This window comes from Zootoca vivipara, chromosome 8 (assembly GCF_965207765.1).
Source record: "Zootoca vivipara chromosome 8, rZooViv2.hap1.1, whole genome shotgun sequence".
In the NCBI taxonomy this organism is placed as follows: Eukaryota; Metazoa; Chordata; class Lepidosauria; order Squamata; family Lacertidae; genus Zootoca; species Zootoca vivipara.
Genome location: NC_142591.1, coordinates 63,963,364 through 64,107,542, shown reverse-complemented (window position 1 = coordinate 64,107,542; position 144,179 = coordinate 63,963,364). Strand labels below are relative to the sequence as shown.

General features: G+C 42.9%; 3 protein-coding genes, 1 long non-coding RNA gene and 1 other non-coding gene across 9 annotated transcripts; 2 read left to right on the top strand and 3 right to left on the bottom strand.

Annotated features, from left to right (window-relative positions):
• Window positions 1-80,834: 80,834 nt before the first annotated feature.
• Window positions 80,835-88,282, bottom strand: LOC148684879 (uncharacterized). Its single transcript, XR_015951548.1, has 3 exons — window positions 88,148-88,282; window positions 82,812-82,917; window positions 80,835-81,472 (listed from the first exon to the last, which is right to left on the bottom strand). It is a non-coding gene; the product is annotated as an uncharacterized LOC148684879 (long non-coding RNA).
• A 2,805-nt stretch (window positions 88,283-91,087) lies between these two features.
• LOC148684878 (uncharacterized) lies at window positions 91,088-94,334 on the bottom strand. Its single transcript, XM_088675726.1, has one exon. It carries the CDS (start codon window positions 93,822-93,824, stop codon window positions 92,532-92,534), a length of 1,293 nt encoding a protein of 430 aa, XP_088531852.1. The 5' UTR covers window positions 93,825-94,334; the 3' UTR covers window positions 91,088-92,531.
• A 4,202-nt stretch (window positions 94,335-98,536) lies between these two features.
• TRNAS-AGA (transfer RNA serine (anticodon AGA)) lies at window positions 98,537-98,618 on the top strand. The gene has a single exon. It is a non-coding gene; the product is annotated as a tRNA-Ser (tRNA).
• Window positions 98,619-98,832: 214 nt separating this feature from the next.
• On the top strand, window positions 98,833-107,246 carry CFAP418 (cilia and flagella associated protein 418). Of its 2 annotated transcripts, XM_035124500.3 has the most exons (6): window positions 98,833-99,028; window positions 100,275-100,374; window positions 101,019-101,089; window positions 103,726-103,791; window positions 104,837-104,932; window positions 105,353-107,246. In XM_035124500.3, exons 1-6 carry the CDS (start codon window positions 98,856-98,858, stop codon window positions 105,510-105,512), a joined length of 666 nt encoding a protein of 221 aa, XP_034980391.1. In that variant the 5' UTR covers window positions 98,833-98,855; the 3' UTR covers window positions 105,513-107,246. The 2 variants fall into 2 exon arrangements, with proteins under 2 accessions (XP_034980391.1, XP_034980393.1); XM_035124502.3 differs by lacking the exon at window positions 103,726-103,791.
• A 15,841-nt stretch (window positions 107,247-123,087) lies between these two features.
• PLEKHF2 (pleckstrin homology and FYVE domain containing 2) lies at window positions 123,088-142,988 on the bottom strand. 4 transcript variants are annotated; one of them, XM_088675724.1, is made up of 3 exons: window positions 142,848-142,946; window positions 140,122-140,236; window positions 123,088-127,086 (listed from the first exon to the last, which is right to left on the bottom strand). In XM_088675724.1, exon 3 carries the CDS (start codon window positions 127,070-127,072, stop codon window positions 126,323-126,325), a length of 750 nt encoding a protein of 249 aa, XP_088531850.1. In that variant the 5' UTR covers window positions 127,073-127,086; window positions 140,122-140,236; window positions 142,848-142,946; the 3' UTR covers window positions 123,088-126,322. The 4 variants fall into 4 exon arrangements, with proteins under 4 accessions (XP_088531850.1, XP_034980387.1, XP_060133680.1 ...); XM_035124496.3 differs by lacking the exon at window positions 140,122-140,236 and having other exon boundaries at window positions 142,848-142,988; XM_060277697.2 differs by lacking the exons at window positions 140,122-140,236; window positions 142,848-142,946 and adding an exon at window positions 142,488-142,506.
• Between the last annotated feature and the right edge of the window lie 1,191 nt (window positions 142,989-144,179).

The following is a 144,179-nucleotide window of genomic DNA, read 5'->3' as shown; positions in this document are numbered from 1 at the left end:
CCTGCCTGGTGAGTAGAAGGTGTGCTTTTATTTAAAATGCATCTCTGGGTTATTTGTGGGGCATAGGAATTCGTTCATATATATTTTTCGAAATATAGTCCGGCCCACCACATGGTGTGAGGGACAGTAGACCGGCCCACGGCTGAAAAAGGTTGCTGACCCCTGACTTAGAGTCATGGCTTTACCCCAACGAATCCTGGGGACAGTAGTTAGATGAGGGTGCTGAGCCCTCAGAGGGCTACATTTCCCAGAATTCCCTGGGAAGAGGGATTGATTATTAAACCACTCTGGGAACCATAGCTGCCAAGTTCTCCCTTTTTTTAAGGGAAATTCCCTTATGCTGAATAGGCTTCCTCGCGAGAAAAGGAAAAACTTGGCAGCTATGCTGGGAACTACAACTCTGTGGAAAGAATAAGGGGAAGTCTGGTGGTTTTGTGTGTCTTTTTAAACTCAGGCGTGAATTTGTTTATTTTTCACTCAGCCTGCTTCACTCACTCAAGCCCAGTATCAGATTAAAGGCCGTGAGGGCTGTTCCACTGCCAAAGGGTGCCAAGCCAAGGAAGCGCAAAATTGAGAAGATCCATAATTGAGAAGATCCATTTGGGGGCACTAAATCTTGGTGTCACACAGAGCTCCATGTTATGAAAGACATAAGTGTGCCCATGGTGGGTTGGCAAATCATATGGTGCCCCAGGCCCTGAGACTACTAGTGTGTCCAGTAATGCCATGGCGGAGGTATTGGCACCAGCAGGAGAGGGGGAAGCCACCCCAGCTTCTGATTTGGTCCCGGAATGTCCCTACTTCCCCTGCCAGTGCTGCCTCTGCCAAGTTTAGGGAGCAGGATAAGCCAGCAGCGCGCTTGTCTTGAGATGGGTTATTGTTACTATTGTTATGAGGTGGGTTGTTGTTAATATTTCCATTTTACAAAAGGCTGAAGGAGAGCAGCTTGCCTGAGGTAATCTATTCCTCTATTGTGGCCTCTGAAATATTTGAAAGGATTTTTTTTTTTTTTACTTGAAGGCTGGGGTACACAGACTGCACTGGGAGGACTTTGAGGCAGAGAGCAAATTCATTCTCCCCATGGTTGCAGTCATTTAGCTTCCTGTCAGATTTAACTGTCAGATTACATAAACTCCCCCCCCCAGTCTGTTTAGTTAATTCCTTTTCCAGCAATTTACACTACACAACACATGTGTAGAGGCAAGAATTACACCTGGAGAATATATGAGAAAATGACTTCTTTTTTAAAATAATTGGTCTGCTGAGAAATTTCTCGTTGATGTGTCAGCAGCAGTACGAAATATGGCAACATCTGATGAAATCCAACATAACGGTCCAATTGCAATCAATGCATTCTTGGGCAAACTGAATTAATTGACCGGGAGAGAATTGTATGATTGCCTCAACCCCCAAATGCTTCCTTAACGTTTCTTGACCTTGAACCGAAGGGGAAAGTTACGGCGAAGTTTTCAGTTTGTGTTTCTTCGAGGCGAAGGGTTTTCTGTAACCCAAACATGGTTTTGGAATGGAAAGCGAAAGAGCTTGCTGATAAATGTTTCAACACCATCCTTTATTAAAACAAGTTATTTCGGTTGTTTACTGTGTGGTTGGGCCATGATGAAAAGCAGAGCTTCACCAATACATTTTTGGGCAAATTCTTTACCTTTCTGTTTACAAAAGAAAGTGAAGTACCTCCCCGTGGTCTTTGTCACACAGCACTAGCAGCCAACAATCCTCACTGTCAACTGCTTAAGGTTTCACTTCCTAATTAACTTTTCCAGGGAGCATAAGAGCTGTCTAAAAACACAACGTTCTCACATTTAACCTCCTGCCATTCCGTTCTATTCATCCGCAGTCACATGACAGTGAGCAGGGACTGGGGGGAAATACCAAAGCCCTGGACTAGGGTCTCTGCAATCCAAAGCATAAAAGGTGTAATCTGAGAAGGCTTACTATATGACAAATTGGTCATCTCCTTTATTTAAAGGGCTTTTAAAAGGATGCCCTCTTTGCGGTAACTGTGCTACCAAAAAATCCACCCCAAAGAAACAGAAATATATACGGATGCTGGAATTATGCTGAAAAAGAAACTTCTTTCTTTTCTTTTTTTGCTAGATTATTAACTCCTTAAAAGATACGGCAAGTTATGAAATTATGTCTCTGACTCCCTCTCTTCATATACATTGTTGAGTCACTATCCTTACAAACAGGCATGTAAGGTAAAGGTAAAGGTAAAGGTAAAGGGGCCCCTGACCATCAGGTCCAGTCGTGTCCGACTCTGGGGTTGCGGCGCTCATCTCACTCTATAGGCCGAGGGAGCCGGCGTTTGTCCGCAGACAGCTTCCGGGTCATGTGGCCAGCATGACAAAGCTGCTTCTGGCGAACCAGAGCAGCGCACGGAAACACCGTTTACCTTCCCGCTTGGAGCGGTCCCTATTTATCTACTTGCACTTTGATGTGCTTTCAAACTGCTAGGTGGGCAGGAGCTGGGACCAAGCAACGGGAGCTCACCCCGTTGCAGGGATTCGAACCGCCGACCTTCTGATCAGCAAGCCCTAGACTCTGTGGTTTAACCCACAGCGCCACCTGGGTCCCTTACAAACTATCCTTACAAACAGGCATGTAAGGTAGGCCAGTATTAATATTCTCATGTTGCAAATGGAAGGGTCAGTCAGAAAAGGCACCACACAATATTTATATGTTTATCTCCTCATTCACCTACAAAAGCTTGATCACCTCTGTGTCTTTCTCAGAGCTGTATAAAGGCTTGGGGGGTCTACAGATATTTTTAAGCATGCCTTGAAGATTTGAGATCACGCCCACTTGAAAAATAAATAATTTTTGAGGCAATCCAGACCCCTTGCCTGGGTGGACCCTGGATAATGGTTGCAAATGGAGTTGACTGGTGGGGCAATAGCAGTGCTGCAGAAAGAACCCAAGTCCAACCTCGCTATCAGAGACTTCTACAATTTGAATGGCAGCCCCCGTGATTCTGGCAGTAAATGATGTTTCTGACCATGCTCAGACTGTCATTTTCTGCCCAAATCATGGGAGTTGCATGCCTTAAGATCTCATGGAGCCTAAGGCTTTAAGTAGTTATCGGTATTTCTGTTTCCTCCATCTTCCATGTGATGCTTGAATATGGCTATCATATTTCCTCTCAGTCTCCTCTTTCCTGGCCTGGGAGGGCAGGCCTTGACTTACTCAGCAATAGAACATCTTGCATGCAGAAGGTTCCAGGTTCAATCCCTGGCATCTCCAGAAAGGGCAAAGAGAAACCCTCTGAAAACCTGAAGATTCACTGCTAGTCAGTGTAGGCAACCTAAGGCCTGTGGGATGGATGCGGCCCAATCGCCTTCTCAATCCAGCCCACGATGGTCTGGGAATCAGTGTGTTTTTACATGAGTAGAATGTGTCCTTTTATTTAAAATGCATCTCTGGGTTATTTGTGGGGCATAGGAATTTGTTCATTTTTCCTCAAAAATATAGTCTGGCCCACCACATGGTCTGAGGGGACGGTGGACTGGCCCACAGCTTTAAAAAGTTGCTGGCCCCTGGTGTAGACAATATTGAGCGAGATGAACCAATGTATAAGGCTACTCTCTGTGTTCCTATGACTCCAGCTAAAAACACTGTTCAGGGTGTCTAGAGATCATCATGGTGCAATATGGTTGAAGGGCTTTTGCTGGGGCAAGATTTCATTTTGGAGAATTATTATTTTTACCTGTTTATCTGGGTTAAGTTCTTGTATTTTTTGTTGTTATTTTTATTGTTACAAATTACCACTGGGTTGTTTCATTTTATTGCATATTTGCCAATATGAGAAGTTTACATCAGTTCATTGTATATATCAGTGATGGTGAACTTTTTAGAGACCAAGTGCCCAAGCTGCAACCCAAAACCCACTTATTTATCGCAAAGCACCAACACGGCAATTTAATCTGAATACTGAGGTTTTAGTTTAGAAAAAACAACTCATACATTTTGTCTTAAAAGAAAAACACAATAACAGAGCTTTCATTGATACAAACATCTTTTTTATTGAATGGCAAAAGTTTGCATTTGGCATGCTTTTGAACAATTAATCTGAAGCCTCAACCTTGCAGCAGGAGGAGGAGGAGGAGGAGGAAGGCAGCTGCTTGTCCCAGCAAGGCAGCAACGCAGCTCTGAGCGCGTCCAGAGCACTGTGCCCTCCCCACCCGCAGCAGAGGCTCCTCAAGGGGAAATGTGCAGCCTGGGGGTTGTGGCTCCATTTTGCACCCCCCGGTGTCCCACCCAAGGCGCTTCTACTCAGACACAAGTCCCAGGATCCATGCCTAGCCTCTGAAAACAACATGAGCGCCTGCTTGGGGATAGCATCATGTATCCGAATGGGACCAAATGCCCTTCCCTTTGTGCCTCCCTGGCCACGAGGGCGCCTTCTCAGTCTGGGCATCCTGCATGGAGTGGCTGAACAAAAGGAGCCCTAAAGGCACTGCAGCAGATGGGCCAGTTTGGGGATTTTGGCTCTTTACTGTCCTGCTCGTGCAGCCAAAGAACTTGGGCCAAAGAATAGCTGCAACCCCCCTTTTGCAGAGAGTTGGTGCCCTGACAAGTACCGTATCACATCCTGCTCCTGCCGCGCAGTTTCCTGCCCCTATCCGCCATGCACATGGCTCTCCAGCTGCCCAAGTTGAGCTGAGGACTCAACGCACCGCCCTTGCCTTCTGCCGGCTCCATGCTGGGGTGGGTGGCGTGCGTGCCCACAGAGAGGACTCTGAGTGCCCCCTTTGGCACATGTGCCATAGCTTCACCACCCCTGGTATATATGGCTATTTACATTTTGTTGTTTGGTGACTGTTAAATGAATGATGTAAAATATTTTGATGCTGTGAACCGCCTTGAGCATGGTTTATTTGGGGAAGGAGATGTGCAAACAGATGACAGTGGTGGTGACAGATGTTTATTTAAAGTGGATGTTCCAATGCTATGGCGACCTGGAAATAAATTGTAAAGTAAAGCCATGTTTGCTGAAAGCACTAAAAAAGACGTGATTAAAAAAAATTTTTTTTAAAGGAATCAGAAATGAATGCTAAACGGTTGTGCAACTTACAGAACCATGTTTGGAATAGTTGGTAACTTCTTGCAAATATAATACCTGCTGTTTTTGTAAACCGCTTTGGGGGTTTCTTTTTACAATCATGCATAGAATATACATTTTATGAGATGAAATGAATAAACACCCCAGTCTTTATTTCCCAGAGTGGTAGAGATGGTCATGGTTTTTGCCATTAAAAATCCTTAGAAGAGAAGGTAAAAAGTTCAGAACTGGGCATGTCTCCAATGTAGCACACACGGCTGAAAAGAAATTGACACTCCAGGGTGTTGAATGATGTCCGCTGACTTCTTCCTGCCACCCAGGTCAAACAGAACACCCAGACAGGAATTCCAGCGGGGCTTATCACAATCAGATCTGCTCCAGCTTAGGAGGGAGAATGTCCACCTTTGCAAGGCAGGGCTCTGCCAGTAGCTAGGATTAGCGCACAAAGCCATTTGCTGGGAAAGGCAGTTCATTAGTGTTTACTAACAATCATCCATGATCCCTTTCAACCAGGGAAATGAGGGACAAAAGTGAAATTAGGTCACTCTGATAACAAGAGGGTCTTGCTATTGAAGTTAAATCACATTCTGGAGGGATTTTCTTCCTGTTATTGCTCGAAAAGAGTCGCTCAAGCCTGGTGACATCTAGCTGGCTGCTCCCAACATCAGCACTGGTTTAAAGAAGAGGCAATGACACTAAGAACTGGCAACCGTTAATCTTCCTGGAGGTTTTCTGGTCCCCTTGCCAGGTCATCTGTAACTGACAGTGACGGTAAAAGAATAAAATGTCCGGTGATTATGAACAACCCACCATTCATTACCTTGCAGGACACAACTGCGTTCTAAGGAAACAGGGGAGACGAGGGGAAAGAACCCTGTAGGAAACAGGATGAAGGCATTATTATCTCTGTGCAATGTCTTCTTCTGCACTTTGAACAGCTGAAGAGATGAAGCCAAATAATCTGCCCTCAGGAGAAGCAGCCTGCTGCAACTCTTCGCGAGTCCCTGCCCTGAGCTTCCTGTTGTGGCTTGAAGAGTCTTGTTGGTGTAATGCTGCACTGATTTTTATATGTAATGCTGCACTGCCTTCTCCTTAAAGGCAGTAGGTCAGGGGCTCATCTTGAGCCTGCCTTGGGCACTGGGACCTTGGAAGCTTCCCAAGGATGCCAGCTGCTGGGCTTGACAGTTATTGCCCAGAAGATCAGCCTAATTACTTGTCCTCTAAAAATTCAATGGTTTTCATTCTTCTCCAGATAGAATGGAAATTGTAGTCTCCTTCATGCATTTATTTCCAGGAAGCCTCAAAGACCACATTGCAACAAGCTATTCCGAAGAGGTGTCTGTGGCTTTTGCTAACTCTTGATTATTCCACCATTCTTTTTGGGGATGTAAACTGGCGAATTTGTGAGGAAGCAAGGCAATTGGAAGCATTAAGGGGATGGCATTGCGGACAACTCTAATTATGCCTTTGCTCCCACAAATTGAATTCCGTGCCAAAAAAGGAAAATCAGTGCCCTTGCATCTTTACTGAGATGATGGTCTCCAGCACAAACCTAGCATTAGCCAATTTCAGAGTACAGTAATTACTGTGTTTTTAAGATTAGTACTGAATGAAATGAAGTTAAGTATGATCCCTCGATATTAATTGTTTAGTAGCGTAATTTGGCATCCTTTAGGAACAGAAAAGCCATAAAAGAATCAATAGTTTTAGAAATGCAATACAGTAATTAAGCTTATGCATTTCAGGAAATATTTCCCATTTTGGAAGATAGAACTATTTCTGCATCTTTTAAAAAAGAAACTGCATTGACAGCGCCTTGTAAAGAGATGACGCGTTGATGCATTGATCTCCATGCCTTTGCAACTTGAATAACTGGTTTCTTTCAGGTACCTAACACTGGAATGCTCACATCGAGAGCAGTGCTGTTAAGATGCTTCAGCGGATGCAGAACGCAGCTCTGATCTGCTAAACAATATAGGACTATAAAAACACATGTGGCCTGCAACAAAATGTTGCAACGTGGACTGCTCCTGTTCAGGCTTCCACTTACAGGATGATCCTTTCCATTATAGCCAGCACACCTGCAACCTGCTGGTACCTCCTTCTTGGGCACAGGTGGTGCTGTTTTGGCTGCATGTGGATCCACACATGATTCCACACAGGAACGACCACTTGGAGGAGCGCAGAAAGAAGGAACGCCATGGTGCACCTGCATCAACACAACCTAACGCTTTCCTCTGCCCCTAGCTGCAACAGAACATGCCTCTCCTGTTTCTGTTTCTTCAGCCACAGCAGGAGCTGTAACTCTGCTACGGTTTGACTTCATCCCCAAAGGCGCACTCTTCCATGGTCTCCTGAGACAGACGGGTGTCAACCAGCCAACCAACCAAGAATCCACACTTGAAGAATTGACTTTGCTGTTTATATGTGTGATGCGATATGATAACGGCAGCAGGGAACACTGAATGGGCACTGCGCTTTTAGGGAACAACTCTTGGGCTCTGTACACAGTCCCATTTACTCTGCACCCAGTGCAAACTCCCTACATTGGTTTGGGAAGCGGTGTACACATGACATTAACCACAATCCATACCCATCCTGTATTGATCCTGCCACTTCTTAAGAAATACTGAGTTATCTGCATCCCCCTGCCACAAATCAGCTCTGATCTGAACTAAGAAAAAGAAAAACTCAGCTGCATTTTTAAGCCAGTAATGGACAAACAGCCTTCGTGTAGGAATTGTCTCTTCCCTGTATGGCCCCATGGCACCTTTGGAAGCCAAGGTGGACCCTTTGCTGAAGGAGGCGCTTTGATGCTTGTTAGTACATTAAATGAAGTTCTCTATGACCTGCAGATTTTCTCTGCGCAGGCCAGTAGGTTCTGATACACAAAGTTTCCAACTTTCCATAAATGTTGTTAAGACAAACAGGAATAACCGAGACTGTAGTTTGTTAAGGGTGCTGGGAATTGTAGTCTAGGGGGTAAACTACGGTTTCCATGATTCTTTTGGGAAGCAATGCTTGTTAACATGTTATGAGTGTGTTTTAAGTGTATGGTTTGGATGTCACAGGATAGATAACAGTGAGTTTCTGGAATTCATGTGTAGAATGTTTTTATAAAACAACAATAACCTTTAATGCTTTATTGTTGTTGTAAGCTGCCCAATAAATTTAAAATGTATTTTCAAATGTGCATCAAGTTATGAATTAATGGGATGCCCAAGAATAAGCAATGTAGGAAAGAAAATAGATAGTTTGCATTTTTTAAGCCTAATGGTAAAATGTCTATTTTAAAAATATTTTTAATAATAATAATGATAATAATAATAATAAATTTTTATTCATACCCCGCCCTCCCCAGTCAAAACCGGGCTCAGGGCGGCTCACACCAATAAAATTACAATAAAACATAAAAAGCAATTGATTAAAATACAGATTAAAATACAGTATAAAAAATTTAAAATGTAGCCTGATTTTAAGTAGTCCATAAATCTTTTTGTAAAAGAGAGACCCACAGAGCTTTCTTGTGACCACAAAACTTGTCATAATTTATAGAAAACAAAGCTCTAAAATTTAATTTTCACAGATGCAGGTTCTGACTGTGCCACACAGAGCACCTGCCGAAGAGGGGAAGGAACATATATTTTAATGGTTTTAAAAGGAAGGAATACATTCCATTTCAATACTGAAGTATCAGGAAGAGGAAGAAGCACAAAAATACAATTAATATGATATACAAATATATTTATTGGCAGTGGCAATAGCTTGGTGTTACAAGATCATTTCGCAAAGAAAATAAAGTGTCTTCTGTGGTTGAACAGAAGTGGTTTCTGTTGCATAGCATGCCTAAACACAGAAGCTAAGAGCAAGCAAAATTGCCCTTTTTAGTAGAATCCCTTAGCTCATTGAAAATCCTCAGCCCTTTTAGCACTCTTACCTCAGGAATGCAGATTACAAGCAGCAAACGGAAAGTAATCCACAAATAGCTTTGGAATTATGTTCAAAAAATTGTCCTTTCAAGTTTTTGGTGTTTGGTTTGTGTTTTAAGTCAGGGGTGTGTGTGTTGGGATACAAAATAGCTTAAGGAACACTTTGCAACTGGACCTAAGCAGTATGAAAGGGGGAAGGCTGCACCCACTCATTTTACAACCACCCATCGGCTTCTTCTAGAATGAAAGCTGGTCACAAAAACGGAGTTCTCTCTGACAGGTCTGGCCATCTAAGATTAAAAGAAAAGGATGGCCTAATTCCTATAGCAGAGGACGGGTCAGTACAGGTGGGTCTCCATAACTCCCGGTCTTCCTAACACTGCAGGCCACTGCCAATTACTGAGAGCAGTAGAGGACTGAGAGCATGTGGCAGTGCATGGCTATCTAGCCAATCCCCACCTATGCTGCTGCTGCAACAGAGCTCCATCAACCACTACTGACTGATTCAGATGCAATGGCAAACCACAGTTTTCTGTTATGTGTAGAATTCCCATTCATGGGTTGGCTTGGCCCAGTAGATGGGAGTCACTTGGTGGAAAGCTAGAAGGATGGAGCTAAGCTTTGATCTGCTCGGGAAATTTAATAATATTTATGTGGTCATCGCTTGGTTAATTACCAAAGGGATGTGTACAGTGGTACCTCGGTTTACAAACACAATTGGTTCCGGAAGTCTGTACTTAACCTGAAGCGTACTTAACCTGAAGCGAACTTTCCCATTGGAAGTAATGGAAAGTTGATTAATCTGTTCCAGACGGGTCTGCGGAGTACTTAAACTGAAAATACTCAAACCGAGGCGTACTTAAACCGAGGTACGACTGTATTGGCATCTTGTGGAAGACAATTGTTCTCTTGAGGAGATTTAGGTTGTGTACAACAATGCTCCTTGCATGCCTAGAGATCCTGTGGGGCCTGAGGCCTTTAAGTAGTTATGTCTGTTTCCTATGTATCTGTTCCATACTATAATAGTTCCGTATGTCTAGACAGCACTAGGTGGAGATGGTAACCTTCTAGATAAAGTTCTGTGAGGGGTTCCATGGTGACTCGCATTGCAGGGAGTTTCCACTAGTCTTAGACTGCTTATCATACATTCATTTGAACTTCATTTTGGTGGGAATCCATAAATATCCCAAACACCAGATGTGACATAAATACTAGGTGTGGCTTTTGCAGCCCCAAAACTATGTACTGTATATTCCTGCGTATAAGGCTACTTTTTAACCCAGGAAAATCTTCTCAAAAGTGTTGGGAGATTGCAACAAATGCTAACAAAAAGTCTGGGGTCTTCTTATACGCCGGGTCGTATTTCTTATACGGCGAGTATATCCCAAACTCTATATTTTAACTGGAAAGGTTGGGGGTCGTCTTATATGCCCAGTCATCTTAAACACCGGAATATACCCCAAGAACAGGGGTCCATTCATTGTCAGTTAAGAGGTTCTCCAGCAACCAGAAGAGATAAGAGAATTGCAATGCTTTGTAGCTTTCTTTGAGCTATTTAATGAAATCTTTAGCATTCACTTTAGCATTCACAATGAACACACATAATCCAAAAAGAACATTTGAACATTTGCCCCTTGGCAAAACAGGTATTTTACATGTGTCTAATGTTTGAAGCTACCAACATGAGTTTGACCCAACTGCGGGAGGGAGGCAGTGGAAGACAGAAGTGCCTGGCGTGCTCTGGTCCATGGGGTCACGAAGAGTCGGACACAACTAATGACTAAACAACAACAATGGTTTTTAAGATGTTTTTAATAGTATTGTGTTGTTGTTTTGTTTTAGTAGAACAAAATCATCATAGAAAACAAGTATGAAATATTTCAAGTTGCATTTGCAAGTTGTCATACACACCGGAGAGGGGACAAGGCTATCTTCTCCTGGTGCACATTTCCTGATTCGTTACTTAACTGGTTCCTATCTGACTGCATCCCTGGCTCAGTAAAGTCCTTGTTCCAAGCACAGGGGTTTATCTGACCTCAATGCCTGATTAGTAAAATACTTTTCCCAGACACAGGAGAACTAAGATCCCGACCTAGGGCACTCCTAAGTAACCAGTGACCTTCACTATAGATGTTACTCCTATAGATAGTAATCGCTTTGATACCACAAACAGCTAAATCCCTTTATTACTTTTCTCTTCTTCCATAGAATTTGCAGGATAATTCTAAAATTACATGCTTTAAGGAGCAGAGGAGAAAATACAGCTGCTGGTGCTATTGACTTTTTGAAGAACAGAATCAAAATTAGCAAGGTGTATCTGAATACGGATTCAGTTTAAGAAATCTTTTTTTATATAGGCATACAAGTAAACATTTAAAAATTTGATGTTATGCCTTTTTCTACTCCACTCCTCCTTTTAAAGGATAAATTAATGCGATGATACAATAGGAAGGTTTCCTTTTTGGCCAATGTGAGATTTTTCTACTTAAGGGTATTCAGGACTTAGGAAGAGCAACATAGACCCAATGTTCTAGTTCACCACATAATGGAAAATATATGCTAGGAAAATTAAGGCTGTAGTTCCAGTGCCATGATCCACTATGGTTTCCACTGCATATTTACTTGTTTTTCATACCATGGTTCTTCCACATAGGCTTCTGAAGGGGTTCTAGAAGCCTTGATATTTCAGAAGATGGATGGTTTGTGGTCTCGTTGATGTGGCTCCAAAGAGGTTGCAGTCATTTGTTGCTTTTCCTGAAAACTTAAGAACCGCAAGCTGCTGGATCATTCTGTATTTGTATCTGGGAAGTACTAAACCACATCCCTGATTTTTATCCAATCCACTTTTACAGTAATTGAAACCCACAGTAAAAATGTGGTGTTCATTAGAGTCTTGACTGAACCTGCAGTTTTCCACTAATTAAGTGCAACGTGTTCCTTCGCTCTCTCTGTCTCTTAAGCGGCTCTAGTGTAGAAAAGCTCCAATAATCTTCTTGTCTTTAAAAATGTTTCTTAAAACTAGATATGGACACAAAAACAATGCCACTTTTTGGCCTCTGTGAGCAGCAGGAGCCATTTCTGCTGCAACCATTATAGGTTTCCTACAGTCAAATCACAAACTATCTGTGTTAGGGCAGGTTCATTGAATGTGATGCAATTCACATCATTCCTGATGACTGGCCATGCTGGCTGTAGCTGGAGTCCATCCCCATCTGGAAAGTACCACTTCTAAACGTTATGTAAGGACATAGGTATTACCCAAATGACATGGAAGGTGCACCAGCCACATAGAAGGCAATGGCAGGACACAGAATCTTTTCTCCCCAACTCCTTCTCCTTGGCAGAGGAAACACCGTGTCTCTGTAGGCAAAGCTGGTGCGTATGTCTCAATACAGCCACAGGAAAATAAGAAGCTGCCATATACTAGGTCAGACTGTTTCACCTATCTAGTCAAGTATTTTCTTCTGACAGTGGCCTTTTGCATTACCTAGTGCACTATCTAACCCAGTGTTTCTCAACCTTTTTTGGGCCAAGGCACACTTGTTCCATGAAAAAAATCACGAGGCACACCACCATTAAAAAAGTTTAAAAATTTAACTCTGTGCCGCCCTATATTGACTATATAATTATGACTGTAAGAAACACTTGCCAATTGCTGTGTTGGTTGCAATCTCCTGTAATAAGGCTTCACAAGCCGCTGATTTCTCTGCCAGCACAATCCTTTGCTCAGCAAGTTTCAGGTTGAGCTCATCCAGCCAGCTTCTTTAAGTTTGTCTAAAACCACCCTCCCGTGGTGGTGGCTGTTGAGAGCTGCGCTCGCCCCGTGTCGTGACCCAGCCGGCTTCCTTTCCGGTGGGTCAGTGCTGGCTATTGGCGGCCACCAGGCACGTGACAATGCAAATCGCCCTTCTCGTCGCTGCACGTCGCGGCACACCAGCCAGCGTCTCACGGCACACTAGTGTGCCGCGGAACAGCGGTTGAGAAACGCTGATCTAACCACTTCCTAAGTGGAGACACCAGGGATTGACTCTGAGACCTTCTGTATGCAATGCATGTGCCCAGCCACCAGAGCTGGCTCTGCCATGAGCCCAACTGAGGTGGACCGCTTCAGCGGCAGATTTCAGAGGAATAGCAGATCGGGGTCCTAGAGCTCACCTGGTCCCACCCTTCCTGACTGGCTACCTGCTTGGTGTTTAGTTGTGTTTTATATTATGTTGGAAGCCGCTCAGAGTGGCTGTGGCAACCCAGTCAGATAGGTGGGTAGGTATAAACAAACAAACATTATAGGTATAAACAAACAAACATTATTATTATTATTATTACTATTACTATTTTCTGTGATAAAAAAAGTGATGGGGAAACGCACTGGATAGGGAGGGATAAAAGCCACTTTGATGCAGCATCTAACCTCCCTGCAAACAAATCAGAATAAATGCTCATTAAATGTTCAAGGTTGTCTTGTTGCTTATTGATTTATTTTATTTTATGCATATTATGGTGAGCATTTTAGGTTGTTTTTACTCTTGCTTTTATATTTGTTCTTAATGTTAGTTTTCGTAAGCTGCTGCGAGTTTACCTTTTGATGGGCAGGGGGCATACAAACAAAACAGGATAAATGATTAATAAACATCTTGTCCAGAAGTCCCCAGTGGGTTGATAATATGGAGCTAGATGGACCAACGGGATTATCAACAGACAGCAACTACCCAGAGTTCCAGACAGCTAGTATAGCCATGGGCAACTCTGTCACTCTTGGTTTCTCATTTTTCCAATCTAAAGTTCAGATCTCCACATTTACACTTCAGCCTGCAAGTCCACATGAAAACTCTCCAGCATTTTAGTGCAAACTTCTAATATACACATTTGTGTGCAATTTTGCCTAATGGGCACATTTCTGCAAAACGATTTCCGCCTAACGCAATTTTGTCTGCTATTTTTGCAAATGCGTGCATTCTTATGTGCACATTATTCTGGTATGTACATCCTTGACACATTATTTGGCTGGAGGAGTGCACTGCAAAATTCAGAGAAGTGCAGATTTCACAGGATGGCTGAGTTTTGCTTCTTGTATTGTTTTGGAAAGTGTAGCTTCACCTTTAACTGAAAATTGAATGAAATTTCTCCCCCACTTCTAGTAGTGTTGGTATTGAACTCCACATACTTGTCTAGAGACCCATTTTAGAATGCCCTGACTCTGAGATGGGTAAGATGTAAGAACAGATCAGGCCTTCTCTGAGGCTTCTTTATCCCTTCCTATGCCTGGGAACATCAGTGGCCATACAACAGTGCTTTGTGTTAACTGTGCCCCCTTCCAAGAGTGGATCTGGACCCTCTCCTTCTTGGGTGACTCTTGGTGTGAGTTGGAAGGCTTATTTAGCACCAAAGCCCTTCAGTGTTACCCTAACCATTGGATAGTCCCTCTTGTCTACAGGGATGAGGGATTTCACCTATGATTTTCAGAATTTATGTGGACTCTGCAACCCCTTCCAAGGAAATCAGTGCAATGAAGGATGGGCTCTAACCCTATACTAGTTCAATGTGCTATATTGTTGTTCTTAGTCTGCAACTGGGTTCTGTTTTATGTTTTTCAAAGAAGCATATACATCACCAGGTAATACATTCCATGCCATTCATTTCCCCGCTCAAACGCTGAGCCTAAAAGCAACCAGAGAGAGAAACACCTTTCAATCCATCATCAGACTTAACTTAAACAAGGCTAAGCACAAGCCTTCACTTGGCATTTCGATGGCACCAAAACTTTGAGGAAAAGTTATATACCTGAGATTTCATATGCAGAATTATGACCTCACTTTTTAAAAAGAATCATTGGCAATATTTCTGGAATGAATTCAGAAAATGCTGTTTTCTGTAGGAAACACATTTCCAGAAAACTGTTTCCTACATGGAGAAGCACTGAATAAGTGGAATGACAAATGTTCTCCTTCGGAGGAAAATAAGGGTGGTGGTTGGGAAAACCTTTTCATCTAAAGTTGTTCATATTGGCAGCACCATGGATTTGTGAAGGCTCCAAATACTCATTCTTGCATCATTTGAGTTCTTCATTAAAGCCTGATTGGAGTAAAGCACTCGCCCAACAAGCTGATTTGATTCAGCATTGTTTCAACATGATGTGTCTCACTCAGTGAAGTGAATGCAGACCTGTTTTAGAGTCAAGACAACTGGATTTCTTTCTACCAAACAAGAAGGGCTGGATTAGCAATGTCCATGCTTTGCATCATTTGGAGCAGGTTCACAGAAGTTGGTGAGATATTCTTGAGCCAATGATCACAAACTTCCTTGGGCCTGTGGGCGTATCTGCAAAGTAGAGCACCATGGGCATCACACATGTGCCATAATATCACATGCCCCACAACCATGCCTGTGTGCACATGCAGGCACGATGGAAAGCCTTGGCAGGTGCCAAGCATTGCCTAATCCTGCCACTGGCTCTTCCTGAAATCACCCAAACTCTCTGTCATCCTTCTCTGGAACAAAACTGCCTGCCTCTGATATAAAATATTGTTTCTCCTTAGCCTGGTCCTCCTGTTTCTTTACTTCACAGTCAGGGGCCCAATCAACAAAGCAATTCCTCTTGCAAAAGCTCACATTCATTTCAGTTGAGCTTCAGTGGAGCTCATGAATTCCTCACTTAGCGATACTTCCATCAACACAGTTTTTTAGGAATATACACACGAGCAATTTCCATGTCAAGAATTAAAGCATTGGAAAGACTTATGCCCATATTTACTTACTTATGAATCAGACATGGGTAAGTCAAGAGACCTGGAAGGAAGCACAGAAGCAGGACTTGAGAATCATACCCATGTGTGATTTCCATCACAGTTCTTGTGGATAACCTTCCACAAGTGTGGGGGGGGAGGAGAAGGAGTGACAATAATAATGGTCTGCCTTGTAACTTATTTATTTCAACAACAACCTGTTAGGGGTGGGTTTTTCCTTGATTAAGTGCTCTGGTCCCCATAAAGGCAGCAATCAGAGAGATGTTTTTAATTCAGAGACTCAAGAACCTTTTAGCTAAGGCTGTTAACAGGCTTCTGTAGCCATAAGGGCATGAGCTCTGCCTTAGCTAGTAGGCTAAGATAAAAAGTGGTGTGAAAGGTTACAGGAAGGAGCTGAATCAAAAGAGCAGTACCTTTCAGCTCCCCAAAACTTTCAATATCATCTCCCATTGACCCTCGAAAGCTCTTAACTCCCACTTCCGTCTGGCACTTTCCCCTTTCAAGACGATTTATGCACGCTGACATAAACTGGTTAATGGGGCCATTCTACCACAAACGTGGAAACAAGTTGATCTTCATTGACCTAATATCTTGTATTAAAGCTTAGTAAGGTTTCTGTCAGGTCACGGGATGCGTCCATGAAACTCCATGGGTCCTCGACCACAAAATGGCCCTGAGGTAACGTTCAGAATTTGATGGATTCTGCTGTGTGTACAGTTCATCCACCACAGAACCATTCACCGTACCCAGCTGTAATGTTTCTACTCAACAAGCTAATTAAAATTTCCTCTATTATATACAACATTAATGGTGAGGTAATAGTTCATCACATAAATGTCTGACGTTTTTTGGCATGAGGGAGCCTGCTCTTTTTGGAGTTTGGAATGACAGAGGTTACATAAATGCCAGTTATTCATTTTACATCTGTAGAAGATCAACATTAAAATGAGAAACCAATCCGCCAAGTCCAGAGAACTCCGAACAAGAGTAGCTAGCAATCAAGCCCCCATGAATATAAATGAGATGTTTTATGATGACTAAAGCTTACATAAGAAGTTGTTAGCTGAACTGGTCTACTCTTGGGCTTTTTGTTTCCCTGATTATGGGCCACATTCAATTATTAGTTGTACTGACTTCAAAAAAAAAAGGGCTGGTGCCCTTCAACATAAGTGCTGCCTTTGGTTATGAATTCAATCATGGGAGCGAGTTGCTGAAGGCATATTTTATTACCAGTATTTGTGCATTCATGCTGGCTTCTTAAAGCTTTAGAGGGACAATTCAATGTGTTTGTGTTGACCTTTAAATCCAATGTCAAAGGGTCAGTCTACTCCAATATAATCTTCATAATAATCATAATCTTGCAGCTATCCAGAAGGGCATCATATTTGCATCATATTTGCATTTAGAACAGTGCGGTCCAACGTTTGGCCCGAGGGCCACATGTGGCCCTCTAGGCTTTTTTTGGCCGCCTGGAGAAATATTTGACGCTCGCCACCCCAGTCCTTACCCAGCCTTTGCAGAACTGGGTAAGAAAGGCACTGGGCTTTGAGAAGGAGACATTAGGGCTCTGCTCTGACAGGGTCCTAGACTCTTCCTGACTCTTTCTCAAAGCCTAGTTAGCACTTTTCCAGCTTTGGGATGAAGGTGGGAGGTTCCTAGAACCCTTGTGCCTCCTTCCCAAAGTGCTGCACCTCACTTAGCCAGGTGTGGGAAGGCAGTGTGAAGGCTTCGTCTTGAAGTACTCTTGGGGCTCACTGATTTAGAAGATCTCAGGTTCAATCCCCAGGTAGGGTTGGGATAGAGAGACACTCATGCCATCGAAACCCTGGCGAACCACTGCCAGTTGACATTGGTAGTCCTGAGCTGGATGAACCAATGGTCTAACTCTGTGTAAGGCAGCTTCCTATCCGAGAATGCCCCCTTCCAATTATGGCTGCCTACATTTATAACAAAATTATCAGTTTACAGTTATAAGAACAATACAAATGCACATAGGTGGTCCTTGTCTACAGCCAACCCACAAGTCAAGGGCACCTTTTCTATAGAGATTAGTGAAATGTCTATGCTTGAGCTTCATTCATAAACATGGTGTGGTTTTATTTGAACTAGGCCTTGGTGACGGTGTGAATTATTGCAAATAAATAAACATGCAGCAGAGTCCTCTGCATATTTCCTTAGAAAATGTCTAAAGGTAATAATTGGTTAATGCTTTTATTCAGTGTTTTTTTTTCTGGGGGTGACGCATAGGTACACATACCCCTAAACGTTTTGTGAATCTAAGTTTGGCCTCATTGAGGGGCAGTATTTCAATATGAGTAGAAAAATGAGAGTACCCCTTAACATTTTTTTTTAGAAAAAAGCACTGATTTTATTAAGCCCACATGACATTTTTGTTAGTCCCAATAAAGGTATTGCTGTTACTTTTGTTTTTCTCAAGGGCTCATCATGCCTACTTACCTTTAACTATATATATTTTTAATCCACTATATTCATTTGGGCTTATTCCTATGCAATTGTGCATTGAATTGCAACCAAATCATCATCAACCTGTACTTTTAACAACTTTATGTTTTCTTCCAGTGCAGTCTATACCCGGCCACTTAGAATTACATGCTATCACGTTCAATGTCCTTTACTCTCCAGTAAGGGCATTTAGGAGTGCAGCCTAATGCAATGCCTTTGCATCCTCTCTACTTCAGAATCGTGTCCTGTTATTCATATCCAAGGAGCTGCTGCTGACAGTTCATTCTGAACACTTTTCAAAAACAGCCAAACAATAACAGCACAGGTCTAATCATTCATTGCTTCTGATATTAAGCCAACCCTGGAGGTGCCATCTCAGTTTTGGTCCTATTAACACTGAGTGAATTGGAGAGTTTGCTATGGAGACGGGTTAAAAATGTAACCATAAATAGAAGAGCCAATCTTTCAATAATATCAGTTTAAGAAAACAAGAGGTGACTGACTGTTGCACTGTTGTAATGAAATTACCCATGTATGGCAGTTTCGGTGAGGTTTTGTTTGTTTTTCCATTGGATCTGAGGGCATCATGCACACAGACTTTACCCGAGGAATGTATCTGAATGAATGATTTCATTTGTTCCTTCTTAAAAATGGATAAAGTCATTGCCTTCTGCTTAGTGTACCAAACAGCTTAAAAGCAAAGTGACGGTTGTTTTCCTATTAACACTAAACGGTCATTAACCCAAAGATCAAACGGAGGTGAGTCAAGTAGCCCCTCGTTACTCAGAGACTCTCTCCCGGTGCTTATCCCAAAAGGATTAGGGACCAGCCCTAATGCCTGGCCAGAGAGCAGTGGAGCTGAAGAGAGGATGGAGCCACAAAGCCCTGCAGGGCTCGCCAAAGCCAGGGCAGAATGTGGGAGACTGGGGTTTTTTGACCCTTCATTTTTGCTGCACCAACTCCAGGATGGCACAGCAAAGAGGCCCAGAGTGAGCTCTTCTCTTGCTACTGCAACATTTTATGATTGGGGGGGGAGGGGGGTTCCGTTTAGCTTCCATTTAAAGGCAAGCCTACCTAAGCAGTTTCCGAAACAGTTTGTGAATCAAAGCACAGCCATCCTTCCAAATTCACATTTCTCCGAGTTTTGTAATGCGGTTCTCCGGCAAGCTAGTGTGTACCAGTTTGTTATCTTAAACTTTTGATAGTTTTCTATTAATATTACTTTTACAGTATTTTGTGTCAAACTCTGAAGATTTATATTTGGAATAAAAGAAGATACATACGGGGAGAAGATGGACAGAAGAAGAAGGGATTTGTGTCGGAGACAGGTTAGAGTGGTTTTCCTCAGGGTGAGAGGCTATCCCAGGTGAGAGCTGGGGAAATTCATATCTCAGTATGTGAATTGAGGATTAAGATAGAAGGGTGATAGGGGGCTATATATGTATAATCTCTCCTTCTCCTCCTTCTCTTTCTCTTTTTTTATTTTATTTTTCCTCTTTACTCTTTGGATTGTCTGTTCATATTAGATCTGTTTGGTTTGGTTTTTTAGTGTATTATATGTTGAAAATGTTTAATAAAACTGAAGGCTGGGAAGGAAAAAAAATAAATAACTAACTTGTACCAAAATAAAAAAATTCCTTCAGTAGCACCTTAAAGACCAACTAAGTTTATATTTTGGTATGAGCTTTCGTGTGCATGCACACTTTTTCAGATTCTTCAGAAGTGTGCATGCACACGAAAGCTCATACCAAAATATAAACTTAGTTGGTCTTTAAGGTGCTACTGAAGGAGTTTTTTTATTTTGCTTCGACTCAGACCAACACGGCTACCTACCTGTAACTATAACTTGTGCCAAAACGCATATACTTGGGTAAAGTGTGTTTATAAATGCATATATTAGTGGGACATTTGCAAGCACAGGTAGTTTAACAGGTAATGTCTATAAACCATGCCATCTATTATGGCAGCATACACCAGCGTCGCTGGAATGAAGCATCAGTCAGCATTTCCATTACAATGACTTATTCTGAAAGCTTAAAATTAGACTCTTAAAAATATCCAACATGATCTTGCCATCTTGTGAATACTGGCGTATCACCTAGCTCTTTGCAATCACAAAAATTACAACAAAAGTAATCTAAAGAAGTGTGCATGCACGTGAAAGCATACCCACAACAAACTTAGTTGGTCTCTAAGGTGCTACTGGACAATTTTTTTATTTCAACAAAAATAATGTTCACAATCAAATTTTGTGGAAAAGCGAAACTGTCCAATATTCCAGATTAAAACATTTCATATGTGAATAAACTTGAGAATTCCCTTCCCTGCCGCACACAATATTCTTGCCCACTGTTGAGAACGTTGCTTCTGTGCAGTACGTATGTCCCTGCTAGTTGACCTTGCAAAACAATGATAGCATTGAACTGATGACAGAAATTATTTATATAGCAGTGGATGAGGAGTGAGGCTTTGATTACATTAAGGTCAGTGGCAGAGAGCCAACCACCAGAATGGCTTTTCAGACTGCATGCACAGCCTCATGTGAGACAGTCACTGTCTCCTGTGTTTGGGATTCTCATAACCACAGAGACAAACTAAACATGCCATTAATTGCGCGGATGCAATTAACATGCACATTACACTGACAAGAGAACCCTACACTTGGAAACAAGCCCCACTGTGTTCAATGAGACTTACTCTCTTGTAAGTGTAGCCTAAGTCTGAAATCCTATACCCACTTACCTGAAATAAAATAAAAAAATTCCTTCAGTAGCACCTTAAAGACCAACTAAGTTTTTATTTTGGTATGAGCTTTCGTGTGCATGCACACTTCTTCAGAAAGCTCATACCAAAATAAAAACTTAGTTGGTCTTTAAGGTGCTACTGAAGGAATTTTTTTATTTTACTTCGATCCAGACCAACACGGCTACCTACCTGTAACCACTTACCTGAAAGTAAGTCCCATTGAACTACATGATGCTTTTTTTAAAAAAGTAGACATATTGCCTTGAGGCTACACTCATTCGTGAAAAAGTCTTTGGGAGTAAACCCAGAGGAAAAATCTGTACCCACTGCCTTGCAGGATAAATTGCAGCAGAAGAAAAGGCTAAGGAGTAAACCCTACACCAGGCATCCTTGAACTCGGCCCTCCAGATGTTTTGGGACTACAACTCCCATCATCCCTAGCTAACAGGACCAGTGGTCAGGGATGATGGGAACTGTAGTCCCAAAACATCTGGAGGGCCGAGTTTGGGGGTGTCTGCCCTACACAAATCCAGGGTCCCTTATATATAGTTTTGTACATTCCTGCCTATTTCTAGGCATAGGATGATCGTGAAATTCACCAGTTAAAACTTCCCCAGCTACCAGTGATTGAAAGCTCCAGATAACAAGGCAGAGGGTACTTCAAATTTCAAGAGGGGAGCAGTACAACCACAATGTAGTTGGTTTTTTTTATCCTAGTCTTCTTAGCCAATGAACCATGTAATTTTGGAATACTGGATATCCTTTTAAATAAATCACATTTGGCAAGCCCACTCCTGCAACTTCAGTCCAAGATCAATAATCATGCTACTACTGGAGAACCTAGATCTGGTGCAACTGATACAGGAATCACATATAGGGATGGAATGAACCATCAGATAAGACCCATAGCAGTTGTTGTCTTCTTGTTTCAAAGAACAAGCTCAGCAAGGATGGGGCAAGGCATCCATAGCACCTTGGACAGCACCATGCAGAGTTCAGGCTGGAGACTCCGTAAGTGCAGGGTGCAAATGTTGCTTCAGCAACAATCTAAGCCTTAAATAGGAAGTTCAGCTCTATCTCAGCTGCTAGTTGCACCTTTGGTAAGATAAGCCTCTTCATGTTAACAGGTTCCAACATGCTTTAGCAATTGTTGGCTTTTCCAGAGTGGGAAAGACTGTCGACTCACTAAGGCTTCTGAACTAGAGTTCTCAAAGTCAGAGGAGGGCAACACAACATCCTCAGGAAGGAGAGACACAGGCACATTGGGCTCCTATTGTGCAATAGCTTGAGGGCAATTCTTTCTTCTACTTCTCCTGACAGGGACTGGTCAGACGTGGAAGAGTAGTGGAGAACACCTGGCCAGGAATCTTCCAGGGAAAGTACAGCAGAGGAAAGTTTCGACCCAGGTTTGTGGTGGTGGGAGACAAGACAAACCCCAGAAAAAGAGAAGAACTGGGAAATATTGAAGGATGGGGAACAGGGGCAAGCAAGCAGATGCGCCAGTCCCTTGGTGGTCACCACAGGCAAAGGGAGGGATCTGACATATAGAAAACAAACTAGAGGGGGCGCACTCTGGGCAACAGCTCATGCTGACCAAGTACACATCATGGATCTCTGTGTTTGTCTTTATGCTAATAAAGAAGCCGTTAGCTGAAGTGAGCTGTGTGCCTCATTTCTCTTTGCTCTTCGCCAAGTGTGCTTGCTGTCCACTCCCCCATGACATCTCCTGAAGAAAGGAATCTGACTCCAAATGGCAGCTGTTTGTTAAGCACTTACTCTTGGACTTCTTTTGCAGTTGCTACCCAGTTAGTGTTGTTGTTGTTTTCTGGGGGAAATAGCTGTCCTGCTCAACCTGAAGAGTGGTTCTGATGGGTGTCAGGCTCCCTGTACTTGTGGTCTGCTGGACTGTGTAAGTTGTTTTTATTTTCTGTCTGTCTTCAACTTTTTGTGTTTGTGGAGACTGCCTAAGCCCTCTTCTCTGTTTTCTGTCTGTTCTTATGTGTTTCTGTGTGAATCAATGTGTTTTCTGGATATTTTTTGCCAGCTGCTCTGGTCCTGTGTTGGTTTGCTCAGAAAATAGACTGAGTGGGGATAGGAAGTAGCAGCATACGCTTCGACTCTGAACATTTCCTGCCTTTGATGCTAGGTGACAATATCAACCCGTGTGATGGCCTGACATCCATGGAAAACATGTAGCGCTAAGCCAGACCCTGACCTAGAATGTAGACACTGTCAAACAGAGCCTTTCAGGAGGCCCATAGCTCAGTGGTAGAGTATCTGCTTTGTCTGCAGAAGATCCTGGGTTCAGTAACCACATCTCCAGGTAGGGCTGAGGAAAACTCCTTGTCTGAAACTCTACAGCTAATATTGAGATAGATGGACCAATAGTCTGACTCAGTAAAGGCAGCTTTTCATGTTCATATGTTTCACTCTGTAGCACATTCCAAGAAACAAGTCTGTAGTACTAGAACCAACGCCAAGCACCTAGGAGAGCTCCCAGGGAAGATGGATGTTGATCAAAGTTCAACCAAGCTTTGTCAGTTCTCCTGATCACACAATCCTTGTTTGGGGTCTGAGTCAGAAGACTTGCCAAAAATAGGCTCCAAGGCTCAAGTCACAACAACAGTAAGACTTTTGGCAGCATAGTTGGGCAAGCATGAAGATTGAGTTGAAGTAGCTGCAACCCACTGTGTTATAGATTAAGGCTATATCAAGACTGCAGTCCTAGAAACATTTACCAGTAAGTGAATCTCATTACTCTCAGTGGGGCTTACATCTGAGTAGACATGTATGGGATGGCACTGTAAGTAAGGCACTTTTAAGTTGTAACCGTTTGATCCAAAGAGTAATTCAGTTTACATCAGACAGCCATTCACCATGAGAAGATATGACATCATTATCTTCAAGATGAAGTTCTCGTGCAATCTTATCCAGGTGGCCTTAGCTTCTTAATCCTCTTTTCAATTGTTTTTCTTTATCTAAACCAGGTGTTCAGACTTCGTCTCAGAAGTCAATGGGAAACACTGTTAGAGTTGAAGAGTAGGGCAATTCAGCAATACTGATTTTACTAATTTTAAGCAGACCAGGGAAGAAATCGGGGAGGAGGTCCTCGGAGATGCATTGGATGCTTTATGAACCATGTTAGAGGAAGCAAACGCACACATCTAAAACTAATAATTCCTTGAAACATGGAGATTGTCCCATTGGCCTCTAGCAAGAAGATGCATACACAAGCTCTGCAATTTGCAATCTTCGGACCCAGTCCACTCAAAGAAGAAAGTCTCAGAAATAGGAAGGAATGCAGAAGAATATATGCCTTCCCCAGCACCTGCCTGACTAAAATTATTTAATGAAGTATGTTCATCTATTGTTATAAAAGAAGTGTACTCAGGGCCAGCCCTACCATTAGGGAAGAGTGAAACGGCCACCTCAAGCAGCAATTTTGGGTATTGTGAAAGGGCAGCTAATGTTTAGTTATTTAATTTGTTGCTGGGTTTTTTACTGACAAGAACAGGGAGAGACCTCAGGTGCCAAAATAACGAACTAATCTTGGGTCCTATGTGCCATGATGGAAGATGGAGCATTAACTATTCTGCTTCAAGCAGCAAAATGTCTTTGACCAGTCCTGAGCATGGGAATTTGAAGAAATGTTACCATTTTGGGTTCAGATTGTGGGATTACATTGCCAGGAACTCCAGGACTTAATTTAGGAGCCACAATATCTGTTGTTTTCAGTGATGCTATGTCTGCCCATTCCTTTGCTACCCTATATTGCTGCTTGCAGACTGTTGCTATTTTGCAAAGAGATTCAGTTGCACAGTGGTAAATTCAGGTTGCAAAATTAAAGTGGAGTTGGTGCTGATGTTCAACAAATCTTCTTCAAAGCAAAACAAAAAAAACCCTTTTGAGGTAAGGAAAGTGATAGAGAAATGCTGTGAAAAGTGTAGGATGACAACATCATACAACCTCCCCACAAACAAATCAGAACCAATAAACATTCAACATTGTGTAACCTCCCCTAAACTTTTGTGCAAACAAATCAGGATGAATATTCAGTAAACAGGTCATCCACAAGCAGCTGGGAAGGTTGGAGGGAGGGAATTTGTGCTACTTGGCGAAATTCGTTGCTTAATGGTAATGAGAGACCTATAAACTGAAGGCATAGAAGGAAGGGCATCTTAAAGTTTCTTTTTTGTCCAAATGTCACACACAATAATGCCATACTTCTGAAATAATCTGGTTTACACCAATTGCTGTCACTGGAATCCTGAAAATCACCCCTAGTTTGGAATCTCCCATGTGACACCCCAAAACCTTATAGCCCAGCAACTGAGAATGGCCCTTGAGTGTATCATTCCTTTTATAATAACTTGGCCAGAGCTGAGGAATGAGTCGAAATAAATCCAGTGTTATTGCAACTTAATGCACAAAGCCTTCTTTAAGGGGCTGTGTCAATATGAATAAATTTAGACTCTTTGGGGTATAGATATAAAGCTGTTCAGTATCCATAAATTAAGCCTCTACAATAAAAGCAATGTGTTGTAGTAGAAAATGACATGGAGCCATATTCGGGATTGCCGAAATTAATTCATGCTGTCCGTCCCAAGACCTGCCAGGGAGGCTGTAATTCAGCTGACAGTGTTCTCAACAGATGTTGCCTGACTGTCAGAATAATAAAATAAGATATCTGGGTTTAGCTCCAATAGAGATGTGAAATGGAAATAAATATTAAGCATTTTGCCATCTGTTACATCGCTGAGTCACTGGAGAATATCATCCCCAAAATGCACATACTTGCAGATTAATTGGTCTAGAATTGTCTGGCAGCTCCAAGATTAAAATATTCTGCAACTCAGTCATTCCACTGAGTTATAAAAGATGTATGGAGATTGGTATCAGGAGTAACATTAGACGTAAGGGGGGGGGAGTCTGGTCAGGAATGCTTACACCTTTTTCTTGTGCGTCAATTATGAGAGCCATTCCAATACTCAAATTAGTAGCATATTTAACCACCAGCAATCCTGAGAGTATTTCACACCATTGGCCCAATCTGGATAAACTCTTAGGACAGAATGTCAATGCAACTCAAAATAGTGCCCTTCCATCTGTATTATACAATGTGGGTGAAAATATTTGGAAAACTGTCTCCTTCCCTACCTGCAGACCATCTCGGATGTTGGGATCAGCAGAGGGCATCCTCTTGGTAATTCCCCTGAGTAGGGTTATACACCAGCAGCTATTAAACACCTGCATATTAGATGTGAATACATCTAATTTGCATCTGGCCTGACCCTTACTAGGCCCCGATTCGATTCCTCAAGGCCAGCATTCTTATGACGGCGATTTCAACAAAAGCTTACTGTTGTTTTTAAGCTGTTCACAAAAAAGACGGGGAAGTTAAGCAGAGCGCCTGTTTGGAGGCTAAGTGAAATCCCGAATAATTATTTCTTGGGTTAATTTTGCCGCCTACAGAAAGCTGGTGCCAACTTGAATGTACAGTACTGATATTTACGTTATGCTCTTTCTTATTTCAGAGAAAGTGTGAAAAGAGAGCAGCAGTTAACACAGAGCAAGTGCATATGTCCCTGACAGCTGACTCCAAGCCAGAACAACCTTGCGGTGATGAAAAGCCATCCCGTGGACATTATATAAAAAAAACCACCATGTGGAGCAACCCTACACATATGGCGTGGAGCCCAAGAATGAAAACTGAGGAGATCTGGATTGTTTGCTTTGCTTCACTGGCGAAATGGTCATTTGTTTTCCAAGTACTCCCTCAGCTTGTATCTTTAACAGCCATTACTCTACTGTGCTAGCACACCACTAAGATCCTTGCATTTCCCTTAAATTGCTTGGGAGGGCTGCTGGAATTCATTAAAAGACCGAAAAGAGAGGAGAAACCAGAGCATCAAAAACAACAACCCAGTTGATGTAAGCTGTTTTGACATGTGTTACTGTACGCAGGACTGTGGTCCGTTGCCCTGATCCAGGGAGTTATATATTTATTACATTTATAGCCCACCTTTTCCTACAAGGTGCTCAGGATAGCCTACATTTATTGTATTTATCAGGATCTATACAGGATATTGTTTTTTAAAAAATATCAGCTGCTTATGGCCAAATGACATAGAGAGAGGGGGGGAATTTGTTTACTTCCTTTCACTTACGAATTGCTTTCTATGAAACATTTCAAAGCAATTGAAAATTGAAAACCGTTTAAAAATCAACAGAAACATATATAAGCCAGTTTCATATATTAAAAAATTTAAAGCAAATTTACATTAAAAAAAAAGTATTATGGGGTTATACATCCAACCCAATCCAAATATGGGCTGGGATAAAAAAAAAACCTCCACTTAAAAGTCTTGTTGGAAAAGGGAGTTACAGTCGTACCTTGGTTTTCGAACAGCTTAGTTCTCAAACGTTTTGGCTCCCGAACTCTGCAACCCCGGCAGTGACTGTTCCGGTTTGCGAAAGCCTCTCCTCCTTCCAGAGGGGAGGAGTTGTGAGCGGGAGCCGGCTCCCGCATCGGCAAGGGGGCGTTTCAGCCCCTTGCCTTAGCTGCCCCTACTGCCGCGCCGCACCTCCCGCAGCCAGCCAATAGGGGTGGCTCGGGGGCAGGGTTTAGCTGCACTTAAGCAAATATTAATAAATACTAAAATAGTTAAAATAATAAAGAATAATAATAAAGACAAATAAATAATAAGTAATAATTAATTTAAAATACATATATATATATATAAATAAGTAAGTAAGTAAATAAATAAAACATAATATTATTATTAATAAATAATAATAATAAAATAATAAAATCATTGTGGCCAGTTCATGACTAGGGGCTTCCAGATTTCACGATCCTGCCCCTGTTACCATTTGCCGATCGCCATGGGACTTTTGGGGTTTTTGGAAGACGCCTGTGCGTGATTTTGTTTTATATGTGTAGTAGATCAGTGCACGCTGACCAACTCACAGTCTTCGCAGTAGGGCTCTGTTCCGATGGCATGAAGTAGTCACGACAAACCGGTAGATTCCTATCTGCTGCAGCCTTCATCCGCCTTCACAGCCGATGTAACATACCGCTTGTTATCATCCGCCTGGTCTGCCATTGGGGACTTCTTGGATCATTCTTTGTCTAGCTCCTTCCCTTTGACCTTACAGCCTTGGGTGACCCTGCTTCTTGTTCAATTAATTTACAAAGTTAATTTACCTCACAGATGATCCAGATCCTGCTCCAAAATCCATTTCCCTTCAACCAACTACCTCTATTCAATTATGCAGAGGCAGCCATTTCTTTTCCCACACAATGTCCAACAGCATCACTGCCTTTTCCAGGGGCCGGGCATTGAGGTTTCAATACATGCAACGCTAAGGCATTCAGTAAAGAGAGAATTTAAGAGATATCAACCAGGATGTCGAATACTGGACATAGAGAAAATGGGCATCTTCCTAGGAATGCCTTTAAATTGGGGAAAGAAGGCACTTGGTCACCATATATCAACCTTGTGAGGTCGGTTAGACTGAGAGATAGCAAGTGGCCCAAGCTTACCCAATGATCTTCACAGCTGAGTAGGAATTCAAACAGGTGTCTTCCCAGTCCTCGTCTGAGATTCTAACCACTACACCCCAGAGACTCCCTTGTGAACGTGTAGCTGTGACAGAGATGATGGGAGTTGCAATTCTTTTTTTCCTCCCCATTCCTGGTGGGCATATGATTCTGAAAAAGCAAAGGCCCACCACCACTCTGCCACTCAGGGGGACCTTTCAGGAAAGCAATTCATTCCGCAGCCTCCTTCTCAACTTGATGGCCTCATGAGAGCCAGTGTGGTGCAGTGGTTAAGAGCGGTAGACTCGTAATCTGGGGAACCGGGTTCGCGTCTCTGCTCCTCCCCATGCAGCTGCTGGGTGACCTTGGGCTAGTCACACTTCTCTGAAGTCTCTCAGCCCCACCCACCTCACAGGGTGTCTGTTGTGGAGGAGGAGGGGAAAGGAGATTGTGAGCCGCTTTGAGAGTCCTTCGGGTAGTGATATAAACTCTTCTTCTTCTTCTCTTCATGCCATATGAGATCCATAGCATCTGAGAAGTTCTTACTGATAGGTGATGCCCACATTATTACAGAACAGCCTCCCCCAAGCTGGTGCCTTCCAGATGTTTTCTGGAACCCCAGCCAGCATGGCAAGTGGACCAAAACATCAGGAGGACAGGGAAGGCTGTCATAGAGTTAGACTAGAGCATCCTTGAGCAGTCTTGGTAGCTCTGGGGCCCCCAAACTGTCTGCAGTACAGAGCCAACCCTCACAATAAAGACATGATCTGTCCCTTCGAAATGACGTCATGTGAAAATCACTGTCCTAAAATACTGCCTGGCTTATTTATCATCTTGAGTGTAAAAACTATCCTTTGATAAAGCACAATTACCTGGGAAATGGAATAGTTTAAGCAGAAAAAGTGGTGACGAACAAGAGATGGCTGTGACCTGTACTAAGCAACATATTATATTTAACTTTAAAGTGTGTGTTATTTCCACACACACACACACACACACACACACAAAGATTAGTGCGGTAATGCTGTGAGAAAACATTGAAAATGCTGCAATCAGTTTTAGAAATTTGATATGCAAAAAAGATGAACTTCATACTGGGCACAAGTGACTCCCATGATATCCCTATACACGTAAAGTGAAATAATTAGACCTTGGATGAAAAATGTTGACAGTACAAAGAAAGAGCATGATCTAATATCAGAACAAAGTTAACAGATGTCATTAAGGGAGATGATTAGCTGATGACGGAAGGTCACACCCAGTTTACTTCTCACAGTTGAAAGATCAAAGTTATTCGTTCAGTCGGAGAAAGCGGCTGAAACAGTTACTCTAGGAAAATCCTTTCACATAACATTAAGTCTCCCCTCTGTCTTGTGTTTCTAAAATATAAATTGTCATGGAAAAGGCTATACAATGCTCTGTAAATCAAGTGGGGGGGGAATAACCAGGAGAATTATCCAATTGAAAAAAAATCTAACAATTCAATGAAATGCAGTACGTGAGAAATGCTGGCAAATTATTCTAAGTACCCGTATATTTGTGCATTTGTGGCTCTGGGGGTGTATAGGCTTTTACACTTTTACCTGTACTAGAAGTGGTGCTACAGGAACTATTCAAACCTGGTATAAACCATAGATGACATCTTCAGAGTCAATGAACTAAATCAATGAATTGCTTAAGCTATTTATACCACAAACCATAGGTCAGACACAACCACTAACTTGGAACATAAATTTCTAGTGAACAGAAATGAACAATTGTGGGATGTGTTTTTAATGCATAAAATATATTCTCATCTAAAAAGCATGGCTAATTTGCACCATAAGTACATATTTGTTGTGAAACGGTTACCATTCTTAAAATGTACGTGCTCCTCTAAAATGTTCTGTAAAAGGCCAACAAGACTGAACCCTATGGCTAGTTAAGTCACATGCAGGGGCAAGCGAAAAAGATTGTATATCTTGAGGCAGCGGCAGCAGCCATCACATTCACCTTCTCTCCCCACACTGCCACCCACACTCACTTTTTAATTGTTTTTCTACCCCTAATGCAATGGCAGCATGAGTTGTCTCTCCATCTCCATCTCCCCCTCCTCTCTGCCTCGCTCTGGACCACTTCACCAAGAATGCCTCAAGTTGAGGAAGAAGCCCCTTCCTCAGAACAACGCTGGAGCAGGCAGCACGCTGCTTAGACACCTTTTAACTATTTTAGGCTAAGAAACATCAAGAAGCAAACTCTGCTCTTTGAAATTACAACGCTAATGGATTTGGTAGTTTTAGTTGGCCTAATAAAGGCACTGCCCTAATAGGGATTATGCAGGAAAGTGAATAGCTTTTACTTTTCCCACAGAAAGCTACTGCACCAATTTGTCTGCCGTTTGTTAGACTTAATCTACTCTGAAGGGGCTTCTGTGCCTATAAATTTGATCCACTTTGGCCAAATGGGGGGAAGTTATAGCTGTTTTTAATTTCCCTGTTATATAGAGAATGGGAAACACTGCTTTATTTTAGCACAAAAATGACAGAGAGCATGGAGCAGCTTAGAAACCAATCAGCATTTTAATATGCGCAGGTACAGATACAAGGGCAAATTTGGGGTACGCACTCCTATTGAATGCAAAACCCATTACTAGTAAGCAAAGGAAATAAATATAAAGCCTGTCTCAACTTTATAGGCTTCTTAGCACCCATAAATATTTAATTGGATGCAGAGTCGCTTTTCCATGAGCACCCTTGCCTCTTTTGCATGTAGAAGAGCTTTCTTCTGTCTTGGCACAAGATCCTTGTATAAGAAAAAACTAAAACACAGGGGTATGTTCTTCCATATCTGCAAGGCATTGTACCATTGCGTGCCCAACATGTGTGCTAGCCACAATGCACTATTAAAATCCCTTCCAGAACATCCAACAAGACCTTCCACTTGCTCTTGCCTGGCGGTTCATGGAACAGTACAACTGCCAGAATTTCTACTAGGACATCTCTGGATCCCTCCAGCTCAATTACTGCTACAAAACTGCATTCATTCATGATCTGGGGAGCGTGCCTTTTTAAAACTAAGCTAATAACAATGATCATTACTAGTGATCTCTACTTGACAAAAATGCTTTTAACATTCCAAAAATGCATATTTCCTTAATGATTGAAAAAAAATAAGGTTCTGTACATAAATCAATGTTTGCTGAGAAATGACATTTCAAAACATAATCCGATACTTTAAATAAAGTTTCATGTGAAGTTCTCATTTGGAACAGATAAGCTTCAGGGACAATTTGTTTGCCCTGTACTCAATAAAATATCTGAGAGAGCTGCAACAGTTCAGCTATTACATAAAATCACTTGCCAGCTGAAATTGCTATTTGGATGAGGACTTTAAAGGATGCTTTCAAATGGAGAAATGTTATGCTAACCACAGCCCGATGTGAGTGAAAGAATTTGTACCTCGCCAAGCCTGCTGTGGGATGAGAATCAATATGCTGGTCCCCTGCCAGAGAAGGGGAGCTGTGGTTTGTTGCTTTCTCGTGTAGCACAACTATCAGAATCTTTCATCACAGAAGCCCACAATGGATTATTAAAACTATTCACAGTACAATCTTCAGGAATTTTTCAGGAAAGTATGGGGACCAGGGAACGAACCTCACACATATGAAAAAGAAAGAAAGAAAGGGCTTAACCTTTGTCCTCAGGGTGATAAACGGCAATCACATGGCTGGAGATCAGCCTAACCTTTTTTGAACATGTGATGCAGATGACAATCACGTTAGTATCAACTTTTAAAGGGTGGTGTTTGGCTTTCCAGATTCTTAGCTATATTTCCTGAATTTTGTTTTCAGAAGAGACATGTAAAAGATGCATTACAGTATTAATCATCTATCTATCTATCCACTTATATATAAGTTATTTAATTAGAAGCTGCAAGCATACACACATGCACCCAATAAGAGCACTTGCATACAGATCATCAAGACCACTTTCCAAATGCTGCCTTTAAAAGCAACAACTTTTTTTATATCAAATGGTACGCAGCCGCACCAAATCCTCCCTTTGCAGTATATTGGACGTGACATAAAAGACTGGCAAGGATCTAAGAAGTTGCTTTTACTGCAATAAAGGACCACCTAAATCAGGAATGTGGAACCTGTTGGTCTCCAAGTGTTGTTTGTCTACAGCGCCCAGAATCTCTGACCACTGACCATGCTGGTGGGGGCTGATGGGAATTCAAAAACACCTGGAGAGACTGAAGGAGACGAGACACACACAGACAGAGAGAGAGAGAGAGAGAATGCAACAAAATTGCTAAAAGGGGTGGTAAAGCTTGCTTTATTTCCTGTTCTAGGGCGGGGGTGGTGGGAATCCATTACTTCATGGATTAGCACTATAGTGTAACCTAAAACTTAAGAAAGTGTATTGAAAACACAAGAGGGAAATAAAATCAATAAATCACTCATTTAAAGTAAGCATTTTTATATATATATATAAGTATGTTACATTCAGAATCCCTTTGCTTTTGTATTTATAAAGCTACTACTATTAAGTATTGCTGCCTTAACCACACACAAAATAATCATGTAATGGAGAGCTATATAGATTAAAGAGACAGGATAAGAAACAACAATGGCTGTTAATAGCTACCATCATCACCTCAATAAAACAGAGTTCAATGGAATATACATTTCACCAAATCTGATCTGATGGTAATTCCAAAACAATGGCAGCAAACAGAGTAGTTAGCATAACAAAAATAAATCATCATTTCTCCAGGGCTTCAAAATACTGTCATTAATGTTGCTGTTGCTGTTGTTGGGGGGGGGGCATTATTAATCAAGACTGTATGAAAATTGGCTGGTTCTCTTAGTAAGCAAATGAGCAAGATGTTGCTGAGCTTCGTACCAAGCTTGATTATTTTCCATCTTTTCTTTCTGAGGCAGAAAGAAAAACTTTTCTCTGTCCACGTTCCCCAAGCTATGCATAATTCTATGCATCTCTACCATATCTCCTCTTACTGTATTGGCCCGAATGTAAGCCACCCCCAAATATAAGCCGCACGTTAAAAATGGGCAGTTTTTCGAAAGCGGCCTATTTAGTGTTGTAGACATACCTCCAGAAAAGAGTTGTCCAATTTAAATAGAGAACGGGCCTCGTTCGTACATGTCTGCTTCTGTAGTGCTGGAGACACACACATTCTAAGAGCACAATTCCATGTGGTTGTGGTATGAGAGTGGATAGCAGATCAATGTTGTGATCATCACATGGATATACCCATCCAATAGGCAATGTGACACCAGTCACATAGATCTTTTCCACCCAATCACTGTCTTCCCTCTAAACTGGACAGCAATTAGATGAGGGAGATGCATGCAGATTGCCCAGCTCATATAGTTGCTTTGTACACACACACACACACAAGCACCAAAAAGTGTTTCCCATATCACTGAGTGTGAAGGGGCCTTTTGCCTCTGGGTCAAGGTGCTGATGTGATGGAAGTTTTCATTATTCCATAATTTGCTGCTCTGATTCTGAACCCAGCATTTTCCCTTTATGACACAGGATAAAAATGTTATCAGCCTATAAATTACCTAAAAATGAAACGAGCTTTCATGCCTCAGACCCACACAATAACAATATGAAAATATTGCAAGGGGTGTAATTTTAAACCCTCAAAAGCAGGAGATTTTAAAATTAAGCAAGAAATTCCAGCTTGGCTTTTGCATTTCAAGTCACTCTGTTCTATCACGTAAATGCACTTTGAGGATATTTGCAAAACACATAGTGGTAACACTGGCTTATTTCATTCCCATCAAGAGGTTTCACCACGGTAATATGAGGCTGAGCCATAAACCATCATTTCCAGAGACATCATCACTGGCCAATGCTGAAACCTTAAACTGATTGTTTTCCCTTTCTTTCAATAAAGAAAGTGCTTCTCAAGCCTGAGACATTAAGAGCACGTTTGTTTCATAATAAGGAAGTCGAGGGTTTTTCCACTCAATACTCAGAAATCAACCTTCCCCAACTTGGTGCCCTCCAGAAGTTTTGGACTCCCTTCAGCCAACTCATTGAGGGAAGGAAAGTGTCCCTATTTTCCAGGGACGTCCCTGATTTAGAGGTCGTCCCGGTTTCTGATTTGATCCTGGAATGTCCCACTTTTCCTTAGAATGTCCCTATTTTCATTGGAGAAATGTTGGAGGGTATGTGAGCCTCGGGAGACTGAATTGCCCAAGGGCTGCCCAAAATCTGGATCAGATACTGACCCTAACTAATTGAGGAAGACCAAGGTCTAATCAATGCCAGGGAGCACCAACCACCACATCCTGACTGAACCATCAATGGTCTGAGAGAACTGTTGGGGTAGGCCCCTCCCTTCCATTGAGCTATTTAGCGCCTGTCTGCTGGAGGGAGGGCAGAAACCAGGAAGTTGAGGCCATCAATTCTCAATAAGAGCAACCAATGGCTTGAGAGAGACCTGCAGGGGCAGCTGCTTCCCCGTCTGCTTAAGAAAGACCATTGTGACCTGAGGGTAGGCAGAAGCAAGGGAGGCCAGAACATGGAACTTGTGGTTCTTAGTTCCAGTCAATCTGAGAGGACTCTGTCACTCTACATTTTATAATGTTTATCTGTTTCAGTACAGTCATACCTTGTATCTCGAACGCCTTGGTACCGAATGCCGCAAACCCGGAAGTGAGTGTTCCGGTTTGCAAACTTTCTTTGGAACCCAAATGTTCAACAGGGCTTCCACGGCTTCTGATTGGCTGCAGGAGCTTCCTGCAACCAATCAGAAGCCGCGCTTTGGTTTCCGAATGTTTTGGAAGTCAAACAGACTTCCGCAACGGATTCCGTTCGACTTCCAAGGTACGACTGTATTTTAAAATTGTAATCCACCTTGGGTGTCTTGGCAATAAAGCAATAAGTAAGTAAATAAAGTAATCCACACCCTTCGTTCTTGTCAGTCTCTCTCCCTATTCTATTTCTAGCTCCCAAAGAGAGGTGAACACCCTGAACACAAGCCCAGCTAGGGCTAGTTTAGGTGGACAGGAAAAAAAAATTGGCCTAACCAATCTGCTTCCTTCCCCAGCCATTCTCAGACTTTGAGCATCTGGATCAAGTTGATACACCAGTCATGCTCAATTTCTGTTCTGTCCATGTCAGAAACAGAACATTATGTATGCTGCTTGCACATTTTATAGCTCTGTTTGGCAGCCCCTTTTATGAAGAGTCAGGTTCTTTGTTTTCCTATTTGATGTTCAGACCATGATGCGTTCTGTTTATTTTTAAACTCCTTTATTTATGGTGTTTATCCATGGCAATTAAGATTTGACGCCATGCCGTATGAAAAGGAGCACCTAGATTACTTAGCTTCCTTGGGTGGATCTCCATGCCCTAATCAACTTAGGACAGGGGAGAGTAATCCTTTTCAGCCCTGGAACAACATTGAAAGGGAACATGAACTTTCCTGTGGCCACACACCAATGACGTACAGAGCCAGATGCAAAAGTGAGAGGCACAACAAATGCAAATTTTGCCTTTGTAGGCTAGTTTCTACACAGACTCTCACCCCCGTCACTATCTTCCACAGGCAAGCAAGAGGCATAGGAATTCAATGACATATTCCAACTGGGTGAAAACACCCAGGGTACATAGCAAGGTCAGTGGGGTGCCTGGCCTGGGGAGATGGGGGCATGACCCACAGGTGTTCCCCACCCTAACGTAGGAGAACCTAGAACTCAGACAAGGGCAGACACATGTGGCTCAGGCCCTAACAAAGTCTTTCTCTATTCCGCCTGTTTGTTTCAAGCTTTCAGAAACAGAGGCTCCATGTTTGCTTATGTGCACCCATGTAGCTAAACACCAGGTGGTGGCAGCTGCAGTTAAAATAGCTCCCGCTATCTTATGCGCTTGGACCGACCAAGAGAACGAGATTTGAGGCTACAATGGCAAGAGACCTCCACATAAGCAAAAGCAGTTTATTTAGCACCTACTATTGCGTTACAGCTTCTCGGGATACATAACGTTGGCTCATTTCTATAAACTTCACCATGGATTAAAATAGACATGAACTGTGTTCTAACCGTTCTCTGCTTTTTCTTTTGAAATGTCCTTTAAGCTAAAAGCAGGATCGTTTTAGTAGTTAAAAGGAATGTTGAAAATGGACCACGGTGAGCAATTAAAAATGCTGTTTTGAGCCCTGGTTTTCATTAGCTATATCCATGTGACCTTTCGTACTGATTAAGGGCTGCCTATAAACTTACCGAGGAGGGGCTATGGTATCCCGAAGGCGCCACAGCCATGTGGAACTCACGGTCTCCATGGCTTTGCGGCGACCTGACTACCCTTTCTCCTCCTCCGGCTGCTCTTTTATAAGTTGAAAAGTTTGGTTCAGATCTGCACACAAAAACTGGGATGCTTATGCAAACAACTTGGACTTACAAAATGGGAGATGGAAATCTCACGTAAAATAACAATTTATTGGAAGATTTCTAATACTTCCTGCTTCTGTTTGGCCTGGAAGTTCCACAAGAACAATATTTCTTGTGGTGTTTGCAAATTCCGAACCCGGATGGAACAAAAAAAGAAGTTGCGTACACTAATGGAAACTAAATTTTGGAACAACGCAGTTTGGGGGGGGGGGCTCCACAAAAAATTTGTTCTGCATCCAGTCTAATCTGAGTCTATGGTGAAGGCACCAGACACACACGCGCACACACACACACACACACACACACACACACAGTATGACTCTTTTATCAAAGAATGTAACCATTAACCATTCAAAGTGCAGTCCTACACGTCTACCCTTTTTTTTTAGCAATTAACAGCACAATACAAACCCTGTCTATCCAGAGGTAAGTCTGACTGAATTCAATCAATTAGGATTGCAGTTAGAATTGCAGCCGGAGTTCTATGGGATTCACTTCCAGGTAAGTCAGTATAAGATTCTATAGCTCAGCAGGCATGAACAATTTTTGACCCTCCAAATGATGCTGAACTACAGCTCCCATCATCCCTGATCACTGACCATGCTGATGGGGACTTATGGGAGTTGGAGTCCAACAGCATACAGATGGCCACAGAGGTTCCCCACCCCTGACATAATGTCCTTCTGAGCATACTTCAATGAAATGAATGGGAGTAACACAATACCTTAGCTGTGCCCTTGCACAAGTCCCTCACATTTCAGTGAGCATTGTACTGGAGACATTCCTGATGGATTGCACCCAGAGATTCCAGGCTGCAACTAAAATCTAACAGAGTACATATTTAACATAAACTTACATTGAGGGGGTATAAATAAAATACAACACAACAAACTGGGAGCAATTATTTTGAGAATTTACTGCTTTTAATCCCCAAACAATACTTAGAAGCCAACAAAACGAATAGGGAAGGTTTAGAAGAGAAAATGAAAGGTCAATTATAGGGGTGAAAAGTTCTTCTGAAAAGGTTGTTTTTATTAATTTTTAGGTTTAAGATGACTAGGAATGCAGCATAATGAAGAAATCATTGGGATCGTAAAAATGTTTTCCCCCTCATGGGAGATTTTTTCATGGGGTTCATTTTTCTGCTGTCAAAAATGGGGGGAGGCAAAAAAGAAAAGAAATTATGCGTGTTTTGGATTTAAATAGAAATAGTTCTCCGCATTTTGCCTATCTTCTTTTCCTGCCTTTAAAAAAAAAACACCACGTAGTGCAAATAAATATCCATTTCAAATTGTCCTTTATTTAACGTGTATTATCATCACCATCATCTTCATAATTTACTAAGGATAGGACAAGTATTAAAAAGGGGAGGTTCAGACATATAAATAAATACACCATGCCCATGCCCCCAAAGTGGCAACCCATTTTTAGTCGTTTGTGAGACCCAAACTCAGCTGACTCAGGCTCAGGCTCTCCCTGCCATAACAACAAGAAAAGGAAAGAAAACATCCTTACCCTTGTGAAAGGGGTACTAGTAGCAGAGGACGAGAGAGCCTACAAAAACCACCTGAGGCTTTGATAATAATAATAATAATAATAATAATAATAATTTATTTATTTATACCCCGTCCATCTGGCTGGGTTTCCCCAGCCACTCTGGGCGGCTTCCAACAGAAAAATGAAATAAAATAATCTATTAAACATTAAAAGCCTCCCTAAACAGGGCTGCCTTCAGATGTATTCTAAAAACCTGGTAGCTGTTTTTCTCTTTGACATCTGATGGGAGGGCGTTCCACAGGGCGGACGCCACCACCGAGAAGGCCCTCGGCCTGGTTCCCTGCAACTTGGCTTCTCGCAATGAGGGATCCACCAGACGGCCCTCGGTACTGGACCTCAGTGTCCGGGCAGAACGATGGGGGTGGAGACGCTCCTTCAGGTATACTGGACCGAGGCCATTTGACAGTATCCCTGGCGAATATTCGCAAATCACCTCAAGGTTCTTTGAGTATTCTACCAGGAATGTTTGTGGAAGTCTCCTAGTTTTTGAAGCCACCAGGGAGCTGTTCTCTCATATCCATTATTCAATGGAGTACCTTTCCCAACCAGCACAGACAATGGGCTTGGATGATGGGAGTTGTAGCCTAACAATACAGTGGTGCCTCGCTAGACGAATTTAATTCGTTCCACGGGTCTTTTCTTATAACGAAAAATTCATCTAGCGAATCCCATAGGAATGGATTGAATTTTTTATTTATTTTTTGCCCATAGGAACGCATTAATTGAATTTCAATGCATTCCTATGGGAAACCGCGATTCGCTAGACGAATTTTCCACTAGAAAAAAAAAACCTTTCGTTAAGCGGAAATTTCATTAAGCAGGGCATTTGTTAAGCGAGGCACCACTGTATCTGGGGCGGGGGGGTCACCAGCTTAGGGAAGGCTGCTATAGAGAGAACGGCTTACACGACTCCAGAAAAATAGAACTCTACATAAGGGTTGTGATGCTTCCCAATTTCTTCCTGGATTCTGGAGTTCTGAGCTACCTGGATTCGGTTGCTTCCATGTTAGATTTAGTGTGCCAGAGGCACTGCTTTCCTCATCCAAGGGTGAGGAACCTGTGGATCTCCAGATACTGTTGGACTCCAACTCCCATCAGCTTGAACCAGTAAGGTTGACGATCAGGGAGGAAGAGCGCTGTAGTCTAGTAACCTTTGGAGTGCCCAAGGTTCCTCATGCCTGTTTTAATCAGTTTAAGTCAGGCATCCCCAAACTTTGGCCCTCCAGATGTTTTGGACTACAATTCCCATCTTCCCCAACCACTGGTCCTGTTAGCTAGGGATCATGGGAGTTGTAGGCCAACAACATCTGGAGGGCCGCAGTTTGGGGATGCCTGGTCCTCATTGAAAACTGGTGGTTCCACATAGTGCTTAATATGATGATATACCGCTAACCCTTATTTTAAAAAATCTAGGAATTCCCATTCACATGGGCAAGAGTGTGCTTTTCCTCAGAAGTATCATTAGATCCACACACACCCCTAGAAAATGAGCTTAGGGCTGCAGCCTTCAATTGGTGAATATATCCCCACTTCCCACAGAAGCGTCCAGGGCTGACCCCCAGGAACATAGGAAGCTGGCCTATACCGAGTCAAACCATTGGTCCATCTAGCTCAGTAATGTCTACACTGACTGCCAGCAGCTCTCCAAGGTTTCAGACTGAGGTTTCTCCCAGCCCTGCCTGGAGATGCCAGGGACTGGATCTAGGGCCTTCTGAATGAGTAGCAGATGCTCAGATCACTGAACTACGGCTCTTTGCTGCTACTCACCTAGCACTGTGCTGCCCTCCCCAATTTGTAATGCTAGATATTGTGCCCAGAGAAAGAAGATTGGGTGGGGGCATAAGAAGAGGGGTGGTTCTGCTGCACTGTTTCCATGAACAGCCACGTGCCTACAATAAGAGAGAGGTGGAAATTCTTGTGTGCTTATGCCAAACTGTGTTGATGCCAAGTCTTTTTAAAATTGCATCTTCCTGCAACACCTGTTGTTAAATGTGGACAGGGGGAATTAAAACATAATCTAGAACAAATTCTTCCTGTTAAAAGTCCCCCACCCCCAAAAAATGTTCACCTGTATACACTTGAAAGTGATTGTTTTGTTGTGCACAAGCTACCACAGCATAAAACAGGATGGAAAAGGGTGGCCTTTGAATGAACAACAGAGAGAGAGAGAGAGAGAGAGAGAGAGAGAGAGAGAGAGAGAGAGAGAGAGAGCGAGCGCTTGCTGACAAAACAAGGCAGGGTGAACTGCAAATTCTCTCTCACTTTCTGGTTCCAGCCTTGCTCTTTTGTCCATTACCACATCCCTCCTTGAACTCAAATGAACTTCCACAACAAATGACGCCAAATGGGCAGTCAAAGGATTCTGTGGCTATGGCCGTACATTTGTCCAAGCTCTTGCCTTTGAATGCCCTATACTCCTTTTTCTTTTGCTTGTCACTGAAACCATCTTAAATTTTAGGGATGCTTAGATGGTAGACATATGTAATAAATTCCTGACAGTTTAAAAAGAAAAAAGAAAAGCAACCTTGGAAGGTTGCAAGTTTGAATGCAGTGGGGAGCATGAGAAGCTTAATCCATTCCCCATAACCCTTTAGCCCCTGGCTCAGAATTACCTCTTCCCCACATAGTTTGCCATCTCTCTATGGGGTCTTAGAGTCATTGGCTTGGGTGAGGGCATACTGTCATTCCCCCTTTGCTTTTGCTGGAAGGAGAGAGCTGATAAGCAACTAGGCCCTTTGGAAACATGAATCCAGGCGCAACCATTTCTGCTGCTATTTGTCTACCAGTTCTAGAAGAAAGCCTGTAGCAGATTGATTTAAAAGGGGGGTGGGAATCAGGGAACTTGAGTAGTGGCAGTGTTAGAAACTCATATATATATGCTAGGCGCCAAGTGGCTCCTCAAACCAGGGTTACAGTCACCAAAACAGAATGCCTAGTTGCCATTTTTAGGCCAGACAGCTCGGAAGCAGTATTTTTGAATACGACTTTTTGGTTCCTGAAATACATTCTGACGGTGCAGATAAAATATAATTGATAGGATTCTACAGAATGTGTTGCTAGTGTGTGAAAACAGTCAAGATCCAAGGATCCCCAGGCATGCACCTCCAGATGGTGGAGAGGTCAGACATCATCCTGGCACCCAGGCATCTTCACTTGGTTGCAAGTGGCCAGTAGCCAGGTGCAAAACGCTAAGCAGAAGTCCCCAACCTTTTTGGGTCCACTAGCATATTTGCAAACCAGAGAAACTGTTGTGGTCACCAGACACATACCACAAGCTATGTTATTGACCCTCCATGATGCTCAAAGGTGCTCCTAATGCTCTCCTCTTCCAAATTTCTCCTTGGATTGTGGCATTCTCTGAGCTACCTGTTCTCAGCTGCTTCCAGACTAGAACCATATAGGACTGCAGTGGCATTGCTTTCCCTTAATCCGGAGGTTTAAGGGGGTGGGGGGAACTAAAATAAAAAAAACTAAGATCATGGCCACTGGTCCCATCACCTCCTGGCAAATAGAAGGGGAAGAAATGGAGGCAGCGAGAGATTTTACTTTCTTGGGTTCCATGATCACTGCAGATGGTGACAGCAGTCACGAAATTAAAAGACGCCTGCTTCTTGGGAGAAAAGCAATGACAAACCTAGACATCTTAAAAAGCAGAGACATCACCTTGCCGACAAAGGTCCGTATAGTTAAAGCTATGATTTTCCCAGTAGTGATGTATGGAAGTGAGAGCTGGACCATAAAGAAGGCTGATCGCCGAAGAATTGATGCTTTTGAATTATGGTGCTGGAGAAGACTCTTGAGAGTCCCATGGACTGCAAGAAGATCAAACCTATCCATTCTGAAGGAAATCAGCCCTGAGTGCTCACTGGAAGGACATGTCCTGAATCTGAGGCTCCAATACTTTGGCCACCTCATGAGAAGAGAAGACTCCCTGGAAAAGACCCTGATGTTGGGAAATATGGAGGGCACAAGGAGAAGGGGACGACAGAGGATGAGATGTTTGGACAGTGTTCTCGAAGCTACGAACATGAGTTTAACCAAGCTGTGGGAGGCAGTGGAAGACAGGAGTGCCTGGCGTGCTATGGTCCATGGGGTCACGAAGAGTCAGACATGACAAAACGACTAAACAACAACAACAACAATCCGGAGGTGGGGAACCTGTGGTTTTCCAGATGCAGCTGGACAGCATCAGCCCCAGCCAACATGGCCAATGATTGGAGTAGTAGCTCAACAGCATGCAGAGGGACATAGATTCCCCTGTGATAGCTCTTGTCCTAATTTCCAGAAGCCATGAAATTGACCGTCATCTGTTTACTTCTTCCAGTTGATAATTTTCACAACTGCATCGGCTGGAATGGGACTACAAAAATCAGCTTTAATTAAGAATTAGGAAGAGAGCTTTTCCAAGTGCCTGCAAGTGAGACTCCCTGCTTGCTCCCTCCATTGCACCCGCCCTGTGGAACGCCCTTCCACCAGATGTCAAGGAAATAAGCAGCTATCCTAATTTTAAAGACATCTGAAGGCAGCCCTGTTTAGGGAAGCTTCTAATATTTAATGTTGTGTTCCGTGTTTCTCCAAAAATAAGACACCGTCTTAAATTTATTTTTCCTCAAAAAAAACCACGGTGGCTTATTTTCAGGGGATGTCTTTTTTTTTTTAATTACGTGCCCAGCCTAGGCTCTTCCTTGGCGCCCTCCAGAACTGTGCCTATCACTATGTCTTATTTTCGGGGTATAGCTTATAATGCGCAAATGCTTAGAAATCCTGCTATGGATTATTTTATGGGTATGTCTTATTTTCCGAAGAAACAGGGTTGTTTTAATATTCAATTGGGAGCTGCCCATAGTGGCTGGGGAGACTCAGCCGGATGGGCGGGGTATAAATAATAAATAATAATGTATTATTATTATTATTATTATTATTATTGCATTTGCACAGCCAGCAAACAAGCCACCTTCGCTGGATCACAGCCTGTCCCCATGCAACAGCAGAAATTTGATCTCGCTGCTATAGGCAGAAATGTTCATCTGTGCAGCAAGACAAGAGATACTCCTGACAACCCAATTAGCTGATGGGATCTGGCAGCCCAAATTTGAAGAAACCTCCTCAAATGTTTTTGGCTCCTTGGGTTGTTCTTTTTTCTTTGGCTCTGAATCACTCACTAGTTTTAAAAAGAAAAGTTTAAGTCCATGTTCTCTCTTGGGTCTTACGTACTGTATTTTGTATCAACTTACTTTCTCATCCCTACCAACCACAGTGGAGAAAAGTAGCTTCATTTAATTGGAGACATACTCTTTGCTTGTTAGCCAAATGTCCTGGTAGATACAGGCCTACCAGAAAGACTGAACCAATTATTATTATTTTAAAGAGAAATCCTGGCTTGCTGCTAGCAACTGAAATGCAAGCCAAGTACTGAAGGCGACTCTATACATATGCGTTGGAGGGGGGGGCAGAGACACATGTAAAATAATATAAGGTTACTGGGACTGCTAGAAAGCCAGGCCAAAGTATTGTCACTGCTCTGGCTCTCTAACGTTGGAAAAGAATCCAAAACTAGGCACACCACTCCAGCCTTCACCCACTTTGCTTTCCTCTTGTCTACCTCAATCTGCATCTCAGGTTTGCTCAGTGCTAAACAGCCCACTGGCACCCAGCCCGTAATAATAATAATAATAATAATAATAATAATAATAATAATAATAATAATTTATTTATACCCCGCCCTCCCCAGTCAAAAACCGGGCTCAGGGCAGCTAACACCAGTAAAATTACAATAAAACATAAAAGAAAGAAAAAGGTAAAGGTAAAGGGGCCCCTGACCATCAGGTCCAGTCGTGTCCGACTCTGGGGTTGCGGCGCTCATCTCGCTCTATAGGCCGAGGGAGCCGGCGTTTGTCCACAGACAGCTTCCGGGTCATGTGGCCAGCATGACAAAGCTGCTTCTGGCGAACCAGAGCAGCGCCCGGAAACGCCGTTTACCTTCCCGCCGGAGCAGTCCCTATTTATCTACTTGCACTTTGATGTGCTTTCAAACTGCTAGGTGGGCAGGAGAAAGAAAGAAAAACAATCAATTAAAATGCGGGTTAAAATACAATTTAAATTTAAAAGTTTTAAAATGCACCCTCATTTTAAAGTAGCCCAAATCAAAACCATAAAGGAAGAAAAACATAGGGGTCAGACTGAGTCCAGCCCAAAGGCCAAAGGTCTTGCAGGCCCTGCGGAAAGATGTCAAATCCTGCAGGGCCCTGGTCTCCTGTGATAGAGCGTTCCACCAAGTCGGGGCCAGTACTGAAAAGGCCCTGGCCCTAGCTGAGACCAATCTGACCACCTTATGGCTCAGGATCTCCAAAATGTTGTTATTTGTGGACCTTAAGGTTCTCCGCGGGGCATACCAGGAGAGGCAGTCCCATAGGTAGGAGTCTGCTCCTTTGCCCCACAAAGGTTTGTTGATCAGGGACAGGGAATGTTTTTCAGCTCATGGGCTGCATTCCTTCATAAGCCATCTTTCATAGGGTGCATGCCAGTGGTGCGTGGGGCCACAACCAAAAGTGGGCAGGGAAACAGAGTCATAGAATAATAGAATTGCACAGTTAGAAGAGACCCAGAGGGTTACCTAGTCCAACCGCCTGCAATGCAGGAATCTCAACTAAAGCATCCATGACAGGTGGCCATCCAAGCTCTGCTTGGAAACCTCCAATGAAGGAAAGTCCACAACCTCCAGAGGGAATCTATTCCACTGTAGGACAGAGAGCCAGTGTGGTGTAGTGGTTAAGAGCAGTAGACTCGTAATCTGGGGAACCAGGTTCGCATCTCCGCTCCTCCACATGCAGCTGCTGGGTGACCTTGGGCTAGTCACACTTCTTTGAAGTTTCTCAGTCCCACCCACCTCACAGGGTGTCTGTTGTGGGGGAGGAGGGGAAAGGAGATTGTTAGCCGCTTTGAGACTCCTTCGGGTAGTGATAAAGCGGGATATCAAATCCAAACTCCTCCTCTTCTTCTTCTTCTTCTTCTTCTTCTTCTTCTTCTTCTTCTTCTTCTTCCTTTTGTTGTTGCTGTTGCTATTGTTATTTGCAAAAAGCCTCTAGGAGACGTACAATTTAAGGTAGGTAAACAGAATACAATTTACAGCAAACTCAAAAATACCTAACTCTAAAAGAGTGTTTGTTTATTAAGTGTATGTTCAATAAATGTTTCTTTTACCTGTGCACAATAGACAATGTTCCACCCATGCAAAAGTCAGAAATTTCTACACACAACACACAAACATATCAATCTTCTATCCAGGCAAGCAAGAGGCATTATCTCAGTACAACCAGGTCCGGCCACCAAGAGCCGGGCGGGCATCGTGGTATTCAACCGGTATGGTACCAAACAAGTAGGAATTGAAAGAAGTAGGTAGTATGAGGGATGGAGAACAAATTTGATTCAGTTCACATTTAAAAGTGAGCCAAGCTGATCTGCACATTCTGAAAAAAATGTGCAAACTAAAACACAGCCATTCTTCAAAATTCATACTTCTCTGAATTTTGCAATGCAGTTCCCCAGCCAAAAGTCTTGCATATTTTTGTAACATGTATATAAAAATGTGTGCATTTGGAGAAATTACATTTGAACTCTTGTTATATTACATACGTTGCAAACATGTGGATCCATGTTTTTTTAAGGCAAAGTGATGTGGAAATGTGGAGAGCTGAAGACTGGAAAAGTGAGAAACTTAAATTGGCAGGTTTGTTCTTCCCTAGGTAGTACAACTTCCAACCTGGTCAGACCTTCCACCAAATGGCTGTGTTGTAATGGCTTGTTTCAAGAGGAGACTTCACCAAACCAAACGAGGCTTGTCAGCTCAGCTTGCTTCTTGTTCTGTGTGACCAAAAGCTATTTACCATTTGCTAAGACTGAAGAGAGAGTGGAAAATCCACTCAGAAAAACATGACCCTCGTAAAGTGGCAAGTTGATCAGCATCTAAAAGTCTCTTTCTTCCAAAACACCCATAGCCAGCATATGCCACAATTATATTCTGGTTTACTCAGTTGAAATCCATTGTACTCATAAAATTCAAGGTTGTAACCACATTTGTTTTTATCACTGAGAAGCTATTATTAAATATTTAGGGAGGGGAAGTGTTTTTATTTCTCCCCGCTCATGGGAACACCCAAGAGCATCTTTTTTTCATAACTTTAAATCTTGATTAGTGCCCAAAGCCAACAAAACCACTAATCCCACTATTGAAAGGAAATTGGACATCATAAAGAGGACTTGCTATGTATTGGAGATGGATGATGAATTACTACTTCCATCCTGCAGACTCTTAGTGGCTTTTTTATGCCAAAATAAGAACATTAGGGGTTTGATGGAAAAATCAGGTGTGGTTTTGGTTTTTCAAAACCTCATACTTTTGAGGCTTGGCTTTGTCGGTGCCAAGCCAGGGCTGTTTTGGATGTAGGTTTCATTTTCTTTCACATCCTTAAAAATAAAAATCAGAATAATGATGAGGGTGGTGAAGATGGGGGCTGCCAGCTTGCTTTCTGGCAGGGCTTCTTTGAACAGCTGAGCTGCAGGTAGAAATTGAAACCCTACGCTGTGTGAAAAAAGAGACAAGCAATTGTGTAGTGGAGAGAGAAACATCTTGGGGTCATCCGCTGGAGAGCCTGAGCTCAGAGTCATAAACATGATTGTGTAGAATATGACTTATAATGAATTGGACCATTAAGCCATGACTGGCAGTGACTCTCCAGGGCTTCAAACACAGTTCTCTCCCAGCCCTACCTGGAAGTGTCAGGGATTGAACCAGACAGCTTTTGTATGCAAGAAAGATGCTCTACCACTGAGCCATAGTCCCTTGCCTAGGACCTGAGTGCAAGAGTGTCATTTCCAGCAACAGGCATGGTGCCTCCAACATTGGAAGTACTGTAAAGGGAAAAATGGTAAAGGACCCCTGGATGGTTAAGTTCAGTCAAAAGCAACTATGGGGTTGCGACGCTCATCTCGTTTTCAGGCCGAGGGAGCTGGCGTTTTTCCACAGGCAGCTTTCTGGGTCATGTGACCATCATGACTAAACTGCTTCTGGTGCAACAGAACACCATGATGGAAACCAGAGCGCATAGAAATGCCGTTTACCTTCCCGCCACAGCAATAACTATTTATCTACTTGCACTGGCATGTTTTCGAACTGCTAGGTTGGCAGGAGCTGGGTCAGAGCAACAGGAGCTCACCCCATTGCGGAGATTTGAACCACCGACCTTCTGATCGGCAAGCCCAAGAGGCTCTGTGGTTTACACCACAGTGCCACCCATAGCCATCATAGTTAGTAGCCATTGAGAGTCTTACCCTCCATGACCAGCTCCTGCACTTCAAAATTTACCACTGGGCACAAAATAACTTAAGTGTTTCCCGGTTCTTGACAAGAAATGGTGCCTATTCAGAGACAGGAAGCAACCACTTTATGTTGCCCTCCAGCTGCAGGCCACACTTTCCAGTCACCTGGCCACAGGTGGAGGGGGAAGGAAAAGTAGGTAAGAGAGCCAACAGAATGGGTTGCATGCAGCAGCTGCAGCCTGTTTCACTACCTCGAACATTTAAAGGCACAAGGACCCTGTATTCCTAGGAGACCTAGAGACTGCAGCAATATCAGAGAAAAAATTGATGGGCGGACCATTTTAGTGCAGAAGTGATGTAGCACAGAGATGCTCAATTATTTGATAAGCATCTCATTACTGGAGCTTGTTTTGTTATGTACATAGAGAAGGACATCTAGTGGAGAAAAGAGAGACTATGGGATTTGCTCCATAAATGTAATGATGGACACCAACTTGGACGGCTTTATTAAAAGAGAATTGGACCAATTCATGGAGGTTAAAGCTATCAATGACAACAAGCCATGATGACTATGTTCTTCTTCCAGTGCTGGAGGTGATGTGCCTCTGAATATCACTAGATATCACTACCAGGGAGAGTGCTGTTGTGTTTATGTCCTGCTTGCCATCTTACCATAGGTTTCTGGTTGGCTACTATGCGAACAAGATGCTGGACTAGATGGCACTTTGTTTGCTGTTATTTTGCCCCTGGCAACTGGTTTTACAAGAAATATTTCCCTTTGCTTTCTTGGCATGAGTCTGGCTCACAGGATAATACAAGATCTCAAAACAGCTGTCTTATTACAAAAGAATTTCAGAAATAGACTTCAAAGAGAAGTTGCTGAATTACAACTTATTACCAAACCGAAAACTATGGAGAGACCTGGTCTGAACAGAGATATTGGATTCTTGTCTCATTACACATGCTAAATCTATTTTTGGTCATCTGCATACTATCCCTTGCTTTTTACTGTAAGACTAATTGCAGTCGTTAACAGTCGTTAACAGTCGTCAACAGGTTTACCATACTCATTGAGCCATTCACCCCATCTCCTACTACCCTTCTGAGAAATACCCCACCCTACCCTCCCACTATATATAAGGGTCTGGTGACTTCTGCTTCAGTGTATATCTGAATAAGTGTGCATGCACACAAAAGCTTATACCAAAGCAAACTTAGTTGGCCTATAAGGTGCTACTGGACAATTTTTTGTTGTTGTTTAAAAGGAAAGACATTCAAGCATAATAAAAGGAAGATCCATGATCCCAATCATTATAGGAACTGAAGTTATTGCTACTTGTTTTGATGGATGGTATTGCAAGAAGAATTGTGGCCAAGAAAGGCATTGCTGGCTACACTTTCACATGTGTTTGTAAACATATGCAGACTTCTCTGGACAGGTGTGCTGCCAGAGGCCTTCCTTCCCAGGTGCAAGGATGAACAACAGTTTCCAGGGACCAGTCAAATAATGGTGCCTGAGGCTACCCTCTGAGTTCATCTGGCATTGCTTCACATTGATCTTGCTGAAGTCTTCCAAATGTTGATTACATGGGAACTCCTAACCACATAGGTTCTCTGGAAACTCACTTCAACACAACAGGAGATCCACCTTGACATCTTGTTGCTCTGGGGCAGGGTGGGGAGCCTGCAATCCTCCAGGTGGTGTTAGACTGTAACTCCCGTCAGCTCCCATCGACTCCAGGTTATAGAAGATAGGAGTTGCAGGCCACCAACACTTTGAGGGCCACAGGATCCCCATCAGAGATGGAGTAGTCTGGGGTTGTGGTGGGTCAAGGTCCCATTCCTATTTCTGCAGCAGGGTCCCTGCTTCCAAGACCCTACAGCTCCCTAAAGGGGAAGGGTTTTTTTAGCCACTAAGAATAAGTCTTCTCACTCTTGGTGCTGATTGGAGCCAATCAGAGTGAAAGCAGGTGAGTCAGCGCCTGAGGTTTGGCTCCTAGGGTCACTCTGGGAAGAACACTGAGGAGAAGTTGTTCTGTGTACTCCAAAGCTAAGCATTTTGGAACACTGGTAACACAATGTGCTTCGGTTTCAAGAGAATGGCATGCAAGTCCTGGAACATGCAATAGAACATCAAGGAAATTGCAACATAAGTCACTCTGAAATAAGATATTGGGACATGCCAAATCATTTTCCCATGTGCTTACACAAAAACTAGCAGATCTAGGTGAAAGGCAGCACATGGAGATAGGCATTGATCATTCCAATACAATGTTTTTATTATTGCATAATTATAAGATTATTGTATAATTCCAAAGGTTGTATAATCTTAAAGGAACATGGCATGATGGGGTATGGCTGTGAGGGCTTGGCTATTACTATCATCAATGAATCCCACTCTTCTGAATGTGGTCCCTATCGCTGCTCAAGAGAAAGGGTATTCAAAGGGCATTCAATTCAACACCAGACAGTGTTGGACCACCTGACTGGAACCTCACGCTGGCTGGGGCTGATGGAAGTTGTAGCCTCAAAATCTCTCGAGGGCACCATGCTGCCTATTCTTGCTCTAAGGCTTTTAATAATGGGACAGGATAATGGGGGAAGCCATGCGCTTTAAATGTTTGGTGTCAGCTCAAAAGGCTTAGGGGGAGGGGACGTTGGAAGCCCCAATTAGCAATGGTGTAGTAGTTACATGAGACTAGAAGTAGGAAGGGTAACCACTTACACCGGGATGAAAAAGAAGAATGTGTAAAAAATTGCATTTGCTAGCATATATGTAGGGGTGCAAATTTCAAATCATTTACTAATAGACCTCACCATAGTGGGATAGACCGTAGCAGGGGACCCAGATGCCTGCTCAGTCTGCTGTCAACACTCTAACTGCGGGTGGGTGCCTTCAAGGCCCCTGCTGCTCTCCCTTCGTGTGAGTCTTTATCTCCAAAGCAGACTTTGACTAAACAGCCTTTCAAATAGAGAACCCCTCCGAGTAGAGGACCGCCCTCTACCAGCCCTTGCAGGGCACAGCAGCAACTGTGCTTTGCAGAAATATCCTGCAAATAACAAGCTGAAAAGTGGCATAATACAAGGAATGAACTATATATTAATTTTTAAGCACTCCAGTTTGGGGAGAATATATGTTTTCAAAGGCTCCCATCCCCTGAAAGTACAAGTTTCCTTTGTTCACACCTGGCAGCTTCTCCTGAGTTGGTAGATAACAGAGGTTTTGCTTATAAGGATGGTGGCCAGAACAAGTTCCCAAGCAGCCCTTTACTTCTCATAGGAGTGGGGTTTTCAAAGACTTTAAAACGCATCAAGAGAAACCAAAGAAGAAGAAGAAGAAGAAGAAGAAGAAGAAGAAGAAGAAGAAGAAGAAGAAGAAGAAGAAGAAGAAGAAGAAGAAGAAGAAGAAGCTTATTCACCAGGTTTTGAAAAAGTGCAGTTCCCTAGACATCTTGGTTCCCCTCCAAAGCCCAGCAGCTTCAAAGAGACATTTGAAAATCTGTGCAGTCCATCACAACTTTCCCCTTCACCAGTGCTTTCCAAAGCCTCTGTAAAGCATTTTCTCTGTGTCCCCCACACTTCATTCTGCTCATGACCAAAGGACATTATGTGCCTGATTGATCCGATCTCTGGAAAATGTGGATTTGAATGATGCTTATAGCCAGGAATAGATCCTTTCCTTCCATTTGCTTATGTTGAGCTTAGGGGCAATCTACAGATGAGCCAGACAGCAAACGTTAATCTAAGGGAGGTGACATCTACATAGCATATGTATGGGGGGAAAATAACTTGTCAGGATGAAAGCTGGTTTCTTTCCCAAATTGGGCTTTTATTTTCTCCTCCTTTTGGGGGATGTATACTCTGGAAAGCTGGTGAAATCTAAGAACATAAGAAAAGCCTGTAGATCAGGCCAATGGCCCATCTAGTCTAGCATCCTGTTCTCACAGTGGCCAACCAGATGTCTTTGGGAAGTGATCGAGCAGAGGAGCACTCTCCCCTCATGTGGTTTCCAGCAACTATTATTCAAAAGCATGGCAGAGTATAACCATCACGACTCTTCTCCATGAATCTAGGTCACATTGACTTGCCCACATGATCCAAACTAGCAGTTGTGAGTAGGAATGTAGGAGAATTCCATAAAAGTGGGAAATGGCATCAGAAATTGAATGGGTTCACTTGTCCGCCTGCAAACAGGATTGAGATTCAGGCAGTGAATCGGTATTCAGTGTCCTCATCCCCCCCACACACACACACACACCGTCTGCAATGCTTTTCAGTACATTGTCGATGATGTACTGAAGTTAAGTAACTGTAGTTAATTCTGTTGACAATAATGTAATTAATTGCCCTACTAAATTTGGTTGCAACAAACAGTGAGCAAAATACTGTAATGATTTTTGTGGAACCTGAATTACAGCAGAATGGGAACAGGGCTGCATGCAATAGATACAGGGCAGAACAGAAAACTATGCCTTTTTTCATCCCTAGTCTTGAGTCACATGTATCCTTTCTCCTCTGGTATTCTTATAACCAAAAGTAGCTTCAGGATGCTGAGTTCAAATGGAGAAAAAGCAGAGGGAAGGGACTGCTTAACCCTTTCCTCACTCAAAATCACCACCACCCATCACCAGATCTTGATTTCCCCCATGTTTGGTTTTAAAAAGAAATCAGTGCAGAGATGTGTAACTACATGTCGCATCTGGTTCAGACCTGTTTCTGTTTCGTATGTATGTTTAGGACAAAAGCAGAGAAAGCATTCATCATGATCTCTGTTTTCACCCTACGTGTACATATGAAACAGAGCAATGATGAACAGACGATCATGACAGTAGGGATGGAGAAGAAATTACCATTCACTCATTGAAGCAGTGGGCGGGGTTTGTGACCCGACGCGGGCTTCCTGTGCCAGGGTGATACCCCCTTTGGTTGCTGGCTGTTGCTCCGCCCCCTCCCCGGCTAATTCAGCTCACGGTTCATTGCAAAACTACCTAATTTGATGCATGTCATGGAGCCAGGATGGGCTATTGACCCATGTCAGGGCTACATCTGTTGGCAGACCCTGTTTTTTGTGATGTGCCAAGTGCATGTGAAAAGACCCATTGTCCGAAGTCGAGTCTGGTAAGATTGAGAGAGCCAAAGGTGAGAGCCATCTTAAAATGGTCATTGCTGCATTTCAATTAGCCATCCTACTTTGACATGTTGTTCTGGGTCCTTCTCCATCATGAACCTTGGCCCTTGGTAAAGGCACTCACCTTCTGCCACTTTCAGCTGATCATTTTTTTCCATGGCTTTTGCGTTCTCTCTCCCAGCCAGATGTAAACTACTCATGACAGCCTTTCACGTCTTGGTCCATGACTGGTTTCCTTAAGAGTCTCTGGTGAGGCATATTTGTCAAAGACTTAAAGAAAAGGGGAGGGGAAGGCTTTGGTGATCTTCTTCTGAACTTGGGAGCATGATTTCATTTCAAAAAACCTAATAATTCCCCCCTTCACACACACACACACACACCCTCTGCCACAAATCAGCTGAAGCAGGAAGAGGAGAAGGGTTTGGGCGGCCATTATTTGTACCCTGACTGGCATCAACCCTTCCACACTGATAATGCTTTCCATGGAAATTCTGGCAACATCTACTTTGGCAGAAGCTTGGGAACTATTTTTGGAACATTAAAAAACCTCCAAGGAGTGACTTAGACGTTAATTCGCATAAAGGGTCTCTACTTAAGATTTATTAGAAACATGGCTTCTGCTTAACTTCAAACCAACCTTCAAAGAACATAACAAATATGAATGGCAAAGCTAACAGCCAGGTGAGGGCCTTTCCTGAATGCATTTCTGTGACAGGACATGAGGCAGGCCTTTGACGCCAAATTGGCAGGAAGACAGAGAGAGAGGGAATAACAGCGCTTCAGTGAGACTAGGATTACAGCCTAAACCTAGAGCTAGGATGTACTTGGTGAAAGTGAGGAGATGGATGTTGTTATCTTTCATGGGCAGAAAATCCTATAACAGCTTACTATTTTCTTTTCTGGTCTTCAGATGCTTGAAAATATTATTATAAGACTGGGTGGATTGGCCTTGATGTTTTGTATCCATATGATGGGATTGTGCAGAAATAGAGGCTGCTAAAGTGCTCAAACGATCCTCTTAGTTGACTTAGTGCCTCTAACCAAGTCTGTTAAGTATCTCTTTACATGACTAAAGAGCCTGTGTGTCTAGTTCAGGCATCCTCAAACTGCGGCCCTCTAGATGTTTTGGCCTACAACTCCCATGATCCCTAGCTAACAGCACCAGTGGTCGGGGAAGATGGGAATTGTAGTCCAAAACATCTGGAGGGCTGAAGTTTGGGGGTGCCTGGTCTAGTTGCTACTAGCTGGAGATGCTTGCAGATGTGGGTGGGGGAAAGCTTTCCCCCCTCCCCTTATTCAGTTGGAGGTGATGCCCATTGGTGAATGTGAGAAAGTCTCATCTTTAACTTGACTTGGGAAAAGGCACAAAGATTTAACTTGCTCTGTGCTGAATCCAGAAGTATGATTTGTGGGGAGAGGGGCTTGGATGCCTAATAGGGATCAATATCTGTTGGAGTAGCAACGCTGTGGGCCCTTCCATCTTATGCTCAGCACACACACACACACACACACACACACACACACACACACACACCATATATCGCAAAACACCACCTCCTCAAGAAGCACACATAGGTAGAATCACACAGGTGCTACCTAATTCACAGCTCCAGAACCAACATGCAAACAAAACTAGAGCTCTTCTTTGAAATGTAGAACTCTCCAGATTTTTATGATGCAATTCTCCAACCCAACAATGTGTATAAAAATGGAAAGATTAGGGGAAAGTGCGTGCAAAACTCTACATTCATGAAAATATATATTAAATGATGCATTGTATTAGGAGAAATTGCTTTCAGAAATTGCATATATTGGGCAAAATTGTGCACAAAATGCATCTTAGGGGAAATCAAACAAAATGTGCACATTTTTGTGTGGATGTCTTTAAAAAAACAACAACCATAAACTGTTTTAGAAATGGGGGGAACAGACTGGGAAAATGAGAAACTAATAAAAACCAACACTGACAGATTTGTCCATTCCTATTACAGAGAAGACCGCTTAAGGGTTGCCTTTTTCCCAGAGATCCTGGAGATCTGTATTTACATAGCTCAGACTTCACTGTCTCCCTCACTGACGAATAGAACCAGAAGAACAGAGGCGCCTTGGTCAAAGGGTGGTCCTGTATCACTAATCTCTTCTTGGAAAGAGATGGGCAACAGGAGACCTCTGTCTGAAACACATTGTTTCCACAGGCACTTGAAGACAGAACAGCAATAATATGGGGCAGAGGGAAGAAATGGATGTCTGTGTCCTGAGGTACATGTTTTCACATCAAAGCACTGTGAAATGAATAGGATTTCATGTGACATCGATGTCTGGGTATGTATGTGTTTGTTTCTTTTTAAGAAAGTGGCCCACACATCTGAAGCAATATATAGGCACATATGATGATGGAAGGGTTGCCATGGCAAATGACATGCATCATTTTGGTTGAGTAGCAGGATAAATAAGTTTGCAAGCGCTACCTCAGATGCCTCTGTGGAGATGCAATAATGTATGCCCTGCTGTTTGAATGTTTCTCTTGAGCTTCTTCTCCTCCCCCTCTCCATTATTCATTAACAGTACAATATTCTCTTATAATATACTGTCTATTGCACTGAGCTGCCAAAACATTTAAGACCTTTGTACGGTTGACCTTTGTTGTCAACCGTAATCCGTTCCGGAAGCATGTTTGGCTTCCAAAATGTTCGAAAACCAAAGTGCAGCTTCTGATGGGTTGCAGGAGCTCCCTGCACTTAAGCGGAAGCCGCGTCAGATGTTTGGCTTCCAAAAAACATTCAAAAACCAGAGCATTTACTTCCAGGTTTTCAGCGTTTGGGAGCCGAAACATTCCAAAACAGAGGCGTTCAGGATTCAAGGTTTGACTGTAATTGTGTAATTGTAACTGTGGGCTCAACTACACTGCTATTTGCCCCACCATTTTCTCCTGCAGAAATCCATGATTTGCTGCTGAATCAGACCAAATGACAATCAGGTTTTCTGCCAAATGCCATTTGTTCCAATTCAGCAGTGAAGAGCATGTTTTCCAGGGGAAAGTTGTAGCTTAAATGCAAAACCACAAGAACCCTTGCCTAGAAATAAAAGGATGAGCAGAAGTGTGGACGAACCCTGCAGTTTGATTTAACCCAATGGAAGAGCACATGCTTTACATACAGAACATCCCAGGTTCAATCCTTTGGCTTCTCCAGTTTGGGCTGGGAAAGATGTTTCCTTTCTGAAACATTGGAGAGCTGCTGATTGATACTCACTGACTGTAGACAACACTGTGCAAAATGAACCAATGGTCTGACTTCGTTTGTAAGAGCTCTCTATGCCTCAGCTATAGATAATCATGCTGCAAATAAAATATATATCAGCAGGTCCTTTGCTTTAACATTTTGGTTTTGTCCTTCAGATAGCATTGATAAAGATAACCAAGGAGTAGATTCAGTTGTTGATAAGATGGTCCTTCATACCTTTCACTGGAGATGGGTGAAGGAAGGCACAGGAACACACCCACTGACCCTGCCCCCTACACACAGTTTGGATGCAACACTAAACCAGGAATGGGAAACCTGTGGGCCTTCAGACACTGTTGGACTCCAGCTCCCATCACCCCCAGTAGGCATGGCTAATGGTTACGGATGTTGAGTGTTACAGTCCAACAACATCTGGAGGGCATCACTGGTCTAAAGCAGTGTTTTCCAAACTTGGATCTCCAGCTGTTTTTGGACTACAACTCTCATCATCCCTAGCTAGCTGAACCAGTGGTCAGGGATGGTGTGAATTACCGTATAGTCCAAAAACAGCAGTAGACGCAAGTTTTGTAAACGCTGGTCTAAAGGGTTTTCCTCCCTTCTGAATAGCAAGATATTGTTGCACATAAGGATGTGGGGGGGGGAATTCATTTAGTTCACATTTTAATTTTTTTCTAAATGATATGCAAACCAAAGCACAGCTATCCTTCAAAATTTGCACTCCTCCAAATTTCATAATGTAGTTCTCCAACCAAAGAAGGCACACAAAAAGCATATATTAGGAGTAAACATGCACAAGAATGCACGTGTTAATGAAAATTGCATATACTAGGCAAGACTGCGTACAAAAATGGGTATCTTGAGAGAGTTGCACATAAGAATGTTTGCACATTGTTGTGTACAGGGCTGTTTTTATAAAGAAAATTGCAAACTGATACAGTAGTGAGGGGGTCTGAACTTAAGACTCGGAAAATTCAGAGCTGGGAAAAACCAGCATTGACAAATTTGTCCATTGCTAGCTTGCACACAATATAGTCATAACAACATCTGTATATTAAAAAAAAAAAACTTCAGAAGTTATTTAGAATGGAAAAATATTAAGAGACCTTCAGCACACGATGAGTTAGTACAGCCAAAAAAGATCCAACTCTGTGGAGAATCATATTCCAGATGTAATGTGGTAGAAATACTACCTTTTAAATGTAAGCTACTTCTCCTTATATAACTGAAGTGATGCAAAACGATTCGTGTAAACATTTTGCTCCTTCTGTGCAAAAAAATAAAAAATGGGGCAATGGAGGGGGTGCTTGATTTAGTGCCGATGAGCAAAGCCTCCCCCCCCCCCCCCGGCCGCCTTCTTCTTCTTCTTCTTTTACTCGCCTTTGGTTTGTGATCCATAGAAAATGATTGATGTGCAGCATTTCACATTGATCCTGGCTCACTAAATTGTTCCAGCTGAAAAAGCAACATTAAAAACTAACAATTTCCCTAGCTGGAAAAATAACAGATGACTTTATATGTTGGGTGAGAAGCTGTCTTCTGTCATTAGTGTATTAGAAAAATCACCTGTATGAGCAAGCATGCATGGGCATAGTTTGAATGTCTGAGCTAACAGTAGGAGCATACCAAGGCTCAGGAAGAAAGGGTCTGGGCTGTCTTCTCTTGCCAGGGACACTGGGCTACTCTGCACATATTTTTAAAAGCCAAGGAGCCCTCTGCTGTTTTCCAGCCTTACCATTTTTTTTAATTGGCCAGATGGGAACAGGAGACAGTCAAAGTACATACAATCTTGAGAACTGTAGTTTGTTAAGGGTGCTGGGAATTACAGCTCTGTGAGGGAGAAACTACACTTCCCAGGATTCTTTGTGCTTTAAATATGCATTGAATATACCTTAAATGCACGGTGTGGATCTGCCCTCAGTCAGCAGGTCTTCCCCCCACCCAGATGGCCATTTGAAGGTGGTAATATGGATGGCAGGTCAAAGGCTCAACCCTGAATACTCAAAGCAGCCTGCCAACTAATTCTACTGGGCCACAGCTCGGTGACAGAACATCTGTTTTGCTTGTAGAAGAACCCAAGGTCAATCTCCAGCATCCCCAGGGAAAGAACCGTGTCTGAAACCCAGTCTGTCAGTGCAGACAACACTGAGCCAGATGGACCCATGGCCTGAGGTTTCAGGCCGCTTCCTATGTTCCCATAGAAACATCCTTCCCGCCTCCTTTGTGCTTCCCAGTTGACAATTGAGGGCCGGAGAACATCCCTCTGGTGGGGGCAGATTTAACACAGGGGCTTCCAGGAACTATCTTAGATGGCAACATAGAAAGTTGTCTGTCCCAGGTCAAACTGTCTGTTTGTCTAGCTCAGTACCATCAACTTTAACTGGCAGCAGTTCTCCATGAGATTAATAGAATCATAGAACCAGAGGATCTAGTAAGCCATCTAGTCTAAACTTCTGCTCAAGCTAGGAAGTGGGTCGCTGTCCATCTTTACCCTCCAGTAAGAGTGCACCAGCTCTCTAAACAATTGGCCCCATTGTCAAACTATTTAGCTGAAATGTACCTTCGTGCTACATATGCTTGTTCTATTTAGTCCTACCCTCTCGGACAGCTAAGAACAAGTCTTTCCCCTCTTCTATGGGGTCTTCCATGTGTACTTTTTATTGTACACCCATGATTCTATCGGGGCAGTCCCCTTTTCAATGCCGCTTGTGCCTGAGGAAATTTTGAGGCAGTCACACTGTTTTATTTCCAGTTATATCTGATAGCTTTCCGTGGAAATCCCTTAACGTTTTACACCACAAACGTTCTGGTTTATTTTTTTTCGCCCCGCTTCTGTTACATGGTTGTCCCTCCAAACAGCAATAGTGTGGTAACATTGGGGAAGGATCCCGCAACAACTAGTAAAGCAGAATGAATCCACCACAAGTGCGCTACTGTGTCAAGAACATGTTGCAGAAAGCACCTGCAATAAAACATTGATCTAGACAGACAGGCCCTGGTGTAGAATAAAGTGGAGCTATCATTTTTTGCATCTTGGAAACAATGGTTCTGTGATGGAACCTAAAACCACATTTGCCTTCTATGAAGCCACATCATTTTTCTGAATCCTGTTTATTTTGTAATTGGCTGCTATCCCAAGATCCTTTTCACATGTACTACTGCCAAACCAGGTGGTTCCAATCCCTTGCCTCTGCATTTGATTTCTCTTCCCCGGTGCAACACTATGCATTTGTCCCTGTTGAATTAAATTTTGTTACTTTCAGTCCAGTTTCCCATTCCATCACAGCCATTTTGCATTTTATTCCTGTCTTCTGAGGTGTTATCTATTGTTCCCCCCCCCATTGTGTGTCATCTTTATATTGCTTTGTGATTCCCCCAGCCTTTCATCTAAGCTATTGATAACTTTTTTAAAACATTGAAGAGTGCTGAGCCCAGGACAGTGCCTTAGGAGGCTGCCTTCACCAATTAGTTTATCTAGCACTGGCGTTTCTGAGCTTATTAAAATCAGCTTTCCTGAAATCCAAGGCACATGTTTGACTACACACACCATGAGCTTTCCATGAGATCAATAATTCCAGCATTACATGGTCACTTTCCCTCACAGTTTACACTACTTTGATCTCATCAACCACATCTGCCCTATTGGTTAGGTTCATCCAGGATAGTCGATTCCCTTATTCCTTCTTCCACCACCTGAAAGAAGTTCTCAGCAAGGCATGTCAGGAATTCTACATTAGAGTTGTTCGGCGGAACCCCTGATCTGGACCTTCTTATATTTTTCACAACATTCATGCACTGATGGGTTTTAATAAAGCCTTTAAGTGGTTTGCAGAAAGAGTAAAATGTGATAATTATTTAAATAATAATAATAATACTCCAAGTCTGGCACTCCTACCCGTGCATCACATTGCTCTCCAGGCAATCAAACTCAGCTTGACCACACACACACACACACACACACACACACACACACACACATGGACTGCACCTTTCTTGTAGCCAGGAGCAGTGCAGTGGGGTGAGGTGGAGCCATGGAACTGCCCTTCCAACACCAGCATCACTGCAACTTACCTGGACTGGTGTGGGGCAGGGCAGTTGTGAGGTTGGGGCTGTGTGTGGTGGGGCCTGTGCAGCCCCAACCTCCCTGCAGTCCTGTTCAGGTAAGCTGGAGTCGGGGCGGCAGGTCCATGGCTCTGCCCTACCATACTGGTAGCCAGTGGAGGCTGGTTCGAAAAGGTTCACCAAAGTCAGTTGGCTGTCTTACTTTCCGCCAATCAGGGAATGGTTCCATCTGTCATTGCATCCACCCACATCTGGTCTCGCTGCTTTCCACCCCAGCAGTCACAATAGGCACCAGACACCACTGGTACCATCCCCTACTGTCTGCACTCCTACACAAAAATATTAGAAAGTCTGTTTGAACTCAACCCATGAAAGAACCTAAGCAGAAAATCAGAAGACCATTGGGAATAAGTGCAAGAGTGAAGCTCCAGTTGCAATCCAGAGGAGGACCGTGTCCCATGTACCAAAAAGTCTAGGAAACACTGATTTATTGTATGATTAACCTCAGGACTGCAAAGATCAGAGAAGAAATCTTATCCCATAGGCTTGTAAAATCTGAAATATAGTAACCAGAAGCATGAAGGTGCTTTGTGTTCTTCTGGAGCATATGAAGAACAGGTTATCTCTGTTTATTATATCTTACAATGCAATAAATGTAACTGGACATATGCAAGACTGAAAATAGAACAGGTCTGCACTGGAACTTTACAAGGCGAGCTTTACCATCCAAGATCACACTATATGTCTAAGTTTATTTCTTTGGCGGTTTATCACTGCATAGCTTCATGGGAGAAGAAAAACTCATATATTAGACTTTTTTTTTCTTCTCTCACACACAGCTGTACTATGAGGTCATCTATTCCATCACACTGTCAATGCGAGATTGTTCCCTACAGGGTAATTCTGAGTCTGCTGTCTAATCCACTTTTAAGAGTCTCAAGCAACGGGGTTCCACCACTTGCCTTGGGAATCTGTTCTGCACTCTGACATGCAAGATACATTAAGTTTCACTCAGATTCAAGAGCAAAGAAGCGCTTTAGGTTGAACCTTAAAAAATTGATATTTGGCAAGTATGTACTAGGCTTTTTTAAATCCTATCTCTTAATCAAACGATGGATCTGGTGGTACCACCAGAGCATGACTTTAGGGAAGATGTCCAGGGTCACTCTCAGCAGAATGAGCAGAAGGGCTCCCAGGTATAGCAAGGTGGACTTAACCCATTTTGGAGTAAGCAAGGATGTCCAAAGGACCATCTACAGGATCAACTCCATATTCGTTCAGAGAGATAGCTGACTAAGTCACACTTTGAGCAAACTCACTGAAAGCAATGGACTTTCTAGTCATAATTTACCGGTAGTTAAGTGCATTTTGAATGTGTCAACCCTGAATATTACCACTCTTATTGTTTACATTTATGAGAAGCCACAATCCCATAACAGCATATTTGTACAGGAACATTTGATCATTTGAAAGAGTCCCCCACCCCCCAGCAAGTACCTTCAGTCCAGTTTTGCAACGTACCAAAGGAACATCCTGTTTTCATATGATAATGAATGAACTGCGATGGAAGGCTAAGCCATCACTGTTCACACTACAAATAAGAGCGTACAGCCAGTTCCAAAAATACTTGTATACACATGTACACAGGCAAAGGCATGTGAGTTTTGGGAAGGTTACACCTAGGGATGCTTCCTGGCAGCATTGTCCCTCCAGAGATGATTCTTCTGCAGCTGCCGACACATCTAAAGCTCTGGCCAGCTGCCCTTTGCCTCCAGGCGCCTAAACTACCAAGCCTGGGACCTTCCGTGAAGTGTTAGTGGAGTGAAGAGTGTGATCCAGTCAAGGAAATGTCATAGAATCATAGAATTGGAAGAGACCACAAGGGCCATCCAGTCCAACCCCCTGCTGAGCAGGAAGCACCATCAAAGCATTCTTGACATATGCCTGTCAAGCCTCTGCTTAAAGACCTCCAAAGAAGGAGACTCCACCACACTCCTTGGTAGCAAATTCCACTGCCGAACAGTTCTGTCAGGAAGTTCTTCCTAATGTTTAGGTGGAATCTTCTTTCTTGTAGCCTGCATCCATTGCTCCATGTCCACTTCTCTGGAGCAGCAGAAAACAACCTTTCACCCTCTTCTATATGACATCCTTTTATATATTTGAACATGGCTATCATATCACCCCTTAACCTTCTCTTCTCCAGGCTAAACATACCCAGCTCCCTAAGCCATTCCTCATAAGGCATTGTTTCCAGCCCTTTGACCATTTTGGTTGCCCTCCTCTGGACACGTTCCAGCTTGTCAGTATCCTTCTTGAACTGTGGTGCCCAGAACTGGACACAGTACTCCAGGTGAGGTCTGACCAGAGCAGAATAGAGTGGTACTATTACTTCCCTTGATCTAGATGCTGAACTCCTAATGATGCAGCCCAGAATTGCATTGGCTTTTCTAGCTGCTGCATCACACTGTTGACTCATGTCAAGTTTGTGGTCTACCAAGACTCCTAGATCCTTTTCACATGTACTGCTCTCAAGCCAGGTGTCACCCATCCTGTATTTGTGCCTTTCAATTTTTTTGCCCAAGTGTAGTACTTTACATTTCTCCCTGTTAAAATTCATCTCAAAACCTACAGCAAACCAACCAGTTGTCTAATCTGTTAAGGTCATTTTGAAGTGTGATCCTGTCCTCTGGGGTATTAGTCCGTGCTGGCCATTAGAGTTGGAAGAGAAGGGATACATGTGAACTGTAATCTTTGATGCATTCAGTCAGGCACAAGTCCCTAAATTCCATGAGACTTGCTCCCTTGTCTTGGACATCTACTGCAGCTCTGGAAGGCATATTAAGGTGCAGCCAGCTTTTATGCCTCACCAGATGCCTGGGCGTGCATTCAGCCAATGCCCTTTCTGCCAGAGAGGCACCCCCCCCCCCAAGAACAGGCCACACATTGGCCAATTTGAGATGCAGCAGCTGGCGGGAACTTGAGCCAGCTACCCATGCGGCCAGGGGGAATTCCCTCAATGGCCACCAGGCCATGGGCATTCTGTTCTAGCTGTCCAAGGATGCTGACCGAGCATGGGGATCTGCTACAACCACCCACCCAGAGGAAGGGGTAAGTATCCACTCTGGAAGGAATATTTGCAATAGAAGATTACATAATGTTATAGCAGTTTGACTGCCACAACTCCTTCTCCCCTTGAAATCCTGCGAACTGTAATTTGCTGGGACTGCTGAGCATTCTCTTGAAGACTCAAACCCTCTCACAGAACTACAATTACCACAGTTTCTCAGTAATGTCTATTAAACTAGGATAATTCTGTGTTGAGACTGGCATCCACGTGCACTATTCTTGGGCAGCTTCATTTGCCTCATCAGGGCAAGGCCTCCTAGAAAGAGCATCTGAGCCCATTAAGCTTGGGCTATGGTTCCCTTGAATAAAGATTTAACTGCATTGACCCCGGGTGATTGTTTTGGTTGCTGACTTATGCCTGACAGCATGGGAAATTGGAAATTGTCCCTCCCCGAGTCTGGGGGCCACATTATCCTTCTATGTTGAGTCATTCCAAGGCAATTGTTGTGCTGCCGCTGCCAAGTAAGCACGTGGCCCCAGAGGGTGGTACTTTGTCAAAGGGGAACCTGTAGTCTCCCTTGAGGCATGGAGTTTCATTATGGCCCCTCTGCAAGGTTACCCTTGGCTCACATTTTAAGCTTTAACACATCCCTGTTTTTCCTCTCTTGAAAACCTTCAGCTCCCTAGGCAATTTCTTGCACTGGTGAACTGCTCTAGTGGTCTTTCTTAAGGTGCCTTCATCCAGATGACCTGTTCATTGACCATTCATCCTGATTTGTTTGCACCACATTTGCAGGGAGGTTAGACAATGTTGTGTCAAGCAATTTTTATCCCACACTTTCCTGTGCATACCTTCCCTACTGCAAAAAGATTGATTTTTGTGGCGGGGTGTGTGTGCCAAGTTATTGTGCAAATCCGCTCTAGTTGCACAAATTTAGGTTGCGCAACTAGGTTGCGCGATTTAGGTTGCGCAAAGTTTTTGGTTCAGATCTACCTTCCTGTCTTTTGACCTCACTGTTTCTTTCACCATCCTTCTGCTTTATTTACAGGTAGGTAGCTGTGTTGGTCTGATGTAGTCAAAATAAAATAAAATAAAATTCCTTCCAGTAGCACCTTAGAGACCACCTAAGTTTGTCATTGGTATGAGCTTTCGTGTGCATGCACAAACTTAGGTGGTCTCTAAGGTGCTACAGGAAGGAAATTTTTTTATTTGGTTTCTTCTGCTTTATGACAGCCTTTTAAATATTTCAAAGCTGGAAACAGAGAATATCCATATCCATTTAAGAAATATTCCATTAGCTGCCCAGATATAACTCCTCTTTCTCCACCTGTTCTCCCTCACCCAAAACCTACAGCAAACAAACCAATGCTTATGAGAAAAAAATGCTGACAACATCTTTAAAATCCCAGCCTCTTGCCTACATGGAGACTGTCTCTCTCCAGCATGGCCTCCTGTAGTGCCTGCAGGTGTATGTCTTTAACCTTTCTCTCACTTGCCGAATCCATCTAGCCCCTTGCAGTGCTCAGCAATCCATAGCTCCAGCCTCCTCTTGTGTGCACAGCTCAAATGTTGCAATTAACTTCTCCGCAAACCAACGGGGAATGGTTCTGAAACCACTGACCAGAGCTCCCTTCACATAATGATTGCAGAGTTTGTTTGTTTTTAATGCAATCGTATTAAAGGGTGTTTCCAATTAAACTGAGCTTAAGCTCATTTAACTGCCATGGCTTAACTGTCATCGTGACACACACAAAGGGACACACTCACCACCAAACACATTTGTGGAATGAGAATGAATAGAGAAATGAGTAGAACGCATTCAGGTGTTGCTCTTTTTTCATCGTTCATTCCAGTCACAGAATCTGGGTTTTCTGGTTGCAGAACTTGGAGGCTTCTAGTGCAGTCTTTGATTTCACTCCTGGTGTCAGCGCATGGTATCCTTGGGCAGGTGCCAGGGCCACAGCTCCCAAACAGGGTCCACAGCGGGCATCTTCACTGTCCCCGCTTTAAAAAACAAACAAACAGATCTTTGATGATCAGAGCCAGGTGTCTGGGAGCTGCTACTTTAGTTTCTCACAATGCGCATGAGCAATGCTATATTGGGGCACTGATCAGAGAATGGCATTTTTCTGCTGCTGCCACCAGGGCTTGGTTTTAGCATGGGACTCCACCAGAAGTCACTTTGCTTAGGGACGTCTCATAATTAAAGCCATGTGGAAAGGTGATCACTTAAATCCTTCTTGCCAGTAAAGCATCACCCAACCAAAATCAGGGTGGCAATTTTGTGTAAAGAATCCATAATGCTTAAGAAGAGCCTGCTAGATCCAGCATCCTGTTCTCACATTGGCCAACCAGATGCCTGTGGAAAACTGGCAAGCATGACCCAAACACAAGACCACTCTCCCCTCCAGCAACCGGTATTCAGAGGCATTGCTGCCTCCATCTGCAGAGGCAGACAGTATTGTAGTCTTGTTACTGAGCAACAATGTTCATAGCTCAGTGGAGTGGGAGGCCAGCCAGCCAACCAGAAGACCCTCTGAGATGTACTTGCCTGGGGGCAGAGTCAGCATCCAGTCAGGTTCAGTCCTGGGGTTGGGCAAACAGCAATCCACATGGTCAGATGGTTCAGGGGTCAGGGAATCCAATGACCATGGGGTCAAGGCTCAAGATGAGCAAGAAGCAGCAAGGTAAGGCCAGGAACTACAAGCATTGTTGCCAACATCTGACTGCTGGTGGAAGCTCTGCTTAAGAAGGCTGAAGCCACCTGATTCCCATCAGAGCCGCCTTCTCCAGTCCGTGCCCTTGAAGGCTGATCAGCTGCAAGTTGGAGTCACTCCACCCTCTCCCCCCCACTCAGGCTGCTGTTCAGCAAGCAAAGCTGACTCCTGGCCCATGACCGACAGGATCGGCCCAATACCTTTTGGCACCCCCTCCCTGTCAGGAAAGAAGGACTGAGGGAAGATCTACATCAGGAACAAGGAGGGGAAGAAAGACTGACATCAAGATCTGCTGCCCCAGTGAATCCTGCCACCTGAGGCAACCACCTCACCTTGCCTTATGAGTGGACTGGTCCTGGAGGCAGTGCATAGCCATTGTGACGAGTAGCCATTGATAGTCTTATCCATAAATTTGCTAAATATTCTTCTAAACCAGGCATCCCCAAACTGCGGCCCTCCAGATGTTTTGGCCTACAACTCCCATGATCCCTAGTTAACAGGACCAGTGGTCGGGGAAGATCGGAATTGTAGTCCAAAACATCTGGAGGGCCGAAATTTGGGGATGCCTGTTCTAAACCCATCCAGGTCAGTGCCCGTTACCAGTTCCTGAGAGAGAGGATACCATAGAAGCATGTGAAGAAGTACAGTACATTCAGCTCCCTTGGAGGTCCATGAGTTCGAGTATTCTGAGAGATGGAGAAGAACTTTTCTCCATCGACTTTCTCCATGCCATGCATAATTCCATTAACTCCTAACTTGCCACCTCTCACTTGCCTTTTCTCTAAACTAAAAAGTCCCTGTCCATGTGGCTGCAGGCCTTTAAACATTATAGCAGCATCATGGGGGGAACCCACAGAAAAAAGGGCTCCCATTGTTGTTGTTGTTGTTGTTGCCATCCGTCTGTCTTAGGAAACGGCTGTGTTTGCAACACTGAAGTGACCTCCCATTGTGCTAATGCAACACTTATAGGGGATCCAGGATATCACCACAGAGGACTGAGTGATTTTCCTGCATCTACTGAAGCAACAAGTGGCAGGCTATGCCTAAGCATCCTTTTCTAATCAACACAATCCCAACAAGTTCAGAAACTTCAGAGACACTCCCAGGTTTGTTCAAGTGCTTGAGGTATCCCTGCTAGAAAACAGTTGAGAATCCCAGCTCTGTTGTCTTTGGCAGAGCAACAGTTGCAGCAAACTATCCCCAGGGAAACCTGGGGAGATATTGGATACCTTGCATTCTGCTGGTCATTTTCTATTACAGTTTCTGTCAAGTCCAGCAGAGCACGTGGACTGTCTTGAGGGAAATAAATCTATGGCACACTTGGAGGAACAAGTCCAACACTATATTACTGGCTGGGCTCCAAACGCCTGCTTCACACTCTGTAACAGCTTGTGCACTTACTAATAACTGATCCTAGCAGCACTGCTGGGCTTCTCAGGTTACAGCCACGGACAGGTTTAAAGGGACAAAGCATAGCAGCCAGTTCTCCTCAAACCGGTGCCGAACCATCTGTCCTCGAAGTGTTCACAGGCTTTGAAAACACCTTTTTTGATGTGAAAGCACTGCAGTGCCTTGCATGGCAGCCAAAGAAGGAAACTTTGATGTATCTGATAGTTATCTCGTGGTTAATATTCTTGTGCGCGCCCCAATCTCCGAGCAGCAAGAGACTCCAGGGGTGTCTGTGCTCACCCAGGACTCAGTATCCTTGGAGCAAATGTCCGTGGAAACTCTGGTGTCTTCGGGATATAGGGCTTAATTTACACATATATGCCACCTGAGCATAAGATCGAGGGGCTCACAGCATTAACACCCCAACAGAACTTGCTTCCCGCATTGTTTTCAGAGAAGCCACAGTTCTGGGTCCACCACAAAGCAAGACAAGCCTCTGGGTTTCCAGCTTCCAACGTCTAATTTTGCAAACTAAAATAGATTTTCAAGCTGACATGCAAATGTGGAGAAGTGAACGTAAGACTGGAAAAATGAGAAACTGAAAGAATCTGAGATTGATAGATTTGCCGACCCAGGCAGTTCTTTTAAAACAGGTGTTTTATACTCGCCAGTCTAGCTGCTGCATTCCACAGAAGCTGCAGCTTCTGAACTGAATTCAAGGGCCGCCCAAACAGAGCACATTGCAGCAATCCAGCTGTGAAGTTACCAATGCATGGGCCATCATGCTTAAGTTGTCCTTGTCCAAGTAGTCCAGGCATTCCCAAACTTCGGCCCTCCAGATGTTTTGGACTACAATTCCCATCTTCCCCGACCACTGGTCCTGTTAGCTAGGGATCATGGGAGTTGTAGGCCAAAACATCTGGAGGGCCACAGTTTGGGAATGCCTGAAGTAGTCCTTGCCATAGAGGCTACTTGTGCCTTCATCAACTGTAGGAGTTGTCAGGGACCGTGAGGAGCTCGAAAAGTGGAGGTATGTGTGGGCAAAGGAGGCAGGGAGGGAGGAGGATGATCCAGGAGAACGGGCCAGTGATTTGTGGGGTCCTGTGCCACTCATGAGGCAACTGGTGGTGGTGAAGAAGGAGGCACCGGGCAACTGGAGACAGGGGAGGAGACAAGAGAAGAGCCTCAGATTCTGGAGAGTCTGCAACATGTACAGAGAGAGTCATTGCTTTGGAAACCCCTGAGTCCCCTGCACACTCCATTGTCTCCATGATGTAGGAGGAGCACCAGGATCAGCTCCAACTGCCATTGGAGAAGAGACGGTGGGTGCTTCAGCGTACCACATCTGGCAAGGGAGTTTAAGAAGGGAGTGTTCTGTCCAAGATGGAACACAAGATGGAACACAAGAAGGGAGTGTTCCAAGATGGAACACAAGGTGCCTAGATAGCTAGTTAGCAAGAACTGTTGATGTATTCACTTGCACATTAGGAGCTGATGTAACTGAGTGCTTTGCCAATAAAGAACTAAAAATCCAGTTGCTCATCCTCGTTGGTTGGTGGTGTTTGGACAGAAGTACTCCCCTCTCCTCCTTACGGCGGTGTTTCTCAAACATGGGTCTCCAGCTGTTGTTGGACTACAATTCCCATCATTCCTGATCACTGGTCCTGCTAGCTAGGGATGGTTCTTAGTGTTTTTAAGTGTCAGGTGTAACTTCAGCCTGAACACAGCAGAGTTTGCGCAGGTTTTTCCAGAAGCTTCTGGCGGTAACTTAAATGACTAGACGTCTGGACGCAGAGTAAAACTATATACAGGATTTATTAAAATAAAGAAAACCAGAGTTTCTATGTACAACTTTAGAACTCAAAACAAAGTAAAATAAATCCTTTCCTCTCTCTCACACACACAATACAGCACCTCTCCTCCTACACTGACCACACTCACCACACCACGTACTGTGCTAGCTTTCTCTGATAACAGGTCTCAGTGCTGATATCAACCAATGAGAGCGCAGTTACTAAGGCAGAAGTAGACCTTGGCTTTCTGCCCAGTGTTAATTGCTTGTCCTAGAGTTGATTGTGTGAAGAAGCAATCTGATGGTTTCTCACGCTACTAATTTAGCAAAACCCGAACACCCCCTCTCAGATTCTTCTGAACCAATTAACTCTTGTGTAGAGAAATTTTCACTTGCGTTTTCCAGCAAACCTAAACCTTTACACATTTGTTTGTTCTTGATCTTTGACAACGGTTTAGTTAGCACATCAGCAATATTTTCCTCACTAGATACATAAGTACATGTAATCACATTGTTCTGTACACTGCAACGTACATTTTGATATTTCACCGCTATATGTTTTGAACGTGATTTCAAACCTTCTGTATTACTCAAAGTTATACATGCTTGATTATCAACATAAACCTGTACTGGTTGTTCACAATTTACATTTACATCTGTTAACAATTGCTTGAAATATGTCACCTCGTTGCATAATTCATTTAATGCAGCAAATTCCGATTCAGTAGACGATACACATACTACGTTTTGCTTTCTGGAACGCCAGCTAATTAACGCCCCTCCAAACATAAGGACTAAACCTGTAACAGATTTCCAATCTGGCAAATTTCCCCAGTCACTGTCACAATAACAATACAGTACTTCATCTCCTTCTGAATTTAATTGTAAAACATAGCCAATTGTTTGCTTAAGGTACCTTAGCACTTGTTTCACTGCTTTCCAGGCATTAAGCGTCGGTTTTGAAACCAGCCTGCTCAGTATGTCAACTGCGTAACTAATATCTCGTCTGGACCATTGTGTCAGATATAGCAAACTTCCAATGACTGATTGGTATAATTCAGGATGCTCAAACATTGGACTCTCATCCGTGTGAAGTGATTTTATAAATCCGGGCTCCATAGGTACTGCAGCTCCTTTGCAGTCTTGCATCCTATAGTTAGTTAAAAGCTGCTTGATTTTACTCTGCTGGCTTATCAAACAACTACCATCCTTTGCCCAGCACACTTCCAAGCCTAAATATGATTGAACTGGACCCAGATCTTTTACTTTGAACCTGCTAGACAATTGTTTTGCAAACTTTTTGTCTGTTTGTCTGACCTGCAACCATATAAGACATCATCAATGTATATTAGACACAACTCTTGTTCATTTCCAGTCCCACGAACATAGACACAATTGTCTGCTACACTCTGTTTGAAATTTAAAGATACCAATGCTTCATGAAGACATTTATTCCAAGATCTAGCAGCCTGTTTGAGGCCATAGAGAGCTTTGTTCAACTTTAGCACTCTATTACATCCTGTCTCAAATCCAGGTGGCTCAGTTAAATAAAGTTCTTCAGTTAAAGATGCATGTAAGTACGCAGCTTGTATATCAAAATGATTAAGTTTCAGCTTTCTTTTAGCTCCTATTGCAAGAAGTAACCTCACACTTTCTGGTCTAACAGTTGGTGCAAAAGTCTCGTCGAAGTCCAATCCAGGTCTTTGAGACCTGTGCTACTAAATGAGACTTGTGTTTGTACCCTCCTGTTACTAGAGGCTTAAGCTTATACACCCATCTGCAGCCCACAATTTTAGCCCCCTCAGGTGTTGCTACTGGTGTAAAAACTTTATGCTCATTTAGAGAAGACATCTCTTCCTGCATAGCCTGTATCCACATATTAGCCTGCTCTTCTGGTAAACTCAGCACTTCCTGATAACTTTGAGGCTCCACTAAAACATTAAACACATAAGCCATATCAGGGGAATAACGTTCTGGTGGTACACCTTTGTTTTTACGCTGAGATCGCCTGGGAGAAAAAGTTTCTGGCTGTCTCACTTTCCCCCTCAGAACTTCGCCCCCCTTTCGGTTCCTTAGCAACGGGTGAAGTCTGACTAGTCTCTTGCTGTGAGGATATCTTATCTGTACTTTTCTCCCCCTCATTCTCAGACTCTCCACTCTCTGGCTCTTTTTTACTATCACTGAGTCCTTTGGAACATTGAAACCAAATTTCTGTATTAGCATGTAATTTCTCCCAACCACTATGCTCACAAAAAGTGGCATTTCTGGAAATTACAATTCCATTTGCTCCTTCTGCAAACCTATACCCTTTTCCAAGCTCCTGATAACCCACAAAAACTAGCTGCTTGGATTTAGGCTCTCCTTTCTTGCGTACCTGTTTTGGAATAAGTACCCACGCTTTTGAGCCAAACACATGCAAATGATCTACTTTAGGTTTCTTTCCAAACAACTTGAAATAAGGAGTTGTACCAATGGTTTGATGGAATAATCTGTTTTGAAGATAACAAGAAATAACCAAACTTTCCGCCCAATAGGACATGGGTAACCCTGCATCTTCAATCATAGAAAACATCATAGTTTGTAAAGATCTATTTTTGCGTTCCGCAACTCCGTTCTCCTCTGGGGAAAAACGTTTGTTTTTCTATGCCCTATGCCCCGTTTTTGCAACCAATCACGGAAAGCATTTGACATAAATTCTCCTCCTTTATCAGTCTGAATCCTTTTCAGCTTGAGAGAAAAAAACCTCTCCACAGACGCCACCCAGCCTTTAACCTTAGTAAACATGTCTCCCTTGTTTTTCATGGGATAGACCCAGGAATAACGCGTTGCGTCATCCACAATAGTCAAGGGAAAACGCACTCCACCCCTGCTAACAGCAAATGGACCAATTACATCCATATGAACAAGCTGTAGCGGTGTATCACTTACTCTATCACTTCTGGGAAATGATACTCTGCAAGTTTTAACTTTCTTACAAACATTGCAATCCAAGTATTTATTACAATTCTTCAGTTTGCACCCATCAGCTAGCATAGGCATTTTTAAAATACTTTTCCATCCAGCATGTCCCATTTTTCAATGTAATAAATGCACACAGTTGTCATGCACAGCTTTGTTACCCAACACAGGCTGAGATTCACTGACTACTGCTGAAATTGGAGAACCTGCCTTAAGCAAAAACAAACCCCCTTCTGACTTGGCAGTGCCTAGAATCTCACCATTCTTTTTGATAGCACAACTGTTTTCTTCAAAATGTACTTTGAAACCAGCTTTTAGCAAACAGTCTACTGACATTAAGTTGCTTCTTAGTGATGGCACACATAATACATTCTCCAGACACTCACGCAGACAAGGAACAAACACTGAACCCCCTGAATGTACCTCAGAAGTTATCCCATCAGCGAGAGCAACCTGGCTACGTTGTGCCAAGCTCTTTGAAACAAACGACTCGTCAGAATTTACGATGTGACGAGTAGCCCCCGAGTCAACCACCCAGACAGTTTGTTTCTCGTTAGCAACCTTGACCACGGCTGTCACTAGATGAGCCGACTGTTTACGCTTGAAGAATTTCTTCTGCCGCTGCTGCTGCTGCTGCTGCTCTTGTCGCTGATACTGCTCCTGTCGCTGAGACTTGGTCATCTCTGGACACCCCCGTTTTAGATGTTTTGTCGATCCACACCGAAAACACCGTCGCACAGCATAAGCTGACTCTTCACAGGAACGTTGTTGTTGCTGCTTCCCTTCCGGAACAGCATTCACATTCTTTCCAAGCTGACCGCTTGTCGGAGCCTCTGCAGCCAACGACCTGTCCTCCTGTTTCTGCCATTCTTCCAGCAAACGGCCAGTTACAAAACTAACATTTAAATCATCCTCTTTCATTGCCTCAAAAGTCATTACTAGATTGTCCCAGCTTTCCGGGAGAGAGATCAAAATGATACACACTTTCTCCTCCTGGTCTAATGTACAGTCTCTTTCCTGAAGTGCTACAAACTTCATCTGTAAACTGTGCAGATGATCATGCATTGTCACTCCAGGCTGTAACATCGCTTTGTATAATGACTTACGAATAGACAATTTGGAAACAGCAGTTTCATGCACATGCAGGTTTTTCAACGCTGTCCACACACCTTTGGCTGTTTTAATTCCCCGTACATGCGGTAACTGGGAATTCTCAAGCCCCAAGATAATGGTGGCCCTTGCTCTTTGGTCTGCGTCCAGGTCTTCATCATCCGGCTTCACAGGTGGCTTATTCACTGCCTGCCAGAGATGTTCCCTTTGTAGCACTGCCTGCATGCGTTCAGACCATAGCAAGTAGTTACTGTCATTCAGACGCTCAAACGCCATCTGAAACAGTTGTGACGCCATCTGAGAACAATGTTCCCTGGAAACTGGAACCAGCTACTCACGGCCTCCGAGAGTGAACAGGAAACACAGCATCCAGCACTTCCACACTGCAGCTGTTGTCCAAACGATTCCACGCGTCCACGGCTTCACCAGTTCACTGATGCCAACACGCCAGCCAAGAACCAGCCAGTGTCCTTCCCATAACCTCTTAGTGTTTTTAAGTGTCAGGTGTAACTTCAGCCTGAACAAAGCAGAGTTTGTGCAGGTTTTTCCGGAAACTTCTGGCAGTAACTTAAATGACTAGACGTCTGGACGCAGAGTAAAACTATATACAGGATTTATTAAAATAAAGAAAACCAGAGTTTCTATGTACAACTTTAGAACTCAAAAAAAAGTAAAATAAATCCTTTCCTCTCTGTCTCTCACACAATACAGCACCTCTCCTCCTACACTGACCACACTCACCACACCATGTGCTGTGCTAGCTTTTTCTGATAACAGGTCTCAGTGCTGCTATCAACCAATGAGAGCACAGTTACTAAGGTAGAAGTAGACCTTGGCTTTCTGCCCAGTGTTAATTGCTTGTCCTAGAGTTGATTGTGTGAAGAAGCAATCTGATGGTTTCTCACGCTACTAATTTAGCAAAACCCGAACAGCTTCAGCGTGCCACATCTGGCAAGGGAGTTTAAGAAGGGAGTGTTCTGTCCAAGATGGAACACAAGATGGAACACAAGAAGGGAGTGTTCCAAGATGGAACACAAGGTGCCTAGACAGCTAGTTAGCAAGAACTGTTGATGTATTCACTTGCACATTAGGAGCTGATGTAACTGAGTGCTTTGCCAATAAAGAACTAAAAATCCAGTTGCTCATCCTCGTTGGTTGGTGGTGTTTGGAAGTACTCCCCTCTCCTCCTTACAGCTGTTGTTGGACTACAGTTCCCATCATTCCTGATCACTGGTCCTGCTACCTAGGGATGGTGGGAGTTATGTGTACCACGTGGCCTGCCTCAGGTGTGGTGGAAAATGCTGACCTGTCACCAGTGTTGAAGTAATATTCAACTGCCAATCTGTGTGGGATGTGACATCACAGAAAGCAGTCAAATACAACATTTCCTGTTTGCCCAGAGTGGACACACAGGGGGATGTTACTCTAGCCAGGAGGACTTCCTGTCACACCTGTCTGGAGCATCCTCCCCCTGCATGTGACCAGGTAGATGAACGTGACCTGGGAGACCCCATAAAAGGGCTGGTCACACAGCCATCTTCCCTTCTTCTTTGCTTTATTCCAGGCTTCCTCAAACTTGGCCCTCCAGATGTTTGTGGCCTACAACTCCCATGATCCCTAGCTAGAAGGACCAGTGGTCAGGGATGGTGGGAATTGTAGTCTCAAAACATCTGGAGGGCTGAGTTTGAGGAAGCCTGCTTTATTCCATCTGGATGTCTTTTGCTGTCTGCTAGCTCTTAGCCAGCAGCACATGGGTTCAATCCCCATATGGGATGAACCCACACTCTCTTCTGTAACTACAAGCTAAAGCCTGCCTTCAGGATCATACTGTGAATTGAATGTAAGTAAACTTCTTATTACTTTGAATAGAAGACTGTTGTGTCTTTATTCTTTTTAAGAGGGAACAAAGGAGAATTTACCAGGAACAAATCCAATCTGGATAAGCCAGACTGAATTGCTTACAGTAATTTAAGAGATTCTAATGAATCTACCAACTAGCTTCCTGCAATATACAGGGGAATGTACTCCACTACCAGCTCACTAGCGTGAGTGAGGAAGGATAATATTTAATAAATATATCCTCTCCTACTATCCACAACATTCCCACAATCTGGACATGGATTAGGAGGCGGTGCCATCATGTCCTTTTCATCAGGCAACAAAATTTCATCCATGTTTCTGTGTCTAATAGTGTATTTTGAGCCTGGTTCTGAACCAAAATGGTCTCCTGAAGCTGCTTGCAAATGAAAACCCAATACAGAACATACAACAACGTGGACAAGTGCTGCAATATATATTTCTGCATTTGGCCTACATACCTGGCACTTAGGTCCTTTTAATTGTTTATAACAATAGAAAGTGTGTACTAAACCATTGTATTGGCCAGCAAAATACCGGTAAATACTTCCAAATTAGAATCCCAAGTCATATGAAACATTAGGTTGTGAGGAGGGGTGGGGAGGTTATTCTGTGCCATCCCTAAATGGCTTTCTAAAACATTACTTTGACAAGGGGGGAAAACTGCCCCATCATCTCCCACTGCCGCCTCAACTGGCAAAACTCATTACCTTCCTGGGTTATAGAATATCATGAAATATTACTGAAAAGTGAGTGTAACCAAATACACGACTGTGAGCTGGTGCCAGTTAATCCTGTATTAATATTTGTAAAAGCCGATCACCTGGGACCTAAATGTGTTCTATGAGCACCGGGAGGAAAGAAAGAGACAGTTAATGGGTTTTTTCGCTGTGCTGCGCATATTGTTCCCATGTTGTTCAAGCTGAAAGTTGACTCGCTGCCAATACATATACAAGCAATAGTCAACAAGATTTACAGTTACTTTTGCACTAACACAGCAAGAGTGGAAAGGTTAAATGAATTATGTCATTTGAAGTTCAGCACTAAAAACCGATAGGCCATAGACACATCCATCTGTGAGGTGCTATAATCTGTCACGGAGCAAAGGAAAAACCATAGAAGCCTTGAGGTGGAGGTGGAAGGTTTCTTCTCGGCCATCCAGTCCACCCCCACTGATCAGTATAGAAAATCCAGAGCTCAAGCATCCTCAGCAACAAATGACACGGCAGCCCTTGCACTTGTTGACCTCCATCTTTCTTGAAGCTAAGAGCCATGGGGCTGCATACGTTCAAATAACATTTTCCCTGCAAAGAATCATGGGAACTGTAGTTTGTTAAGAGTTCTGGGAATTGTTGATGACTGGCCATTACTACATCTTGTGGTTGTGAATTCCAGAGATAAATTATGTGCTTTGTGAAGAAGTACTTTCTTTTTGTGTCTGTCCCGAATCTTCCAGCATTCAACGTCCAGGTTCGAGTATGTTGATAGAGGGAGAAAAAGATCTCTCCATTCACTTTCTTCAAATCAGGCAAAATTTTACGCACCTCTAACATGTTCCCCTTCAATCACCTTTTCCCTAAACTAAATGGCCCAAACCTTTTGTCACAGACGGGGCTTTTTTTCAGTCAGAACTCACCAGAACTCTCAGGAAGTGGGCACCATTATGAGAGAACAAGGGAGGGGTTCATGGTGAATTCTGGCACCTCTTTTTCTAGGAAAATAGCACTGGTCGTGGGGAAGGTGTATTCTAGACAGCGGTGTCATTTGAAGCTGTCACTGACCATAGGTGACATCACAGGCGCTATCCAATACGTGCCTGTGACTTTCATGTAATCAAATTCCAGGAAGCACTAAAAAAATCACAATGGCCCCACTAGCTGGAGAAAGCATTTCACATTTCACTTCCCCAAGAGTATATTGTTGATGGAGTGCTGGGAAAATACAACGTCCCGAGGAAAGAAGAGCTTCCTTAAAGGAAAAGGTGTGGTGGGATTCCATGTAACAAATGAGCAACAACTGCTTAATGAGGTGATAGGTATGGGTCAAGTTGATCTTTCTTCTAACCTACTCTGGCCAGATGGTGAGTTTACCAGCAATAATGACTTTTTGATCTTCCACAGATGGAAGCCTCTATGTATGAAAATGTAAAATGGATTACATTCAAATTTAGCAAACATTGTGTACTCTACAAGCTGCCTCAACAGTAAAGGATTGTTCCTTAGCAAATATATGGCACAAGTGCACAGCAATGGCTAAAATCGAGGAGCGGCCAATTCTGCCCCCACCTGGATCCAAGCTGCCAACTTAGAACGTATGTGATCTATAGTCAATCTCAAAAACACTTCCATCTTTGATATGGCAATGTAATAACGACAGAGATTAGGGTACATGAAAAGTAGATATGATATTGAGTCCGACACTTCCTCTTTTAACCAACTCCCATAGGTTCACTGAAGAGTCTTGAGAAATGAGACTTTAAAAGAGTGGGGGGGTTTTCAAGACAACTTGTGGATTTGGATGTGAAATCAGGATCTCCCAAAAAGGATTCCCAACTATAAGGGCTTCATGTGTCTTCCCAGCAGCACTTAAAGCTATGGCAAACAACTTTGTTGTAACTTTCATTTACCAGGAAATATTTGATGGTCACAACACCACCTTAATTCTAATGCAGGATAAAGAGAGGGCATTCCTTCAGTGGGGCCTAAGATTGGAGCTGGGAAGGGTTGACCAGTAGTGCTAGACAGTGGTGATTCTAAAGAAAGATGCCGATGGGACTAAGGGTATGTTTTTAATTCCTTTGCCCTAAGGGTGAGGAAAGTATCCAGAGAGACAGTTTTATCCACATGGCATGATTATGTCATGCTGCTCCCATCATGCACTCAGAGCTCCTGGTTTTCCTGGACCTGCCTTCTGTCTCCACCTGCTGTTCCTGCCTTAAGGCTGGCGATTCTACTCCCAGCTTAACCCAAGAGATGGTGGCTGTGCTCACACCTGTTCAGGGAAGTTTTTAATGTGTGACATTTTAATGTACAGTATTTTAAATTTTTGTTGGAAGCCGCCCAGAGTGGCTGCGGAAACCCCAGCCAGATGGGCGGGGTAAAATAATATATTATTATTATTATTATTATACCTTCAAAGTTCATCCAAAGCACATTCTTTCGCTCAAAGAACTCTGGACACTGCAATTTGTTAAGAGCTGCCGAGAATTGCAAAATTGCAACTGTGAGCCTATATTTTGGCATGCCCTGCCCTGTGGAACTCCCTACCGGTAGAAATTCTGCAGGATTGTCTTTGCCATCCCTTCTAAGACTTCTGAAAGCTGTACTGTTTAAACTGGCCTTTTGCAATATGAATTTCTCTTTTTTTTAACCAACTTGTAATTCCTGTTGTTTTATTGATGATGTATGGATTGATTTTATTAAATTTTTAATGTTTGTAAGCCACCTTGATATATTGTATGGAAGAGCAGTTTAGAAATACTTAAATAAATAAAACTATGGTTTAGTTCAGGGATGGGGAAACTGCAGTTCTTTAGATGTTGGACCTCAGCTCCCATTCATGTTCATTAGCCATGCTGGCTGGAGTTGACCAGAGCTTGAGTTCAAAAACACCTAGAGGACGACAGGTTCCCCATCCCTAGTTTAGCATTGCATCCAACTGGCTGCTTAAGAGGATGAGTAACACTGAAGTTTAAAAAAAGAAAAGAATATCCATCCAAGTAGCTATAAACCTTAACCTCTGGTTAATATGCCTCATGGAAAAAATGCCCGGACACTTCATTTAACTATTTATGTGTGAATATTGCCATATATTTGGTAAGTTGTCAAAGTATTATTTTCATTATTCCAATAAATACTATAAAAGTCAAAATAAAAATGCTACAAGTTCTGGAACATGTCCTATCTAAATCTATACGATCTGGAAATATTTGGCAAGGGAGTTCAGTAATACGAAACAGAAACAGAAAGGGTCCCGGGCTAAACTCGGGGGGAAATGCCAAACTATTAATTACACATTAGCTGAATGCTTTTTATTTTTCTGTTTAATAGCAACTACTCAGAGCCTGTGTTACAGTTTAACAGTACATTGATTTCCAATCTAAGTATGTAAGTTCAAGCCATCTTAGTCCCGAGAGTGAAAATGACGAAATAAAATTGAATTGGCCATTTTAGATACAAGTTAGGGAATAAGAGACGCAAATTCTGATCCATTAGCACATTATTTGGCAAAAATTAATGATAAATCAAATCTGAGGGCTGGCAAATATTCTCACAATTGGAAGATTGGCCACTTACTTGCAAATTTATTTTCTTCCCAAAATTATTTCACCCCCCTTGAGAAATAATTTGATAAATTACCCAAGCCGTAAAATATTTGCATCGAGCTATATAACCAGCCAAACATTCAAATAAAGTTGTTCACTTCGGCCAGTGCAAGCCAGGACTCCAGCAAAAGGATTGACCCATCTCAGAGATTGCAATGCCCTTTTTGAGCCTCATCAAAAAAGAATATCGTGTAAGGTAGCTCCATACTCATGGATTATGGGAAACGGCAGATCGGAGGAAGGCATCTAGCTCAGTGGTTGAGCATTCAAAAGGTTGCAGGTTTAGCTCCTGACAGCTCTCTTTAGGTTTCAGCAAAACTGCTAGAAACGTCTGCCCAAGGCCATAAAAAGACATTGCATGTACTGTGTGAAAAGTCCTAATTGCTCTGGAACTCAAAGAGAAATACCACTCAGTTGTTGAGAATGCAAAGCTAAATCTTCAGCATTATTAAAACTGTCAGGGGAATATAAACAAAACATAAGTGACATTAGTTTCTAAAGTTTTCTCGACTCCCGCTTATGGGTCCTTGATCCTAGAAATTTAGCCACTTTCTCATTTCAGCCAAATTCTTTCTCATTCGGCAAAGCCTTGGAATCATTAAAAGCAGATTCCATGGGTATCTTGATTATCTGCCTTCTTTTGGAGCTGAAGGCCAATAAGCACTTAAGTTGCAGAAACGAAGAAGGAAGGTGAATGAAATAACATGTGCCCAAAACTTCATTCACCCCCAGGGGCCCCAGTCTCATCCTGCACATCCACAGAAACTGAGAGACAAAAATACAACACTACCCTACCTTAGAAGGCTTTGTAAGGATTAGTGACATGATATAAGCAAAGCGCTTTGAACACTCAGGGGAAGAATGCTACATAAATTCTGATCTTTCCCCCATTTGGAAGGACAGCATCCAGATTTTGAGGAATCTCTATAGGGCTTAACAGAGCATTATTGCTTCCCCCTTCGCATTTAGGACATGTGCACAGAGTTGCAGCATACGGGACATTCCAGGGAACAGGAGATTAGTGCATGGCTTCCATATCACAAACCAGCCTTTTCTATTGCTCTGTGCTGCAAGTTACTCGAGACCAAGAGTAATTCTTCAATATATACTTTATAAAATAAACACTGGCAGAAAATCAAAGAATGTACTGAAAGCCCATGAAAGGCGTTTTCAAACTAAACATGGAAAGAATGCAAGAGATAGAAGTGGTTCTGTGGTATCAGATGATGTCCAGCTTTAGTAAGAGTAACATTCTTCCTTCGTTATATGCTCCTTATAGAAAATGGAAATCTCTACATTTCCATATGTTCTGTGCCTTTGGTGTTATTCCTTAAACTTCTCTTTTTCTTCTCTCTCTCTCTCGCTCATGCACACATACTGTGCTGAAAAATGGACGGTGTGGCTGTAAATAGTTTTCACTCTTTTAATAGGAAATCGGAATCCACATTTTTAACAGGTCCCTGCACACCAAACCAGTATACGTCCAGTACCTTCTTCATAAGTATCTACAGACACCTCCCAATTTACTCAGGGGTTACGTTCCGGGCTCCTCCATGCACAAGTGACTTTTTTAAAGTGGAGAGCACCCTTTAAACATCCTCTCTGCTGCTCTTTCTTCAATCCATACCAAAAATACTGTATCCAAAAATATCCACAACTAGAATTGAAGATCTGGGGCCGGCAGGAGGAAGCGAGGGAAAGAGGCTGCTGCTGCTGCTGCTGCTGCTGCTGCTGCTGCTGCTGCTGCTGCTGCTGCTGCTGCTACGCCACCCCACACGTTAGATGGGGAGGCTGAGCAGCATAAACAAAGCCCCGTAGTGCCTGCGGTCTCTTCAGGGCTTCATTCACCCTCACTTCAGGCTCTGGGGAGGGTCTCCTCACAAACCACGTGGACTCTCCAGTTCTCTCCCCCCATTTCCGGGTTTGAATTGATTGAATTATTTACTTGCCACCAATGCAGGTATATGTGGTCACGTGCGAGTTGATTGTGTGTAAGTGGGTGAATGACTGTACTGTATTTTGGAGTGATCTCCAACTACTGCAAAATCTATAAAAAGAAAAGAAAAGAAAGCCTGACATCATTCACCCGCAACCCAGCACCGGAGATCTGCAGTAGTTTTGCCAATGCTTATAGGCACATTCCCCATCCCCATTTTGATGATCGTCCACACGTTTGTTGAATTGTCCAAATATGTATTTTGGTGCAAATTGGAATGTACACCTGACGCAGGGCCATAAGTTGTAACACATGACTAGCCCACAGTTACAGCTGCTTTAAGGTTTTTACTACAATCAAGTGTACAAATTTTATTAAGTAAATAAAATTTAGGCACTAGTATTTTGTGTTATTTTCATAAATAAACACATTTATGTGCATAATTTACTCCACCATACACATTTTTCTACACATTAGTTGAATGGACAACTGAATTGCAAAATTTAAGGAAGTGCAAATTTCAAAGGATGGCTGTGTCTTGATTCACATTTCATTTCGGGAAGGGCAGATTAGATGGATTCACCTATAAATGCAACCCAAAACAAATTTCTCCCGTCCCTAACTGCAGCTCACCTGAATGGTGCTTTTCTTTCCGCCATTAGTGGATGACCATATTATGTTTTTATATATGCTGTAAGCCGCCCAGAGTGGCTGGGGAAACCCAGCCAGATTGGGGGTGGAAGTGGTATATATAATAATAATAATAATAATAATAATAATAATAATAATAATAATAAGCTAACAAACACATTATTGTCCTTTGTTCCATGCTTCTCATTGTACTTCTTCCTTGCTCTATTTATCCTGCCACTGGCTGTCTTCTGCTTTCACGCTTGTGTTCTTTCTTAATTCCACACCTCTTCATATTCTGTCATTCTTAGGTGTCCATACTGACTGCAGTGTGAGTATGTCCTTCGCTCTTGAGCCCCTAAACAGTATTTGCCTGAGTCTCTGTGGGGGATGAACCTCTAGACCAGAAGTTTTCAACCTTTCTGGATCCATAGCTCCCTTGACCAACTACATTCTTTCTGCAGCACCCCTTTGGGGCTCAGGATCCCAGTTATGTCACCCCTTGCCTGCAGAGCTGGCAGCCCCTCACCCCTTTCCAAACCCTCCTCTCTTCTCCCCTCTGCCATCCCTGGTCTCTGAGCTGGTCCCCCTGCCCCCAAAGAGAGGTGCCTCCTCATATTCCCCCATAGGGGCCTGGGAAGCACCCACTGGCCAGCCCCAGAGGCACCATTCACCTGGGGAGCTTGTAGCCGGGACTACAGCAAGCCTTTGGGAAGCAGAGACATGAGAGGGCATTAGAGGACCGATGGAAGGAAAGAGGGACAGAGGCCAGTGTTGCCCACAGCACCCCGGCTATCATTCAAGGCACCCCACTGCTTACCTGTGCCGGCTTCCTTTACAGTGCAGGTGAACTGAAGCCCTTCTGTTACTTCACCTGCCACTCCCTTACAGTTTGCAGGTTTACGCAGGGCCTCACCTCAGTCGATCTGGTTGAGATACAGTATAAACAAATGAGAGTGGAGTTGGGCTTGATAATACGAAGGTCAAGATGTCAACTTTTCCCCTCCCTTTTTCTTTCAGTGGCTGCAGGCAGGGTTGAGTCATCTTGTATAATAAACTTCTTTTTTTCAACTCATGTCCCAGAGCATGGCAACGCACTTATTACTCAAGGCCAGGGTTAGTTCCTATAGGAATTGTGATAAATAAGAGGAAGCCCATGATGTACACTGGAAAAATCTGCAAGAATCCATGATTCATGTTTTCTGTCACAGTGATAAAGAAAACATAGCCTGCTGCAGGTGCAACTGTGCTCCTTTCTCTGGAAAATAAGCACAGCTCATCACGGTTTTCATAACTGTGTAGGATATAAAAAAAAAATCATTTTCCCCTTTGTCGCTCCCTGTTAACCACTAGTTTTCCTACAGTATATTCAGTGCTTTTTTTCTTTAAAAAATGTTTAGGGGGGACTCTCATTTTCCTATTCATATTGAAATACTGCCCTTCAACGAGGCCAAACTTAGATTCACAAAATGTTTAGGGGTATGAGGTTCCGGTTTCCGCCTGCAGGAATGGCGGACCTGTTTTCCATCTCTCTGACCTTCGTAAGGAATTTGGCGGTTGCTAGGGGAGTAAATGGCAACCCCCTACCCTCTCCGGGGGTTACGGAGAGGGGCCGCTGGCCCGCGATGCCCCCAGACCCACTCCGACTGTTTTTGGAGTGGGGGGAGCTTGGGCTGAGCACTTACGAGGGCCAGGACTCCCGGACGCTAATCTGCATGGCGGGGATTTCCATGGTTAAAGAAGATAATTAGGCTTAAATCTATGGACATACTTCAGAAGGAGGGGAAGAAGCGCTGTTTACTGCTGAGAAATTTATGCTGCTGAAAGGAGAGGAGTCAAAGATTGTACTGCATCTGGAAGAAGGATTGATGGGGACGGAGCGATAAGGGAAGCGAGTTTTTATTTTTTATTTCCTTCATATTGTTGCCTCGTACCTTCCCGGACGCGATGTCCTGGCTTGTTTGGAGTGAAAGAGAAGCAAAAGACTGTGTGAGTTGAACTTTATAACTGTTGTTACTGAGCATATTTTTTTAAAGATGTGGAGTTGCCGATGAGAAAAGCCTCCCCCTAGTCGGGCGAAAGGAGTTCTGGACGCGCTCGGAGGACTTATGAGTTGTGACGCACTTTAAATTGGAGCAGCGACCTGAAGCTAAGTTCAGCTATAGGGCAAGGAGATCCATTAATTTACCAAGAGTTTATGGTTTGATGTTTGGGTCTCCTGCCTGAAAAAGCTGTAAATTCTATAATGATCGTGAATCTTCATGGCTATGAGAGAAAGCGAAAGTGATTTGAGCTTTTTGAGATGGCGCTGCTTCGGGCTGCTTCGACGCAACAAGGAGCTCCATTAAGAAGATTTATGGGGAGGCTGGACTGATTAACTCACACAGGAGAAAGAACATCTGTGAAACTTTGTTTGATATTTATCTCAGCGGCTGGGAAACAATCGGATGAAAGTGGAAAACATCTATGTGACTGTAAGGGGAAGATCTGGATTATTATGAACTTGGAGGACGATTTGAACTTTAGAAAAAAGACGGCAGTGGACAGTTGCGAGGAATTCCCAATTTCTTGAAGCATGGGAACCCAAATAAAAAATTCTTTAGATGATTTGGCATAACATTCGGTTTGATTGATATATATATGTGTATAATTTGAAATATTGAATGTGATATAATTGGTTTTAATTGGAAAATTAATAAAAAATATTTTTTTTTCAAAATGTTTAGGGGTATGCGTACCCCTGCGTACCCCCAGAAAAAAAACACTGAGTAGATTTAACCAAAACCTTTTTCAAATGCTCAGTATCAAAACTGGATCATATCAAGCATACGTAGACTAGAGACAAAGAGGTGATGGAGGTATGATAGAGACATGGTTGCAAATAAAATCAGATTTGTAATCTTAGAACTCGGAATCATCCAAAGAAATGCACTCCCATGCAATTCAGGACTGCCAAAAGGACACACTCCTTAATGAATGGAATTAGCTATCATAACATGCAGTGGTGGTGAAAGGCTTAGATGACTTCTTTATTTTTTATTGAGATTTTTCAAGTAAATGAAGATCGCATTTGCATAATAGCAAACAAGATGCATTGGACATAACGATGAACTTAGTCCTGATGCTACTTGTGGATGCCCAGGAAAAAAGAGCTAACACACACAATCATGAAAGCTAAGGACCAAAATTGTTTAGGTATAACACCCGTCCATAATGGGTGATAGAGATCTGGGGGGAAGACTGCTCCCTATTGTCTGAAAACAAATTCAGCAAACAGAGATTAAGGGGTTATTATCCAAACATACCTTTCCTCCACTCTTTCCAAGTGTCGTCACTGATTTAAAACAGCATGTTGGAGCACTTTTTTTTTCTCCAGAGCTTTCCTTGCAAAAACCCACTCTTTAAAGTTCAATTGGAGCAAACGTCATTCTGTGGAAAACACGAATTGATGTTTGCTCTGATTAAGATTTAAAGAGTGGTTTTCACATGGAAAGCTCAGGACAATTTTTTTTAAATCCATTTGGACATGGAACTTTAAAGTGCAGACCTCAGCCTGGCAAAAGAGGGGCAAAGAGTAAGTGTGGGTAAGACCCAAGTAACTGAGAAGGATTTTTTAGATTTAACCTCTCTAAGTTGTCTGTTAAAAGTGCCCCTTTTTTGGAGCTGGCCTTCTGACGTGTTAGTAGGGCTTCTTTGCAAGAACAAAAGTAATTCTGTATCTCTGCTGTTTCTGAAAGTTAACCTCTCACAATTTAGATGTGTATCCATTATTAATCTTAAAATGAGCTATCTGTAGACTGGAATCTTTGAAATGTAATATCTAATAATGGATATTGGCACTGAATGCTGTTCTTTCCATGCTTATCATCTGGGCCCAGGACCTGCACATCTCTGAGGGTTTCTGGAGGCCAGATAGGGATATATATATATATATATATATATATATATATATATATATATATATATATGGCATACACATTTTTTAAGTTCCATTGTGCATTACACATTTATGCAAGGCTCTTTGGTAGGCTAGGCATGTTCAACTGTCTTCCTGAACATGCAAACGCTCAGATGGCAGACAACTTTGACGGCTGTAAAAGAGGATTGGACAAATTCAATGGTACTCTGAGCCATGCTGACTCTTGCTCTCCTTCCACGGTCAAAGACAGTCATGTATCTGAATGCCAGTTTCTGGAAATCACAGGAGGGAGGAGTGCTCTTGCACTCGGGTCCTGTTGAGCATCTGGGTGGTCACTGTGAAAACAGGATGTTGGACTAGCGTACTACGCAACTGTCCCATTTTAAGCATTACACCCTAGCTTCTGATCCCAATCCTGGATGCCCTATTTTGTCTGCCATGCTCTGATCACGCCAGAGGACGGGACCAAAAGGTGCAGATTTTTTTCATCTTGCACTGTGGCACATGTCAGTTGGAAGTAAAACATACCTTGCCACCACCACCCCCAAGCGCACATCCCCAATCTCTGTGGCTAATACCCCAGAGGACAGGATCACATTTCAAAATGACCTTAACAGATTAGACAAGTGGGCCAAAGCAAACAAGATGAATTTTAACAAGGAGAAATGTAAGGTACTACACTTAGGCAGAAAAAATGAAAGGCACAAATACAGGATGGGTGACACCTGGCTTAAGAGCAGTACATGTGAAAAGGATCTAGGAGTCTTGGTGGACTACAAACTTGACATGAGTCAGCAGTGTGATGCAGCAGCTAAAAAAGCCAATGCAATTCTGGGCTGCATCAATAGGAGTATAGCATCTAGATCAAGGGAAGTAATAGTACCACTGTATTCTGCTCTGGTCAGACCTCACCTGGAGTACTGTGTCCAGTTCTGGGCACCACAGTTCAAGAAGGATACTGACAAGCTGGAACGTGTCCAGAGGAGGGCAACCAAAATGGTCAAAGGCCTGGAAACGATGCCTTATGAGGAACGGCTTAGGGAGCTGGGTATGTTTAGCCTGGAGAAGAGAAGGTTAAGGGGTGATATGATAGCCATGTTCAAATATATGAAAGGATGTCATATGGAGAAGGGAGAAAGATTGTTTTATGCTGCTCCAGAGAAGTGGACATGGAGCGATGGATTCAAACTACAAGAAAGAAGATTCCACCTAAACATTAGGAAGAACTTCCTGACAGTAAGAGCTGTTCGGCAGTGGAATTTGCTACCAAGGAGTGTGATGGAGTCTCCTTCTTTGGAGGTCTTTAAGCAGAGGCTTGATAGGCATATGTCAAGAATGCTTTGATGGTGTTTCCTGCTTGGCAGGGGGTTGGACTGGATGGCCCTTGTGGTCTCTTCCATCTCTATGATTCTATGATTCCTCCTTCCACCATGGCTTTCCAGCCAATGTACTTCCGGAAGCCATTACCGCTGCATTTCAAATCATAGGAAAATGAACTTTATACTGTTCGCTGGTTGCTTGTGGAGCTAACCTAACATAAAAAGTAACCAGCTCCCATGACCTTTAATTTTATAATAACAAACAATATTTCAAAAGGACTTCTGCTTATTATGGGAATTCTGAGACTTTGCTGTATACCAGATTTACAGATAAATGTGCCATGAAAATGAGAGACATTTTGACTGCTTTGAGGTGTTGTTGTTGTTTTTACAATAAAGCAGTGTATGAAATAAAATTAATTTATGGCATTTTAAAAAAAGAAATCACCCCACAAAACAAAACGCCTGTTTGATTAAATTCAGAGCTTAATCTAATAAGCCCAATATTTCCTCTCTACCACTTCAGGCCTCTTCTTGCATTTTTAAAGGCAAGGTTCACAGCTGTCTTGTCTCACAGTTTTCTCTCGGACGTAAATTCATTAATTATAGCTGCATGTATCTTCAAACATAGGTGTGGCTTGTGAAACTGTACCCATAAGTAAAGATTTATTTCCTCATATGTACATTCTGTTTTCTATTTTTTTTCCCATGACTGTGCTTGCACTGGCATTCTGCATCGGTTTGGGATATGCAAGGAATTATCAATCCGATAATTCCTTGCAGGCAGGCACAGAACTTCCATCGCTCATACAAATCTTCCACCCACAAGCGTTTTCCCATACGCTTTGGTAGAGGGGGGCAGTTCTGTGCATACGTCCATTTGCTTTCCCACTACATCTCATTAACCTACTTACAGACCTGTTTTGCACAATGTCTTCTTCTTCTTCTTCTTCTTCTTCTTCTTCTTCTTCTTCTTCTTCTTCTTCTTCTTCTTCTTCTTCTCTCATACTGCAAAACATGCTGTAAAGAAGAAAAATGTGGTCTACTATGAATGGTTTCACACAAGCTATACCACTGGCAGGAAACCCACAACCATCAAGATGCTGCTGGACCACAACTCCCGTAATCCTTGCCTACAAACGATGCGGGCTAGAGCTGATGGGAGGGTCTGGTAGCACCTGGAAAGCCATAGGTTCCCCATCCCTGAGCCGCATTTCTAGAGTAAAGGGGAACTCCTGCATCTGGTGCAAGACGGAAGTCATGTGAGGATCTATGTATGCTCCCAGAGCAGAAGCCACTCACGTACCTCTCGGCAGGCAGAGCAGGTAAGTTGTCCCTTCGGCTGACATCACACTGGAAAGGGACAAGCTTTGCATGCTGATAAATGTTTGATCCCAGGCAATTCTTTTCCCAGTAGTGATGTATGGAAGTGAGAGCTGGACCATAAAGAAGGCTGATCGCCAAAGAATTGATGCTTTTGAATTATGGTGCTGGAGGAGACTCTTGAGAGTCCCGTGGACTGCAAGAAGATCAAACCTATCCATTCTGAAGGAAATCAGCCCTGAGTGCTCCCTGGAAGGACAGATCGTGAAGCTGAGGCTCCAATACTTTGGCCAACTCATGAGAAGAGAAGAATCCTTGGAAAAGACCCTGATGTTGGGAAAGATTGAGGGCACAAGGTGAAGGGGACGAAAGAGGATGAGATGGACAGTGTTCTCAAAGCTACGAACATGAGTTTGACCAAACTGTGGGAGGCAGTGGAAGATAGGAGTGCCTGGCGTGCTATGCTCCATGGGGTCACGAAGAGTCGGACACGACTAAACAACAACAACAACAATTCTTGTTAACGGTGTCATGCAGAAGGTGGTGGCAAAGAACTCTGTCTAGCACCTGGAGAGCCACTTCCGGTGAGATTGGCAATGCTAGGCTAGAGATGGAGAAATAGTTTGCTGTAGTAGAATGAAGCTTCCTTTCATAGAATCACAGAATTGTAGAGCTGGAAGGGAGCACAAGGGTCATCTACAGTAGTCCAACCCCCTGCAATGCAGGAATCTCAGCTAAAGCACCCAGGACGTCCAACCTCTGTAATCCTTTGTTTATAAAGAGAACTGTTCATAATGAATTGCGTCACACTTTTAAACCATCACCATCCCATGTGATGCTATGCACCACTTTTAACTATTAAACTCTCCCTTCTGTTTTAGATCTGTTTTCCTTAGGGAACTGCGGGGCAGTCTATTTGTCCACCTCACTCAGAACTGTCTGCTCTGAGTTCGTTCTGTTCTATATATGAGAAGCATAGATCACATTAAATATGGCAATGCTCAGATTCTGTTGGGGTGGCAGTATCCTGCCAATGCACCAAAATCTGAGAAGTATCACCCAGAAACAGAAGTTATTTCCACAAATAACTGGCCAATTTCAAAGCTGTTAGGAAGATTGTTACCTAGCACCACTGGTGTATCCCCATAGTGAAAGGTGCTGTAGACATTACTTTATGAGCACACTCCCTAAGAGTGATTCAGAATAATTTTTGCATGTGTGCCATTAACCGCTAAATTTGTCAGTGCCTTGCACGCTATAAAGACTTAACGATCTTTGCATGTTTTCTAATTACTGCAGGCCCTTCTTGCTCTTAAAATTATGCCTTCATGTTCTATGTAATTACCCTGAAGGGGTGAGATCAGAAGTTGTGCGTCACCTGCAAGATTAAAAAACAAAAACATGGATTTTATTCTTTCTCCCTTTCATTCTCTACCTATATTGGCCAACTAATCATATCAATAAAAGTAGCTCTTGCTTTTCAACTTGCAGGTGATAATTTGGGCATTTTCCAGTGACAGTTACTAAAGATTGAACCTGTTTGTGCTGAAATGATTGCTTCAAATGCAATTCCACTTGTGTCTTGCTCCTTAAAAGTCACACTGCAGTGCCCCCTGCTGGTAGAGATATCTCCAAAATCACTGGCGTTGCTTGTGTTTTTTAGCAGCGCTTTTCTCTCACCACAAGAAACATATATTTTAATCTCATAGTTTTTCTTATCCCAGCACTTTGGGAAATCACACAATTTCTCTTCTTGAAAAAGACAAAATTGGTGCCTGTGCAGGAAGGCTGTCTTGCCAGCCATGAACCACATCCCAAATTGGAGCTCTGTTGCTTAAACATTTCATAGAATTGTAGAATTGCAGACTTGGATAGGATCCCGAGGGTCATCTAGTCCAACCCCCAGCAATGCAGGGATCTCAACTAAATCATCCATAACAGATGGCCATCCAAGCTCTCTAAGGAAGGAGATTCCAGGTCCTTTAATTGTAGATGTCAAGGTCTGACCCTGGAATCATTTGTATGTGCTCTACTAGCAAACTGCAGTCTCTACCCCAACCCCAAATGTTTGTAGGAACCAGGTTCACCTCCCTCCCAGGAGTGGTTAAAAGTAGCTTCAGACCTCATACTTGTGAGATCCTTAATATCCAAGCACAACCAGTGACAAGAGAGCAATCCCCACGCTACTTCTCTCACTTCTCACAGGCCTTCTGGTTTGCCAGAAGCAGCTTTGTCATGCTGGCCACATGACCCGGAAAAACTGTCTGTGGACAAATGTCAGCTCCCTCGGCCTATAGAGCAAGATGAGAGTGCAACCCCAGAGTCGTCCGTAACTGGACCTACCAGTCAGGGGTACCTTTACCTTTTTGTGCCTTCTGGGCTCCTAGGTCGGCAGGCTTGTGTTTATTCAGGTTATCTACAATCCTGTCATTTCTCTTTCTTTAGAAATAAAATGCTGGTTGCTCAGCCTACAGGATCTGAAACAGCATGCCAGAGAAAGCAGGTGTGGCATATTTATTTTTATTTTTTGATGGTGTACTTAATTATTGCTGATTTGGAAGTGGGAACTTTTTGATACACACCAGCATAAGCCAATGGTGCTTTTTTCTGCCAGAAACTCTTTTACAATTGTTTGCTATACCTCATAGAGATCAAACAGGCATGGTTATGAGTGGAAATTTTGAAACTGTGCCAGATTCATTAAAAAGGATACTGGCTCATGAGTAGGGGTTGCTTTTGGGTTCAGAGGGTGTTTTCTCTCCCCCCCTTTTTTTTTAATTTGCATTGCAGCATTTATTTATTTAAAAACATTTTCCTGCTGTGTCTTGTACATGCAGAAACACCTGTGCCGTTACAGAGCTGACCTACTTATCCAAAAATAATTTTTCCTGTGTGGCTGTAACCACTTAAAAATATGTTATTCCTAGGCGAACTAAATTCATTGGGGAGATATTCCAGATCTTTTAATATACAGGCATATTGGATGGCTTAAGAGACTGGCAACGGGTGGCAATATTTTCTAACCTTTTGTGTTGTCAGTTCAAATACAGTGCATTCAGCACACACTGTACAGATTTCCTCAGTCAAGGAATAACGTTTGAAAGTGCTTAGCCAGTTTGGTCCATTGTAGAATGTATTAGATTTATGCCTAGGACAATGTTTGCTCCATTATGAATTCATCTGGTGTCTTTGGGTCAGTCAGCTTCAGCTATCCATCTGTAAATTTAAAGAATTATTTGCATGCTTCTTATCTACGCCGTGTAGGTGTGGGAAATCAGCAGGACACATCTGTGGAATAGCATTGCTGACAAGATACAAAAGGCACCAACTATCTGCACTTTCCAGAAACAAATTTTGTTCTGACAGGCTTCCGCAGCTGCATAAATGGATCTCTGCCATGGATATCTTATTTTGTAGGTTTTGGTTTTCTTTTAGATGTTTTTGTGCTGTTTCTAAACTGTTTTTGCTGTGTTTATTATACATCACCTTGAGACAATTGTATCAAAAATGAATAATATCATCATCAAATTGCTTATTGGACCCCACAGAGAGCCTTAATAGCAAAAGGACTGATAGTTCAAATTAGGAGGGGGAGTCACTTGCCCAGGAACAAGGTCCACATTTAATCCAGATTCACATGGAGCAATTTTATTTTGTTTTTAAAGGCAACCCCTTCTAGGATTCACATAGCCATTGTTCAAAGTTCCAGCAAGGCAAAGTTGCCTTGGTGAAATGCCACTTACATATTCATTTAGATGCCCAGGTATTATGTATACAACCCTAGCTTGCATCCACATTCCTTTGCCTTGATTATCTGTTTCCAGCATCTTGTCAAGTTATAGACTTAAATAACACATAGTTCTTTCCCACAAGGATAAAGAATAATTTCACAGTCTCTTTTGATGGCCTTGCATTTATTCAGACATGCAAGTTCCCTTTCTGCTTCACCACAGCAAGATTACTTTCCATAATCTCTGATTCAAAAAATGCCTGCAGACTCTTGGAAGGATGGAACAAACACAGCCTCTGGAAAGAGGATCACTATACATTTGGTGACTGAAACAAGATCATTCACATTGTCCCATTCTTCCTCCAGCTCATGAATCTTTTCGTTTATTCCCCCCCCCATGTATTGTTGCATCTCAACCAAATGATCCTGTATTTCTTTGTTAGCTTCACTTGCGCCTTTCAGATATTTGCACAGCTCCTGTATACCTTGGCATAACGCTTTGCATTTTGTCTCCCATTCATCAGCAAAACTCTTGTATGGATTAGACAACTCAATGTGGGTGTTTTGTTCATTGTGGGATCTCTCTTCCATACTAGCTTGCTGCTGTACTTTTGCCTCCTTCACTCCCACTAAAAGATCTTCCACCTGTTTCTGTAGATTTTCATTTGATTTTTTTAGTTCACTGACTTCCTTTTCCATGGACACTTCTTTTCTCTTGTTCTCCAGGTCATACTGAAGACCCACAATTTCACTTCTTTTTTCCCAAGCAAGAACCAGAAGTTCATCTGTTTTTGCCTTCAGTTCTGTAGCCAACCAAATGTTCTGATTATGCAAGAATTCTTTTTCATCCTCCCATTTTTGCTCAGAATACTTTATTGATCTCTGTAGCTCATCCACCTTTAACTGTAGCTCTACCTTTGCAGCATTGGCTACTGTGAGCTCTTCTTTCAGACATTCTACATCTTCTTGAATGAGCTCCGACTCTTGAGCTGGCTTTCCCCCTATGGCTTTGGGCATCTTGGCCTTATCAGCCAATTCCAGGAAGAAAGGCTCATCCCCTCCGCTAGTGGGCACAATGCAGGCCTCAACTGGCCTCTTTGGACTACTAGCAGCATCTCCCACCTGAGCCACTTCTGGCATAAATTGGCTCTCAGGCAATCTTCGTTTCTCCAAGATAAACTGCTCTACCTTTGGAACTTTCAATGCAAGGCCTGCTTGGGACACTCTCTGCACAGGTCCTACCTCCTCATATTCTCTGGCAACCTTTTTCTCCTTTATTTCCCTTCTAAACATCGCTAATTCATACTTATTCCTCTGCTCCCGTTCTATCTGTTTCTGATGCTCCATCTCTCTCTGGTTTCTTTTATTGTCCTTCATCATTAATTCCAATTCTTTCTGACTCTCTTCCATTTTCTTCCTCTGTTCCACTTCCAAACGTGTCATCTCCAACACCTCCTTTATCCTCCAGTAGTCTATTGAGTCAAGATCCATAGCTGCATCCTTACAAGCCTCTTTTGACCTGGGTGCTTTGTTACACAGCATTCTTTAATTTCTCTCCTCAGACCCAAACAAAGCTGTTTGATTGTTCTGCAATCAAATTTTGAAGCATTTCAAGGTCACTCACTTTCCGCTGTTTCAAAACTCCCACTAATGTGCATCTCACACATTCAAATCTTACAAATTCTCCTCTCAGATACGTAAGTCTTATATATTAAAAGCCCATAACTTCAAAGGCCACACCGCTGAAGCCAAATTGTGAATCTGCTCTCGCAGATTTAGCTCCTATATATTAGGATCCTACTCTGCTACTAAATTAACTCTGCTACAGTTTTAACTCCTATATGGCAATATCTCACAGTTTTGGATCCCACCAGTCTGCCAACAAATTGTGACATTTCCTGAGCAAACCTACAAGCTCCTGTCCCCAAGTTCTCACTAAAGTCAGTTCCTCAGCTATTCCTTTAAGTCCAGACTAAAAATACATGATACTGCCTATTCTACCTTTAAGAACCCTTTCCCTCAGACTCTCACAGCCAAATCTCTCTCCTTTCAACTGTCATTTTCCAACCGACTCTCTCTACCTGTCATTCAACTTTAACTCCGCCCACCATTCCATTCCACTTCTCTGCTGTCTGTCCTTATTGCACTCACTCTTCTGTCACAGCCAAGCTTGTGAGGGGCTTATGATGTGTGGTGCGGCCCTAACCAGGGGCGGTGCATCCCATTTCACCACCTGAGGCAAGATGGGAAGGTGCTGCTATCCTGCCATAGAATCCCCACTACCAAAGCCTGAATCCCTACCTGAGTCACGCAGTGGTACCTCCAGTGCTTTTTATTATTATTATGTTTAGGGGTACTTTCATTTTGACTCAAGAAAATCACCATTTTATAGTTCAAATTGGGGAAAATAAATACAGTAAATGGACAAAAGTACAAAGAACATGCTTCCGTCTGAGATTCAGGAAACACTGGGAAAGGAAATGAAGCGGTTAGATTCCAACTCCTACTTCACACATTAAACGCTCGCTTCTGTCTGAGACTCAGGAAACACCGTGACAGGAAATGAGGCCGACATCGGGGGTAGCAACAGAACTGACGATTCACCGCACTATTCAACGGAACTAACAATTCACCGTGCTAAAGAAGAAACTAAAAATTTTGTTAAAAGTTTTAGTTTATTCTCCTGTTAGATTCACAAAATGTTTGGGGTATGTGTCCCCCCCATAAAAAAAGCACTGAGTGCCTGTGAAGCAGAAGCAGCGGGTTCCAATTAGATTTCACTGAAAGCCACCACTTCCCCACCAGCAATGGAACTTGCAAGGAAAGCAGGGGACCTGTGGGGGCACCACCTTTTGGGGTTCTGCTGCCTGAGGTGGCTGCCTCAGCCTGCCTCATGGCCAAGGCAGTCCTGGTCCTAAGAAACAAAGGAATTGAGGAGGGGGTGAGATCCAAATGAAGAGATATGGAACACTGCTGTGCGATCATACCCCAGTTATATTTTAGCCCCCTTCCCAGGGGAGAGGTGGTTTTGGCAAGCAGGTGATGGTAGGCAGGGCTGGTGAGTGAAATGAGCAAGGACACGGCATAATAAATATATATACACTTCCATTTCCAAAAGAGTGAAGGAAAGATGGGGAGGCGCTGCTTTGTCTTTGAAGCTCTGACATCAAGCAACTGAAAATTGGTCAAAACTGTGTGAGTGGCGCATTCATCACCAATATGGCTCATCCTCCACCCCCCACACTTTCCCCATCACTTTGCTTATTGCAGAAAGTCTTATCTTATGGGGAAGCAATGGCTTTGTTGTGCAAGAGCTCCAAATCAGCTTGAGTTGTGCAAGCTGAATTTGCCAGCATGGGATTGAATTCCCCCGAAAACAGTCTGAGAGCATACTCTATCCCTATCCGTTCTGATATTGCTGTCCATGTACACATGTACACGGGCACTTGCTAAAACTGGTCGGGAACTGAGCCAAAAGGGAGAAGATGCTATTTTGTATTACAAATGTGCGCCGCTGCATTTCTGAGGGACACCTGAAAGGCTGCCAACAACGTATTTGACTTGTACATTCCTTAAGCCCCTCGCACTGAAGGAACAAGTGCTCCCTTTCCACATGTGATGTATTTTGAGACAAAAGGTTTCTTTAAGATGTTTCTCCCCCCCCCCAAGCCTTCAGGCTCCTCCTGATCCTTTTTCAAATTACAGAGATGATGGTATACCAGGGAGAATTGTGATTAGTCTAAACTCTACACAGCTGCGAGGGATGGATGTAAAAATTCCACTTGAGGATCCACAACTTCTGGACTCAATTTACCTACATGACACCACGACCTAAACCAAGGGAGTGCTTGAAAAAGACTTGGAGAGGCATCAGGGCTATTCAGTTTCTTCCATAGCATCAGCCACTGAGGGGCTCACAACCGCCCTGCCCAACACGTCTGTCATTATAGGGCAGTGATATTATAGGAGCCTTGAGATGTGGAGGAAGGGGAATGAAACAACAATATAAAAAGCTCCAAGTACAAGAGAATCTAAAGAGGGCTTGCAATTCATTACTTATGGTACCAAGAGGATTATAAAACACCTTGTAACTGAAAGGCTTTGCCTGTAGCTGTTAAGGACTGCAGGCTTTGCTTTTTCTTTTATAAAGAAAAAAGGGAAAAAAAATGAGTCTGACGAATGTTGAGCAATCTTGGCAGGAGAAATCCAGCAATAGGTTTTCTGTCATTCTGCTAAGAAGAAACAATGATTCTTAGTTCAGAGCATTTCAGATGGGTTCTTCTGATTGTTTCCTTGGGTTACCAATCAAACACAACATAACAGAGCATTCCCTCTCTGTCACTTTTATGAATGAATAGAAAGAGACAATAGTGGCCACATGCCAAGGACTTTGAACACATGACACACCAAACAGCATTTTATACCTATACACATTTGGAATATTTCATGGTACCTGCGCAGGTCCAAAGAATAATAGTTATTATAAGGCTGATAAAATTCAAGAGAGGAGAATATACATGTTTCTTAATTACACTTCCTGCATAAAATGTGGAGCTGCACTGGTTTGCAAAGAGGATAGATAGATAGATAGATAGATAGATAGATAGATAGATAGATTAGATAGATAGATGATAGATAGATAGATAGACAGACAAACAAACAAAAAATGGTAAAAATAACAAACATGGAGGTAGTTTGAGCTGATTTGTGGCTCATAAACTATATGCTTCATCATCATAGTTTAATCAACAAATTAAAGTGTAGAGAGATAGAACTATGTGGCCTTACTATTCAATAGTTGACAAACAGTTGACCACCTTTCTATAAATTTGTCATTCTTAGTGTTGTATATTTTTAGTCCTGAAATGGAATAAAAATTTTAGTCAACAGGGCAACTATATGTCATTTGCCCTGCTAGCAAGGTAGGTGGTGCTGTTGCTTGCCTTAGTACAGGCACGTCCAACAGGTAGATCGTGATCTACTGGTAGATCACTGGAAGTCTGTGGTAGATCACTGGTAGATCACTGGCTCCCCCCCAAAGAAGCTCAACAATGTTGCCCCCCTAAAAAAGCTCAGCATTTTTGCCCTGCACCCCTTAAAAATGGGCTTTCCTCCTCCCTAAAAAAAGCTCAACAACTTGAACCCCCCAAAAGGGGGTAGATTCCTGGCAGTTTTTAACTCTGTGAGTAGATCGCAGTGTCGGGAGTTGGCCTTAGTATATTTCATAGAATCATAAAATCGTAGAACTGTAGAGCTGGAAGGGACCCCAGGGGTCTTCTAGTCCAACCACCTGCCATGCAGGAATGAGAAAGAGCAGAGGAGGCCACTTTGAACCCACAACCGCTCAGCCACATTGTTTTATTTTGTATCAAAAAAAGGAGTGCTCTTATTTTATTTTAAAAGAAGACGTCACACAGTTGCAAATGCCTTCTTGCACTGATACATAAAAAGAGACAACAAGAATTTATCGTTTTCACAAAAAGAAAAAAAGAGGGGGGGCAAGTTGGCAACGTATGGCTTCAGGGATTAAAAAGATGTGGCCCTCCAGGTGTTGTCAGACTCCAAGTCCCTAATACCACTTCAGTGGCATTTGCAAATACCAGTTGTACCCCCGTAGTTGATTGCTACAAATAAAAGTGGATTCACATCTTAGTACTATAGTAACTTCCATGAAAAAATTCTATGCACCCTTGCAGTCTTACACACCTGTCTACGCACGTCCCACTGGCATCAATAGGGCTTAGTCCCAGGTAAGGTTGCATAGGGCTGCAGCCTTGGAAAGTAAGTTCCATTGAGTACAATGAGGCTTACTTATGAGTAAGCATTAGAGGATGCTCCGTGGCCCAAACAAGAGAAAGAAAATGTAGGAGGCTGTCAAATGACAGCAGGAGGAAAAACTGAGATTCAGTGCAGAATAAAAAAAGGGTTTGCACTTGTCCTAAAACAAAACACCAAGCAAACATGTATCAATTCGAAAGAGCATTTTTTTAAAAAAAAATGCTTAATGTAAAGCTATTTGGGGAATAAATTTATAACTGCCCTTGTTGGAAAGCCAAATCCCAGTCCTCTCTGTTGCACGGTGCATCCTTGTAGATGTCTGCCAAAATGTTTATAATAATATTTTAACTGTGCTTAATCTTAAATCATTTTAGGCGGTTGTGGTGGCGAAGCAGCCTAACAGGAGACATTGCAGAGGCAGACGCTGCATTCCAAAGTGAGCTCAGTTGTTGTGCAAGAGGCAGCACGTATGTTCTGTAGTCGTGGCCGAGTGGTTAAGGCGATGGACTAGAAATCCATTGGGGTCTCCCCGCGCAGGTTCGAATCCTGCCGACTACGTGTGAAATAAAAAATAATTTTTATTTACGTGCTTTGTGAATGTGACGTTCTGCTTTTGACTTTCAATCCCAGACTTTAGGAATGGGCCTTGTTTATTTATTTACCACCGCGGATTAGACGTGGGGGCGGATGGGGCGGGGCACGTCTGCCCTCGCCCTTCCCCCCCCCCGCCCGCCAACCTCCGCTGCTACCATGGCAACGAGGGGAAGGGGGTGAGAGACGTGAGGAGAGGCTAAGATGGCGGACGACCTGGATGAGCTGCTGGACGAGGTAGAGAACAAGTTCTGCCGCCTCTCGAGGCGAGACTGTTCGGAGCGAGGACGGCCGGGCCAGGGGCAGAAAAGGAACCGCTTCCGCGAGGAGGAGGAAGAGGCCGAAGCCGAGGCCGCCGCGGCGGGGGAGAGGGCCAGGTGAGCACTGCGCATGCTCGCGCCTTCCTCCTCCTGCTCTTCCCCCCGCCCCTCCGGGATGGCCCTAAAGGGGAGCGCAGTTTCAACGAGAAGTATTAACGACACTTCCGGTTCCCAGTTAGCGTGTAGTGCAAACTTCAGAAAGCTCCGAAGCCTTTAATAATAAATTTATTTATTTAAAAACAAAATCCCTCATTTTCTAAGCGTGTTTATGTTGCACTCATCACCAAACCCTAAGCGAAGTTACTATGAAAAGTAGCCCAATTGAATTCAGTGATACTTCCGAGTAAGCATGCATCCGTTTGCGAATCTCAGGCTTTTCCCACCTTCCACCCGCCCAGCCTTTGGGCAACCCACGCAGAGAAAAAGAAAATACAGCAAGGGCACCAAAGAAGTGTTTCGGCGGAACATGCCTTTCCCTTGCCTTGTTGTGCATGATGATACTCCTGGCCCGCACAGGAGCGTGTTCGAGCGGAAACCAGAAATGAGGGTTGCGCGGGACTCTTCCGCGTGTTCTACCTCTGTGGGTGCCACTTAGCCTCCAAGTTCTCCCCTCCCTCGTTTCCAGGCGACGTGACGCGCGACCACCCAGCTGTCATTGCTGCCAGATTCTTACGGTAGCTTGCATGAACACACCAGCGTTTCCCAATTCCTTCAGACTATCCCCATCTCTGCATCTTTTTAACATTCTGGCTTATCTCCCAGACAGTTTACCCCACTTCCCCTTCCACCAACTACTCCACTGAACTATTCCACCAACTACTCCACTGAATTATGTCAAACCCAGGAAAAGATGTATCTCAAGCCACAGTTGCAGGCCACAGTCTGTGCATTCATTTATTTATTTTATTTCATAAAACTTAGGCACTGCAAACAAACAAACTAACAAAGGGGTTTACAGAAGATAAAACAGTAAAATAAAATATAAAATATCACAACCCTGCTTTAAAACATGCAAAAGTTAAAATACTAAAACAGCTTAAAATTACCTCAGCTTTCTAAGCATCTGGTAAGGCTTGCATAAGTAGCAAGTATCATGGATGAACAATCATTGCTTCCTGTCACCTTCATGGGAAACTGTGTTTGGCTATTTGCACGCTGTGGATACTTGGAGACAAAACACGTCATTTTCACGTGTGACAATTGCCACTGGAGTTTTAAGTGTTTGGAGCGGCTACCCCCATACTTTGGCCAGCGTCTTATAAATAAACTTGCCAAAGGATGCTTCTCTTCCATTTCTTTCCAGATTTTCCAACGTATTGACAAAAGGTGCTAGTGAAGAAGAAGACATAGATGACATAATTCAAGATATCATCGACGAAAACAGCTATGCCAAAAATCTTGTGGTAGGTCAAGCCAAAGCAACCTCTGAGGAAAGGGAAAGTTGCGGGGGGGGGGGTCAGTCAGAACCTTTGAAGAAGAAAGCTAGATGAAAAGGGGAAATAGTGAAAGTCTAGAGCAAGAATAGACAACAAGAATAGACAATCAAGCATGGGGTTCTCTCAAGAGTAAACTACCAGGGCTGCATTGTGGTGGTGGGTAGAACCAAAGCCAAGGAAGCAGAGAAATGTGTTTTGGATTCCCTAATCTGGAATAAAGCTAACACTGCTTCAGTTGTCACATCAGATTAGAATTTCTAGTCCTATGCATCAGCCAGAGGCATTTACTCCAGTCCAGAACCCGAAGTTCACATTAAGAGAATGGGTACATCCTTACTGGAGGAAGGAAAATGCTGCTTGACTGATGGAGCAGTATGGTTCCCTGTGTATCTTTGCTGCAGCTGACTGCAGAAATGGGAGCCATTTGTGAAGCCCTCATGTTGTTTACTGTTTTTCTACCCTCTGTCTTCCTCCTCTTCGAGTAGACTTCTGGTCCCTGTTATTTGGAAACAAAAGCAGGAAAGCTTTACCATGCTGCTGGTTTGTGCTAAAGAGGTCCCCATCTCTCCTCTCTCTCTCTCTCTCTCTCTCTCTCTCTCTCTCTTTATTAGAAACCAAAATCTAAGTCACCTAGCCCTGCATATGAAAATAAAACTACCTCCGTTCAAGCTCATGGTAAGAGGTAAGTAAAAATCACATGAGTGAGTAAATGCTTTGCATAGTAAACAGCTAATTTCAACTTAACTCTATTGACAATAAACGATAGAATGCATGGGTTGGATCAAGAGTGACTTAGTTGCACTAAGACTGCAAGCCTGTACACACTTACCTGAGAGTAAGTCCTATTGAACTCAGTAGGATTTACTTTTTGCTAAAATAAAAAAATTCCTTCAGTAGCACCTTAAAGACCAACTAAGTTTTTATTTTGGTATGAGCTTTCGTGTGCATGCACACTTCTTCAGATACTTTTTGCTGTTAGTTCTCATTTAAATCAATGGGACTTGAGTTATTTACATTGGTCACTGCCCCAAAGAGCTTACAATATAAAGTTCAGGATAAGCAAAACAACAGTGGAAGGGAAGGCAGGGAGAAATTGGAAGAATGGTATGGCTATTTCATTTACATGTGCATAGGTTTAGGCTGCAAACCAATGCCACGTTATCGGAGACTAAGCCCCATCAAACACAAGGATACTTCCATATAGCTATTTCTAGGATATCACTGTTCGTCAGAAGCGAACTGTGTATGTTTTCTCAGAAGTAAATTTATCTATGTTCAACATGGGAACGAGAAAGTTCTGCCAAAAGATCCATATAGGGTATGTGTATTTTGAGGGTGGATTAGAAGGAAGAGGGGTGACATCACAGTCCTACCCGGGAGGCAATTTCAAACTACAGTACAGTAAGGAAGAAAGGGCAGATTCATTTGAATCATTGCTAACTTTTCACTTTGATTTCAATGGGACCTAAGTGCAACTAGCATAGCATGGGTCAAACCCTATGTTTTCAGTGGACAGAATTTTATTGCTGTATTGTATTATTTTGGTTAGAGCAGCCAGATGCAAAAGGGAACACAGCTCCTACATCTTTAATAGCTGTGTGGAAGATGGAATTTCAGCATGTGTGGTTTGGCAAGCTACGCTCTACCCTTTAGCTTTGGGTCTCCCTAATGCTGACTGTTTTGTGAGTATGTGGGAGCACCAGTTGATGTTTATGAAGAAATGGTAGCACCAGTTCTTCTTCTAACTATATAGAATACTAGTGTCACAGTGGCCGGAGTGGGCTACTTCAGAGTAACGACGCTACGCAGCTCTGCATTTTATTCTTTTATTGGTGCTGCGTATTTACAGTGCTGAAGTCATTGCTATTTACACGGAGTGATGTGGTCAGTCGGTTCCAGAACCTCCGAATGGCTTTTGGCGCGTCTTTCTCCAACACAAAAGCTTTGGCAGACCCATCCTCTTTCCCCTCCTCTTTCTGCGTAATTCCGGAGTTGGGGGGATGGGTCTCCCCCCCTTATTCGCCCCTTCCTGTCCCACCTGGGACCCTGGCTCCTCTACCTTGCCTGAGCCTCGGACACGACTTCCTGCTTCCCCATTGGAATCGGAACTCTCTCTGCTTTCCCCTGTGCTCGGGGATGGGCTTGAACTCAGGAGGGGAGGGACTTCGCGATATCCCCTGTCCCTCACAACCAGTATCTTGAAGCCTGTTAAAATAACGGGTGCTAGAGCAGACCTTTAGGAAGGGAAGGGAAGCAGCGCCTGGGCGCCCGAGTAGTGTGGAAGCGCGGCTGGGGGCCCGTGTAGGAGTGGTGCCGCTGCTTATGGAGTGCGCCCGTTTGTGGAGCCGGCGGCTGCGGCCCGTCGCACTGCGCGTGTTCGCCTCGGGGATCTGCTGCTCCCCATCTCCCTCCCGCTCCTGCGGCAAACCCCGTTTAGAACCAGCCAATGGTGAATAGTGGGAGGAGCGTAGGGCGGGGGAAAGGAAAAGAAAGCAGCCTCCTCCTCCTCGCGCTTTAGCGCAAGCACAGTGAGGCGCTGTCCGGCTGGGAGCGGCGGTTGGCGGCCGCAGGGAAACGGTAGGCAGAGGGGTGGAGGGGGAGAGAGTGCATGTGTGTGCGTCCAGTCCCTGTGTCTGTGGGGCACATGCGCAGTAGCGCAAACCCAGGGACACAGGGACTGGACGCAGAGACACTTGGACTTTATTATATAGGATGCCATGAAATGAGGGCGGGGGAACTTTAATAGCTTTTCAGAACTTAATGCTCCATGTTGATGATGATGTTTGCTTGATTTCTAGCCCCTGTGGTGTTTGGTAGAAACCCTGCAGGTTCTGGAGTGTTTCCCTTAGTTCTTTTGTTGAAACAGTGGGGTTTTTTGCTCCCAAGATACATATATCATGCAGATAATAATACAGTGGTACCTCGGGTTACAGACACTTCAGGTTACAGACTCCGCTAACCCAGAAATAGTTAAGAACTTTGCTTCAGGATGAGAGCAGAAATCATGCTCCGGCGGCACGGCAGCAGCAGGAGGCTCCATTAGCTAAAGTGGTGCTTCAGGTTAAGAACAGTTTCAGGTTAAGAACGGACCTCCGGAACGAATTAAGTTCTTAACCCAAGGTACCACTGTATTGCCATTTCTTCTGAATTGTGCTGCCTTATAGTTCTACAAACAAAAGGTTTGTTGAAAAGGTACACATGCTCACTAGCGTAATGACACCTGAGAAATCAAATGATGATGCAAACTTGGTTTGAGGTGGGGGGGTTTCTCCTTCTTCTTCAAAACTATTTCAAGGCTTTCCAATTTAATTCTTATAGATGTTGCCCTGTATACCTTGGTGGAAGCAGCTCGCCACATGGTATAGGAACAAATATTTCTCAGAGGTAGGCATTTAAAAAAAATAAAAATACTGGCAATTGCATTATGAGACCTTCATGTTTCTCTTACTGCTATATTAGGAAGGAACATAAGCTGCTGCTTTTTACTGAATCAGACTGTTGGTCCATCTGGCATAGTATTGTCTACACAGACTGGCAGCAACCCTCTGGCGTTTCAGACAGAGGCATTTCTCAGCCGTTCTTGGAGATGGCTGGGACTGAACCTGGGAGCTTTTGCATCATCTGTGACCCTCTCCACCCCCACCCAAGCTGCTGCACACAGTTATCTCAGCCTGTGGTCTGGTAAGCCACAAGGAGTCAGTCTGAGTTCACTATTCAGCTGCATCAGCCAGTGGCAAGGCAGGTGAGAAAAGCCCCCAGCACGTGCAGGATTCAACCCTTGTTTGTTTAGATTTTTGTATACCGCTAGCGTTCGTCTATGTGTACAGATCATGCTTACCCATGTTAAAGAAGCATATGAATCAGAAACACAGAGGAACTTGGATATATGTCCACATAGTTTCACAGACATGATCCTCTTGCGAGGAGGGAAGTGGTGAGAGATCAGCTGTGATGTTCCATAAAAGCTCAGTTCCCATAAGGATTTTTCCTAGGCTAACTTCTTCCTGTAAAATGGAGGCACCCAAGCTTTTACCCATACATAGAAAAAAAAGGGTGAAAATTGAATTAGTAAATACCAGAGTTGCAACCTTTAATCAACTGAGGTTTTATCTTATTGAATGGTAAGAACCGATTTTATTTAGTGGAGGTTAATTTTAAACAGTGGCACTGAAGGCTTAGAGTGTAACCGTTCTGTTTAAAGGTTAGTCTAGTTCTGGCATGTTAGGATAGGAAACGTGAAACAGAATATTCCTTTCCTTTTAACAGCTGTTTATTAAATTGTGAGTTTTTTCACACTTCTGTCAAGATTTAAGAAATGTACCTATTATGAGATTGGATAATAGGCACCTAGTTTAATAAGTTAACAAATTAGTTGATTGAACTGTTCCATGTGTTTAAATCTATAATGTTTGTAATCCTTTTTGGGCAGAACCTGTGATCAGCTGCGGTGTACGGCATGTGACTTCTGTGTTTTGCAATACGATGACTTTCAGTGGGATCAGTCATGTGATTACCTCTTTTTCAGGTATGCTTTGCAGGTAATTTTGATAGGAATATTTGATGTGACCTATATGATAGTGGGGTATCATATAAATGCTGTGGTTTGTAAATGTTCTGATATCAACTTTACAGAATGGCAGGTGTATTTCAGTACTGTACATCGATTTGGGGGAAAGCCTATAGCAGAAAGACCCAAAGACATTTAGTTCAGTGACAAGGGTAGAGTGTTTTTGTCTTTGTTCCACTCTGTGGCTAATTGGGCAATGATTGGCTGTGTAGTTCTTAGAGATTATTATTATTATTATTATTATTATTATTATTATTATTATTATTATTACCCCATCCATCTGACTGGGTTGCCCCAGCCACTCCAGGCGGCTTTCAACAAATATAAAAGCATAATAAAACAAGTACACTGTTGAAATAGAATATTTTTGATTGATAGGAATAACATGCCTGAATTCCGCAAGTTGAGGACGAAGATGCTAACCAAGAAAGGATCGAGGGCCTATGCTTGTCAGTGCACTTGGAGATCAATAGATGAATTAACAGAGCTCACTGGGGATCGACAGCTCCGCTGGGTTTGCAGCAAACACGTCGAATGAAGTTGTCTTTGTCATTCACATACTCATTTCTGTATGAAGACCATCTGTTCTTTGCTTGGCATCATGAGTGATGAATTGAGTGTGTTCCGTGTAAAATTAGATCTTGATCATCCAAATACAAACTGTGGACTTTGCCTTGTCTGCAATTCCCTTGTGAACTATCGGAACTGGGAGGAGGGGGGGGGGCATAGTAAGCTGGAGACCTTCCTCAGCCTAGAGGACCAGGCTGGCAGAACTGTTGAGTATTTCCAACGTAGCAGGGAGTGAAGCTGAAAGGAAACAAGGTCTGGGTCCTAGAAGGCATCCCACAAATGTAGAAGCGATAGATACACCTGAAAAGAACACTTGGGTTAGAACACTTTTTGAATACACGTGTGGGATATTTTGGCTTTGGCTTTTTTCCTGCAGATGTGTATGTAGTGAGCCAATCTTCAAATTAATACCAGTTTGGAGTTGTTTTAGCAGGATGCTGGAGCTTGCCTTCAGAGCAAGAGCAAATAGCTGGGACAGTCCAGCAATGGGAAGGAAAATGACACGACAGGTCCAGCATTTTAATAAGCTCATTTCTAGTGGTGAGGCAGGTCCTTAGGCTGCAGTCTTCATGCACGTCATCCCAGGAATCAGCCCCACTGGACACAGTGGTACTTGCTTCCAAATAAACATAACTAGAGTTGAACTAGGGTGGAGCTCTTTCCGCTCCCTTAAGTCTGCAATCCTGTGCACACGCACTTGGAACAAAGTCCCACTGAATCCAGTAGGACTTACTTCTGAGTAGAATGCATTGGATTGAGCCACTCAAAGCTGTTCATGTAAATCAGGCATCCCCAAACTGCGGCCCTCCAGCTGTTTTGGCCTACAACTCCCATGATCCCTAGCTAACAGGACCAGTGGTCAGGGAAGATGGGAATTGTAATCCAAAACATCTGGAGGGCCGAAGTTTGGGGGTGCCTGATGTAAATGATATCGCGACGGAGCCTAAACAATTTTTTTTTGCAATGATATTCAAAATCAATGTCTTTTTTGCAGGGGACAAGGGTAAACGTCCTATTAGGTATAGGATTATTCCACCTTCGCTGACACTCTGCAAGTTTTAAGTTATCAGAAAACTGTTGTTAGATGTCTGTTTCAGTTGTCTTTTGAGATTGTCAATGCATCCACATTTTATGTTTTAATCTTTGTATCGGAATACCAAATATAATCAAAGCGGTTCAGAATTGAGCCAATGGGTGATACCCAGTGTTAGTCAGGCCCAGAGTGAACGCATTGAAATGAACTGGACTTGCATAACTAAATTCCCTTGATTTCAGTGGGTCTGCTCAGAGGATGACTTAGCAGGGCATCGTGACAGTTTTTGAGTTGTATGATTTAGCTGATCCTGAATTATTTTCTCAACCAACACATGTAGCACTATTCCAGGAGTTTTTTCTGTAGCACTGAAAGTTTAAAAGCGCATTGAAGCGTAAACAATTGTAGCAAGCAAGTAGTACTCAGAATGTGGGAAACAATAGCACATTTGGAAAACAATGGTTGCTCATATGATCTCAAAACACATCATCCTATGCAAGGAATTTCAGTTGCTTTTTAGACCATGTAATCTGTTTAGAATCAGAGTATAAATAACTTGAATACACTTTCTTTTAAACCAAAATATGGAATCTAAAAGTGCACAAGGCAGAAATCGTTCCCTCTGATTTCTCTGTAATGCTACAGTCATTAAAAGTTGTATTCTTGGCATATCTGAATAAGTTGGTTAAATTTCATATATTAATCGCCTGTTGTATTTTTTCTTTTTGGCCCCCATGGTATCTTGATAGCTGACACATGCCTGAAATGTTAAATACATGCGTAGTTTGGTATTTATGAAATAAGGAATGTGAAACCCACTGAATAATTGGTAAACAGCACTGTATAAATACTGATGATGATGATTATCATCATCATCATTATTGAGAGATGGGGTTGGGAGTGAATATAAATATTGGTTACTGATGGGAGGCAGGGTTTGGTGTGACTGATTCTAGCCAGACATAGCTGGCTGGACCTAAGGTGCTGTTAGACCAGGAATGAGGACTCCCAACTCCCATCAGCTTAGCCAACAGTCAGGAAAGTTAGTCCAACAACACCTGGAGGGCATCCCTGATTTAGACAGTGGTTGACACAGCAAACATCACTAGATTCTATCATCTTTAAGAGCTAGTTCTGTGCAGTGTAAGCCAGGAGGTTCCTCAGATACAAATGCACTAGGTGACCTTAGACAAAGTACTGGTCCTCCACGAACACCATCTGCAGTATGTGGATAATAGCCCAGGCCAGTCTTATCAGGTTACTGTTGGAATTACTGAACTATTGTGCCTGGAGAACTTCAAAAGTGCCTCAATGTGTTACAAACAAGTACAACAATTTGACTTCTTAAACAAGACTTCAACTCAGTTGTGGGGGCAAGGGGGGGGGAATTAAAGAAAAGGATCTGCTCTGGACTTGGATTGTAGATGAAATAGAAACAGTAATTGGCAATTTAAAATATTGCAGACTATATCTGAAAGATTTTAAATATTACACATTTTACACAGCACAAGGCATTAAGTATCTCATATTTTAGGTGCCCATGAAGTGTTTGATCATCTTCATTGGTCCTTTTCATTTTGTGTCTTGGAAAGAATAAATTTTGGTAGGTATTCTACACAGGTAATCAGAGCTCTATATTGTCCGATAATGACAAGAGTCCACGTCAACCGATGTGATTGACGGAGTTTTAAAACACATAGGGGAACTGAACAGGGGTGTCCCCTTTTCCCTTTGTTATTGGTTCCTTCATTAGAACCATTAGCTGAAACCCTTCGTAAGAATACAAAAATGTTGAGTGTCATAATAAATGAGCAAGAACATAAAAGAAAGCAAAGCTAATGCACTTTGATAACTGAATCTGGGAGGGGTGGTATTCAGAGTAGGCTGTTACTTGCTTTTCATTTGACTTACCTGATAGATCTTCCGTTACATGCTCTGTGTGGGTCACTGACATATTATTATTCTTTCCTACCTGTATTACTATATATAATCAAAGCACAGTAATATCCCCTGCAGTCCTGCAGTTTCCATTCTCTCAATAATGTTGGCAGCTCAGGTCTCTGAAACCTGCAGGATTTAAGGGCTAAGTGGGCATGGACAGAGTTGATTATTTGGTTCTGAGCCATCTGTTGGGAAAGCGGTTGACCTACATAGGCAGTCTGAAGGGAGGGCTTCACAATGCCACGTTTGAAGCCAAATAGGATTCTTTCCCCCCTCTCAGAGTTGCTGAAGGGGGGGGGGCTTGTTATTTACACAAACCCTTTGCTCATGGCAAATGAGATACCTGAACTGTTTGCCATGAGAAAACTCCATGAATTGGATTGCAAAACCTTCCAGCGACTATTCAGGGATAAGAGCAGGCCAAGTATATGAACTAGCCCCAGGATGATTCACAAAAATATCCTTTTCCATGTTTTTCCCAGTGCACACTAGCTTTTGGTCAACCCGGCTTTGACTTGTACAAGTTGGTTTGCTGGATGCTTCAAATCAACATTCATCCTGAGAGACCCCAATCGCACTTAGAAATTGATGGGACACATTGTTAGCAAGGTTGGTCTGTGTCCACTCCTGCTGACTTTTAGTTATTATTTTTATTTATTACATTTCTATACCACCCTTCACCTGAGGATCACGGGGCAGTTTCCAATATACGGAGAATGTATAAGGTGTTCCTATTCAAAATGGGAACCTTACGAGTGTTTTTATAATTTTAATGCCATCTGTGAGTCTGGTACTTTTGCAGAGTACAAGAGGACAGGTGTTTGCTCTGAGGAGCTTATAAAGGTCACATCTACACCATACATTTAAAGCTCATTTATACCACTTCTACAGTCATTGCTCCTCACCACCATCCTCCCCAAAATCCTGGCAATTGTAGTTTGTCCCCACAGAGCTACTGTTCCCAGCAGCCTTAACAAACTACCATTCCCAGCCATGTGCTTTCAATGTAACAGGGGAAACAACAGAGGAAGGGAAAGCTGGTTGGTTTTTCATAGTTCACTGAAAAAGCAATACTGGTTGTGGGCAAATAGAACAAAATATATACACAGAGATTTATGGATAATTGAAAGGTGAGTGATTACCACCAACCTGTCAAAGTGGGCCTGCTTTGGGGGGTGGGGAGATAAAAAGCTGTCTCAGTGGGCAAAAAAAGGTTTTGCACCCCTGCTTCAGAAGTAAAAACACTGGATTCCCCCTGTTATGTCTACTTCTAGTATGATGGTGCTCCTGCCCTGTGCTTTTAGCATTAGCCAGGCACCCAAAATTAAGCTGAAGCAAATCAGCATTTTATTTCTATATGAGGAAAAGCCCTTTTAGCAGCTTATTTGGGAGCCTGTAACAGCCTGTTCTGCCTTCCATCTGGCTAAAAGCACACATGGTAGATTCTACATTCCAGTCCACTATTTTAGCTTCTTAGAAGGGTTTTTTTTTATGTTCTCAGATCGCAACAAGGAGGATCGATTGTCCATGTAGTAAACGTAAACATAGTATTCCCATTCAAAACTGCAGAGGGCAGACTTACACCAAGGTAGGTCTCTTGCATTTGTGTTTATTTGGACAGGAAGTCTTAAGCACTTCTTAAAAGCTGACCCAGAGCTCCTTCTTCAAACCACTCCTCTGGCTATAAACTGAGTAATATGAACCCAAGAGATCAAAATGCATAATAAAAATATGTCAAACAATAGTTTTCCCCTCCCCCTTCTCTTTTTGACCTCAGATAGCGGTTCCCACCCACCCCCATGTATATGTTGAGTAATTTATCAGTTACTGAAGCTGAATGTTGTCAGGAAAGACAGAAGAAAGTACATCTTCACACAGCACATGGTTTATCTCTGGAACTCACCACCACATGATGTCATCAAACTGGATGACTTTAAAACAGCAGGGTAGGCATAAATTAAAAAGAACATCAAGATTAAACACAAAAGGGCAATATGAGGTAGGGGGGATCACTATTCTTATTTTCCTATGCTAAACTATCCATTTCCTTTATTAAAAAAGAAGAAGAAGAACCGTGTTTCTCATATTATAAGACACGTCTTATTTTTTTTTTCCTCAAAAAACACACTGTGGCTGATTTTCAAGGGATGTCTTATTTTTTTCTCATCCTCCTGCTGCGGCCGGCATTGCTGCTGCGCCCATCACTATGTCTTATTTTCGGGGTATGGCTTATATTCCTTGAATGCTTAAAAATCCTGCTATGGCTTATTTTATGGGTATGTCTTAAAATATGAGAAACAGGGAAGGTTGTTTTCGTACAATTAACTGGTGGCAGTTGTAATTAAGTGTTTGCAAGCGACAACCTCCAGGAAATTTACAGATTACAGTGTTTTCAATCTCATAACTGGGATGGGGGGCATGATCCTGTGGTAAAATTGACTGGACTGAGCAGCTTAGGATGCAGCAGATCTCTGTCTTGGTTGGCATTAAGTTCCCAACCCCAGCGTAGCTGGAGAGATCCCGGTGTAACTTGCACATCCTGGCTGAACCAAAGCTGGCCAGTGTAAATTACAAAAAAAGGGGGGTGTTCCAGGAGTGTGGTGAGGGCAGGACCAGAGAGAGAGAACTTAGTCTGGATCCTAAACCCAGCTCAGTCATGCAACCTGGCAAACTTGCATTAGAACATTATTAAAGGCTTGTTTTCCCTCTGTCAGGCTCAGGCAGAGCAGCAGCGGTAGCTCAGATGCAGAACGGGGTTTTGATCTGGTGTGGCTTTATAGTAGCTGAACTTAACACCAGCTTCTTGTGCATAGGATTGCTGTCCCTCACATTTTTTTTCTTTCTTAAGTAGGGTGGATATAAATAAGGAGGTAAATTAAAAACGAAATTGCATGTCACCAACACCTGCTAAATCAGATCTCAGTCAATTTTAGGGAAATTTAAAAACTTAAATCAAGCTGAGAAGTTTGCACAGAGAGGAGTGTGAGAGGATCTTCGTCTACACATTGAATCATATGGGGGATTCATTTATATGGAGCCTTTGGACACAATCCAGCAGAGGCATACTGAAGACTGCAATCCTAGACACACTTACTTGGAGTGCACCCCATTGGATTAAATGGAACTTCAATTGTACTGTAGGTGTAGAATAAGCACTGAAGCATTTCCTTGTGCCATTCTATTTCTCCTAAAAACATAGTTACAGGAGAAACCTGCAATGCAACTTTCTCTGGTGTCATACTACAGAAATGTTTGGAATAAAGGGAATAAGGAAGCATCAGACACATAACTCTGTAGGATCGTGGCATTTGTCTTCACTACTTGCGTTTCTTCTCTCTGGGTTCCTCCTGTTTATTTGATTTTCTTGCAAAAACCTTACATGGTGTTGTGTCCTGTCTTCAGTTGATCATTAATTCTCATTTGCTCATGGGGTGGTTATATGACAATTAGTCTTCATCCTGATCTGCTTGGGAGCTGTTTACGCAGCTTCCCATTTATTCATCCTACACTTTTCAATGTATTTTCCTGTCACTTTCCAAACTGCAAAAGCCTCCTTTTTAAAAAGAAAAAATGGTTTTGATGGGTAACAGAGCACTTAAATCCATTTCAACTGTGGAAGCCTAAATATCAGGCACGTACTTGGATCCCTCCTGCAAAATACAGTCCTTCTGGAGGCCACACACACACACTAACATGATCCTTTTCAGTACATGCAAGACTCCTCTTGCATCAAAGGAAACACTTGTTCATATTTGTTAGATCCTCTCCAGCTTTGCTGCCTTCCCTAATTCTACACTATTTCTCTGTTTTAAGAGCATGGCACTTTTCAGGGACAGAAATTGTAGAAGGCATTGGTGTTTTCGCTGTAAGGGGTGGGTGCGGGGAACAACTGTGAGGTCTGTCATAATCCAGATGTGCAGGAAGTTACATCCATAAATCTCTGTGCACAATGAGAGGAGAATACAGAATGGATTAGAGCATGTTTTAAATAATCTCCGCAGCGAACTGTTTAAAAAATAGCATGGTATGTAGACTATGCTAGACCACCACTGGGGCAGAGAGTATGTTTCTTAAAGTATGCAAAGGACTGATGAAATCACTTGTATTCCACCAGAGCCATTTTGTTAAATTTGGGCGTCAAGCCACAGAGAAGCTGCCACTTTGTCAAAAACAAGGGGAGCTGCAGTGGTGCTAGTATGTGTGAGAGAGCTTAGGGCTGCTGCGCTGCACACTGAAATAAGCCCAATATAATCCCATGGAATTAGTTTTAGTTTACATGAGTGTAACTGAGCACAGAATTTCACTTAAAATCCCATGACAAATCCTATTAACTTCAACAAAAATCCCGGTTAGGCTATGATACCTGTTAGACTTGGGAAGTTTAACAAAGGAGATCTCGTTTTGGCTCCTGCAGCTGCATGCTAAGTATTTAAAAGACTCAAGGCACAGTCCATGACACAACTTTGCATAAAATTTGCTTGCGCTTGTTTATAGGTGCAAATGTATGGCGACTTTCAGAGGAGCAAAACAACAGTTCTTGCTTTTGCTCTCAGGGTGCGAAACTTTGGGGGCCAGAGGCGCATTTGTGGACACAACACACATGCAGTCTCTCACACACCACAACCTATTGGCTACAGCAGAGTACTTCTTTCAAGTCTAATTTAACTAGAAGAGGCAAGGTGAGAGGCAGTGAATGCTTCTGTAGGTGCATGCACACCCACGGGCAACACCTGCTCTGAGTTATGGGTTGCTAACAGGACTTTATGGGCCCAGGACACTGTAAACAAATTGAGGTGGTAGGTTGAGGTCTTACCTGCATGGTAAAAAGGTAAAGGGACCCCTGACCATTAGGTCCAGTTGTGACCGACTCTGGGGTTGCGCGCTCATCTCGCATTATTGGCCAAGGGAGCCGGCGTATAGCTTCCAGGTCATGTGGCCAGCATGACAAAGCCGCTTCTGGCAAACCAGAGCAGCACAAGGAAACGCCATTTACCTTCCCGCTGTAGCGGTTCCTATTTATCTACTTGCATTTTGACGTGCTTTCGAACTGCTAGGTTGGCAGGAGCTGGGACCAAACAACAGGAGCTCACCCCGTCACAGGGATTCGAACCGCCGACCTACTGATCAGCAAGCCCTAGGCTCGGTGGTTTAACCACAGCGCCACCTGGGTCCTTTGCACTTATTACAATCCTGCACTCTGCTTCCACCCCGTTAACAGTGAAGGATAACATCTCCTAAATGAAGCCATAACATGGCACAGGATAAAGTGCGCATTAATAGGACCTTGCAGTGCTGTGGCAGCTAACATTTGATCCTACAATCCTCACCTGCACTTAGCCAGAGAAAGAAGAGGACCATAAGCAGGGTGAATCTGTAAATTGAGCCTATGGGCTGCCTCTTCATAGAGCTGCAGCACACATATAATTGCTACTGTTGTTCTTCAGAGGGACAGAACAATATGGATAAAAACCCTTCTCTGTCGGCAAGATTATTCCCCTCCCTTCTGTTATGCTACTGACTTTGAATGGAGGCTTGTGGGGCCATAGTACAGAGGTTAAAATATGTATTCACTAATTGTCTAGAGACAATCTGTGTTCACATTTCATAGAATCGTAGAGTTGGGAGGGAACCCGAGGCTCATCTAATCCAACCCCCTGCAATGCCCAAATATGCAGCTGTCCCTTATGGGGATCAAACCTGCAACCTTGGTGTTTTCAGCACTACGCTCAAACCAACTGAGCCATTCAGGTTTGTCTTCCCTCTGCAACTTAAATCATGTTGCATCATACTGTAGCGTTGGTATTTATTCCCACTTCCCCAAATATGACATGTTTAGGAGCAGCATTGCAGGGTTTCTTTTCTCTTGGATGATAGAGCGCGTTGGTAGCTTCCTAAATCGGTTGTTTACAAATAAATAAGCAGAGCCTATTGGGAGCAAGCAGACTCCAAAGGCAGGCAGCGCAATCACTAATCCTGCATGAGGGTCCCACAGAGCACCTGAACCTCAAAGATGCTTCAGCAGAACCAACTCCATCTAAAAAAATGAACGTCTTGTCTCTCACGCCAACAATCACACAGCCAGGTCCCTCCATTTTTCTCTCTTTCACACAGGCACACAGGATCTCAGTTTCAGATGGCAAGTAGATTTCCCATTCACCTCCTTGTCACCATATCCTACTGAGGAAGCAATCAATTCCTCACCATCAGTAAGTACTTGGCTTAACAAAGGAAAACCATCCTCTTCCCATCTTGCAGCATGACCTTCCTTGCCCAGATATTCTCCTTCACCATTATTCTCTGATTAAAGGGAATGGAATTTGGCCTGGGCCAATGCATGTAGGATCACGTTCTTGTGACTTTGCTGTTTACACACAGAACACTTGACTCTGAACACACCCAAGCTAAGCTATGCAAAATGAGTTTATAAACACATGACCAAAGTTAAGTCAATTCACTGATTTAGGCCAGCGTTTCCCAGCTGAGTGCTCTCCAGATGTTTTGGTCTACTGCTTGGAGCTTATGGAAGTTGTACTCCAAAACATCTGGTAGACATTCAGTTGGGGAAGGCTGATCTAGGTATCTGGGCAAGAAACAAACCCACATTGGATCTCCAGCACTGAGAAATGTTGATTGGGGTGTTTCAATGAGGTTTTTCAGATCATACTTCTAATATTTTTTTTCTCCTACCCCCACCCCCCTCTGCCCTCTGTGTATACAAACTGCTGCTATTTTTTGTTTGTTTCTTTACTGGAGAAGAGAGGTGATTCTATTGCAGGAAGAGTTCAAAATTGCGCCTTTCCATTGGAACTCTGCAGCGGTCATAATTACACTCTGAAAGCACACTTAATGTCTAGGCTTTGGGCTCTCTTAAAACCATACTGATGTCTGTACATGTTGGAAATCTACATAGCAAAAAAAGCGGGTGCGTTAGATCAAGAGTCCCTAGAGACAAGGGGCACAAACCAGCCCAATTTAGCAGTACTGTAACTAAGTTCTGTGGAAATGGAATAAGGTTTGTTGATCTGCTACTTTCAATGGGACTTTGGGTGGATTGTACCAGCCTAGTACACGGGGATGCAGGTGGTGCTGTGGGTTAAACCACAGAGCCTAGGGCTTGCTGATCAGAAGGTCAGCGGTTCGAATCCCTGCAACGGGGTGAGCTCCCATTGCTCGGTCCCAGCTCCTGCCAACCTAGCAGTTCAAAAGCACCTCAAAGTGCAAGTAGATAAATAGGTACCGCTCCAAGCGGGAAGGTAAAGGGCGTTTCCGTGCACTGCTCTGGTTCACCAGAAGCGGCTTTGTCATGATGGCCACATGACCTGGAAGCTGTACGCCGGCTCCCTTGGCCAATAACGCGAGATGAGTGCCGCAACCCCAGAGTCGGTCACGACTGGACCTAATGGTCCCTTTACCAGCCTAGTGGTTGGGCCAAAAGTGGTTTGTTCTATGGTTTAATGGTGGAAAAATCCATGCAACATCATTCCAGGCTTTAAATAAAGTGTTTTAACCCACTATCTTTCTCCTTTGAGATTCAATCCCTCATGGATGTCAAAGATTTATTTCTGGCAGTCCCCAGCAAGCAAATGCCACCTCTACCTTAGCTGTTCTTTATACAGGAGATCTAGTGCTAACCTTTCATTACAAAATGTCATCTGTTTTCCAGCCCTCCCCTGTAATTTTATGGTTGAAGAGATTAACAGAGAGATGCCTGGTTACTATCTGGCCACAACAGTTCCATTAAACAAGCTTGATCCAGTTGTATTTTGTGGTATATATGAACACCAACCCTGAGTTGAGGATGTTCTTTCCAGTCTGTTATCAAGATTATCATCCAACAGAAACTAAACCAATGTAATGACATGCATCGGACCTGAATACATTCCCCTATATGTGCAGATATCCCTTGCTGGATCAAGAAAAGAATACTAACCAAATTTAGCGTGACAGGCAGCACAGAAATTTTGGTGGGTCCATTTTGTCTCCATAAATAGGAAACAATGACTTTTAGGGCCATGGTTAGAGATTCCGACTGGTGTACAGCAGCCACAATATGATGACAGTAGAGCAGAAAGTAATTTTTACACACATTTAAAACTCAGCAACGTTTTACAATTCAAAGCTCTCTCTTCTTGAATTTGCAAAGTTTGCTTTTGAAATCTGTTGTGTTGAACATATTAAGCTGCTTTAGGTGAATCTGAACCATTTTGTCCTACTCTGTCTACCCTGAATGGCAGAGGCTCAGTAGGTATTCCTCTTGTACCCAAGATCTTTTAACTGGAGATGCTGTCAATTAAATCTAACGCAAGTGCACATATATAATCAACACTGCAAAGAGCAGCACAAGAGCTAAATGGGAAATAGGAAGAGCGCAGGAGAGATGAGGGAGACGTCATATCAAAAAAAAACTAAAGCAAAAAGGAACTGAGGGGATGATTACTACTGAAGTGTGACTAAAAATGCTTTACGGTAAATAATAATAATAATAATAATAATAATAATAATAATAATAATAATCGCCTGCACAGATTGTGCTGCATCATATTATAATGTTGCAAACATTTCTAAGCTTGCATCCTGAGCCTCTCAAGTCAAAGCCCATGTACAAAAGCTGCAGGAGGCAGAATTCCAGATTGGTAGAGACTCAAACAAGTTGGAAAGTGGGAGAGCATAGTCAAGAAGCTTTAGGATTGCTCCTGGCTTGAAATCCCAACCACATTTATTTTTTCCAGAAGGGGGCAGAAAATATATTGATTGCTGAGGAAACTATACAAAGCAAGTAGCACACACTTCCTTTTTCATATTTGTTAACTGCAGGGAAATGAAACATATGTCAGCTTGTGCTTTTGTTTTTCTTTTTTCTTTTGCAATCTGGGCTGTTTTGAGATTTTCCGCTTAAAAGAAAATCTGAAAATGAAACAGCCAAGAACAGGAGGATCCCCTTTCGTCCTGTGGCTGTAAGTCGTCCAGAAATACGAGTCCCAAGATACTTGAGGATGTTAAACCAAGAAAACAAACCCACCCTCCCTCCTCTCGTCATCTCAGTTTTCCCGCTAGGAAACAGTGGAACCCCAATTTGTCATTCTTACAGCAATGCAAAACAAAACAAAACAAAACAAAAAAAGCCCAGCTTGCAAATCCCATTAAACATTGACGCAGATAACTGAAAATTGATTGCTATGGTTCCATGGCATTCAGGAATGTGGCTTATGTCTCAAAGTGCTTCAGACCCAGAAAGAAAAACAACTTTGAATTCAATGGGCCAGAAAGAAGCAGCTTGTGACCACCCCCTGGGATAGAATGGAACGGCACTACCGTATAAACATTCCGACTTCCAATCTCCAAAATGTTTTGCTCCCTTTCATGTTCTCTTCTGTCTCTTAGAAAAATTCTCTTTTATAGTAAACTAGCTGGCCCTGGCACACGTTGCTGTGTGTTAGTATGTCAAATGGAGGGTAATAACCCCCTGAGCCTCAGAGTCCCCCTGTTTTAAAGATGTTATGTTTAAACAGGGCTATCCCTGTTCTGACCCCACCCTGTTCCCATCCCGTCCCCTCTTCCCCCCACCCCCCAGGTCATCCCTGTGATTGGAGTCATCCTGTCCTGAACCATGAGGTATTCGGATCCTGGCAAGGTTTGTGGTGGAGCTTGGGTGGGGGCGTGGTCAGTTGTATCCACCCCCGGAGATACAGATTTTTTTGGAATAATTCCCAGCTTCCCCGGGTATCTGAGTGGTGGGTTCCGAAATTTGCCGAAAACAGTGTTTTTTCGACACAGGTATGGCATCTGACCACGGAAAGGGTCACTCTCATAGTGGCAAGTGAGGTTGTGGCCAAAGTTGAGGAGTATTGGTCCAGTGGTTTTTGTGACCATTTATGTGGAACAAACAGGGTCAGTCTACATTTTTTTATATACTGTATAGATACAGGCTAGAGCTCCCTGTCTATACCCCTGAATTTATACACAGATGAACACAGCCTCGTAGCATGGCATGATTTGCATATAATGCTAAACTATGGTATATTAAAAAGAGCAATTAGTAAAATAATACTAATGCAAAAATAACAAGCGGCCAGTGGATGAGCTTAAATGGTACCAAGTGTGCAACAAGCCAGCACTCATTCCGGCATTTTGTGCTCTGTGAAGGATTTTCATTTCAAAAGGATGTTTCCAGTAATTGTGGGTGTTTTAAAATAAATAAAAGCCATGGAACTTGAGACACATATTAAAAGCCACACTGGGAGAGCTGCCCTATCTTAGAAAGGTTAGGATTCTCAGCACCGGTCCTGCCCCTGTTCTCATTTTCATCTTAGCAAAGTCTGATGCAAAGTACTACTCTATTAACCACTTCACTTTCAGATGGAAACTTTGGAAAAACAAGAAGGCAAATGCTACACTGCAATTAACTGGAAATTACAGTCTGCAAGGAAGGGGAAGGGGAAGGGATCCTAATACTTGCCACTTAGCTGCACAGTGAAGAAAGAAGCATATGGCTTTAATAAGGAAAACCCTAACAGGATTTTCCATCAGTAGCTGGAGCCGTGCCTGGCACACAGCACGAGGCATATAAACAGACCAGAAGATAGCACAGTCCTTCAACAGTGCTAGAAACCTCTCAGAACTACAGGGGCAGAAGACAGATTTAGTTGTGTGTGTGTGTGTTTGTAGCACGCTTAATAATAAAGAAGAAATAGAAGAAATCTCTGCTACTCTTACATTATTTTAGGCGTCCCATTTTAACACAAGGTGGTGCTGGATGACTCAAGGTTTCTTCTTCCGTTTAGGAAATGAGTGAGATTTATTAGGCTATGGCACCTAGAATAACCAAAAACAAAGCTTGTCAGGACGCATTTTCCTTAATTGTTACAGAATGCATTTTAGCAGGCATAATTATAGATTGTTGTTGTTGTTAACTGGAGTTCTTAAATGCAATTCACTATGAGCTGGCAGGTGGCCACAATACAAGAATGCAAGATTAAAAATAGTTAACAGTCAGAACAGGGCAGGCCCGAAAGATATACACCTATCAGGTGTCTTTAGCACCTGATAAAGACTGTACAAGGAAGGTGCCAGATGTATCTCTGTGGAGAGACAGCTCTCCCATAATGCCATCACCAGAACTTCCAAGGGCAGTGGAACTGCCAAGAGGGTTTCTTCTGTCTATCTGAACACCTGAGAGGGTCTGTAGGGAAACAGTACTGTATTACCAACAACTAGTATTGCCTCTGACAGTAGAGATAGAACAATAGCAAGCAAGGCTGTTAGCTATTGATCACCTTAGCCTCACCAGTCTGATGGTTACGGTTACTAGACTGGTTCTTATCATCCTAACGGAAGCAATGCTAGTGCTTTTCGCAAAGAGGCTGCACAAAAGGTCTGGAGTAAGAGGAGTATTTCAATAAACGACTGCTTGCTTTCCTAGGAAGAAATTCAGGCATGAGGGAAGACTGCTACAATTTAGATACAAAATACACAAAATGGAAAGTATTGCTTTCTTTCCCAATAGGGGTTCTCCGGATACTTGCATCACTGTTTTAAAAACGTGATTTTTTTAGGGGGAAGGGCGTGGTGGTGGGGGACCCTTCATTGTTGAAGGATATGTTTATCTTCTTTCCCTTATTTTGGTTTTAAACCAGAGTGAACACATTTGAGCATCCTCTATCATGCAGAAAGAGACAAGAGTCATGTCTGCATTGCCTACCATAATAAGTTGGCCATAGCGCATCTCGTGCATTGTCTGTGAGCCAAGGAGAACACGAATCCAGACCAGTAACATCATTGTTTCAGATCGATGGCCGAATATGAAATAATCGTTGCTAATCTGATAACTCTTTCCCTTCAGTTGAGTAGGAGTTATAGGAATGATTTCTCACATGGCAAAGGTATTTCCCCCCAACATGGTGATAACACTTTTCCAGTAAAGCAGACTGAACTCTAGTTGCACAAGACAGGTGCCCTCTGTGCCCTTAGTGGAAGCAGAGCACACCCAATCCTAATTCAACTGTCCTCTGCCCTCCTCTGCTTCTACAGAATTAAGATTGCGTATGAACCCAAATCTCTTTCCTTTCCTTTTTTTTTTAAAAAAAAACCTCTGTGGGAAAACTGGTTTTTTTCCTTTACAGTACCCAAGTTTACGTCTATCAGGTCTGGGCAAGTCCTAGATGGCAAGGCTCATCTCTTTCCTGTGTTCGGCTAGTTCTTACCCTAAGACAGGAAATTCAAAGACTCGTGGATTCCAAAGGGAAAGATTTAAACTTGTGCTGAAATCTGCAAGACTTAAAAGGTGCTAAATTTTGGCTGGTTCACATTCCCGTATCAAAGAGTAGAGCAAATGATACATAGGCCCCATCTGCAACTATACATTTAAAGCAAATATCACACCACTTCAAACTGATATGGCTTCCCTCAAAGAATCCTGGGAACTGTAGTTTGTAAAGGGTGGTGGGAGTTGTTGGGAGACCCCAATTTCTCTTACATAGCTACAAATCCCAGAGTTCCCTGCAAGATGGTTAAACCACTCTGGGAACTGCAGTTCTGTGACGGGAACAGGGGTCTCCTAACAACTATCATCGCCCTTAGCTAGTTAGTTCCCAACGTTCTTTGGTGATAACCATGACTATTTAAGCTGGTTTGATGCAGCTTAAAATGTAAAGTGCAGGTGAGGTTATAGCTACAGCACTGGACTTAGCTGGGCAAAATGGGGTTCAGACCTCTTCAGCCATTATACTTATAGGGTAGCCTCAACCAACCTACTCTCCACCAAATGTGGCCACCCCACATTACCAGCACATACACCCCACATACACAGGAACGCAAGTCTTCCCAGAAAGTTCAACTGAAGGAATGGATAGCAGCCCTCAAATGACTGATCTGATGTTCAGATCTTTTCACCTATCACACAATTACCCAATAAGTGGTTTATTTGTAAATGGCTAAAAGATAACCCAAACGTTGTGGAAAGCACTAACAAGTTGCATTCTGCTCTTCTCTTGGAAAACACACACCAATTTCCAACTGAGCTCAGTCCTAGCTCCTGGTTGTTGTTGTTTTTTTTAAAAAAATCAATGAAGTGAGCACATTACCCAATTTACTATGATGCAGTGCTTTTTTCTGGGGGGATGCAGGGGTACGCATACCCCTAAACATTTTGTGAATCTAAGTTTGGCCTCATTGAGGGGCAGTATTTCAATATGAGTAGGAAAATGAGAGTACCCCTAAACATTTTTTTAGGGGGGGGGAAGCACTGCTATGATGTAATGTAAAATAAACCAAATTTCACACCTCCTCAAATTTTTCTTTCCATTTTGGTCTTTCACAACAAAATGACAAGATGATTTATTGTCGCATGTAGTTTGCTTCTCAGAACCGGCTGGCTATATATGGTGAGTTTCAGTTCTTTATGTTATTGCCAAAACAAATGTTGGGCCATTTAAAGTCACTTTGGGGCATTTTCAAGTTGAGAGGCACAACATACAAGCTCTTTCTCTTCTCTGTGACAATAGTTCAGATTGAAGGGAATCCTTCCTGCCCTTTACTGCTGGTGAAAATTCAATGCATGATCGCTTCACATTACAATATTGATATGAACAGCAGACTTTGGCACAGACTGTTAATACCTGAAGAACCACGCAGTATTAAAACACAATGCTGATCTTACTGAAAGTAGTGGTAGAGGAAGCAAACATCTTTCCATTCATTTCTGCCAGTTCAGCCACTTGATACTTACAGACACTGTACGCATCGTCCCTGACCTTTGTCATTTTGAATCCTAGTGCTAATATAACATTAAGGTCAGGACAGGTGCAGGCTTAGCAATAATGCTATTAACAAGACACTGGATGTCTCCAGCCCACCTTGTTTTAAATAGCAGCACTGATAAATAGGGACAGAAACCTCAACTAGACTACACAGTGCTCATATGACTATTTCCTAGGGATGATAAGTTTCCTTAGCAGTGCCATAGCTTTTGGTGTACATTAAACAAACCTTAAGGTCCATTAAACGGAGTGTGGTTTAAAAAACTGTCTTGCTGGCCTACACACACAAAATGCCACCTTTGGCTTGCTTCCCTCTTCCCTTGTCATATACTAATTCCCACCCATCTTTCCAGCGTTATGAGATGTGCAGTTTGCATGTGAGAATTGCAGGCTTGCATGCAATCTGACACTCAATTATAGGGTTCAGTTGATGGCAAGTCCTGGGCACACACCAGCTTTTGGCACCCAAATAATCATTAACACAGACAAAAGAGATAAATCAGAAATAAATTCATTGTAACAAAAAGGGAAATAGCTTATTGTCTGAAAATGGAAATTAGCACATTTACTAAAAATAAATATAACCCTACAGTTCATTCTTATACAGTCTCAGAAATAAATCCTACTGCGTTCAGTGGGCTTTATTCCCATACAGAGTTGCAGCTTAATTGTTGTTTATCTGGTGCTCTGACCACGCTCATCTTTTGGACAAGACACTTTAAAACTCTTTCCTTTTTGGATACCTTACAAGAAAAGTATAAAGACTTGCTTATTCAAAACTATTTGCATATTTACAAAATGAAAGCAGCCCAGACTGACAAAGTTACAAAACCATTTATTAAGCCCTTTTAAAGTTCGACTAACACATTAAAGTTTATTTTACACAATAAACATCCTGAACAGAACCACAAAGTGCCAATCTATTTTCACACTCCTAGTCCTACAATTATTTTCTCCTACAATGTGAATTTGGTAACAGCTTCAGGGATCAATTGCAGCATAATGTGAATTTCATTCACAGATAATGATGGGGGGTTAAGGTAAGTAGGCAGAACACATTGCCAAATGGGAGGATAAATTTTCTTGCAGGTAGAAAGTGCTGAAGCGTTTGTGCAACATTCAAAAATAATTGGGTAAATACATGTATGACATTCAATATTGACTATGCAAAACCTTTTGTACAACATAGGATAAGAATGAAGATGAACTATATCAAGATGTACTTTATAGTTCCTATCTGTGCCATGAAAAAGAAGCAATCTTCAAATTATGCTTTCAGTGGAAGAAACAGACTAATTCCATTTACAGCAAGCTCCTACAGATGTCTGCTTAGAAGTCTGATTTCAGTATGACTTTCTCTCAAGTAAATGCACATAGGATTCCTTCCCTGAGATCACGTCTCAGCGTTTCAAGGCCATCCATTTCCTGACATCAACTGCACATTATTGCTCATCTGATTTTTAGTGTTTTAATAATCTATAACTTTAACAGCAAGTCAAACGCCTCGTTTGGACACACTGCTAAACCATATTTTAGCATTACAAGCATGAGCCTCAACAAACATGGGGCTTGTGTGCTCTCCCAGCCACCTTCCAGCACTGCTGAGAAAAGAAGTTCAGAAACTCTCGTTTTCAGTTTAATAACATTTTGCTGTGTTGTCCCAACCCAGAACAACCCTGGGTAATCATAATCATAATAATAATAATTATTATTATTTTTAAAAACAAGCCATCTTCAGACCATAGTGATCATGGCTTGAAGCTGGCTTGCTCTAACACACCATAGTTAAGTTTAACCACAATTTGTGCTAATCTGTGGTTAGCCTGAAACTGGCAAAGCAGGAGAGGGGAGGAGAGAATGCAGAGGCCGATGCTCATTGAAACTTGTAACATTAAACTATGGTTTACAAAACGAAAACATTTTAACCTTCAAGTGCCTTCTTCCCAACCCCCCCTCAAAACTGCTTTACAACTTGGGAATTCGAGGAGCAATTGGCTAAGTTTGGGGAGCATTTCTTAAGAGTTCTCAGTAATTATGTGCCTTATTCTGGGCTGCCACCTGAATTAACGCCATGGCTCCTTCCTTCCCTGTTAGCACTATTCAGTTATCTGTATATAAGATGGAAACCATAGCTTTAAATTGGCATAATCAACCAGGCAGGCACTGCTGATGCACATTCTCCAACAAATTCCCAAGCAACCCCCAAGTGAATGGTGGCTGCTCCACATCAGCTAATGCTGGGATGGGGAACCTGCTGTACTTTCATCAACCCCAACCTGTATGGCCAATAATCACAGATGGGAGCTAGAGTAGAACACTGGGTGGTTACCAGTTCACCATTCTGCCCTGATGGAGTGTACTCCCCCATCTCATTTTTCCAACACTGACTTCTGTGCTACAGCGGCCAGATTACAGACTAGGAGACTACAACAAGATGCAGAATTGATTGTTTATTCAATAAATATAGCCCAGTTGGTGCCAGGTGAGGCAAACAGTGCAGAAACTGTCACTTAATAAATGAAATTCTAGATACTATAACTCTTTTTGTACTGTACATACAATGTTCAACACTTTTTATAAACTCTCAGATGCTACTGAATTCCCAACACAATTCCATCAGGGGACTTTTACATGAACTGATTAAACACGCTACCGTTATATAAAAATAGAGATATGTATTGGGGTTTTACAAAACTTCACAGAGCTAAATCTGACACTTCTCTAAAAACGACACCATCGTAGAAAATAGTATTGTTAAAGGTAAAAAGAAAATACTCTATTGGAAACACTTTTTGCCCTAATTGCCCTGCTTCCTGGATTTATATATTTAAAAAGAAGTCATCTGCATTTCTTTTCTATCTCGAGGTCAGCTGTGTACAAAGGATGGATATTTTTGCAAGTTCTCTTCGGGTGGCTGATTGGGATGTTTTCCCATGATGTTGTGCTTTTAAAAGACATTCTAATTATTATTATTTTTAAAAAACCATTCCTAAAGTTTAAAAAGGTTAGCGAAAGATCTAAGGAATTAATTTTATAAATATCAAATCAAAAACATTACAGCAAATACCATGATCTGAGACAAAATACAGTTCTCAATTATAAATATCTGATAGCTATAAACATTTTAAAAATCTCACACAATTTTGAAAATAGCTAGATATTAAATCCATTTGAAGAATATCAAATTTATTAGCGGTCTCCAAGTTGAGTAGTTGTATACATGGTGTGGGAGCTCAAGCTGTATTCATCAAACTCCACAATAATGTTTAATCTGCCCTCATGCATCCTATTGGAGAGATGTACTGAGGGGCTGGGGCTGACGGACAACACAAATTGCCGTAACATACAGTCCTCACTACTCAGATCCAAGTTACACAACAGCAGTTATTGTCAATAGCACCAACTATTTCTTAGTTTGTTGCACAACAGAGGATACATTGGATTAGTTTCTTCCTGCAACAGTGCAGTCATTAAAAGGCACTGCTTGGTATAGGACTTCTTGCATAAAGTTTTAGAAATTAATATTATGTTACAGAATGCATTTTTGTTAAAAGGGGTCACAGCACAGCATCAATTTCAAAGCCTGGTTAGATGTTCTATTCAATTCACTAACCAAAAATACCAGTTTCACGATGCTGGTTTAATTGCCCCCTCCCCAATATTAAAAATAAGTGGTAGGATATCACTGCCAAACACACTGTGGGATGCTTCTTGGTAGCAAAAGAAAAGAACAAAAACTGTTCTTTATTCTCTATTCTTCCGCTGGGAAAGAAGGGGAAGGAAAGGTTGATAATCAACTCACCCCTAAATAGGAAATCAAGTATACAAAGCTGGAAAAATGATATATTTGCAACAGTCTATCCCTGCAGAAAAGAGAGCAATGATATATCTAAGAGAATCAGATACTGAGGCACAATTGAGTTGAAGGTTTTTCAGGCGGATTTTATGGCTAGGTTAGGCCTCTCGGAAGAGTCTGCAACTAGAGGTTTCCTCATCCAGCAACTCAGGTTCAAATACCAATTGTAATATTAAGACATTCGCTTTCATTACTTAGTCACTGCTGTCATCGTCGTCATCGTCATCTGACATATCATTTAAAGGAAGCTTCGGTGGATGACTGTAAGAGTCCGATCTTGTGGGCTGACATGTAGGCATCTCTCCTGTGGAAAGGAGGTCATAGCAGAAGTCGCAGATTCGCACAGGCTTGGAGGACTGACTGGGAATAAGAAACCTCTTTTCAGAGCAGGGCCCACATACAACAAATCCACATTTCCGGCAGTGGTGTCGACGATTGACGGGGGTGAATTTTGCTTTCTGGCAGCGCATGCATACAGTGGCTTCAGAATCAGGTACCCAGACAGCCGCGTGTTCATTACTGGGAGTCTTCCCGCTTTTGGAAAGCAAATCAGAAACACATTTATTTATGTGGTTCATCCATTCAGATTTCTCTGTGGCAGTAGCAGCATACACTGCAAAAGATTTAGTCGGGGTCTTAATAAGCCACCCATTCCGTAGATCCCCCTCATCCTGGATGGAATCAATAGTCACGTTTTCCAGTGGAATGATGTGCTGTTTGTTATATTTCTTCTTCTGGATGACAATGTTACCATACACAAGGATATCATTGAATAAGAAGAACTGCCTCGCTTTTGGTTTCTTCCGACACAGCTTTGTTAGTACTCCTTCACCAATCAGGACACGGCCTGGAATAGTCAGAGGCTGACCAGCAGCTCCAAAACAGTTTTCCACGATGCTTATTCGCCTAGTATTTGCTTCACTGTTTGCCAAGCGATCCACCATCTTTCACTCGTATCCTAAAACAAAAAGGAATGTTAGGTTACTGCAGGTATTCAGCCAATTGCTGAAGATCAAGCAAGATGTTATCAGCATGCATTTTTCTGTCAGCTTCTCCTCTAGCAGCAGGTCCCACACCAAACCATTAAGCTGTTTCCCCAACCCCCCAAGCATAGAGAGTTGTTTTAAAAGACGGGGAATTTGGTGAGCATCACTGGAAAAGAGTGGGGAAACCCTTCCTTCCCAGTTTTTGCCACCCTCTTGCCTGTCATTAAAGGAGACCAGATTTTCATAGTGGCCATTGATATCTGACACCCTCCACAGCTGTGGTTTGCATTTTTCAACTATTCAACAGCTTAAGTAAGAAGACGAAACACAAGAATGAGCCAGGACCTCCCCTCTTATTTTGCTTTCCATCCTACCAAGCAATAACAAGACAGTAAAGGGAGGGGCTATTAGGCTGCTTTATAAACTTAGCAGGATTTGAGCAACACAAGGCAACTTGATTGTCTTCAGATTTCTTCCAAGAGATACCATTTTAAAATTGTAGGGTCTCCATAATAACACTGCTTTATTCCATTGGCCTGAGTGGTCTCTTGCTGCGTGTCCTGCATATGTTTGTTTTAACTTTGTGGCCTTTTCCACAACTATAACTTTTGATCTTTGTCATATCCAATTATTAGTTTTTCTAAGTCACAGTTTAGAGATGTGTGGTGAGATGACTTGAGGATGAAAGCTACTGTGTACAAAAACAGCAAAAACAAACAAACCATGAGCCAATACTGCTCATTTTGGGGAAGTTAACTCATCAGCACTGCAGACTGAGTGGAAAGTCTTTTAACCTTTTGTCATGGTACCCTTTTCCTAGAAATGTACTAGAAAGGCAGAATGCCAAATGAAAACTATGAAAACCATCACATCATTCCAAGTTTAAATTTCTAATACTGTTGTGCTAATCTAGCCACCTTACAACTTTTTGATATTTTCAGCAGTAGGCAGCACCAGCTTTCTGAAGGCCACTACTTTAAATACTGTTGTGCACACCCCAAACTCTGAGTAGCAAGAGACTCCAGGGGTTCCAGTGCTCACCCAGGGTTTGGCTTCCTTAGAATGAGGGTCAATTGAGACTGTGGTGTTTTTAGGATGTATGATTTTATATATACAACCTGAGCACAGGGTTGGTTTGTTTTTCTTTGAAGGAGGCTCACAGCATTAACACTCTAGCAGATCTTGCTTCCCCTTTAGGTTTCCAGTAAAGCCCCAAGCTTTGGGTTCAGCACAGAGCAAGACTAGCCTGTGTGTATCCAGCTTCCGGTATCAGCCAATCTCTCGCTCTCTCCCTCTCTCTCTCTCTCTCACACACACACACACGCACACACATAGCATTAGTTAATTAACATTAATGACGTAGCATTAGTTCATATTCATGAAAGAAGTAAATTCAGTTTAACCTAATGTCTGTTATTTAAAATGCAAATGCAAACAAGTCCTCTTCACATGCACAGAGCTAAGCTAATACCCTAGGCAATAATAAACCATCTTGCATTTAAAAATTAAAAGCATGCACCCAAACTGACCTTTGCTCAAGGAAAAAAAGAAGCTACGGAAAATTCTCCTTCCAGAGCAGATATGTGAAGTCCCTTGTATACTTAGTTCTATTACATTTAAAATATACAGATGACAGCCCAGGGCCCTAGTTTCTAGGTTTCTAACTATGCAATTGCCAAAAATAGCTCCTAAGGTGTGGGTGAAATCCATTATCATGACAAAACTCTCTGCTATACAGCTATATCTATACATTAAAAATAAGTACCTACCGGTACATGAAAACTAAAATGTCAGTTACCACCATGACAGGGAGCTGGAAGTGGCTGGAAGTCTGAATCCTGAGTTCCTCCACTCTCCATAGGCCAACTTTGACAGCGGGCAAGGCTGCCACCTGTCAATCACTTAACATCATAATTAAGCCCACCTGTCAAAAGGAGTTGCTTCAACTGCCAATCAGCTGATTGGCAGTTACAGTGAACTCTTCTGAAGTCCATTTAGATGTGTGGCTTGGATTCCAACCATTCCTTCAAATGGACTTCAAAGAAGTTCACAATGAATTCCTTGAAAGGTGCCTGGACCTCTCAATGAAAGTACAATCCAGGTATCCAGTCGCATTCCTTCACTTTGCAATCATAATTAATGAACATTTACAGAGTCTAGAAATTTACCTTGTCTTCTTTTTTCAATGCTCAACTTATCATGCAAACCTTGTTTTAAGATACACCAGTGTTATAAAGAAGGCTTACTACAGAATACAAAGGCCAAAAGTTGGCTTTTAAAATGTTACTTGACAGTCCTGGATCAGATTCACTTTCATTCACGTTTAAAAGGACTTGAGTCACTGACTTCAGCCATCAGGGCTACAGAATCAAACTCCATCAGTCAGAAATTAAAGGGACCCTGACCATTAAAATCCAGTCGTGACCAACTCTGGGGTTGCGGCGCTCATCTTGCGTTATTGGCCGAGAGAGCCGGTGTACAGCTTCCAGGTCATGTGGCCAGCATGACAAAGCCGCTTCTGGCGAACCAGAGCAGCACACGGAAACGACGTTTACCTTCCCGCTGTAGCGGTTCCTATTTATCTACTTGCACTTTGACGTGCTTTCGAACTGCTAGGTTGGCAGGAGCAGGGACCGAGCAACGGGAGCTCACCCCGTCGCGGATATTCAAACCACCGATCTTCTGATCAGCAAGCCCTAGGCTCTGTGGTTTAACCCACAGTGCCACCCGCGTCCCAAGTCTGCCTCTTTTAAACGTTTAAAAAGCACAATTTATGCATGCATTTGTATATGGCTAGATTGCAGTAAGAATTTTACATGAATGTAACAGTAGGGTTACTTTAATAATACTACGTTATAATTATATTAATGCCATTTCCACAAAACGTGACCATGTATTCCCATGAAGCTACAGGAATCAGTAAAAATGCTTGCTCAGCCATGAAGCTCAACAAGTGACCTTGGTCCTGCCACTTCCTCTCAGCCTAATCTACCTGCCAATGTGATTTGGGGGAGGGGAGAGAGAATGAGAATGAACTATACACACTGCCTCGAGGTCTTGGAAAGATGGAACACTATAATAAATTAAATTAAAAGTAGATGTGAATCTGTCAGAAACTCTGTTAGACTAAATATCTCAAGATGTGCCCTGTAACCTTATGGAATAATCTATGCTAAATTACTGGTATAAATTTAGAATTCTTTCTGTGGGCTATTTTATTTCATAAAACATTTTATACTACCTTTCATCCTTAAAAAAAGACCCCCAAGACAGTTTATAATAAAACATCAATACAACTAAAAGCACATTAAACTAGATAAATTAAAACATTTAAAAGCCTGGTGCAACAAAAATGTCTCAACCTCCCACCTAAAAGTTGGCAGAGGCAGGGCCAGTCTAGCATTCATTGGAAGAGAGTTCAACAATCATTGAGCTGCCCCTGAAAAGGCGTTCCTGTCAACTGAACCTGACTTGGTGGTGGAAAGCAAAGCCTTAGGCCTGATCCAGCATGACTCTTATGTTTTTATGTTACATCAATTAGGTCTTCGACAATAACCAGCTTTACATAATCTAGCTATTGCTGTCTTCCAGAACCTGTGGGATTTTCTGGGAAGATTCCCTCAGCATTACCCACAAGAAGATTGCTATTCATTGAAGACTTTGCAAACGTACAAACACTAAGCTATAACAAGCTCATGATTCTCAGCTGACTTAATCTACCATGCAAGAAACAGCTTTTTCTTAAATAATTTTACCCAATCATGATTTAAACAAAAAATTATTCAGTATGGTGCAGAGCTGAGGCATGATGCTAACTACTGTGTTTCTCCAAAATAAGACACTGTCTTATATTTTTCCTCAAAAAAAACCACGGTGGCTTATTTTCAGGGGGTGTCTTATTTTTTTATTAAAGTATGGTACAGTTTAACCTACAAGGTTAAACTGCCTATCATTATGGCTTATTTTCGGGGTATGGCTTATTTTCGGGGTATGGCTTATTTTCGGAGAAACACGGTAGATCGGCACATGAAGCAACTGTATTTTGCCCCTAGTTGCCATCCCATATTTTAAAACAAGGTACAGCAAGACATTTTACTGTTTCACATGCAGAGCAATGAGACTACATGTGAATTTCATATCAATTTTACGTACATTGTGTGCATTCTGGAAGACCCATTGCTAAACTTCCCCTTAAGAGGATCTTTCAGGAAAGCACATTCATCAGATATCCTATCAATGTCATCACAGTCCTTTTCTGTACCTCTAACTCCTTTACTGCCAAATGACATACATACAGTTCAACAACTCACTAGGGCAACTGAAATGATCTAGTCCTCACCAGACTTGTGTCTGGAGAAAGAGGGTAGTCTTTCAAAACATAGAAGATGGTTATTCTACTGTAAATTCTTATCCTATTGGACCAACCAATCCATCCGTGACAGGATATAAGGTTATTATCAATGCTGAGAGCCTGGATAGGCATTCCACATACACTCTCTGCCTCATCCAATAATGCTGGCATAGTACATCCATCAGAATGAGGTTAGATGATAGTTCCCATACAAATAAATTAATTGGTAAAGCATCACCACCATTGCAGCAAGTTTAATGCACAAGTAAACAGTGGCATCACCCAAACATTTATTATTTGGATTTGAAAAAAGACAAATTGATATGGCATCTAATGCTTTTGCTCCAATATGTTTTGTTGTACCGTAATTTTAACTTTTTGTAAACTGAAACCGGAGGTTGGAATATAAACCACCAAAACAAATGATAAAAGAATACGTAAAAAACTAGTTAAAATGTTCTGGAAGAGAACTAACTATACTGTGAAGAACAGAATTCAAACTACGAATGCAGAACACTGAACAACCCACGTATTTAACCACAAGAACTCAAGTTAGATTCACTATACTGTACTGCTAAATTTATCCAACTGTTACACTATTCAGTTTTACTCGGTGGTCCCACCGCATAGTAAAGCATTTACTGTAAAGTGTTTCAGTTCTGTCCCACAACCCTCATCCTTTACTTCTCACAGTTGACACTGCATCTTTCACTGTGCTTCGTGGAAAACTGGTGAATCTAATAATCAGGTGCAGGCATACTGCTTCCAAAGTCAGTACCATATATCAGAAGAGTTTTGCCAAATCACTAGTCTGTATGCCTCAGATAACCCTGGTTCCTTACACCTGAACCAGCACCAACCATACTTACACAAACCCTAGGATGTTTCAAACCCTCTGTTTGCAAAGCTAATTAAAACTGGTTGCACAATTTTCCTAAAGTTGTGCCCTATCTGTGAAAAGTGTTAAGACAGCTCACAGCACTTTAAAAAGATGTGTGTTCTCTCTATGAATATAAAAACAATGAGCAACTGAAAATGCATAATACAGGCAGCATGAGTTATTTGACAGATGCAGAACACACAGACACACATCACTGATTTAAGTGTCTTTTAAAATGACTTTATGTCATTGACGTGGGACCAATAGAATTACACTGGTTTCTTGGCTAAATAAAACAAATCATGCCACTTCAAAACAATATCCATAACATAAAAGAGGGGAAGATTTTGAACTGGCATAGCAATCCTCTGAACCAAAAGAGTACCAGGGAAGTATAAAGCTGCTTATTACACACTGTGTTTACCTTGATTACAAAACTAGCATCTCCAAGTGTGGAATCAGTTGTCCTGCCAAGGAGACATTTACTACAAAAAAGATCCTTAAGGAGATGAATCCTGCCTCAGTGCAGCTGAGGTTTGGCATTTTACAATCACTGCAGCCACTTCCAAGGAAGAAACCTCCACAGCACTCTTGGATAAAGATAAAAGGTCCAGTTTTTTGCAAAAAGAGTTGCTGCTTTATCCTAATGTTGGTGTATTTTCAGTCTTAGGAAGGCAACACGGTCTCTTGTGCTTTCTTTCATGCAATGTCAATTTCAGAGGAATGCCCTAGTCCAGAGACCAGTGGTGTACTATACACAAGCAACACAGGTGGGTCTGAATTGGTGGAGGTGGAAAGGTAGAACAAGCTAAAACTGGTTACAGGTAGGTAGCCGTGTTGGTCTGGATCGAAGTAAAATAAAAAAAATTCCTTCAGTAGCACCTTAAAGACCAACTAAGTTTTTATTTTGGTATGAGCTTTCGTGTGCATGCACACTTCTTCAGATACAGTGAAATGGAAGTTTCCAGGCACTTATGTAGAGAAGGGGTGGGGAGGGGTGGGGATGGGGAGGGGGGATCACTCAGAAGGGTGGTGGAAATGGGTGATTGACTGACTGATAGCTGTTGATGACCGGAAACGACTGCAAATGGTTTTGCATGAAAAAGCAAGGGTTGAGATGGCTGAAGATCGCTTATCATGTATAATGAGATAAGAATCCGATATCTCTGTTCAAACCAGGTCCCTCCATGGTTTTGAGCTCCCTCCATGGCCCCTCCATGGTCCCTCCATGGTTTTGAGCATGGTTTTGAACCCTACGCCAAAGGATAAATGGACATAAATCTGACATCAGGAACCAGAAGACAGAAAAACCAGTAGGAGAACACTTCAATCTCCCAGGACATTCTATACAAGATCTCAAAGTAGCTGTCTTACTACAAAAGAATTTCAGAAATAGACTGGAAAGAGAAGTTGCTGAATTGCAACTTATCACCAAGCTCAAAACCATGGAGGGACCTGGTTTGAACAGAGATATCGGATTCTTATCTCATTATACATGATAAGCGATCTTCAGCCATCTCAACCCTTGCTTTTTCATGCAAAACCATTTGCAGTCGTTTCTGGTCATCAACAGCTATCAGTCAGTCAATCACCCATTTCCACCACCCTTCTGAGTGATCCCCCCTCCCCATCCCCACCCCTCCCCACCCCTTCTCTACATAAGTGCCTGGAAACTTCCATTTCACTGTATCTGAAGAAGTGTGCATGCACACGAAAGCTCATACCAAAATAAAAACTTAGTTGGTCTTTAAGGTGCTACTGAAGGAATTTTTTTATTTTACAAGCTAAAACTGGGAGGAGAAGTTGAGATGTTTTTGTACAAATATCCACAGGATACCAAATAGTTTTCGCTAGATTATGCTATCCTTATTCTTAAAGAAAATAAGAAAGACCAAACTTTTCTTGCTTTACATTTAAATTAAGTCCAAACTTTCCCGCCAGACACAGCTGTAATTAATTAGCAAGGTTTCAACACACTATCTCCTCTGCCCAACAGGACCAAAGTAAACTAAACTATCTAAATTATGTCACATCTCACAACAGTTGCAGCCCACTAGGAATGGCAATGTCACTCTTCCTCCTTTGATAAGTAGATACTACAGCCTGACTCAGGGTGCTTTGCTATTGTTCAATGACCACTGCAAGAGTACACCTTGTTTGTATAAGAGACACAGTTAAACCGAAGTGGCCATGATCTAAACTTAAATTTGGATTACTAATCATCACAAAAGTGCATGCATTCAGAAGATTAGCAAGGCAGTGACTGATTCATGAATCTCTAGGCAACTCAGAATAGATAAGAAGGTTAAGCCACTCTGTGTTACTCTGGAGCATTAAATCGGGAGTGTACTCATTAACAATTGTCTGAGAGGTTATATAGAAAGGACATGAAATCTGAAGTAGCCATGGTCAGCAAGGAAGCACTAAGGGAAAATGGAGAGCAGTAATTTTTAAAAATATAAATAAATCCCCTTTTAAAAAATGTTCTGGTCATAGCCCAGGCAATAATGGGCCAGATTCACAGAACCTCAAAATTAGCCCAAATATTCCAGTAACTTCCTAATTTCCCTGACACTACTACCATGAGAAACTAAGAAAACCACATTTTAAAAAGAAAAATGTGCCACTGGAAATACCTTTTAAGCTGCCACTTGAATAACTAATATAACAGAAATTGTTGCATGATCTAACAGCTTTTGTTCCTCTTTTAAGGTACTGTATATTACTAACTAACTCAGCCAGTGTGACAATTTCTTCCTATTTAGGGAAGGAAGTATCTAGTTACAAAGAAAGTGGCAGCATGCTCTCAAAATTTTATAAGTTTTAGCTTTTAGTCTCCATTTCCCCATAGTGCTAAATCAGGTGCAGAAAAAAAGCACACACAAATGTGACAAGCATGCTTGCCAGGGGGTTGGACTGGATGGCCCTTGTGGTCTCTTCCAACTCTATGATTCTAATCCTCACAGCAACCAAATAAACTTAATGGAATGAGTCTACTGAAGCTTCTGGAATGGAGTCAATGAATACTGATGAAATTCTTAATCTGAGGTTCGAGGCAAGAACACAGCAGCTTATCTTGCCAAACATATTTAGAAAGTCAGGGTTTTAGTCAGTATTTGGAATGTAGCCATTTTTCTTAATAATATTTACTTTACATAGTAGCCAAACGGAACTGAAAGGCAAGCCATATCACTTTAGAAATTATCAACATTTAAACAACTTACACTGTTGGCAAAATGCAATGCTGTGTGAGCGACTGCCACTCATGTAATGAAACTTCCCCTTCCTTTTCTCCCTTTGCAGTTCATCCCTCCTCTCTGGCAGGGTCCACCAACCCACTTCTGGTGAAGTTTTGGGGGTGCATGTGGGAGTTGCACGAGGGAGGCGAGGAAGATGCCTGTTCAGCTCACAGACAAGACACAAGTGGATGTCAGAGTGGAGGCTGGTATATCAGGGCAAATGGGGGCTCTGGCCCACTGACCTCAGCCTGCCCTTGCCCTGTCTGCGCTCACAGGGGATGGCTCTGCCTTTCGGCTTCCTTGCCTTTAGTTTCAGTGCTGCCTTTGTAGAACTCAACAGGGAAGAGGTCAGGGACAAAACCCGAACAGCTGGCTCTGCCTGTCATTGACTCCAGTTCCGGCTCCTGCTCCGGGCTCTCTGCCTTCCACCCTACCAGACATAAGAGGCATCAGCCATTAACGGATGTCACCTACCGGTAGTATTGGGAAGAGATATGTTTTCTTTTTGCTACCTTAAAGGCTTAGCCAGCCCCTCTGAACCTTTGGGTCCCTGTTTAAAATGAAAATGTACCGTGTTTTTCTGTGCATAACACGCCCCCGTGTATAAGACGCTCCCTATTTTGGGGGACTCGAAATTAAGAAAATGGGGGGAGATTGCCCCCTTAACATTCTTTTATAGTAAAAAAAAAACAACTAGCCTTATACATGGAAAAGTACGGTATGTATTTATATTAGAAACGCAAGAGGATCTGTTTTATTAATAGACAGATTCATGGAGGAAAGAGCTATCCATGGTTACTTAGCTGTGATGGCTACGCAGTACCTCCACAGTTGGAGGTAGGAATGCTTCTGAATACCAGTTGCTGGAAACTGCAGGAGGGAAGGGGAGGCTGCTCTTGAGCTCATGTTCTGCTTGCTGGTTTCCCCCAGGCATCTGGTCGCTCACTGTGAGAACAGGATGCTGGTCTACAAGAGGATGGGCCAGTGGTCTGATTCAGCAGACTCCTTATGTCCTTAAAAAGGCAAGTCTTCGCTCCCCAATGAAACTAAATCTGGTGCTCTTAGGGCTGGTGCCCCCAAATCTTTGATGCGGCTGCAACAAATTTTGCTTTTTCAGCTCTGCTGTGAACAGTCCTAACTAAGCTCTTTCACTTCTCAACAAGTTCATTATGAAAATGTATTCCTGGGATCTTACGGTAGCACAAGACCCATTTTAACAACATGGGTTTGTTTCAGAGAAATCAGAGTGATGTTGGCTCTGTTTTGTCTTTTAAAAAATTCTCTTGACAATTGGTGATATTCAGATACATATGCTTAATTAACATATTCAAGCCTTTTGCCTTCACATGCAGCCCCTTCCCTCCTCACAGAAATTAAGTCTCAAATTAACCATTAACTGGGAAAGTATGCTCACCACGTTCAGAACAAGTCAATAGCTCACATATAAGTTAGATATTTGAGATTCCAACTTGTTCTGAACCAGGTAACCATAATTTTCCATTTCGGATTATGTGGTAAACTGCAGATTACTGTAGACTTCCAGGTTTGATTGCTGCACTCAGAGAAGGAAGAATAGAAGGGGTTGTATGCTTTGGCAAAATGTTTGCAGCTTATTAAGACAATATATGATAGTCCCAAACAGGTTTGTAAATGTGTGCAGTTATTTCTGCAGTCATTGCATAATTTAAAAAATCACATAATAGGAGGAAGCACATAATTTTTTATCTCTACGAACAGGATTTTCAGCTGCCAGAACGAAAGTGTACAAACATGTCCAAGTAAACAGCTAACACAAAAGTCCAAATGCAAATATAAGAAATGAAGCCTGCACTTAGATCTGTATTCCTCCAGGAAGATTAACCAACTAATGCATGCTCTTGTGGAATTCAAGACATTATTTCAGGTTTGTGACAATTAAGAACAAATCTTTAGTTCTATTGTTAACATATGCCCAACTGGAATGCAATGAGTCTGCATGAGCCTTAAAATCGTCCACTTCCCGTGTGGCTGTGAAAAAATTGCAACCATTGGCTTGTTTGTCACTATATCTGGCAAGACAACATTTATACATGCTTTTACTATTTCATGCCTCCTTTCTCTAATTTTCTTGCTTTTTATATATTGTATGAACATGTGAACACTCTTAGTTGTGGCTTTTCATCTTTTACATAATACTTTTCCCTTTTTTGTTTTATAAGAGAACAACTTATAAAGAGGGGCGGGGGCTTACGTAAAAGAGTTCAAAAACTTCATCTGAACCAAGACTTCTACATGTGGTCACAGCAGCCTTGCCGGCCTGGTGCCCTCCAAATGCTTTGGACTACAACTTCCATCAGGTCCAGCTGCCACAGTTGTGTTGGCTGAGGCTAATGGTGGTTACAGTCCAAATGACTGGAGGGCACTAGGTTAGGAAATGCTGACCTTCTTCCTTCCAAGATTTTGTGGGTTAACAAGCAAATAAACTTTTTTTTGGGGGGAAATATGAAGTACTTCACATACTGATTTTGCACTTAAGTCTTTTTTTAGAAATAAGGAAAACATAAATGTGACAGGAGCTCCTATCAAAATACAGAAGATGAATAATCTTACACTACAGGTTCAAGGCCACCTACATGAACATGTTCAAAAGTCATGATTGTGAATGCTGGGACTAACAATTAATAACCAGGACTGGCCCAAGATCTCAGCTGGTGAGAAAGCCAGTTACACCTCCGTACATGCCAGCATTCATTTCCTGAAAAGGAAATGTCAAATGTATTATGTTCAAGATACATAGGTGGTAGAGAAAACACATCTATTGTTAACCAGACATCAAAAAAGCCTCTTCTGGCAGCAACCTACCAATATATGGGTAGGTTATGAAGTGAACTGGATATATTTCCCTCCACAGATGCATTGGCAAGCATTCGGCATTTCACTGCTTAAGTATGAACGTATTACATTTATATCCTGCCTGTCCTACCAAAGGAGCCCAGAGCAGCAAGTACACCAGCAATAAAAACATCTAAAAACAATTCCAGTACAGATGCAGACTGGGGAAAAGTCCTGTTGGAAGAGAAAGGAATTCAGGAGGTGCCAAAAAGACAACCAAAGTGGCACCTAATATTTAATGGGAGGACATTCCGAGGGGCAGGTGCCGCAGTTCTAGAGGCTCAATTCCTATAGTGTGGAATGGACCTCCTGATAACATGGTATTTGCGGGAGGCCCTCAACAAAAGAGCACAGTTACTATATAAGGAGTGAGACAATCCTGGTCCCAAGCCGTACCGTATTGGCCCAAATATAAGCCTACACCTTTAAAATTAGAGGGGGGGAGAAAAAAACAAAAACAAATATAAGTCACTCCATTCCTCGCTGCTGCTGGCTGCATACTGGGGGGACATTGTGTTGCAGGCAAACTTTCCCCTTCCTTGCTCTCTCCCTTCCTGGCCTTGGGGGAGAGGCCACACTCCTGGGACTGTTTGCCCCACGCTCCTGGCTGCAATACCGTAACGTCGGGAATATAAGCCGCACTTTAACTTTTCACGGTCGGAATTTGGGGGAAAAGTGAGGCTTATATTCAGGCCAATATGGTATATAGCTTTATACACCAAAATCAACACCTTGAAAGTAGTCCAGTAGCTAACTGGCAGTCATTGCAATTAATTCAGCAGTGGTGTAGCATGGTGGAGATACCCTGTAGCTGTCGTGTTTTGCATTAGTTGAAGCTTTCAGACCAACCTCAAGGGAGGTCCCACCTGCAGCACTTTGCAGTAATCCAACCTGGAGGTTACAAGTGCATGGATGACAGTGCCCAGACTATCCTGATTCAGGAATGGCTAAAGCTGGTGAAAGGAATTCCTAGCCACCTAGGTCACCTGGGCCTCTTGCAGAAAAGATGCATCCGGTAACACTCCCATACTATAAAACTACTCTTTCAGGGGGAATACGACTCCATTTAGGGAAGACAAATTATCTGGACTCAGGAATCACCCATCCACAGCACTTCTGTCTTGCCAGGATTCAGTCAGTTTGTTGGCCTTCATCCAGCTCACCACCAAGCCCAGGCACCACTCCCAGGCTTACATGGCCTCTCCTGGTTCAGATGTTACAGAAAGGTAGAGCTGGGGATCATTAGCATACTGATGACAGCTCACCTCAAATATCCTAATAACCATTCCCACGGCTTCATATATACCACATGTTACACGACGCTAGGGACAATATGATACCCTGCGCATAGCTGCCAAGTTTTCCTTTTTCTTGCGAGGAAGCCTATTCAGCATAATGGAATTTCCCTTAAAAAAAGGGATAACTTGGCAGCTATGACCCTGCGGCACCCAAACTGCACAACTGCTAGGGGACCAAAAGACAACCCAATGCTATATGAAACCAACCCTGGAGAAATATAAGTCACAGCTAACTAATGCATACAACCATAGTACTGTACAGCTGGAAGGGACACTGACTGTCATTGTAGCTAAAGAATGGATGAAACAGTTTCCTGCAGAAAAATAAAGCACATCACTGCCCCCACATCACTGAGTAGTGCACCTACTATCACTTCTGAAGCCCTGCCAGCTTGTGTTGGCCACTCCAGAAGGTGAAGGGAACTTGCTGCTGCTTCTTTTGCTTCACACAGCTTTTCTCTTTAAATTCCCCATTCTATATTCCTACATGGAAGGAATTAGGTAGTTAAGCCAGTTTCAGGCAGGATGGAGCATTCTGACCTGGAAAAAAGGGACCTTGAATCTATCAGATCCAGGGCTGCCCCTGTCCCACCCCTGCTCTAGGTTATCCCACTTAAGGGCCTAATGCCAGCTACTGTTGGCAAAAGAACCACCACTGGCAAAAAAAAGAGAGAAAAGAACCACCAACTGAAATTCTATGCACATGGAGCTATCTGCATGCATAGGAAGGATCTCAACGGTCCTCTATCAGCCAAGTTCTTCTCCACCAGTGGAGGTGCCTCCCCTCCTTCCTAACCCTCTCTAATCAGCTGATCTGGGAGGAGGTGTAAGACTGCACTGCAAAATATTTAAATAAAAAAACAAGGTCATCTGAATGTAAATATGAAAAAAGAAAATCTTCTGGCTAGTTTGAAACTGTTAGGTCTGATGGCCATCAATATAAGAAACAGTAGCTGACTGGACCAATATATTCCAATGTAAGTTACAGCACTGCTCTGGTTCGCCAGAAGCGGCTTAGTCATGCTGGCCACATGACCTGGAAGCTGTACGCCGGCTCCCTCGGCCAATGGAGCGAGATGAGCACCGCAACCCCAGAGTCGGTCACGACTGGACCTAATGGTCAGGGGTCCCTTTACCTTTTTAAGTTCCAGCAGCAGAAAAAAATAATATTTTCAGGTAGCATATATATTCTTACCAGATAACAGAAAGCATTTTTTTTATAAAATCTGAATAATGTGGGGGAAAGGCTTTAATCACTTCAATTGACTTCCCACTTCAATAATAATAATAATAATAATAATAATACAGTAATAATAATAATAATAATTTATTATTTATACCCTGCCCATCTGGCTGGGTTTCCCCAGCCACTCTGGGCGGCTTCCAACAGAAAAATAAAATAAAATAATCGATTAAACATTAAAAGCATCCCTAAACGGGGCTGCCTTCAGATGTCTTCTAAAAATCTGGTAGCCGTTTAAGGCTTTCCACAGGGCGGGCGCCACTACTGAGAAGGCCCTCTGCCTGGTCCCCTGCAACTTGGCTTCTCGCAACGGCACTGGACCTCAGTTTCCGGGTAGAATGATGGGGGTGGAGACGCTCCTTCAGGTATAGACTTATCTCAATCATTATTGTTTAAAAGCCATGTTTAGCACTGTGTGACTTTACACCTATAAAACTGTTTGACTCATTTTTAAATGTTAGACTTGTCTGTGTTGTTGATAGTAATTTTCACAAGCTGCACTGAGTGCTCTTTTAAGTGAAAAGCAGGTATGTGTTCTCTATATAAATAAGCAAATGAAATCCCAAATGCAGACAGGTAACACAAGAAAAGAACCAACCCTTCTTATTTCTGTAGCAGCTAACAAAGTTGGCACGCTCTCCAGGATGCCATGGCATTAGAAACTTAAAACAAAAAACCACTGGCATGAACAACATCTCAGCCAGGCCCAGCCTATCAGAAGAAAACTTAGGAGAGCTAACTTCCTTCCAACCGGAATCCACTTGCTTTGCTAACCCTTGTTGACAGTCACAGGAAGTTCCCTGCCTTCTGATGCAAAACAATCACGCACCATCACGAAACTCGCCTGGGAAAGAGGGGAAACGCAACACACGCAACTTTTGACAGGCAGCCTTTAAAAGCAAAAAGACACCCCACCCCCCGCAACCCAATCAAAAATAAATCTCATAAATAGGGTATTTTAAAAAACAAAACACTATTATTCCAGTGCTAGAATAAAAGAGAAGAACTGAGCGGGAAGCCTATTTTCTCTGGAGAAGTGGGAAATGATTTCCGTTTTGTTTACTGAGGGGAGGGGGGCGACCACATATGCCTCATTTTACCCGAAGTCAATGGCACGCTGAGGAGTGGGAGGTGCGCACACTCCCCCCTGCACACAGAGGCACCCACGGGGTGCCAATTAGGCTGCAGCCGCTTGATCTCAGCCCCACACTGAACCAGCAGAAGGGGGGTGTTTCCTTCGGGCGGCCGCTTCTCACTTTTGCCAGAGTTTGAGGGGGAAAGGAGCTTCGGCTACCACTACTTTCGGAAAGTGTCACTTAAAAGGGGAACCGGTTTAAATTTTAAGACTCTGGGAGGCCGCCACGTCCCCTCCTCCTCCTCTCTCCTTTAATGCAGCCGCCCTTTGCTGCTGCCAGGCAGGGGTCCCCAACCCGTGCCAAGTCGTGTGCCGCCGCCTGTGCGCGACGGAGTCAGGGCGCGCCCGAAACCCACCGCAAGCACAAACCCACGGCCCCGACGGCGCCGCGTTCAGCCCGCGCCTCTGGGACGCCGGCTCCCAATGGGCAAAGCTGGAGCCGCCTTTCCTCCAGAGGGAGGTTCCGCGGGGCCAACCCCCAAGTCAAGGGCCGCCGTCCGGGTCTTTGTGGGGCGCCTCCTTCTTCCCCCTTCCCCACACCGCCGCCGTCCTCGCTCCCCAGAACAGACGGGATCCCAACATGGCCGCGGATCCGCAAGGGACCGGGAGGAGAAAGTTTCCTCCGCGCCACCTCCGCCGGCTCTCGGCTTCACCCCAAAGGGGGGACGGCTGGCTACTCTCTCCCTGCGCCCCCCTGACCCGAGCGCGCCGCTTACTGAGAAACCGAAGCGCGCCCTCCCTTCGCTCCGCTTCCCAGCTCCGCAGCTTGTTGCTTCTCGCTCTCCCTCGGTTCCCTTCAGCCGCCGTTGCTAGTCGGGCTACTGCCGCCGCCGCCCCGCCCGCCGCTCGTGCGCGTCCACACACACACGCTCTCTCACACACACAACACCCTGGGCCGGCCTCCAAGCGGCGAGGAGGACGAGCCTCGGCGGCATCCCGCCCCAGCTCGATTTCCCAAGAGAGAGCCAAGGGGAGGGGCCGGCGCCATCTTGGGAGAGGCGCCCGTCGAAGCCGGGAGGGGGGTTCCTGCTGAAGGGGGAGTAAGGGTCGAAACCCTCCCGAATACATGCTGGAGAAGGGGCGCACGGAAATGTGCCGGGGTTCAAACGGGGTGCCCTTCGAGCAAAGCCATGGGTCATTCCCCCCTGAAGCTCTCTGACCTCCCCTCGCGCAATCCGAGCGGTTCAAAACATTTCTGCTGCCTGAGGTGAAGGGCAATGTGGATGCTGCTGCACGGCTCGCATTGCCGTGCACTGACACCGAGTGGGCTTCGCTTCAAGCCTGGAAAAGGGACTTCTCCCACTACACCTCATCCAGCACCACGATTATCTTTGGTTACCTGGGGGCATACCTGGCAGCAAGGTCCTGCAACACCTGTCTGCTGCTTCCCAGCACTTGCCACTTCACTCTGCCCTAGAATAGTATAAGGGGAGTAATTTGGATACATTAGCCGTTCATTGTAAAAGGGATTCGTAGGATCTAACACGCACAAACCATATGTAGTAACTCGCCTTGTGTAACAAAATGTTTTCACCAGATTGGGTTGTGATTGCTGTATATTTTATGTGTCCGTTGATGTTATGAATGATGTTATGGCCTTTGATGAGTGCAATCAACATTTTGATGAGGAAGAAGATATATAATACAGTGAAACCTCGGTTTAGTAACACCTCGGTTTACGAACGCCGCGGACCCATCTGGAACAGATTACTTCACTTCCCATTACTTTCAATGGGAAAGTTCGCTTCAGTTCATGAACGCTTCAGTTTAAGTACTCCGTGGACCGTCTGGAACAGATTAATCCACTTTCCATTACTTTCAATGGGAAAGTTCGCTTCAGTTTATGAACAGACTTCCGGAACCAATTACACCCATGCTTCGGCTTAAGTACGCTTCAGGTTGAGTATTCCGCGGACCCGTCTGGAACGGATTAATCCACTTTCCATTACTTTCAATGGGAAAGTTCGCTTCAGTTTATGAACGCTTCAGTTTATGAACAGACTTCCGGAACCAATTGTGTTCATAAACCGAGGTAACACTGTAAGGCT

Bases quoted from the DNA above. Each gene is read 5' to 3' on its own strand.
- LOC148684878 (XM_088675726.1), bottom strand. From the start codon at position 93,824: ATGCTGTGTAACAAAGCACCCAGGTCAAAAGAGGCTTGTAAGGATGCA.
- CFAP418 (XM_035124500.3), top strand. From the start codon at position 98,856: ATGGCGGACGACCTGGATGAGCTGCTGGACGAGGTAGAGAACAAGTTC. The intron at 99,029-100,274 runs GTGAGCACTGCG...ATTTCTTTCCAG, and splicing joins GCGGCGGGGGAGAGGGCCAG to ATTTTCCAACGTATTGACAA. The intron at 103,792-104,836 runs GTAGGCATTTAA...CTTTTTGGGCAG, and splicing joins GGAACAAATATTTCTCAGAG to AACCTGTGATCAGCTGCGGT.
- PLEKHF2 (XM_035124496.3), bottom strand. From the start codon at position 127,072: ATGGTGGATCGCTTGGCAAACAGTGAAGCAAATACTAGGCGAATAAGC.